This window comes from Mytilus galloprovincialis, chromosome 3 (genome assembly GCF_965363235.1).
Source record: "Mytilus galloprovincialis chromosome 3, xbMytGall1.hap1.1, whole genome shotgun sequence".
NCBI classification, from domain to species: Eukaryota; Metazoa; Mollusca; class Bivalvia; order Mytilida; family Mytilidae; genus Mytilus; species Mytilus galloprovincialis.
Window position 1 is genome coordinate 70,466,939 of NC_134840.1, and position 138,404 is coordinate 70,605,342.

The 138,404-nt window shown below is 31.5% G+C and overlaps 8 protein-coding genes and 1 long non-coding RNA gene across 12 annotated transcripts; 2 read left to right on the top strand and 7 right to left on the bottom strand.

The window, feature by feature from the left end:
• Window positions 1-1,391: 1,391 nt before the first annotated feature.
• LOC143068800 (zinc finger protein-like 1 homolog) lies at window positions 1,392-10,862 on the bottom strand. The gene is made up of 6 exons (XM_076243103.1): window positions 10,657-10,862; window positions 9,514-9,634; window positions 8,780-8,973; window positions 7,974-8,205; window positions 7,057-7,171; window positions 1,392-5,092 (listed from the first exon to the last, which is right to left on the bottom strand). Exons 1-6 carry the CDS (start codon window positions 10,756-10,758, stop codon window positions 4,885-4,887), a joined length of 972 nt encoding a protein of 323 aa, XP_076099218.1. The 5' UTR covers window positions 10,759-10,862; the 3' UTR covers window positions 1,392-4,884.
• Window positions 10,863-10,953: 91 nt separating this feature from the next.
• Window positions 10,954-22,599, top strand: LOC143068799 (uncharacterized). The gene is made up of 9 exons (XM_076243102.1): window positions 10,954-10,989; window positions 16,208-16,303; window positions 16,952-17,106; window positions 17,256-17,332; window positions 18,069-18,194; window positions 18,666-18,743; window positions 19,753-19,837; window positions 20,823-20,896; window positions 21,612-22,599. The coding sequence occupies exons 2-9, from the start codon at window positions 16,225-16,227 to the stop codon at window positions 22,558-22,560; spliced, it is 1,623 nt and encodes a 540-aa protein (XP_076099217.1). The 5' UTR covers window positions 10,954-10,989; window positions 16,208-16,224; the 3' UTR covers window positions 22,561-22,599.
• Window positions 22,600-27,034: 4,435 nt separating this feature from the next.
• Window positions 27,035-29,932, bottom strand: LOC143068802 (nucleoside diphosphate kinase 6-like). Its single transcript, XM_076243105.1, has 2 exons — window positions 29,775-29,932; window positions 27,035-28,167 (listed from the first exon to the last, which is right to left on the bottom strand). Exon 2 carries the CDS (start codon window positions 28,086-28,088, stop codon window positions 27,528-27,530), a length of 561 nt encoding a protein of 186 aa, XP_076099220.1. The 5' UTR covers window positions 28,089-28,167; window positions 29,775-29,932; the 3' UTR covers window positions 27,035-27,527.
• A 10,061-nt stretch (window positions 29,933-39,993) lies between these two features.
• On the bottom strand, window positions 39,994-54,074 carry LOC143068801 (G patch domain-containing protein 11-like). Its single transcript, XM_076243104.1, has 6 exons — window positions 53,908-54,074; window positions 45,269-45,492; window positions 44,226-44,479; window positions 43,526-43,699; window positions 40,677-40,758; window positions 39,994-40,250 (listed from the first exon to the last, which is right to left on the bottom strand). Exons 1-6 carry the CDS (start codon window positions 53,967-53,969, stop codon window positions 40,192-40,194), a joined length of 855 nt encoding a protein of 284 aa, XP_076099219.1. The 5' UTR covers window positions 53,970-54,074; the 3' UTR covers window positions 39,994-40,191.
• On the bottom strand, window positions 47,961-49,955 carry LOC143068803 (uncharacterized). Its single transcript, XR_012976252.1, has 2 exons — window positions 49,791-49,955; window positions 47,961-48,436 (listed from the first exon to the last, which is right to left on the bottom strand). It is a non-coding gene; the product is annotated as an uncharacterized LOC143068803 (long non-coding RNA).
• A 9,777-nt stretch (window positions 54,075-63,851) lies between the features above and the next one.
• Window positions 63,852-79,472, bottom strand: LOC143068805 (molybdenum cofactor biosynthesis protein 1-like). 2 transcript variants are annotated; one of them, XM_076243108.1, is made up of 10 exons: window positions 79,215-79,472; window positions 78,431-78,539; window positions 76,801-76,968; window positions 75,816-76,048; window positions 75,079-75,150; window positions 74,361-74,513; window positions 73,083-73,193; window positions 72,359-72,479; window positions 71,863-71,910; window positions 63,852-69,166 (listed from the first exon to the last, which is right to left on the bottom strand). In XM_076243108.1, exons 1-10 carry the CDS (start codon window positions 79,380-79,382, stop codon window positions 68,376-68,378), a joined length of 1,974 nt encoding a protein of 657 aa, XP_076099223.1. In that variant the 5' UTR covers window positions 79,383-79,472; the 3' UTR covers window positions 63,852-68,375. The 2 variants fall into 2 exon arrangements, with proteins under 2 accessions (XP_076099223.1, XP_076099225.1); XM_076243110.1 differs by having other exon boundaries at window positions 69,027-69,166; window positions 71,849-71,910; window positions 79,215-79,466.
• Window positions 79,473-81,415: 1,943 nt separating this feature from the next.
• LOC143068806 (protein lin-52 homolog) lies at window positions 81,416-95,573 on the bottom strand. The gene is made up of 6 exons (XM_076243111.1): window positions 95,513-95,573; window positions 91,133-91,204; window positions 90,432-90,466; window positions 88,624-88,696; window positions 87,771-87,854; window positions 81,416-81,564 (listed from the first exon to the last, which is right to left on the bottom strand). The coding sequence occupies exons 1-6, from the start codon at window positions 95,547-95,549 to the stop codon at window positions 81,506-81,508; spliced, it is 360 nt and encodes a 119-aa protein (XP_076099226.1). The 5' UTR covers window positions 95,550-95,573; the 3' UTR covers window positions 81,416-81,505.
• A 3,459-nt stretch (window positions 95,574-99,032) lies between these two features.
• On the bottom strand, window positions 99,033-119,825 carry LOC143068811 (putative methylmalonate-semialdehyde/malonate-semialdehyde dehydrogenase [acylating], mitochondrial). Of its 3 annotated transcripts, XM_076243116.1 has the most exons (15): window positions 119,680-119,825; window positions 117,673-117,717; window positions 116,446-116,520; window positions 115,360-115,521; window positions 113,487-113,565; window positions 111,163-111,317; window positions 109,551-109,698; window positions 106,655-106,719; window positions 106,217-106,273; window positions 105,880-105,939; window positions 104,808-104,937; window positions 103,761-103,942; window positions 101,416-101,595; window positions 100,114-100,212; window positions 99,033-99,490 (listed from the first exon to the last, which is right to left on the bottom strand). In XM_076243116.1, the coding sequence occupies exons 1-15, from the start codon at window positions 119,719-119,721 to the stop codon at window positions 99,383-99,385; spliced, it is 1,587 nt and encodes a 528-aa protein (XP_076099231.1). In that variant the 5' UTR covers window positions 119,722-119,825; the 3' UTR covers window positions 99,033-99,382. The 3 variants fall into 3 exon arrangements, with proteins under 3 accessions (XP_076099231.1, XP_076099233.1, XP_076099234.1); XM_076243118.1 differs by lacking the exons at window positions 115,360-115,521; window positions 116,446-116,520; window positions 117,673-117,717; window positions 119,680-119,825 and adding an exon at window positions 115,299-115,356; XM_076243119.1 differs by lacking the exons at window positions 115,360-115,521; window positions 116,446-116,520; window positions 117,673-117,717; window positions 119,680-119,825 and adding an exon at window positions 115,116-115,167.
• Window positions 119,826-127,875: 8,050 nt separating this feature from the next.
• LOC143068809 (uncharacterized) lies at window positions 127,876-129,603 on the top strand. Its single transcript, XM_076243114.1, has one exon. The coding sequence runs from the start codon at window positions 127,907-127,909 to the stop codon at window positions 129,599-129,601; it is 1,695 nt and encodes a 564-aa protein (XP_076099229.1). The 5' UTR covers window positions 127,876-127,906; the 3' UTR covers window positions 129,602-129,603.
• The last annotated feature ends 8,801 nt before the right edge of the window (window positions 129,604-138,404 follow it).

Below are 138,404 nucleotides of genomic sequence, written 5' to 3' on the forward strand. Positions count from 1 at the left end.
GGAAATCACGATTCAATTTTTTTTCTAGGAGTTACACCTCTTTGAACTTATTTGCTTTAAGGTACTACTTTAACAGTTTGTCATCTCAACTCCTCTGAAACCACACAACAGAATTTCATGAAACTTTGTAGATAATAAGGACATACTACGTAGATGTGCATATCACCAGGAAATTACGATTCAATTTTTTTTCTAGGAGTTATGCCCCTTTGAACTTATTTGCTTCAATGTACTTCTGCAACAGTTTGTCATCTCAACTCCTCTGAAAACACACAACAGAATTTCATGAAATTTTGTAGATAATAAGGACATACTATGTAGATGTGTATATTGACAGGAAATTATTTTTCAGTATTTTTTTATTATACAATTTTTTTTTCTTATACTTATTTAATTTCTCCAATGACAATGTGGGGACGTGGGGTATGTGAGCGTGCTCACTAAGGTTCTTTAATTTCACTGGGTCCTCAATACTTCAGGATATCCTTAATAGTTATGGAGCTCAGTATTATGTATATCTTGTCAAATAGCCTGTATGAAGCGAGGTCTAAAATTACTTTAGGACCACCAAAAAATATTTTAGGATATTCTGAAACTGAATGGCGTAGGTCCTGAAATAAGTGTGGACTGCCTTAAATATTTTAAAAAGAATATCCTGACATAAATAAGTTTGAATGGAGGATATTCTAAAAATACTGAAGGGAAAAGATTGGGGATATATTAAGCATGTGAATACTATTCTATGAAACTATCATCTTTTCATGTGAATACCAGTCATTCTATGTATTAATGTGAATAATTTAGTATTTATAGCATATCTTTAACCCTGTATAACTTGTGCACAACTTATGTAAATTTGGAGTGATTCAGAGCTTAACTTATCTAAATCAGGTCAATAATTATACTGTTTTATGTTGTTTCTTTTCCTGTAATAAATGCTGCCTCATTTATAACAAACCCCACATTTCCTTTTATTCATAAATTTCTGATGTATCCTTCCATCTCCCCTTGTCACTGGCTTAAAGCAGTCTAATTTTGGCAGTATTTATTATTTATGTTATATACTGACAATATATAATTATGTGAACTACTTACCTGATCAACAGAAATTATGTATATTTTATCTGTCTTGGATAGTAATACAGATATAATTATAAAACGGAGAAAACTAAAAATCCATGGGTTGCTTAAGCTAGCTCAATCTCATTAAAATAAATTCTCTGCATTTACCCTTCACTTTCTAAGTATTGTGTGGAATCTTCAATTTGGGACATGTAAACAACTGAACGAAAATGAGTTGCAAGTGAAGGGCAATTATGTTAATTACCGATAGATTGAAGGGAGCTTGGAATAAAGATAATTGTTCTTCAAATAATAAAAAAATAAATTAAGACATTTATAAAGATCTTTATTCATAACAATAAGCATTTAAATATTGTAAAAAAAGAAGTTCATGTAACTCAAAAAGGGCAGAAGGCATGGTGACCATAATTTTCCACCCAAATAGCAAAATAGACAAATTCTTCAATGAATCCTTTTAAAATTGTGTTAATTGTCAGTATTGATGTCACTGAAATCATGAACATTTTTAAGTGGTTATGTTTGTAGTTATGGCCATAAGGCAAAATAAAAGATCCACATTAACAAATTGTGTATAAAACATCTTTTACACCAAATACCTTTTGGAAAAAAGCAATAGCTGACATTGAAATATTATAATTTACTATGACAAGCTCTCAAAACTACTAGGCTATTATGGCAGTTGATGCAATTTTCATTTGAAGCAAGAAGTCTGAAGTCATAGAGCAAATATGTAGGGCAAAATTCATATATAGAATTACTCATATCTGACAGACTTAAAGTCTAGAGAGCATCTGAAGAAAGTTATTGCTTTTAGATATTATACTTTTTTTTATTCTTCCGAATTTAAGGGGTAATATAAGAGGCATTATCTTACTTCTCCTTTATGAGAATATGAATCATAAAATGATATTTTTGAAGGCAACTTGTTGATACATATCATGTACAGTTAGAAGATATTTTGTCAAAATAAAACTTAAACATTGCTGGAATAAGAAACATGATAAAAAGTTAGGGTATGTCTGTATACACAAAAAATTTAGAAGAATCAAAGAAAATTATTACCTTAAACACACCTTAAATAGTGTTAACTTACATGACAAATATATCTGTGAATAATTCATTAAAAAGTGCATAAAATATTTTTGTTTTTTCTTCTCCAGTTCAATACCAATCATTATTTATATGTTAATGCTTACATGTATTTTCAAGTGATAAAAAATTGTATGATACTATATAATTATGATATTTTATGATTTTGAGAAAATGTTAGCAAATGAATTGTGTCAATATCATAACAGTTTTATAAGCACTATATATACAATTTAGCTTTGGTCCCCATTGTTCCCCCATGCATAGTTTGCAACTTCTATTTTTGTATCAGTTCAAACAAATGGTGAAATATTAATGTAAGAGAATTGCATGTATTCATCCAATTATAAAATGTCAATGCATGTTGTTATAAATAAATTTAAACTCATCATAGATACCAGGATTGAAGTTTTATATTTGTGCCAGACCAGACCCACGTTCCATCTACAAAAAACTCATCAGTGAAGCTTGAATAAAAAAATGTTAAACAGACCAAATCAAGTATGAAATTGAAGACCACAATTTAGACAAAATCAAAATTTTATAGACTTGTGACTCTCACATAGAAATTTCCTCCAAAAACTAAATTTACTGTCACATTGAAATTTCCTCCAAAAACTAAATTTACTCTCGCATAGAAATTTCCTCCAAAAACTAATTTAATGTTCTGTTTGCTATGTGCAAATGAATGGAATATCTTCTATAATGATCTACAAAACAGATATTATCATGACATGCCATGCAGTTTTATAATTTTGAAAATAGCTACCACTCTACAAAAATTCATTATAAATAACTTGATTCTTTACAAAAACATTTTGTCTGACACCAATTATCAGTCGACAATGAAAGAACAAAACATACTTAACTTTTATTTCTGCAGATAATCAAATTAGAAAGGCTTGAAAAGTACAGATAACATAGATTTTAAATAAAAAATCAATCTTTTATTTGTGAACAATTATTTTAAATACCCTTAATCTTGCAATCAGATATAAAACAAAAAAAGGTGCAATGAGAAGATTATAGATAAAAAGTTATCTATCAATTTTCAATTCACAACTGATGAGTCTTTTAGTAGAACAAGCATTGATAAATATATATATATATATTGAAATGTTTTGTTTTTAATTTGTTAGACATTTACACTTTTTGCCTCATCAGAATAAAATCTTAACATCAGCTACTTAAAATTTCATTTCCACCAATTTGCCAACATAACCACTGATAACATCTTGTCTGAGCTAACTGTCGTGATAACTTGTTTTATAACTGAAAGCTTTTTGTTCATAGACATTTTAAAAGTGATAATGAAATATGATGAGGCAATGTTTTGTAAGGTATGTGACCAATATATAATAAATATTATTGATGTTACAATTAAATTTGCAATTATATATGCTTATGCATTTAAACAGTATGTGTCCTAAAAACAGACTATTTCGCCCTAAATTCACAAAACAATTTCCAAAGTTCCCAGTGAAGCATTCTGTTTAACTAAAAAGTTCACAATAAAGTTGATTTTGTTAAGATCAAAAGTTAATAGTTAAAACAGATCCTGTTAAGCTCTGAAGTTCAAGGTCATACAGATTTTTTAAGGATGGTTGCTCCTCTTGTTTCTGAAGTTTTGCCAGATTTTCAGAATCCTCTGCTTTTATCCATGTAGTGCCATTCACAAATGTTGCCCACTAACCCCTACTTTTCTTTTCATAATTTTTATTACAGATAGTTTTAAACTCCATATTTGAAAATCTTAATAAATCCTTGTTATTTTTCATTGTTTTTGAAAGAAAAAAGGTGCCAATGTTAAAAGATGAAAAATCTAGATAGAATAATTTCCCGCTAAATTTTAAATGGATAATATCTCAAAAACAAGCACACCGACCCTTAATTTTTATCTACTTTTTAAGTTCTTTAATTTATAAACTATCAATTCATGAAAGTCTTATAAAAAGCTTGTTATTTTGAAACAGAGTAGCGAACATCCTTAAGCACAAAGTTCACAGATCCATCACCTTCTGTATAGCATTACATGCATATTCTTCTTGTGGAAGCAGTAAATGGTCCACCAGCAATTTTATTTACTTTCAAAATAACAAGGAAATGAATCAGTCAGGCACATTTCTTTGACTTGCCCTATTCCTATCTCTATATACACATCATGCTTTTGATTTGAATATGAAAAAGGAAAGTCTTCTATATATCTTGAAAACTGCTGCTCAATTACATAACCTGTATTTATATTCCCAGTTTTGATTACATTTTCTGTTTGTATATCTTTATGAAAAGTACAACCTCCATCATAATCTAGTAACAAAGCGTCTTAATAAATGACCATAAATATGCACCACAATTATAACAGGTTAACATGAATAACATCCAATCAAAGGTGCTTGGTGCTAAGACCCCCTTTTTCCTGTATTTATTATTCTTCAGTAAATCTTCTTTACATTTTTACTTTACTTTTTTTAAATATGTTTTTGTACTCTTACCCATATGACATAACAATTACAGAAGTGATTGTATTTTGCTCCTCTCTTCTTAATATTCTTGTAATGCTCTGTTGGAAAGAGCAAGAACACATTAAACAGTGAAAATGATTTAAAAAAATATTTACTAAAAACAAGGTTAGACACCAAAAAAGGGAGGTCTAAGCACCAAGCATCTGTGTTCCGATACAGAAAAAAACATATAAATAATTCAAATAATATATTACTCTCCTAACACTCTGTTTTCATTTACTCTAATGTTTGGATTAGCCATCATATCTAACAAAGGGTCATCATCTGATCCCTCTCTGCCGAGTCTATGGAATATGATAATCACAGTTATAAAACCTATAAGTCCAAGTAATAAAACTAAAAAGAATTTCTTCCTCACTGCTGCTGGATCTTTTTTCTTCCCTTTAACATCCCTTGATCTGGAAGTAAACATTATATTTTTTCCTATATATAGAGCAATGATCGATTGTTTAAAGTTTATTACCCTGTTGACATAAGTAAGTTTAACATGAAACTTATTTTTAACTCAATGACAAGAATTTAAACACACCAGTTTGTGGTTCCTGAAACAGACAATTAGGAAAAGAAACCTACTATTTTTTTTTAAAGCAGTTCATGTCAAGAATGTGTCCATAGTACATGGATGCCCCATCCGAACTACCATTTTCTATGCTCAGTGGACCATGAAAACGAGGTAAAATCTCTGATTTGGCATTAAAATTAGAAAGATCATATCATAGGGAACATGTGTACTAAGTTTCAAATTGATTGGACAGACAGATGGACAAACAAACAGACAGAAAACATAATGCTCATAAACAAGAATATATTTGTCAATAGAACACCATGACCTGCTTATGTAACGGGTTATTTCTTACTCTGTGATATTTTATCCTGAGGATAATTTTTCCCGGTAATTGTTTTCCAGGCATGGTATTTCACAGGTTGATTTTTTCCAGAGGAGTGATAAACTATCTGTGTTATGCGGATAGTATGTACCGGTATATATTTGCCGTACTATATTTCACAGAACCGTGTGAAATAGAGTCCCATTAACTACTATGTAAGTTACTCACAATCAATATATACCTGACTAGAATTATAAAATGTTTCACAAAGGTAGACCAAATTTGCATAATTTATCAAAGGGAGGTAATTATGAGCAATTCATATTTTAAAGATATTAATTTAACATATTTCTGAATCTATTTTATAAAGAAATTTTTCTTTGAATCTTATTTTTTATATATTCATTTATATAAAAAGATGACTTACAACTTGATTTAATAAGACAGATAATATTTCACAGGTAAAAACTATCCAGCTGTTAAACATGCTTTTATTCCAATATATTGTTATGCTATTATTTATCTGATTTCAATATAATCAACAGCTACATCTCTGTCCCCAGACAAAACTATTTATAAAGTTTAAAATATCACCATAATCAAATTCTTCTCTTACTGTTACCAGTAGTAATGGAACTATATTTCTACCTTACTTTTAAATTTATATTTGTGCTGAGATCTGAAAACAACTCACTTTTACATGTATTACACTAACCTTATTTAATCATCATATTATTTTCACAATTACGATCTTTGAAATGACTTCTGGTATTCTTCCCTATGTTTCATGATAATTTTCTTTTTAAAAGGATGATATTGACTTGAATATTTCAGGAAATTTTTTCAAGGATAATTTGTGAAATTATTTCCCATTATAATACATTTGTTTTTTAACAATTTCGCTTTATTTCAAATACATTTGTTATTTCATAGTATTTTTAAAGGATAAGTTTTTTCTAATAACTATTTAATAAGTTAACTACCCAGATAGAATTTCACGGCAAAGGAAAAAATATCCCAGGGAAATATTTTCCTCAGGATAAAAAAACAACAACTACTGTGACATTTTTTCCTCCGGATCAAATTTCACCCGGATATAATTTTGCTTTACACTCACACTATTGCATTTCAATATTCAACTGTTTTAAAATTGTGACACAATATTGATTAAAATGTGAATGTATATTGTAATCTGTATAATTCATAATAAAATATTGTTTACATTAAAAAGACTAATTTATAGTAAAGTTGTGTATCTCTAAGTCATGTAAGTGTTCTTTTCTTATTATAGCATACTGATGATAAAAAGTCTTCAAAAAAATCATATCGCAAAATAGAATTTTATTCTTGACTTTGTACAAGTACGGTAAGATAAAAGTTACCTTGAAATAAGGTAGATTTAGAAAAAATTGACAGTTGATGTAATTTTATGTGTATCTTATAATTGGACCAATAGAAATTTCTATATTAACAAGCAGAATTTATTGAGTAATAATCATAAAGCAACTGCCCTTATTTCCACTTTTGCTACTTACTTTAGCCAATTCTTTAACCATTCCATGGCTGATCTTCTTCTGTATTTGTTATCATCATGGTCACTTGATAGATTTAAATAATCATCTTTTGTTGTGTCAAAGACTTTTCTAGGATCTGAAAAAATAAATGTCAATTAATATCATAAATTTCTCCATTTAGCCTTCCTATCTTTTCTTTTACATAAAAAACAAGAATGTGTCTTAAGTACACTGATGCCCCACTCGCACTATCATTTTCTATGTTCAGTGGACAGTGAAATTTGGGTAAAAACTCTAATTTGGCCTTAAAATTAGAAAGATCATATCATAGGGAACATGTGTACTAAGTTTCAAGTTGATTGGACTTCAACTTCATCAAAAACTACCTTGACCAAAAACTTTAACCTGAAGCGGGACGAATGAACAGACAGATGAACGGAAGAAACGAACAACGAACAGACCAGAAAACATAATGCCCCTCTACTATTGTAGGTGGGGCATAAAAATGATTTACTTTATGAATTCTTTAACAGGATCAGTCACTTATTATTGTATCACATGATGATGATGATGATGATGATCTGTTTTGTATTGTAATCTTGATTCTTCATTTTTCAAAAACACTCTTTTTTCTTTGCATTCCTCTAAAAATAATATATCTTTCTCCAGTACCAGTTTTTGTATTTTTATAAACACAGAAATGATACAAAACAACAACATACATGACATAAGCTTTATTGTTAACAATGAGTTCTGTATCAATCACTGTCCAGTATCTCCACTTGCTTTAAGATGTTTACTGCCCTTTATTTACATTCAAAAATGTAACAATAGCCATTTAAATCATCACAGAACTGTATTTTAACAGCAAAGTAGTTTTTAAGTGACATAATATAACTGAACACAAATGTATTAATTTTAAGCAGTATCATACGTACCTACAACACCATAAGCTTTATCAGAGCCTCTAACTGATGTGCCAGTATCTACACTTATAACACTATGTGTTGAATTGACTGTTGGTGCTACATGTGCACTGGGACGTGTATGATTGGGTGTTGTTTTGGGACTGGAGGATGTGGTTTGTGCATATTCTTTTCTGACTGGATTATCATGTGTGATCTTGGTCTCTTCAAACTTTGGTTGCACTGGAGCCTCTGTTTCTTCTATCTAAAATATTCAAATGGGAAAAAATGAAACAATTGTATTTTTCAGTCTTTCATTGTCTTTTTCTTTTTCTTTTTAAAGCATTTTATTGAATCCAACGACTAGGAATGACTAGTCTAAAGGAACGTGCTGAGAAATATAGCATAGACATAACCAAATTGATTGGATTTTAACATTGCTGCAAAAACAACATAACTATATAGTGCTAAGAAGCATATGAAAGAACCTGACAGTAATCTTCATTTTAGTAAAAATCGCATCCATTCATGGCAAAAGCAACTATTCTCTTTAACATCATGAGTCAGAGTATGATCCTTTTTAACTTACATGTGCTAGCCACCCATTTCATAGTTCATTTTTGGGTACTTTTACTTAAATGACATTTGCTTCTTTTTTAATTGTGTAACATCATTTTTTATTGCCTTTCTAGAACAAGAAGTTTTGTACATGTATCTGCCTTCAGGTCATTTCAATGAAGGCCTTAACCAGCCCATGATCCTTGGTGTGTGACTGTCTCAAAGGCAATTACATTATATCACTTTCTTATTTTATTCCAATAAGAATTATATATACCTACCAAAGGTAACCCCAATCCAGATCTAGCCCAATTAACTTTAGACAGGTGCTCTTTCAGCTGTTCAGCTACCGGTGACACCACATTCTGGGCAGGAAATATCCCAGCTTTACAACACGGGCAAGTGTAACCAGCTGGTGCTGTGTTGGATGGCAATTGTTGGGCATATTTGTTTAAACAATACCAGTGAAAAACATCTGCAATAATATTCATAAAAACATTTTTAAAGAATGTTTCAATGGGACACAAATGCCCATATATGAAAAGTCATTGTTCTACATACTGAGTAATTTTTCTATTATTGTAAAAAAAAAAAAGAACTAACTTGAGAACAGTGAAGGTGACAAATCCTGTTTCTCTGAGTTTTCTATTTAAAAACTTATATTAGCAGAAAAAGCTAACATATTTACTTGATACTAATCTATTCCTGTCAGAGAATATGAAACTAAGTTAATGGTGCATAATATTCAGTGGCATTTATTTAACAAATTGAAAGCTATTGGTAGTTCATTAATGAATGAGCATGTCATGCATCAAGACCCTAATTCTGAGTACTGGTAGACTAAAAGCAGTAGCAGATTACTTTACACTTATAATCATGATAAAAATGTTATGTTTGTGAAAAGTATGAAATGTTGCCTCACATATTATTCATTTCAAACATGTACCTATACCATATCAGAACTACTGAAAATTGCTGATTGAGTAAGTTTTGTCCACATACATTTTGTACATACCATAACATGTCAGTCTTACACATTCTCCACAGTTTTCATCAGACAGATTCTTATCACACAGAACACATAAAGGATTGTAGTCACTGTCTTGTAACCATTGTAAATATGACTTTATTATACACTGAAATAAACATACTTTATATATAAATTATTGTTATGACAAATGTGGTGTTGTGTCCTTGCTCATATCCATCTCCTTTTATTCACATAGAATTTAAAATCCTAGAAGGTCACTAAAAGGATTACATGTAGATATTTAAAAAAAATGAGAACAAGTAAAAGAAAAGTTTAATTTGGTATTATTTTATGAATTCATTAGCAAAATACTTAGACATAGATTTATCACAGAGAAATATAAGTTTTGAACCTTATATGTCTATACTATAGGGCATAGGCAATAAGAATATGAGAGTTCAGAAGAATAAAATCAGAATAAGTAACCATATGATAATCTAGAAACAGATACATGTAGGTAGATACAGGGGACTTCAGGCAATGGATAGAATTTGTAATCTTTGTAAAAAAGAAGTGGAAGATTAACTCTATTTACTACTGAGAGTTATCATCATTTCAAACATAGTTAAAAGTTACAAACATTTTCACAATTTATTTGGCTAATGTCCAATGTAGTCACATTTTTAGTCAAGTGAGTAATTTGATTATTATGACCAATATGACCAAAGTTTTGAGACGACAGTGAAATGGCAGAAATCTATTATCTAACACCTAGGATACAGACTCTGGGACATCAGTTGGCATATGATACACTCCCCCATCCATATAAATGGGTTTTGGAGTGTATGCTGACACACATAATTTCGTAGAAAAAAATGTTTACTGTACAGCATTAGATTGGTTTCTGTCATCGAAAGTAATGAGTCATTGATCTATCTATCAGTTAACCAACATCGTAAAACGAGGGTAAAGAGGAACTGACCCAGCACTTCCTTTCAGTTGTAATCATGACTCAGAGACATGACCGATGATGTACAATGTACATAAGATTACAAGTTATATAGACCATCACCAGCCACCAAGCATACTGTGTCACTATATTAACCAAAGTTAGAGAAAGATAACTACCTTGATAATGATATTTATTTGTTAACAGAAATACATTTTTTTTATGTTTACATTTTATACCTTTTGATGATTTGCGACTAAGCAGTTTTCACAGACATTGACTCTGTGTTCGAAACAAAACAAATTTGTCACTTTCTTCTTCGGGCATTTGCAAAGCCCCATGGCAAATACAAATCTGTTTTCTTTACTAAAAAATCAGATTATTCTTCTAACTTGTCTGAAATGTTTGCCGGAAGCTAACCGACGTGGATCTGTTCGTTTTCTCTTTTGGTTTGCCTTCGATCGTATCGCAAAAAATAGAAAGAATCGATGAATTCGGATATACAATAATATGAAAAACAATTTCGGACCACGTGTGTTTTTGTAAACAAAGTACACATGTAACAGTTGTAGGTACATGTAGATAAGCAAGATCTGTAAGATTGTTAAATCTTGTCTTATAATCTAAATGGTGCATACTAGTGTATTAGTTATCCCTAGAGTACTCATTAGTGCTAAAAGAAATAGTTACCATGCCCATCACAAATAGATATGGCACAAAATGTGCACCTGAATATCGGTACGTCTAAACACTGCTAAGGACTCCTTAGTGCACTAAGGACTATACAATGCCACTAAGGACTCCTTAGTGCACTAAGGACTATACAATGCCACTAAGGACTAGAAGGACTACTGTTATACGTGTTATTTTTACATATTATGTTAGAGATTGATATTTAATGCATAAATTTCAAATTTTATAGAAAAATAATCATAAATAAAAAAGATATTCAACATTTTCTGGACACATGCCCATTTTTCTTTGATTTACCGAAAATCAATGAACCGATTGACACGTGCCAAATAATATAACAGCTGATTAAACAATCATATTCTTTAACCTAAGTAATTAACAATTGTATCGAAAAGATTAATACTTGATTATCAAAATAAAATGTGTTGTTCTTATTTAAAATGATTAAAAGGACAAATAATTTTGCTTTTGTTTCATTTATTTCCCGACGGCAAAGTTATTTGCCATAGGTTTTATCTTTGATGTGCGCCAACTAATAAGTAAGAGTGTGGTCAGCTTGGTAAAATGTTTATGTAAGAGACATCGAAGACAAAATGAATATATATATTTATAATTTTTTTGTTTTTATTTAAATTCCGACAAAGATGCTTGTATATACAAATGGCTTCACTAAAACATGAGTAAATTCCGAAAAAAAAACTATAAAACATGATTTTTATTTTTCCACTTTCTATTACTGCTTTATATGTACGAGTACGATTGAATTGAAAAAAAATCATGTGGCGTCCTTGGGGTTTATCAAAACCATGCCATTACCCCAAAGACTTGCAAAGAAACCATGCCAGACAAAAAGACCTAGTGTTGCCCGAACACAGCCGCGATTTTGAACATTTAAATGTCTTATATTCAGTGCTATGAAATGTAATGTAAATATCTGTGTGATGGATACATCTGTTGTAGGGTTGTCACTGACTCAGACGTACTTATATATATATATATATATAAGTACGTCTGAGTCAGTGACAACCCTACAACAGATGTATCCATCGGATCGCCATCAATGATGGTGATACATGGCTGTGTACATAATGTATATACAACTCGTCTAAACATCAACCCAACAATGTTAGATCTGTAAATTTGCTTTCGCAAATTTTTGGTTCTTCCCTCGCCGGGATTCGAACCCATGCCACTGTGATATCGTGACACCAAATCGCCTGCACTGCAGCCGTCCCGCTAGACCACACGACCACCATATATATATATTCTGTCATTTATTAATATGAACATCAAATTAAAAAACCTTCATTAGATATAATATATTGTTCTGGCCAGGAGACACATTTATTATTTACAAGAAATAATTACAAAATACACTTGAGAAAAAAAAACTTCTTCATTCTGAAATAAAAACACATTAAAAGTATTTCAACAACAATTCATTTATTAGTATCCAACTTTACCAATCTTGTCCATTAAACACAACAAATAGCATGATTCCCGTGTAATCAGTTATGTAATTAGACAAGTGTCAAACGGTTCATTGATTTTCGGCACATCAAAGAAATACAGGCACGTGTCTAAATAATGTTGAATATCTTATTTATCTATGATTTATTTTCTACAAAAATTGAAATTGATGCATTAAATATCATTCTCTACCATAATATGAAAAGAAATTACATGTAACAGCACTCCATCTAGTCCTTAGTGGCATGTTATAAGTCCTTAGTTCACTAAGGACTCCTTAGCAGTGTTTAGACGCACCCCCTGAATATAGGTATCTTGTTTTGTTACCCCCATTGAAGCAATGGTTAAATTGGTTACATTGGTTACAAACATGGACGTTAAGTAAATGATATGCAATAGCGGCTTTATCTGTTGCAAACTGTACATGTATGGCTGTGCATGGGGAATCCAGTAAAAATGGTAACTAGCCTGGGAGGCCGAGTTCACTTGAAACTCTTTAATCGACTTCAGAGTGAATAGATTATCACGTGAACGCACTAGAGTTGATATTCGGAACAACTCTAAGCAACTCTAGGTTAAGGCCCTGACCAAGCATAAAAAATTAAATATTCTCATTGGTTTGACGTCATTCAAGAGTTTCTCGAGTTTAACCCTGGCTCGGTGAGGGTTGGAACCAGGGTTCGAGGGGTTAACTCGAGTGGTTCAAGTAAAATCGTTTTGTTGAAACCCGTGTATGTAAAGTTAACTCAAGAGTTTCAAGTGAACTCGGCCGGAAAGTCGGGTTACAATGGTTACATGCATGGGAAATTGGGTAACAAATTACAATGGTTACATACATCACAAAGGACTATCACTCAGACATCACATCAGCATATTGTCAAAAGGGGAGAACTATATTTTACTTTAAGTTTTAATTTAAACGGTAAAAATTTGTAACCATTGATGGACACATGCCAACCGCCAGGCTTTCTCAATACACCTTATCGCTATTTGTCAGCCATTACTGGATATCACACAGGTTCAGGTAAAATTTTGACGTCATAAAACAAAATATCTGACGCCACAATGGAAAAGTGATTGTTGTATGCGTCAAAAGTTCAAGCGGCTGGGTCAGCCAGTATTAGCGATGAGGTGTATTTCACACCTAGTATCATATTTACCTTTAGTCTTCTCCCTAATTAGAGCCAGAGGTACATACATGTATGAGGGTAGGAATGCTCGTTACTGTCAGGTGTCAAACTGTCATTTTCGGCTACCGTGAGTGTCAAATTGTTAAAAATATTCCTTACCATGATTCATCAGAGGTTTGAAATAACTATAGTTACCGTTATTTTTTTTTATAAAATGTAATGTGATTTGTCAAAATCAATTAACTTTTTTTACATTGGTTAAAATTTAAGTAGGATTTGTTAAAATAACCTACTATATTAAAATAAAGGAAACCTTTTCATTTTTATCTTTATAAATTGATACCTCAAAAAGACAATTTTTATTACATCTATGATTTTTTGGGTAAAGATTGCATGAAATGCAATCAAAACCATATTTTACTGAATTGAAAATTGATTTTTAAATCTTCCAAAGCTTATCACTACCAATATGATACACACAATATAGTGCATTGATCATAACTTTCTATACATTGTTATACTGCAATCAGCTATTTTACTAGACAGATAAAGCTATACGTATAAACATTAGCTTTATACATCAATGACCTCAACTGACCTATAAGCCCCGCCTACTTACCGGAACTACTGTATTTCAACAACAACGTCACGTCACAACCATGACAACGTGTAGTAACAATGGTCAAACTTTTATGAATTTAAACTTGTTGTGTCTTCAAATTGGTAATTTATATACCATGTTTATAAATGTTATTAATTAAGTTCATTTTCCCTTTCTAATTCCTTGAACTGTCAATGTCTTACCGCCTGGACTACGCTCATAGGGAAATACCCCAAAATGGTACCCCAAGAGAGAAATTCCAAACACTTTTTTTTTAACAATATTTGTTCCATATTTTTTTTTTATTATTTATTTTTTATCGATTTCAGTATAAAGACAATATTTGTATAGTGTTTTGAAATATGAAATTTATTTGTATTTAAAACAGGGAAAATACTCGTAAAACTTCGCATTTCCCCCATTTCTACGCCTCATACAAATAAATTTCATATTTCAAGACACTATATGTATATTGTCTAAATATATCCTATCCATGAACATTTTCCAGAAATTTATCAATGTAAGCTCAGGTATTCAAGTCACAAAAGGATGTTACATTTGTATAGAAAATTACATAATTTTTACAAGGTGCAGGAATCTAATATCTGTTCTAAAGATATAAATGATGTCATTGTAAAAGTCATCTTTTAAAATTAGAGTTATCTCCCATTGTCCAGAATTTTAGCTGAATCAACTACCAATTGTCTGCGGACGATACACTATTTAATTTTACATCCAACTGTTAAATTAACGCAATCTTTACCACTCAATTCTTTCAAGCACTTTGATTTTAAATCATCCCCAAAAAATACCCTCACCCCTAGAAAAAAAACAAGAACAAAAACAACTGCAAGCAGAAACAAAACAAAAATGGTAAATCATATACACTGTTTTGCCTACAAACACTTAGTAAATTAAATCTTGTTTTGTCCACAATTATCAATTTTCTAATCTATTTTTCACAACATGATTATTCTCTTTATTTTTTGATCCCATTTTGATAATTTCTTCATTTGATTTGTATATATCCCATTCTACTCTATGATATTGATGCTGGTCTGTTGTTAAAGTTTAAAAATATCTGGAACAAAACTTACTAAATTCCTTACATGAATAACATAGTCTCAATCACTTAGAAAAAAATTTGTACATGTTGTAACAGCAAATGAACAGGGAAAATATTACTTGCAAAACATCAGATTAACCAAGCAGGAATGCTAAAATAATTACATCTGGTGGTGAATTCACCAAGTGCTTATCTTGTATAGGTACAGAATTGACTCATTTGATGCTAGAATACTTAATTGCTGTCTCAAACTTTTCAGTAAAAAATCATCTATTGATTATGCATTACTAGAGATTATTAGAAATTCTCCAATTTTGTACATTATACATTATTACTTGCTTAAAATATGGCTTAAATGAACAGGGTAAATGCAGATTTTTTTTCCCAATCTTTGATACCTAAGCTATTCATATGAATAAGTTATCAACTCCATAACACCACAGATTAGGTTTTTTTTCGTACATGTACAAAATATTTATGTAAAATAACATTGTGAAAATAATAAAAATGCCTTAATTTATAATTATCTGTAGGTTTTCATGACAAAATAAAATAAGAAAAGAAGAACAAACAAAAATTAGTTTTTGATGCTTTCATTTGAATTTCACTTAGAAATGGTGACACATGTAAAATGGACTCAGTTGATCAATCTACCAAAAGAAATGTGATGAAATGCAAAGAAATTCTCTTTCTTTTTGAAGTAAACTATAATTTTTATCTTCTAAATATCACCACAAACATTTGACAATGAATGTTTAAAACTGTAGCAGAAATACATTTTGAATTCAATTGATCAGAATTTGAAAAAAAATCCTGTTTTTTATTTGCAGTGATACAAAGTCAGAAGATGAAGCCAGTCATGAAAAGGACAGAGTTACCTCCTCCTACTTGTTATATAAAGACATTATTGATTAAAAAAGTTGAAGGTTTGAACATTAAATGTTTAAAATTATATTTTGTCAAAATATTTCATTTAGATCACTAAGCATGCCAAGTATTTAATAATTTTCAGAATTGAACAATATATCTGTATGTGTTCATTGCAAAATTATTGTTTTGTGTTGTGTTTGTGTAATTTTTTCTGACAGTTGACAAGGCTCCAGTTTAATTTCTGTTTTAAAGACCCTTGAAGATCCTCGGGTTTTGTTTGAAAGAAAATTGAAGGCATAAATGTTTATGGCTTATGTAATAATTACCTGAAAAAGTTGAATTGTTTTCAGTTCCTTCAAAGTAAAGTATGAACAGATGATCTGTTTTAAATCAGTTTGCATGAAAGCAAATGTACTGGTACGCCATGTACATGAAATTTGCTGTCTGAAGATGTTGATTTAAAAAAAAACATATGTATTAGATTTAAATAATTATTTCATATCATAGAATGATTGATAGCTGGTTGTTTCATGTTTCTATAAATAAATTCATATTTCAATTAGAGTTTCAAATAATTTCTCATATAAATATGATTTTGATTTCTTTAAACATTCAAATATATTATATTTAAAGCAATTAGCATGATTAGAAGTACATGAAAATGTGTTTAAATGGTTTTGAATAATAATGTGTGTATTTTATAGATGGATTTTCTGCTATGAAAGAGATGTTGTCAGACAGTTTAGCTATTTTAGAGAAGCAGGACTCTCTTACAATGGAGAGTTATGTTTTGTCTAGAATGGTATATAAAATGAACAGTCAGTGGAGAAGGGAAAAATCTATGCAAGGACTGAAAAGAGTAAGATATACATAAATAAATGGCTTTTTTTTCATCTGTTATTTTGTTTAAGAATTGAATACCTCTTTTTGTAACTTTATGTTGGTCTGTCATTCAGAAAAAAAATATTTGATGTTTATGAGAATGCTTATATTTATTTTATTTTACAGATTAAGACTTGTTTGAACAGATACAAAGACTTGAAGTTATTTGAATATGTTGCAGAACTTAAAGACCATTTTGATGGGTAAGGAAATAGTAAATACAGTGAAACCTGTTTCAACCAGTGGAGAACATTTTGTAAAATTTGACAGGTGTCCTGTTCATCTAGGTAAAATTTAAAAGAATACATGTTCTCAATTTGTTCAAAGAATACTCAGCACCTTTCTTAATGTAGGACTTCAGATTAGACAGTAATCACAATAACTATAGGTTTGGTTTGTACATGTTTCAGTGAAAAAAAACCTACCCTTGTAGCTACAGTGATCCGTTCCTAAACCACTGTCCCTTGATGACATTTCAAGTTCTAAATTGAGGGTAAGATCTATTTTGTAAACAAGATCCCTGCTATTGTGTTTTAGTCATGAGAAGAGCCACTGCTGGTTTTATGTGGCAGTTTTAATATTTTGCCTCCTTTATTATTTATTGGGGATGACTTAAACTACATTTTTTAAGCATCACCTCTTGGTGGGCCCTCTACTCTGACAACTTAATTAGCATACACGGTTGCTTTGACAATTTGGAGGACCGTAAGTTAAATTTATCATATGTTAAATCAACCTTGGCACAGATCTTATCTAAATTGATAAGCTTTTTATAAACCATTTGAATTTGAAATAATACTACCAATATTTTATTTAATGTTATTGTTGTAAACAGTAACAAAAGCCTGAAGATCTTTGGTGGCTTTTGTAGAAAATCACCATGTATTAGGGTTTCTGAGAAAGGATGATCTAGTAAAAGTTTCCACTTATCTTTTTTAGGTGTGATTTGTACCTTGGAGAAGTATATCTACCAGCACAACAGATGATAGTTTATTTATTGCGACAAATGATGTGCTTGGCCAGACTGATGACACAAATGTGCAATTACTGCAAGTACACATATGTGTATCCTTTTATAATGTGTTTTATTCAGAAAAAAATGCATGTTTGAGTTGTTTACAAAGGAATTAACGGTAAGTAAAAATAAGTCATTTACAAATGAAATAATTTTTTAAATTGTTAAACAATTTTCTTAGTGGTCATTTTTATTTTAACTTATATAATAAGAATCTATGGTATTAAAGTGTGCAAAAAATTCGTGTAAATTAGAAAAAAAAACTTATCATAATGTATTGTTGTGATTGTTGAAGTTAAAAGTTTTGTCAGAGTATTAAACTGATAAACCAAAAGAAGAAAATCAGAATCTTGATACACAATCTCAAATCTCAATTTTATGCAAAACCTTAGATTTTCATGAAATTTTAATAATTAAGTGCAGTAAGCTCTAAACTTCTTGTGACCTGAAAAGTTGTCTAAATAATAGTTGCCTTTCATCATTGATTAGAAAATACTATATTTCTCCTTAATTATGACCAGATATATAAGTCAGAATATATCCATTGGAAACTTTATACCACAGAACATGGTTTTCTTGTCTATGGTCAGCAGAATATGGTAGGTTGTTACACTTATGATAAACTTTAAAGTGTAGACCGACTTCAGAAATTCTGAAAATAGTTAGAAAATGTAACTATTTAAAAGTATTGTGACGCATAAAACTCACACATTTATAGGAGTTATGGCTAGAATGAACTCTTGCTTAAATAAACAGGAGTGAAAATCAAAATGATTGAAACCACTGCACTGGTGAAAAAAATTGACAAGTTGTAGCCTTGTAGGGGGCATCTGTGGCTGAGTGGTCTAAATAAATACTACTGTAATTACTACCCAGTCAACACTGAGGTTGCGAGTTTGAATCCTGCTTGTGCAGGTGCACTGCACTACAATATTATTTGACTAGGATTGTCAGTTACCTATCGATGATGGTGGTTTTCACCAGGCACTCAGGCATTCCTCCACCATTAAAAACTGGCCACCACGAAATAGCCCAAAAGTGGCATTAAAATCACAAAAAATCATATCAAATAACAAGTTATATACCATTAATAAATTCAGTTAAAAATCAATTGAATATACTACAAAATAACACACATACATTTAATTGCAATTTTACTTATTGGTTGAAGCTTCACCGAAAATTGTCAACTACTTATTGATTAATTACAGATGAAAACAAAAAAAAATAAACTTCATTTACCGGTACAAATTTAGATTTATTCAGATTTGTTTGGGTCTTTTTTGAGGAAAAAATTACACCCCATTAAACCTTTAACTTTTAGACAGATTAATGCTATGTATCATAGATCCAAATTAAACATATTATCTTTATATACTTCATACATGACATAACACACATTTAATATACTATTGAGGTCAATAACAGTATATTGAATTTGTGTAATAAAGTATCTTTATATAATACAAGCCAAAAGTTTTGCAGTTAAGTTTAAATAAGGTTTGGCATTGTGAGGAGATCCTAATTAAAATTCTGCCTTTGTCTCAAACTGTTTTGTATTTTTATAAATGGATACTCTTTCGACTGATTTGACATTTGTATTTCTAGGGCACTGGGGAAGTCATTGGGTCTTCATTCTGCGAGATGGTATGAAGGAATTTACAAATGCTTAGATGTTTTTCCTCAAACACAGGTACATGTATATATAAATGTTGTAATTAAGCTTGTTCTTTCTTATAGTTAATAAAGGATATTTTGAGTCAAATATCTGGTCAATTTGGCCATACACCATTCAAAAGAAAGGCACTCAACTTCAGTTATCTATCTATAGGAATGCAGTATAAGTTTGTGTTTTTTAAACTGATACAGTGTACCTTACATCTTTGATTATGATGAATCTAATAGAATAGACCACTTTCGAGTTCATCCGTCACCGGCAAAAACTCGTCAATTATGCACGCCTTTATGACGTCATTTACCAGATAGAGGGGGTCGCCTGTATCCCTGCACTATTTACGTTCATCAAGCGTCTTAGTGATCGTCTTTGTGCAGGATAAACTAGAAATAATGGTTGCTCTGTAGGTACTTACTGACAATTCCCTAATGACAGCAGTGTTGATTGTCAATTTTGAGAATTCAATTTGCCGAATAATTCGTATAATATAGAATTATAGTTTTCCAACCACTCGCTCAACATTGGAAGGGAAGTGACGACGCCCCAAAACGCACAAATGACGGTGATAAAAGCGCGTATAATTGACGAGTTTTTTCCGGTGACGGATGAACTCGAAAGTGGTCTATTATCCTTTCGTAACACAAAATTTATTTATCAACCCCCACCATCAAATTTGACATTTACTATTTACTGAAGCAGAAACAGAAACACTTTAGTACAACAATTTACAATTATCAAAAGTCCTTAGTATTCCATGCAGAAATCAGATGAAAGCTCAAATTTGTTATGGTTTGTATACAGAATTGCATTGGAGTTTAGTATTTTTGTTATTTTACTTTTTATCTATCTTCTATTTCTGCTTTAATGAGAGGCAACCCATATCATACAGATTTTACCCATGCCCTATTTTTTTTACTATGTGTAATTTTCAACTCTATTTGTCAGTAGCTATGCAACTACATTTAAACTAAAATAAGAATATAATTATTCCATTCTTTTACAGGTACAAACAGGAACAGTAGATCTGCCTAGTACATTGTCTTCTTTCCTAACTATGGAAGAATTTCAAACAGATAGGTAATGTTTTGGATATAGAAAAGAAGATGTGGTATGATTGCCAATAAGACAACTCTCCACAAAAGACCAAATAAACAGAAATTTACAACTTTAAGTCACTGTACAGACTTCAACAATGAGCAACGCCCGTACCTCATAGTCAGCTATGAAAGGCTCTGAAATGACAAATGTAAAACAATTTAAATTAGAAAACTTATGGCCTCATTTATGTACAAAAAAATTATTGAAAAACAAAAATGTAACATATGGAGTTTAGTATGACGTTCATTTTCATGTCTCTTTGACATATTCCCCATTTTATTTTCAATTTTAGTTACTATATTTTTTTGTTCTAAAATTTACAAGATTTTCCATTGTTGTAAGATGGCTATAATAAAATTTTCATTTGTTTGTTAGTTTTTTGCCTTTTTTTTGTTTTGTGTCTCAACAGTAAAACTTATAGAGTTAAGTAGTTCTATAACACTGATAGTGGCATCACGTATATTTGTTTTAATTTTTCAACAAGTAACTTGGATTTAGGTTTCATTTACCGTGAATTAATTTATTTTTGTGGGTACTAATTTTTGAATCCAGATGTCCTGGAGCTTCTTTTCAATAATAACTCAATTTCTCTTTTGTCTTGCTTAATGCATGAAATATTTGCCAGTCATTTATCTTTTCATTCATACATTTGTTATATTTGTACAATATTGATACATAATCTATAATATTGTAGTCCTGAGGACAACATATCACCTAGTCCAGCGGACTTATCTATAGACCCTGATGAGGACATGGAAGCCCAACCAGAGGCCCTTTGGGAAGAAGATACAACTAGAAAAGACATCTTTGAAACCAGCAAACCTGAAATAGTTGTTAGTAATAAATTATTGGAGAGAAAAAGCAATGTGATCAATGACTTAGAACTGAGCGATAGTGAAGATCTAGGAGATGTTGTTGTCAGACAAGCACCAAAAAGTCATACTTTAAATAAAGACAGTAAAGATAATCGTACAGCGGATGATGAAAACAAGGAAGATTTAGGCCTTCTTGTATCTAGAGAAGAATTAGCATGTAACAATTGTGATAAAATAGATAAAAAGAATTTGAAGCAAGAAATTGTAAACTGTAAATCCTTCAAAAAATTGAAAGATATATTAAAACAGTTTGATGATTTGGATGAAAATGCTTCTCATTTGAAAATGTGTAAAAATAAGCTAAAAGAACTAAAGGAGGAATATTTACTTTTGAAAAGAAATGGTTTTATAGATAATCAATTTATTGAACAAGCCAAAGAGGAGTTGCTTAAGATGATAGAGTTATTTCAGGAAGATAAAATCCTGAAGGATGCACACAATGAACCATTTATTAAAGATGATAATGTTGATATTGCTGAGCAAGTCATTAAAAAATTATCAAATACTGAAACAGTGACAAAATCAGAGCACAGAGATTTTAGTATTGAAGAGATATTTAAAAAACCATACAAAAACTTATTGAAATTAGTGGAAGATCAGGGAATCGATACTTCATCAAGGAAAAGACAGACAAAAGTTAAAAAGTGTTCTGTGAATGTTAAAATCATAAAAAAACAATATATGGAAGAATCAAAGAAGAAAAAGAAAAAACAATTTATTAAGCTAGCAGAAGAAGAAGTGATTGAATTGCTAAATTCTTTCTCCTAATTATTAAAGTTATTTATATTGCATAGCTTGTTTAATTTTAAGTATTGTAAATCCAATTACTTGGTTATTGCTCATCTTTTACAATAAAAAAAGATCAGAGAAAAGATTAAAGCTTTAATTGCCCTCACCAAAGCAGAGGGTGACATTAAGTTTAACATTGTCTATCTGTACCTACATATGTCCTGAAATTGGTTTTCATTCTAAAACTAAAGTTTGCCTCAACCAAATGTTATGAAACTTATACACAAAACACACTGTGAGAGATCAAGATTAAACATGGGTGGCATTCCTTTTAAATTTCTAGAGTAATGCCCCTTTACAAATGGAATATTTGCCAAATTTTGTCATTTCGATTTTTCTTAACTTTTAAGTTTTCCTCATCGAAATGTTATATTCAATGCTTATTACCACAAAACACAGATCAGATTGTTGGTCAAATCTCTCATGTGCAACACTTAAAACTAGGCAAATATTTCAAATCATTTATTGATCCATGACTGAGGATGGAGGACCAAGTACACACAATGGAAATGAGATTTTCTAATGCTGTTATAACTACATACAAACATCATTGACCTACTAAAGTGGTTTCTCTTTAATAAATCAAAGCGCTGTAAGCGCTGAAGGCAGTTAACCAAAAACCAAGGCAACCGTAATTATGAAAACTGTGGCAATGTTGCCTCAACATTAAACATTCATATATAGTGCATTCATGTTTATCTAATGATTTATTTATTAAGGCAAATAATTTATATGTTATCAAGGTTTCAAAAGCAATGCATATATCAATGTATATTTCTATGGTGAGTCTGCAGTGGTACAAGTTCCCAATGATTGCAGTTGTTTTACTTGGTAGTTAACCTTAGTTTTATTTGACTGCAAGAAGTTCAAGTTGACTTAGTATGAACATGTAATAGTATGAATGGACTGGTTTCCTTGGAAAGAAAACTGAGTTTGTGTTCTATATTACAAAAGTTATGAGACACGAATCAGACAAATGTTCACTACAACAGGGATCAAAGGTGAGGTCTGACTGACCTGCCCATAGTAAATGTAAATGATTTGTTATTTTGTCCCATACATATGAATATATATAGTTTAGGGGTTGGGATCTCAACGGTTTTCAAGTTCTCAAACAGGTAGGGGTAGGCAGAGATTTAGGGGGCAGGGGGCCCGCCCCCCCCCCCTTTTTGGGAAAAAAATTGGTTGCTTATATAGGGAATCACTGAAGCGTGACTATAGCGGCCCCCCACTTATGAACATTTCTGGATCCGCCACTGGGGGTAGGGTGACCCTTGGGACTTCCCCTACATTTCATTTTATTTGTTTTATTGTCCCATACAGGAATATATATGGTTTAGGGGTGGGGATCTCATTGGTTTCCAAGTTCTCAAACAGGAGGGGTAGGGTGACCCCAGGGACTCCATCTATATTTCATTTAATTAGTTATATTGGCCGATACATGAATATATATTGTTTTGGTGTGGGGATCTTAACAGTTTCCAAGTTCTCAAACAGGAGGGTTGGGGTGACCACAGGGACTTCCCCTATATATTATTTGATTTGTTATATTGTCCCATACATGAGTATATATGGTTTAGGGGTAAGGATCTTGACCATTTCCAAGTTCTCAAACAGAAGGGTGAACAGTGACCTCAGGGACTCCCCCTATCTTTCATTTGAATTTTTATATTGTCCCATACATGAATATATGGTTAAAGGGTGGCGATCTCAACGGGTTTCAAATTCTCAAACAGGAGGGGGTGGGGTGACCCAAGGGACTCCCCTATATTTCATCTGATTTGTTATATTGTCCCATACATGAATATATATGGTTTAGGGGTGGGGATCTGGACCATTTTAAAATTCTAAAACAGGAAAGGTGGGGTGACCCCCAGCGACTCTTCCTATATTTCATTTGATTTTTCATATTGTCACAAACATGAATATATACGGTTAAGGGGTGTGGATCTCGACCGTTTCCAAGTTCTCAAACAGGAGGGGTGGGGTAACTCCAGGGACTCCCCCTATATTTCATTTTATTTATTATATTGTCCTATACTTGAATATATGCAGGGGCGGATTCAGGGGGGGGGGTTGCGAGCTTGCAACCCCCCCCCCCCCCCCCTTAAATTTACAAAGCATGGGTTGTTCTCAGCTAAATAAAGAATATTCCGATAATTTTACCTCAAATTTTTTTTAGCCTCGCTCTGCTCTGGGAACAGTATATCTAATATATAATATTAATATATATGTTCCTGCTCTGCTCGGCGAAAATTTAAGTTTGTGCCCCTCCTTACCTAAAATGCTGGATCTGCCCCTCATATGGTTTAGGGATGGGGAGCTCGACCGTTTCCAAGTTATCAAACAGGAAGGGGTAGAGTGGCCCAAAGAATGCCACCTATATATCATATGATTCACTTACATTTAGGTATATATAATATTGTTGTATTATTTGTGAAAATAAAGAAACTTTCAGCTACTTTAATTGACCCTTCAAAATTGAGAAAAACAAATAACCCTTCGAAATTGCAGTAATATGTTTACACTTTAAAAGCATCTCACATGCATTATCATCATTTATCACTGATAAAGAAAATTTAGACTGTGACCATGAACATTTATATTGTTAGATATACTGTTCCCAGCTGTCACGTTGTATTGGATATTTAAATTAAAATTTGTAAAAAAGTAATTTTGAGTTTCTGTATAAAATATTTTTCTGCTTTTTCTTTCTTTTACATATATCTTTTGGTTTGCAATTCTAGTGTTTATATTCATTTACCATGCATAGATTTATTTTTTCACCTGCTTTGATTTATTTTGTAAATGATCGCCAAACCCGGAATTATCCTTATCCGCTTCCGGAATCGGATCCGATATTGTAAAATTTTGTCTTCACGGTCGCCATTGTTGTGTTTACAATGTTGTTTTTGTCAATCAGATACGATTTTACTCGAATTTATACAATATTTGTCTGCGAATTTCTGTATAAAGCTAGTGGTTGAACAAAATGAACATCGCTGTCATGAATAATAATGATAAAAATAAGTTTTTAGCTCGTTTAATTGGAGACTTTGGTGACTTGCATGGAAGGTTTGCAAAGTAATTTCTTATTTTCTTTCAAGTGGAAGGTGACTACGTCGGGCGTAGCTAGAAACCAACTATCCTAGTCGAAATTCCGCTTGCAAAAGTGGAAGGTCGCGGACCTCGGACCACCGCTAATTTGCACACCTGCCTCCAATTTGAAAAGCTACGAAAATTTCTTTTTCCAATTTGAAATTGCCGCCAACATCATGAACAGTTGAACTTATTATATAATAGACTACTGACGTAATTGTACTACGTATTGATGACAAACAATATCCCTACGACTTTTGCCATTTGGGAAATCTAAACTACTTGTCTTAAGAGATTTTCGGCGATTAAATATTTCATACAATTGTTCTTTGACATCTTAGCTAAAAGCACAAGTCATAATGAATTACACAAGGATTCTTAATAAGCACTACTTCCTATGTGTAACTTCAAAACTTTTGGATAAATCGACGATCATTTAAGGTTTTTCTGGTCATATTTTTTGTAATCCAGAATAAAAAGTATTAAAGAAGTGTTCAATTAGTTATATATAACATAATAGCGAGCTAGATAATAACAATGGCAAGTATTTCAGCATTTATTGGGTAGAACACAAATCTAGGGCGCTCGCATAATGCAGCTTAACTGCATAAAAATCACAAACTTAAACCTTAAAACTAAATAAAAGCAAGTTCTAAAGTCAAAAGACCATGAATGTAGGTATGTGGTTAAAAAATATACATGAAAACTTTTGTCGTCGTAAGCTTAACATGGTGATAGTGATCCGGCGGTACAGTGTTAGGTTACTTCTTTAAAGCTTTATATTTTAGAAGGTGTAAGACCTGGATGCTTCTTTCTTTGTATACAGATGCCTTATGTAACGAAGTTTCAGTCTGTCACATGATCATTGGCTTTGACGTAATTTTCATGGTTCAGTGACCACTTGAAAAAAAGTTATTGTCATTATATACATTACAAACTCTGTGGATTTATCTATTTTACAATAGTTATCTCTAGTAAAAATTTGATACACAATCATAGTATCCTCTAATTGTTTGGTTATATTCTTCATCCAAACCTTGCATTAAATTTTATTATGTGGGCAAATTATCTCCCTTGTCACAATGTAATAGAAAGCAGTCTATTTTTATGGGCTATTATATTTTGGAACATTTGCAAAACAAAATCACACATCTATAAAGAAAATACCAAGATATTTTAGAATACAGAACCTGATGTATCATTAAATGTTGTGTTGTTTTCTTTTATTGTTTCTTTAATACATCATCTTCTGAATAGCTTACAAATGATCTCCCTTGTTAATATAGGTCAGTCCACTTTCAAACAAAAAGGAATACAAAATATATTCATGAAGATCTCAAGAAAAGACAACAAAAATGATATTATCTTTAATCAAAAACCCAATGATTTTAATAATGTACATAATCATCTCAACATTATATAAATCTTATTAAATGTTATTTGAAGACAATGAATCATGAATAATTGAAGAAGTTTGTTTCAAATGAATCTACAAAAAAAAATCTTTCAAAAGACAATTTTATTTATTCATTATCTTTAAGATGACAGATAGGTATATTTTTAAGGGGAAATATTATTGAAAAATTTAGAATATGAGTAATCTACCATATAAAACATGTTTGTTTGAAAATACTATATACATGTATATATTCCTTTTTCTATCACATTTAAAAATGTACATGTAGTTCAACTTTAAAATTGAACAAATAATATAAGCATTACATGTACAAAGCAACTTCATCAAACTGCAGTTTATTCATGAAAGAAATAGAACTAAAAAAAATATATAGAGTTATCTGTGGAAAGAAAATTGTACACATTGTTTACATTAATGTAACTTTCAATTACTATTCATGACCCAGTTTGTGTTCATTCTCAGCAATTATAACATGTATTTCTTTATCTTCACAAAATTTAACTTTTCCTTCTCTAAAATATTGTTCTTCTGTTCTATGCCATTCTTCAATGTTAAAATTAGGAAAAAAGAAATTAATTTCTCTTCTAGCACTTTCATCCGAATCTGAACCATGAGTAGCATTCCTTGTGTCTGTTGATCCAAATTTCCCTCGTACTGAATTTGGGTCTTCATGCACTGTTTTAAGGACTTTCGTTGGTCCCATCAACTTCCTCCAACATTTAATTGCATCATGTTTTGCTAAGATATGGGCACTCACATGACCACTTGAAATGAAAGTAACAAGTCTATTATGAAAAAATCTCCCTTCATGTTCCTTGTAGAATTCCTCTGCTTTTGAACGAGGAAGGTAACATGTTGTCGATTTTATAAAAAAAAATCCATCATCCCGAATCATCTGTTTAATTTGTTGAACAATATGAGGTCTAGAAACAATGTCTGGCTTGAAAATGGCTAAAGTTAACTGTAATGGTTTTAACAAACAATTAGGCATCTTGTTTTTTCTTTTTTTCTTCCCACTGTAGTTTTTTGTATTTTTCTCTCAAGTATGGATCAGGACTATTTGCAAATTTCTGAAATATAAAAAAAAAAATTATTGAAAAAAATCTAAGAGTTAAAATAAAAACATTTAATTTTCAATAAGTCGATTTTAAAATAAATACTTTTATATGCATTGTACATTTGTACATGAATGATCATGATGATAAATAAATCTACAAAAAATTACTACATAGTCTATATAAATGTATATCTTAAAATATGCAATTTATATATGTTCATATTTTGTTTTTTTTGCTCAAAAACATTTTAATTTGTCAAGAACATGAAGAATGACAATGCAATTGTTTTACAGCAAGTCAAAATTGTTTGGGGCATTGTTTCACAGGCTGATCAAGTTATCCTCAGAAAAAGAAATTGGAATCAATAATCGAACAAATATATGAATTCCTGGGAAACATTTGGTTGGTTATATAGATAATAACCGAAGCATCACTGGATATAAATAAGTCTGAATCTGCTTTTGACTCATAGAGGTCTAAATTTGTAAGTTTTATGATTTGTCTCCCTTTATCACAAGACAAAATATGACATTAATAAGTCAAATATTGTAAAGCAAGAAATAATTGTCCAGAATCAAAAAGTTGCAAATATCGACTCCAAAATTGGTTAACTTCAAGACCCATGCATATTTATAAAAAGGTCATACATCTAAATCAAATTATGACAACATTGAAAGACAATGCTTTGTCTTCTAAAGAAAAATATAAATGAGTCTAAAAAATTGGAGGTAATGTTAATTAACCTTACAATGCAACCACCTGGAACCACACTTAATGAGGTTAATCATCTGTGTTTAGTAAGGATATTCAAATAGATCATTCAATATAGGTAGCTCAAGTCCTTGTGAACTCTCAGACAGGTTTTTGCTGTTATAGGTGGTGTACTTTGTCCACCAAGTAAAATTTAAATTTTTTCATCAACATAAATAGACCTAAACAAGTCTGTCATTTTTTGATTTAGAAAAGTCTAAAATTGAAAACATATTTTTTATAATAAATACATGTTTTGACTTCTTTAAGTCCAAAACAGAAAACGACTTGTTTATGTCTGAGCTCTGATTGCTCAATAGGCAGTCAGTGGACCCCCACTTATGAAAATTTCTGGATCTGCTACTGCCATGTGTCTGACTATCAGACTGTCTGAAAATAGAACTGTTGGACTATAGTACAGTCGGATTAAAGGTATAATTACCACTTAATTAAAATACATCTTATCGCTATTTGTCTACCATTACGTGACATCAGTGATCACAAAAGTGATGTCATAATAGAAAATATCTGACGCCACAATGGAAAAGTGAGTGTTGAATGAACTCAAAAGTTCACGAGGGAAATTTTCAATTGAGCAAGGCAAAATTCCAAATGGCGATTAAGTGTATAGTACCAGATCTAAAGGTCAGTGTCAGAGGTGCGATTCGAGAATGTCTGATGCTACAAGAAAAAGCTAGTGTTGAATGACGTCAACCAATTAAGTGACACAGATTTTAAAACAGCAATAAGGTCTAGGAATTTAGCACATAACACTTTATATAATTAATTGTACATTCAATTGATTTGCAAGTGCAAATGACCTTTATCTGTTTATTTTTATTTCTGCATTGGTTCATGTAATTGAGTACCTGTTTCATATCAGAATCACTCGGAGTTATCCATTTATACAGTAAATATACACCACCAATATATGGTATTGAATAAAGCGACAACTTTATGAGCGACATGATACCATACCCTCTGCTTCAAGATTAAAATTAAAGTACCTAGTCATTTTTCCTGGACAATCTTCAAAACGTTTTAATGTGTTCTTAGATGAAGTGTTCATTTTAGACCAAACCTTTAATTCATACTTCAATACGTTAAGTTGAAGAAAAATGTTCAATCTATTTCATATTAATGTCGTTTTCAATTTTATAAGCTCACTTATATCAAAAGGAATATTTTGAAATATAAATATATCGTTATTAAATATTTTCCGTTTTGACCAACGGTGTCTTTCCGAAACAGTTCTAAAATTAGTTTCAAGCACCTAGCGTACCACGACAAAAACAACAAATTCGGTACTTATGTAACATACAATTTTACGTAAAGACTTAAGTACTCAAGGTTATCATTACAAAATGGAAGAAGAGGAAAACCAAGAAAAGCCAGTGAGACAACTACATATAAGTTTTTTTTTAGAAAGCTTTCGTGGAAGATAGAATACACCTTATCGCTAATCCCGGCTGACCCGGCCGCTTGAACTTTTGACGTCAACAACAATCACTTTTCCATTGTGGCGTCAGATATTTTGTTTTATGACGTCAAAATTTTACGGGAACCTGTGTGATATCCAGTAATGGCTGACAAATAGCGATAAGGTGTAATCCTTTTGGGGACAGAGTTTGGAAAAAAAAGAAAAGGGGCCCTACATCCCTGAATTAAGACTATTCACCAGATTTGTAATAACATTAGCAACACAACGGGTGAAACATGTGGAGCAGGATCTGCTTACCTTTCCGGAGCACCTGAGATCACCCCCAGTTTTTGGTGTGTTGCTCAGTTTTCAGTTTTCTACAATGTATGTTGTTTCTTGTGTACTATTATTTGTCTGTTTGTCTTTTTCATTTTTAGCCATGGCATTGTCATTTTATTTTTGGATTTATGAGTTTGACTGTTCCTCTGGTATCTTTCGCCCCTATTTTAAAGAAAGGCAACTCTTACTTCATCTCTCTGGCCATAACGTACGTAACTTAAATCAGTAATTAAGAAAATCACTCATTTAAGTAGGTCCCCTTAACCAAGGACGTATGTTAGTTATACGTCCTTGCCTTTACTGATTTAGGAAATTAGGATTTTATTTTTTAATGGATAATAACCAAGAAAGGAATTCCAGATGTACCAATTACGAAAAATTCCATATTATTCAGAAATTGAATAAAAAAAAATTTAAACAGAAAATAAAAGAATTTTAAGTAAAAAATGTGATTATAGAAATATATAACAGTATAAAATAAAGAAGCAGTGGTATGTTTTGCCAATGAGACAACTCCCCTCAAGAGACCAAATTGTCACAGAAATTAACAACTATAGATCACCCTACAGCCTTCAACAATGAGAGCAAAGCCCATACCGCATAGTCAGCTATAAAAGGCCCTGAAATGACAATGTAAAACAATTCAAATGAGAAAACTTACGACCTTATTTATGTACAAAAAATGTATGAAAAACAAATATGTAACACATAAACAAATGAAAACCACTGAATTACAGGCTCCTGACTTGGGACAGGCACATGCTTACAGAATGTAGAAGGGTTAAACATGTTAGAAGGATCCCAACCCTCCCCTAACCTGGGACAGTGGTACAACAGTACAACATAAGAACAAACTATAAAAATCAGTTGAAAAAGGCTGAACTCATCAAATGGACATAAATACAAGTGGATGTGGATGTCAATATAACAATGTTCAATGTTGACCAGTCATGTCATTTAAAATGGCCATCATTCAGTCTTCGAAACTAAAATTAAATAAAACTAACACTACATATATCTTACTTAGTGTAATAAACTGGTTCGGTAAATGGTAACCATGGTAACATGGTGCTATTTGATATTCTTGGATAGAACACTAGTACTGCATGCTATATACAACTAAGACTAGTCTGAATTTTGTATTTATGTTTCAGAAAAAGTTCTTCAGTCAAGAGGTATGGAAGGAACCATGTTTCAGAGATACAATGTTAGTTGGTAGTTCTAGTGGACTTATAAGTGGTCTTGCTACTTTTATATTTACAAGTAGGTGGAACTAATAGCAATAGTTTATTGTACATGTACAAAATGTAATACAAATGTAGATGTAATGTGAATACATGTATTTGTCAACAAATAAGCTATATACATGTGTCTATGAAAAAAAGTAAAAGATTTCATGCACTGATGTTTACACAGGTGATTTATATGCTAATACATTTTCATATCCATCTCCCTGTAGTCCAGTCAAACTAAGATTTAACCTCAAACTAATTGCAACAGAAAATGTTTTAGTTCTAATCTATAGCATTATGCCCTATATATGCACAGAAAAAAGTATCATAAAATCTAACTTTAGGAAAACTCAAAATCAGCATCTTTAATTTCCTATGGAAATTAATATTGGAAGGGGAGATAACTCTGCAAAAATGAGTCTTTTTTGGTCAGTTTTTGGTTGATTTTCTTGAAATTTATGTAAAGTATGATACTTTGATGGGTTTATAAGTTGGTATTTGACAAAATTATACAATCATCTGCTCATGAAATGTACAAAACCAAACTATTGTGGGTAGTTTTATTTTTTTTGTGCATTTTTCATTAAAGTAATGGCAAATTTGAAGCTTTGTGACTATTTTGAAAAAATAATGTGAAAATTTGGTATTGTTTATATATGTATATCATATTTTTTCAGCATCTTACTTGTCTAAAGAAACTTTAAACCACAAAAAGAAGAATACATGCTTAATTATTTTTATTAAATTTGAGATTCTTTACCTTGACATGTTGAAAAATCCAATAAATGGTCAACTAATGAATTACGAAATCTAGATTATAGCTTGATGAAAAGATATAACCAGATGCTCCGCAGGGCACAACTTTATACGACCGCAGAGGTTGAACCCTGAACGGTTGGGACAAGTATGGACACAACATTCAAGCTGGATTCAGCTCTAAATCTGGATTGTGATTAAATAGTTGACACAGCATAGGTTTCTGACACAGAATGAATGTGTTCTAATGAACTTAAAATATTTTTTTTGCCTTTGAGCAATTCACTATGCTGTTGAATATTAATCCTCTCAAAAAAATGTTTGAAGAAATTTTCTTTTTATTTATGAAATCTGAAATGAGAAAAATTTAACCCCCCCTCCTCCCTCCATTTTTTTTTCACATCCCCCTTTCCCTTTTTCCAAAACTGATCTCAATTCAAATTTCTAATGGAGTTTGCAACAATAACTACTCATTTAAATACATCATAAAATATTAAAATGTAAAATGAAGTGCTTGTTATCACTGAATGGTAAAGATTGTTTTAATTTATCAGTTGGTAGTAAAAGTGAATATACATTGTATATTGTATAAAACAATGATTTAAGTTGATTCAACTACTATTTTGGACAAAGAAAGATAACTCCAATAGAAAATTTCTTGCTATTGCACAATATTGTGCAATAAGATATTTCTTGCTATTGCGCAATACTGTGCAATTGAAAATATTTGCTATTGCACAATACTGTGCAATTGAAGATTTCTTGCTATTGCGCAATACTGTGCAATTGAAAATTTCTTGCTATTGCACAATACTGTGCAATTGAAGATTTCTTGATATTGCTGAATACTGTGCAATAGAAAATTTCTTGCTATTGCACGATACTTAATATAATTATTTTGGATCCTGATTGAACCAATTTGAAAACTGGGCCAATAATCAAAAATCTAAGTACATGTTTAGATTCAGCATATCAAAAAAGCCCAAGAATTCAATTTTTGTTAAAATCAAACTAAGTTTAATTTTGGACCCTTTGGACTTTAATGTAGACCAATTTGAAAACGGGACCAAAAATTAAGAATCTACATACACAGTTAGATTTGACATATCAAAGAACTCCAATTATTCAATTTTTGATGAAATCAAACAAAAAGTTTAATTTTGGACCCCGATTAAGACCAACTTGAAAACTGGGCCATTAATCAAAAATCTAAGTACATTTTCAGATTCAGCATATCAAAGAACCCCAAGGATTCAATTTTTGTTAAAATCAAACTAAGTTTAATTTTGGACCCCTTTGGACCTTAATGTAGACCAATTTGAAAACGGGACCAAAAATTAAGAATCTACATACACAGTTAGATTCGGCATATCAAAGAACCCCAATTATTCAATGTTTGATGAAATCAAACAAAGTTCAATTTTTGGACCCTTTGGGCCCTTAATTCCTAAACTGTTGGAACCAAAACTCCCAAAATCAATCCCAACCTTCCTTTTATGGTCGTAACCTTGTGTTTAAATTTCATAGATTTCTATTTACTTATACTAAAGTTATGGTGCAAAAACCAAGAATAATGCTTATTTGGGTCCCTTTTTGGCCCCTAATTCCTAAACTGTTGGGACCTCAACTCCCAAAATCAATCCCAACTTTCCTTTTGTGGCCATAAACCTTGTGTTTAAATTTCATTGATTTCTATTTACTTAAACGAAAGTTATAGTGCGAAAACCAAGAAAATGCTTATTTGGGCCCTTTTTGGCCCCTAATTCCTAAAATGTTGGGACCAAAACTCAAAAAATCAATCCCAACCTTCCTTTTGTGGTCATAAGCCTTGTGTTAAAATTTCATAGATTTCTATTTACTTTTACTAAAGTTAGAGTGCGAAAACTTAAAGTATTTGGACGACGACGACGCAGATGACGACGCCAACATGATACCAATATATGACCAAAAAATTTTCAATTTTTGCGGTCGTATAAAAACACCTTTACAGTTGTTTGTTATACTCCAAAGACCGCTAAAAAATCAAGAATCAATACATTTTGATGAATAGAAGCGGTAAAGGTATAATTTTGTATCAATTTTTATTGATATTTCTGCCTTTTTTGCAAGAGTTATCTCCCTTTTCAATGCAAATCTCCAGAGGAATTTTAGATGGTGATGTTTTTAGTCTTCCTCAAGTAAAATTTTTTCTTTTTTCTGTGTATATTTGGGGTATAATGCTAAAAAATCTTCTGTTACAATTACTTTCAGGTTAGGGTCAAATTTATGCTAGATTGACTGGAGGAAAAGAACGCTTCTGGATCATTAAAAATTTTCATCATTATTTATTTATATTATTCACATTACATATTGTATTCAATATTTGTTCTGTGTACAGGGACATTTCCCAGTTTATTATAAAAAGTTGTCATGATATTGAATTTTTAGCTGTTCTCTGACTGTCTTCTATGATAAATACAGCTTTCATCAGTGCTCTAGCAATCTATTATAGACTACATGTATCTAGGATTTAAGGGGGAAAAGAACATAGTTTTAAGATGAAAGGGAAATTAGCACAGTTTCTACTTTGAGAAGGGACATGAACTTAATCATGGATGGAGAGTTGTCTCATGATATCCGCACTCAAACCACATCTTCATCTATCTATATGATACATATACCGGTAGACAAGTGATTGAATTTATGTAATTATACTGGATTTAAAGTATTTTCCTGTTTGAAAGAGCTTTTCCCACTAGTTATAATGATTTTTTATGTGTATTATAATGTACTGTAAACTCAGAAATTAGTGCCAGGTTTTTATTAATGCAAATTTTGCAGCTTATCTGTATGAAGACTCTTCTGAAATTACTATAATAATCTTACATTTTTCTCCAGTCATAAAAAACTTACAATATAAATAAATGCACACAATAATTTCTGAACTGACAATATACATTTCTATTCATAAAAAAAAATGCATAGGGTAGGACTATAAGGGTGGAAGGGAGCTCATTCACTCTATTTTGGCTAGCTAGATACTGTTCATATTTTTTCACATCGTCATACAAAGATTTATTGTCTAAGGCATGTGCATACATTATAGATTTGGATTCAATGTGCTTCTATTTATTTATCTTCCAGGTAGTGGAAGGAAAATGTTTCATGCATCATTTCTAGGATTTTTGGTTCCATACATTGGTTATGGGTAGGTAGAATGAATTTTATTTTTAAAATAAAGCCCTACTTGAAGGTTTGAAAAATTTACTTAATTGAAACAATATGTGTTGTTTATTTGAAAAGGGATTGTAAAAAATAATTCTGTCATTATAGGACAAAATGATTTTTAATGATAATCATAAAGTATGACCATAAAAAATCAACATTTTAATTAATATTTGATGTGAAAATTATTTTCTATCACTGACAAATCTCTTTGTGTGTAAAAGTTATATTTTATATTTCAAAAGTTTTAAATTGATATATAAACCATCAACCAAATTGATCTTCTTATATATTTGAAATTGATGAAGGGATGCGGAATCATACTTTTATGGCATGTAACAGTTTTAGATTGGATATGTGTTTGTTGGATTTCCACTAGAAAATGAGGCTATTATGCTCTAAAACATTTTTCTTCGTGGCGATCAGTCCTATAATGATTGAACTGCAAGTTTGTTAATTGTTTCTTAACTTAATTTAGTTTATTATTAATGTAAAACAGATTAACACAATAAAATCTGTTATCAAAGTGAGAGGGTTAGCGCTATAAAACCAGGTTTAATCCACCATTTTCTACATTTGAAAATGCCTGTACCAAGTCAGGAATATGACAGTTCTTGTCCATTCGTTTTTGATGCGTTTTGTTATTTGAAATTGCCATGTGATTATGGACTTTCCAAATTGATTTTCCTCTAAGTTCAGTATTTTTGTGATTTTACTTTTTTTTTTTTATAATTTCTGTTATCATTGACTGGCACCTCTCTGAACATGCTGAAGTTACATTCCTAAATTATGTTTCTTTTTTTTTCAGAACTTATTGTTGGTACACCACATCAAAACAGCAGGCATATATAGACAAAATAAATGAAACAATATCAAAAATTGACAAAGATGAACCAATATAGACATACTGTGCCATTTCTATAGTTGTGTGCAACAGTTATAATGTAATATGACGGGATGTGATCCTGAAACATTACTTGCCTTGGATAAGGTTGCATTTTACAAAGTCATGTTATTTCATATGTGTTCATTGTTGACGTGCCAAACTGTTGATTTGTCAACTTTCATCCCTCAAGAACATGAATACACGTGTTACAATTTTTGAGTTGAGTTTTTTGTAGATTCATTATTGGCTAGGTAAATTTGAATCTCCAAAGTTCAGTTTATTGTAGATTTTATTCATGAAGATTAAAATGATCGATCATAATTACAATTATGCAAAGTTTTGTAAATAGCCAAGGACTGATAAACACTTTGAATATTTCTCTATTAAATCTAATCTGACAACTATGTTTTATACAGATATAAGAATATGTGGTATGAGTGCCAATGACACAACTTTCCATTTAAGTCACTATTTAAAAAAGTAATCCAGTATAGGTCAAAGTACAGTCTTCAATATGGAGCCTTTGCTCACACTGAACAGCAAGCTATGACGGGCCCCATACATTACTAGTGTAGAAACAGGAAAACCAATGGTCTAATCTATATAAAAAATGAGAAACATTAATTATGAACCACATCATCAAATGATAACGACTAAACATCAGGTTCACAACTTAGGTTAGGTGGAAACAAATGCAGCAGGTTTAAACATTTTAATAGGTACCAACCTTAACCCTTACCTGAAACAATAGTGTAACATCACAACATAAAAATCAATTGAAATGGCTTAACTCCATCAAAAGACATATTAACACAAAAAAAGTGATCATACATTGAACGAATAAATTTGATTTTTGACACAAAGTAAATAAAAAATCAATAAAACAATATTGGGAAGACAACCATGACCTTGGACAAAATGCTTTGTTGTATAAATATTAATAAAAGATTTTTAGTTTGACAGGTTTCTTACATTGAAAAATGTTTAAATTTGAGGAATATATATCATGTATATATAAACAAAAAAATACAGAGATGTGGTATGATTGCTAAGATATTTATAACCACCGAAAGCTGAAAGGACAATTTCATTACAAAGAAACTTATTTTTCTTATACCTCAAAGCTAGATTGGACTTCCTGCAGCAGATCTGTATAAATGGTACCTGTTTCGGTCTATGATTTTGGATGACGGATAACCTTTTCTAAACCCCATTGAAATAAAACAGAGGCTCATAGAAGCCTAAATGACAGATCTGGAGATCAGTATAATATGCTACTAATAATGACACCCAATCGACAGGACATGAGATTCTCTAAACCATCATCTCTTAAACCATGCAAACTATAAACTTTGAAAACATATGACTTTCTACATGTAGTTGCACAGGATAGGACATATTTGAACCAAAAGTTTAAACAGGAAGGGGACAGACTTTAAGATGGATGTAAGCACAGACCAGAAGACATTACCTTCTATTATATAAATTAAGATGTGATATTGTGAAGACAACTACCCAACAGAGTATATATATATGTCACAGTTAGGCTTTACAAATTGAGCAAAATCCATATTGTAAAGGGGGATGAACCCTTATTTAAAGTTTCAACAAGGCAAAAAAGTGCTAAATTCAATCAAAACAATAAACAAACAAAAACATGACTGACAGCAACCAACAACAACCACTCAATTTCAGATTTTTGACTTCAGACAGGCAAATATAGATCAATTTAAGAATGTAGCAGGGAGAAATGACTTGACATATCAACGATATAAGGATGAGGCTTAGAAACGGGGAATTGCCAGGCTCTGCCTAGCTTTTTCCCCATTTCGGGCCGAATCCTTATATCGTTGATATGTCAAGTCAATGCACTATTATTGTCTTTACACTGCAATCTAAAAAAACAGTTCCAATTGTTGTTTAATGTGATAGCTGTTTATTTGATTTAAATTTTGGGGAAAATCCCCCTTTTATAAGGCCTCAACATGCAGGCAAAGAAATATACAACACAATGAAATGTACATTACCTGTTGAAATCCACAATTGATGGTGAACGAATTCCGTTGAATATGGACTAAAGTATCAACAATAAGCATAAAACATAATGATTTATAGGTTGCTAACACAAAATATTAACGAGTGTAATAAGTTTTGTCCAAAAATTGTAAAAGAAACAAGTTTGAGTCGTTCCACGCATCATTGTATACATTGGAAACAAGAAAAGGTTGAAGAGGTTGTATGAATAATTAAATATAATTTCAGCAACTTCTTTTGAATATTCATGAGGAAAAGTGATATTGGGTCAGTGACTGTATATGACATAGAAATATAGTCAATGTATTTTGACTGCTCAAATAGAACATGTTTATGAGCACTCAATCAACCTGAGACAATATGTGTGACAGCACAACATGAGAACAAACAAACCTCAAGGTCCAAATACTTGGGTTTTGTTTTAACAGGTCTGCATCTGTATACCTGGAAAAATTGACATTAAACATCATGGACTCAAGAATCCTCTTCCAAAAAAATTAAAAGAAACTGGCATTCTGAGAGTATTGTGTATGAAATACGATATCCAAAAACAACTATTAAGTTAGAAACTTAAAACAATTAAACAAATTGCAGCAAAAAAAATTCCTTTACAAAGTCTAAAACATTCACAAAAATTACTTACATTTAAAATAATAAAGCATGTAAACCAAGAGTTTAAATGCCTTGCTTGCCAGCTTAGTTTGGTTGTTTGCTCAGAAATTGTAATTAAGTTTGACACCTAAATTCAATGGGTAGGTGGAGTATAACAGTCTGTTTACTATACACAAAGACACAAAGGTTTGATTGTTCCATGAATATCAAAATTGTTTCCTATATAATATCCATGTCCAATCAACCCTTTTTTTTATATATATAGTAAACAAATTGTTACTCCGCCTCTCCATTGAATTTAGTGGCCAATCTTAATTACAATGCCTGAGCAAACAACCCAAAAATGTTTGCAAGCAAGGCATTTAAACTCTAGGTTTGCATGCTTTATTTTTTAACTGTAATTGAAAACAAAATGCATAAACTTCATCTGCAACTTCTTTTGAAAGACTATATACTAAAAATTACAGAAGAAAGAATGGAACACCAAGATAAGGGGACTAACAAACAAGTAAATTTACCAACAAATAATTATACATGAATGTGTCACTTTTTAATACTACTTTTAAAGACTCTTCCTTGAAAGTGTACTGATACAGATTCAGAAGTTGTCTATTTCTAATAGCATTTATTTATAAAAGATCATTATCACAGAAGTGTCCTGTCTTTTAAAATACACATTAACTTGATTCATAATGCATTGTCTATAATATCTGACGCATCCTCAACATACTGGCCTCCAACCAAGTAGTAACTTATACACAAAGACCTTTAGATAAGTACCCAGACTTTGATATGTACTGTTACTATTCATCATGGGCATCAGCTGTGTCACCAGGGCAGTTTGTTGAAAGATCATCCTCATCTGAAACAATAATTCATGGCTGTAATACATATAAATTTGGTCCAAAACAAACATAAAAGAAATCTTGATTGCAAATAACTTAATTTAAACGCTTGGAGTGTTTTGTTTGTTTCCGTTGAATAAACGTGTATAATATTGACATATAGATTTTTTTTTGTGTTGTGTTCTAGTTGACTGACTTTTAGCACATGTAATTACAATCCCTGCAAATGAAATTTTGTACATCACCATACTTTTGTTTATCATGTATGAAGATCTTGAGCTAATAATTTGGTACTTAAGTGTTTGCATTTCACAATGGTTGACAAAATTATAAAATAAATTTTTTTTTTTAAAGTTTTATGCCTTTTTACCTATTTTTATAGTAACAAACATTACCAGAAAGATTTTTTTCTTTTCTTATTAAAGTATATAAGAAATTAATACCTTCAAATTTGGTGCCACACCATATGCAGTAGAGATGTATTGTTCTAAGGTAGGCTGTGAGTGCTTCAAGTTTCTCTTGATTCTAAAACAAACATATTTTAGTATTAAGTTTTTATATTGTTTTTTGACAATGCATGATACAAATTGAACGATGAAAATTATTACTCAATGACTCAAAGTACCAACTCCAATATTACATTTCATGATAACAAATTGGACTTTTTTGTTTTTATCATGAAAAGATACTTTGTGAGTTTCTTTGACTTGAGCAGTAGATTTTGTCTACTTTGAAATGCAAGTCACAATATAATACATAGGATAACAAAAATAACAAATTGGACTTTTTTGTTTTTATTATGAAAGGAATTTTTGTGTGTTTCTTTGACTTTAGCAGTAGCTTTTGTCTAGTCTGAAATGCATGTCAAAAAGCAGTACACAGGAATCACTTTTTGTTGTTAATTAGAATCCGAAAGTAATAGTCATAAAGCAATGACATTTAAAAAATTATTGTTCATTTTTAGCTCACCTGGCCTAAAAGGCCAAGTGAGCTTTTCTCATCACTTGGCGTCCGGCGTCGTCCGTCGTCGTCGTTAACTTTTACAAAAATCTTCTCCTCTGAAACTACTGGGCCAAATTAAACCAAACTTGGCCACAATCATCATTGGAGTATCTAGTTTAAAAAATGTGTCCGGTGACCCGGCCAACCATCCAAGATGGCCACCATGGCTAAAAATAGAACATAGGGGTAAAATGCAGTTTTTGGCTTATAACTCAAAAACCAAAGCATTTAGAGCAAATCTGACACGGGTAGAATTGTTAAACAGGTGAAGATCTATCTGCCCTGAAATTTTCAGATGAATCGGATAACCCGTTGTTGGATTGCTGCCCCTGAATTAGCAATTTTAAGGAAATTTTGCTGTTTTTGGTTATTATCTTGAATATTATTATAGATAGAGATAAACAGTAAACAGCAATAATGTTCAGCAAAGTAAGATTTACAAATAAGTCAACATGACTGAAATGGTCAGTTGACCCCTTTAGGAGTTATTGCCCTTTATAGTCAATTTTTAACCATTTTTCATAAATCTTAGTAATATTTTACAAAAATCTTCTCCTCTGAAACTACTGGGCCAAATTAATCCAAACTTGGCCACAATCATCTTTTGGGTTAGTAGTTTGAAAAATGTGTCCGGTGACCCGGCCATCCAACCAAGATGGCCGCCATGGCTAAAAATAGAACATGGGGTAAAATGCAGTCTTTGGCTTATAACTCAAAACCCAAAGCATTTAGAGCAAATCTGACATTGGTAAAATTGTTTATCAGGTCAACATTTATCTGCTCTGAAATTTTTAGATGAATCGGACAACCCGTTGTTGGGTTGCTGGCCCTGAATTAGTAATTTTAAGGAAATTTTGCTCTTTTTGGTTATTATCTTGAATATTATTATAGATAGAGATAAACTATAAACAGCAATAATGTTCACCAAAGTAAGATTTACAAATAAGTCAACATGACTGAAATGGTCAGTTGACCCCTTTAGGAGTTATTGCCCTTTATAGTCAATTTTTAACCATTTTTCGTAAATCTTAGTAATCTTTTACAAATATCTTCTCCTCTGAAACTACTTGGCCAAATTAATCCAAACTTGGCCACAATCATCTTTTGGGTTAGTAGTTTGAAAAATGTGTCCGGTGACCTGGCCATCCAACCAAGATGGCCGCCATGGCTAAAAATAGAACATGGGGTAAAATGCAGTTTTTGGCTTATAACTCAAAACCCAAAGCATTTAGAGCAAATCTGACATTGGTAAAATTGTTTATCAGGTCAACATTTATCTGCTCTGAAATTTTTAGATGAATCGGACAACCCGTTGTTGGGTTGCTGACCCTGAATTGTTAGTTTTAAGGAAATTTTGCTGTTTTTGGTCATTATGTTGAACATTATTATTGATAGAGATAAACTGTAAACAACAATAATGTTCAGCAAAGTAAGATTTACAAATAAGTCTACATGACCGAAATGGTCAATTGACCCCCTTAGGAGTTATTGTTCTTTATAGTCAATTTTTAACAATTTTCATAAATTTTTACTAACATTTTCCACTGAAACTAATGGGCCAAGTTCATTATAGATAGAGATAATTTTAAGCAGCAAGAATGTTCAGTAAAGTAAGATGTACAAACACATCACCATCACCAAAACACAATTTTGTCATGAATCCATCTGCTTCCTTTAATATTCACATAGACCAAGGTGAGCGACACAGGCTCTTTAGAGCCTCTAGTTAATTATATCCAAAATCCAAATGACATCTGTGTAAAATGAGCACTACCCCATAGCTATGCCAAAGTGAACTATTTTTTTCTCTCTACATTTATATAAAGATTTTTTATTTTCTTATTACATTATAGATATTTAAGATAATCCTTTGATGTATTGCATTCTGTTTACATTCATGTATTTCTGTTCCAGACAAAACTGGAGCCTGGAGGCAATGTCTTTGTTATTTAGTTCATGCTTGTATTTTTTTCAACACTGTGTTGACAGTCATCAGTCATGATAACACAACATAAAGCTACTGTAAATTCAGAAATTATTGCGAGATTTTTATTATTGCGAATAATGCGACAGAGTTGTAAACGCAATAATTAAAACTCACATTTTGTAATATTTTATCTGAATTAATCAGGACTTTTCTCAAAATCGTAAACATTAAAATCGTATTTAAGTTTAAAATGACAAAATCGCAATAATAAATACACGCAATAATTTCTGAATTTACAGTATACAGAGCACAGTTAGTATGAGTTGAAGTACTCTACAAGTCAAAGATTGACAATATACTGACTGTTAAAAAGTCTTCCTCTTCTTCTTCTTCCACTTCATTGTCATCATCCTCTTCTTCTTCTACTACCTCGAATGATAACCCTGTCTCTGTCCCCGTTTCTGTTTCATTTTTCTTTTTCTTTTTTGGCAACATTGATTTGGGCCAAAAGTACCATTCATCTGGAATAGTAGTACCCTAAAAACAAATGGCCAGTGATCATAGATTTATCCATCTCAATCATTTACTTAAGATTATTCTTTGACTCAAAGATCCCTCCCAATTCTTTGGAAAATAACAATCTCCTGTTTTAAGTGCTTTAATGATCAAAATTTTATAAACAAGTTCTCAATGATCTACTTTTCCTTTTGGTCAGATTACTATGGTTAAACATGTAATACGAAAAAAATATATATTTGGATTTAATATTTAAGACCTTGGTAATATATATGTCAACCCAAAAGTTATAAAATTAGGTCACCTAGGTTTTTCGATGATGGACAAATAAATGCCCATACAGTAGAGAATCTTTTAATGATTTGGTTTGTTTGAGGTGAAGTCAAATTATGCAATGCATAAACACTGGAGATCTTTCTTCTAAGTTACTAAATGAGGACAAATGTATGATAAGACTTATCATAAGAAGTGCATACATTATGTAAGCACATTTAAAAGACAGACATGATTTTAAAACCATTTTCAATTTCAATTATCATCATCTTACCATTTCTGAATCTAGATGTTCACAAACTTTCTGACTTTTTATCACATCTCTCTCTGCTTTACCATCTGTGAATTTACTACTCATTCTCTGTTGAAAATCTCTTTTCAAATTGGATTCCATTTTCTGTCTTTTGATTTGACGACTGGCTCTCATTGCAGTCCAATTCTCTTTTCGCCTTTTTCTGTCTGCTTCAGCACCTAAACCACCTCTTCCTGTTCTAAAGTTTATACCAACGGGTTCTTTTCTTCCTTCACCTGTAGATATCCAAACAAGTACACTATAAATTTTAATAAGTAATATTTTTAGACTATTAAGCTGTACACCATCATTAGATAGAACAATGTCAGTCACTACATGTATTAAAATTAAAATAACAAAGTAGACATTTAGCAATGTTCTCCCCATGACATATCAGGGAACTCTGGTTCTATAATGCTCATACTTTTAATGACTGACACTCTCTTTTAAATTTTCTTCATGATTCAAACTAGACTTCCCATGGAGTTATTGAACATTAAATGACCAAACATTGTCATTTCATCATCTTTTATTATTTAAATAATAAAATAAAGTTTTTTGTTTTAAATCCTTATAATTTCAAGCTGATAATTATTATAAAGTTGAGATGATTGTCATGATTGATGCATAATAAATCTGACCAATTGCATTGGTTCTAATAACCTATAACCATCTAATTTCCTTACTTAAATTACAGCTCTTTTTTTAACGCTAGCAAGATAAAGGTTTGGTTGACTTGCTTGCTTTGTTTGTATCAATTTTTGCTCAAGCATTGTTATTAAGATATCGATTGACATCTGAAAAACAACATAAAAAGGCGGATTTAAACCTATATATATATATATATATATATATATATATATATATATATATATATATATATATATATATAAATTTAATTGGATGTTTTCCCAATTACAATTTTACAATATATAAACAAACCAAGAAGCAAACCAAAGTCTTGCTATACATGCTATACATGCATTAGGAAATTAGCTGTAAATTAATTCTTCATTTCAGCTTACCCTGTTTACCAATTCCCATTCCAGGTTTATATCCCATCTTTGCTAGTAAAGCAAACCCTTTATTGTCACTTTTAATGGCTGCTTGTAAACCCTCTTCTCTTTTCTCATGCTCAACTACAGACTTTGGTTTCACTATATTTTTAATATTAGATTCTTTAATTTTCTTTTCTACTTTATGAATCCTTGCAGTGTTGCCTGATAAAAGACCTGGTCTTGTATCTGTACTGTGAATAGAATAAAGAAAAGATACATGTATTTACATCTGTACATGGAAAATTCCGAAATGTAATAAAACAAATGCATGCAAAGCTTAATTTGTTTTATAGAGCTCAGCATTACAGTTTTACTATTTTATACTAAAAAGGAAAACTTTATTTGAAATGTTATGATCAGATATAATATGATCAATACTACACTTATTACCTACACTTTTGTAACCTTTTGACAAAATATTTGAGCTATGCAAGATTGATTTTAATTAGATATAGAGGATTCAGTTTAGCGGCTCTGTATGAGCTTGTATGGTTGTAATTATATGCCAGTGCCAGTCAACTGGTATATCTTCTACAGTTCTATGTTATAGTGCCATAAAACATATTGTAGAACAGCAGTCGACTGACATATATTTTGGCCCAAAATTTTTATGATACAAGCCGGCCCTAATGGACAGGTTGTGGTTTAGTATATATATGCATTGGATCTATTAATTAATATTATATTATGAAGCAGAGACATATAATACAAGAGATTGGCAACTCAGCGAAATCCCGTAATATCACACGGCCACATTTAAACCTCGCGAGATCTCTTTGGGTAATAGAGTCTTTATCAAAGTATTAAAAGTACTCGAAGTAAGGGTGAATGTTTAAGCATAAATTAACTGTTTCAGTGTTAAATTTAACATAATTAATTAAATAATTTGAGTTCATGCATAAATATTTATTTCAATGTCATTTTAATTTTGATTTGTATTATATGTATTTTTGAAAAAGAGACATAATTTGATATTAATTTAAAAAAAAAAACGATATTAAATAGTTGACACTTAATTAATTGTATCAGAGTTCATTTTATTTGATAGTTTCATAATGGGTTTCTATTTAATATACACCTGTGTCGGAGACATAATTTCACAGTGTGACATGTATATTAGGCTTGAATTATTCGATGGTCGGGTAAATCACAACCTGTTTAAAAGAGTTTTAATTGACACCTGGTACACAAGAAGTTGTTACACCACAGGTGTCCACAATCTTTCCAAAAATACAAAATATAAAATTAATTAATGAGTAGAAAAAAAACTTAATTTGTTTGTTTATTTACCGTTAATCATGATCAACTTTGTCTTATATTCATAATTTTTATAGATCATTAAAAAATTATTACTTTTTGTGTTCATTATTAATTGGGCATGTATTGAGTTGGTTTTTTTTGGGGATTGTCGGTAAATTGTTTTCTAAGTGTGTTTTTCGAAATTTACATTATGAGCTTGCATTGAGTTTTTTTTTTTTTTTTTTTATGATTGTCGGTTAATTTATGGTTTCTCCTTTTCACGGATTGTGTATTTAGGACTTACATTTAATGATCATTTAATAGAAAATGGCAATATAAGTCTCACTTTTCACCTCGAATGTAAAGAGATTAAACCATAGTTTAAGTGTAAGGAACTGCTAAATATACGATAAAAACTCACAGCAGCAGGTATTGCTGCCTTTTCATGTAACAATTTTTGTAAGAATAAACATTCTACTATGCTATACTTCTGTTAACATGGCAAGTTGACTTCAAAGAATACACCAGTTTAAATGCCATATTGATATCTAAATGTTTTGAAATGTACATGTTTCCCTTCTTTTTAATATACTTTTTGACTAGTTAAAATCTCCTTTTAGTTTTGAAACAGACATGCACATGTGTAAATAGTTTAATAACTACTTGACTTGATTTGTTAGTTAATACCTTTTTCTTTTACTATATACAAACTGCACGAAAATGTGTCTACCTTTATTGTTGATCAGGCTGATTTAATTGGTGGTTGCCTAACGTCCAGTGGCAAATATTTCACATTTTTTTACATATTGATGTGCGAGTGTATGACATTTCTTTTCTGTACAGTATATGCAATATAATATTTAACTCTCCACAAGAAACCAAATTACACAGACATTAACAACTTTAGGTAACCATAAGGCTCTTAGCAATGAGAAAAATTCATACTGCACTGTCAACTATACAAGGTCTATTTATGAAAAAGGTTTAACAATTCAATCAAGAAAACTAATGGCCCGATTTATGTACAAAATAATAACAAAAAAATCCAAATATTGTATACAGCAATAAACCACAAGTGACTTACAGGCTCTTTACTTTGGAAAGGCAAAAACATAATAAAGGCATGATGCTCTTTACTTTGGAAAGCCACAAACATAATAAAGGCATGATAATAGATTTCACAAGCCGTACAGTTTTTTGTTCCTATTTGTTTTTTTTTTTGTTATGTTTTTTTCCCAATCAACCAAATAACATCTGTAAAAAAAAAACATGACATACATCCCAGTATTCTGAAATGAAAAGGACCAGTCAGACTGAGAATCAGAACATGTATTTATGTATACAATATATCTAGACTATCACTACATATGATTCCATCTTTTTTCAATAATCAAACCAAGATATAAGAAAACAAAAATCATTCCAGGTATAAATAATATTTTTATTATCAAACATTCATTTATAATGTTACTGTGAACAATATCTGAGAGTTTTATGCTCATTTCCTTGCAACTGAAATGGTACAGTTCAACTATGCAAATTTCGGTATCTGTACAGCTAAGGATATATGTATCAGTGATGCTAACTTGTAATAAATTGCATAAAGTCTGAAAGGGAGAAAGGCAAGGTTCTTCATGTTCATTGTGTGTCTCATTTACTGCAAATATCTCAATTTTTTGTGTAATCAGTTGCTCTGTGCCTCCCACTGGTGCTAGAAAACAATCAGCATGACAATCAAATTCAAGCGTACATATGATGAACCTTTTCATCTTCAGTGTGGATTGAACGGCAACATATATCTCCTCCATAATGGTACCAACAGCTGTCCATGGCCGAGGATTACTTTTCTTTTTAACTCCTTTTGTTAACTTTCTACATCTTTTCCTCTTTGGCATTCTAAATTAAAAACAAAAATAATATTTTAGAGTTGAAAAGAAATTTGAAGCCTATTATACAACATCTATTTGTCCTACTTTTAAACGTTACTTCCTACATGTATGTCACATAACATTCTGCAGGTTTTTATTATGTTAAATCTATTTTAAATTTCTTTTGTCATGTATAGACCTTTCAAGCTTGCTATTAGGTACAAATATTTGATATGTTTATCAATTGTTAAACGTCATACAGTGAACATACAATGTAAGTTGTTGACATAAACTTTATTTAGTCTCTGCTTCTATATATTTTGTAGATCTCATGACGGTATTGAAGGGGTTTACAATGAGGGTCTGGAAGCAGGGGCGGATCCACCCATTTTAAAAAGGGGGTTCCCCACTCAAGATAAAGGGGGTTCCAACCACATGTACCCATTCAAATGCATTGGTCGTCCAAGAAAAGGGGGTTCCAACCCCTGGAACACCCCCCCCTCCCTGGATCCGCCAATGGGAAGGTGTTTACAAAAGGTAAACGAACAGAAAGCCACAGGACATAGTCACAAATTTGGTAGGACAAAATGTCACAAATAATCTGTTGACAATTGTTTGTATATATAAGCATATGACAAGAGAAATATCTTTAAATATTTACTTTTTAATACATATATTCATATTAAAGTTTAAGAAATGTGTCATTATATTTGAAAAATGAAGATTTATTTAATTTTAATCATGCAAAAGAAAGATTTTTTGGCACCATGAAGCCATTTAAGTGCCAAACCAGTTTGACATTTTGTTTTTTAACAATTATTTGATCATCTTTGATATGTTTTTGATAATTTTATTTGGACTAGGTTTTTTGGTATCAATATGAAAATATTAGTCACCTTTGCTGAAATTTTTAGAAACCACTATAGGATCGATCTTTACGAAACTTGTCTTATTTTAACAAGATAACATTTGGAAGTAATATAAGATTATTAAATTGCATATTTATTCGTTAATTTCTAAGTTTTATGAAGAAAAAAAAATGGTAGTTCATAGATGGATTTGGGAATCAATGCGGAAAAAAAATCCCCTTTGATGGTATTTTATGAAAACACTATTTGACCAAACTATACGAAAATAGTCTCATTTTAACGGGATAACAATCGGGAGAAGAAAATCACCTCAAAAATGTATATACATTTTTAAATTTCTACGTTTTACGAAAAAAAAAATGGTGGACCAGACCGGTTCTACAGCAATAAAGAGGGGGAGCTGAATGGACCGACTTTAAATTAGTCTGCATTTGATTATTATCATCATTTCAGCACATTATAGTATAAACAAATTGGTAGAATTAGTAAAATGTATCTTTTGAATATACTTACATGCTTTAGCTGTGAAAACAATGGACATAAACGATAAAAAAAATCTTTAAGCGTATCGTCTCGCTTTACAACAATGGCGGAATTTGCTCATCTTCGTCCCAGGTCACATCATCATCCCAAGCACTTCCGGTGGCCAAGTGATTTCATTGGCCGTTATATAGACTCTACTAGAGTAGTCTCGATAACCCAGACGCATATTTAAATATAGCGTCTGGGGTGATTAACCGGACTGGTCAGATATTTATAGGGGGCGTAACAAATAATTAAATATAGAACATATCTATAAATAGCACTTCCGTTATCCCCATTATATTTAAACAAAAAATAACAACAGTACACAGTGTAACGTTACATTTATATGTGACTATTAAAACAGACATTCTTGTAGCTGATCCTATGTTGCCCAACTTGCAGATGGGCAATGTTAAAAAAAAAGAACGATAAAAAAACTGTAATTAGCGGCGATCTTTTTTTTCTGAATTTTGTACACATGTATAAGAAAATTAAAGACATGATTTTTTCGTGGAAAAAATTTGGTTGATTATATCATATAAGGAAACACTGTAGCATGACTGTATAGTGCCCTCCTTATAACAAGTTCTGGATCCGCCACTGGTCGTTTATAGAGGATACCACGCTCTCTGCGCGCCAAGAGAGGGATCCGTAGGTGGACCGTTGTACATAAAGCAATACAATATACCTTAATTTTCTGGTGAGTTATAATTTCTCGAACATGTATCCCCAACGGGCTATAATTTAGGACCTCATCTTTATAATTATTGTTATTTTTTTTCGTCCTGAACATACACTATTTACCACAAGACGATAACCAAGCAACCCAAAAGAAAAGTCAATCTATTTTATCACACCACGTTTAATATGCATACTATAAACTACCATTTTTCTCTATTTTCATATAGTACACCACTATATATATTCTCTATTCTTTATATTGTATCACATCGTCCTGAACATTCATGAAATATTTGCCACTTGACGTTAAGCAACCAACAGTCGGTATATTGTAGCCACGTTAGTCTGTATTCCTTATTTTTAATTTTTATCCATTTTTCTTAGTTTTGTCTCATTCTTATTTCTGTAAATTCTTGTTATAATTTATGCTTTCCTTTTTATAATAATCTTTCAGATATCTGACGCACTTACCTTACTCGAAAAGCACACATCAAGTTACGTTTATGGAAAGAAAAACAACTCATACAAATACTAAGATTACAATGTAGAAAACCCTGCTTAACAACTTATCACTGCAGATCAGTGAGATCACACAATGAGTCAACTTAATTTTTATTTACAAAATTAACTGATTCTTAAAATTGCTAACGACAGAATAGTCTGAATGTTTCACCAATAATCTATATCGCCTAATCCTTTTGGGAAGAAAACATTTTGGGACCAACCTTCACACAATACCACTTTGCCAGTCTCCGTGTCTATGAAGAAATTCAGAAGTTAACCAGTCATTCATGAAACCCAATACTCTTTGAATGCATGTTTAATCAATCCCATGGAAAAGATGAAATGGGATTTATCCCATACTGCATAGTAACTTGTACAAAAAATAACTGAAAAGTGTATTCTCCTACTACAAACTATTATAATATCCATCAAGACTTTTGTATAAAAGGGCAGCTTCACAAAAACAACAACTTCGAATTCTCCTGTACATGTGAACCTTTATATAAAATAAGGAAATTGGTACGATTGCTAATGAGGCAACAAACCAGCAGAGTTTAAATGACATGGATATTCGCAAATATAATCACTGCTCGGCCTCAAATATTAAGAAAACTCCATACCATATAGTTAACTGAGAAGGGCCAGACATGTAAATGAGATACAACGCAAACGGCAAAACTGTTAAATTGTTTATATGATTTTTAATTTGTTAATACAAATCTTAATTCTCCGACATATCTGACAACAATGTGTTTCTTGATGTTTGTTTTATTTACTTAATATATGTCTGTGTACCTTTTTTCCCTTTGTGGTTGCTATCAAAATAATGTTAACCCAACATTTTTGATACTGTGATTTATTTATAATGATTGCTGCTTCAGTAATTAAAAAAAAATCTTTGAATCTTTTTTCTTATAAAATTGAAGCTGTTTATGATACAATGAAAATTCGTATATTTATATAGATTTTTTTAATTCTTCACATTTTACACATTACATCTGTGTCCCGAAATCATCATTGGTTTGTCTACAAAATAAAGTAAATGTTAATAAAATCATATTAATTTTTGGTCACCAGCATAGCATATATGAAAAACAAAATGTTTGGAAAAAAACATCATACAGAAATACACATTTAGAAATGTCTTGCTGCAAGCTGAATCCCGCTACGGGATGCGAGATTATCTCGCTTTGGTGATGACACGACCCATTGGTGGCATTGGGTTGTTTCCTGCTCTTTTGTCGGGTTGATGTCTCTTTGACACATTCCCTGTCTGTATTCTCTATCAAAATCATGCATGCATTTTTATCATTGTTAAAGGCCATACAGTTGCCTATACTTGCTCTCATCCACCTCATTTGAACTTGGGGTGGATAGTTGTCTCATTGGTATTCATACCGCATGTTCTTATACTTGTATAATGTTGACCTTTTAGTACTTTTATTCTCAATTTTTGTTTCAGTCAACAAGATGTCCTGTTAATCATGTTGATGTCTACTTTTGGTAATGTATGTCATTGGGTTCACAGGTTGCTGCCTCATTGACACCTCCTTTCATTGATGCTGCATCTATTGTTTTACTGTCTTGTTTTGCATAAAAACAAATTTTCAGTGTATTCCTCATGCCATGGTTTTGTTTCAAGGTTTAGATAGCCAATTGGTATATATTCACTGATAACATTTGTATTCTTTTATGGACTTTTTTTAGTGTGAAAAAAATGTCTCTTAAAAGTGCAAAAAAGTATTTTTCTTTTTTAAGTTGACCAGTCCAGACTTGGTTTACTAACAGTTTATTTAAATTACTTTTCATAACAACGTGTCCCACTCCTTATATGTTTGTATAAGCTAAATGCATTTGTTTAAAAAAAATCGAGCATAAATCATTTTGACCGTTTGGTGTATGTACAAAATCAGTGGCATCTTCTAGATATACTTAGTTTGTTTTTCTTCTGCTTATGGTTTTGAATTGCGTTCCCTCCTTCAAATGTGAAGAACATTGCGCATCTCTCCTCCCCCCCTTTTTTTTACACATATCAAGATGCAAACTCCTTTATACACTACATATAAATACAACAAACTTATGATCTTGGATGAAGTTCATATTTCGGCGTCAAATCACTTTTCCATCAAGTATTTTTAAAGTTAACAACCCCAAAATGTATTTATAGCGTACACACGACTGTTCGAGTGGTCCCAGTCAATAGAAAAAATGCCATTTATTGTATAATTATTAACTTGCTTACGTAGCACGGACATGCATGAAAGAATATAACTACTTGATGTTTCAGTTTGCATTAAAATTTATGTAACAGTTTGTGTTGTTATATCATCTTACCAAGGTTTGATGTGCTGTTATTTTCCTTCGCGGTCATGGAAGCCATGCTGTCTGGTGTTTTCCACGACGTGTATGTCGTCACAAAAAAAATATAAATAGCTTTAAACAACAATCGGTACACTCGGGCTTTTCAATAGTATTATCGTAATATAATTTCTTCCGAAGTCAATAACCAACTTCTTGGTTATTCGTCTTGGACATTATCTTTAAAAACAAGCTAAAAAAGCCGATACTATTCCGAATGTCATAAATTACCATTTTTATATCACTTGTCATCCAGACGCTCTACTTTGAAAAATAAAGCGGCTGGATGATCGAGACTACTACTAGAGTTGCCAATCTCTTGTATTATATGTCTCTGTATGAAGTAAATAATTGATTAAAAACAAATAGAGCTTTTTATATGTAATTTCTTTGTTCTATTAAATATGCCCCGACATTTTCAATGATCAAAGCCTTTTTATTTGTACATCTATTGACTCAATAGAGCTTTTTTTCATTAGCTTAATGATCTTTCCAAACCTTTTATCCATCCCCCTCTTTTTCTTTTACGAACTTAGTTCGATAGTTCTAAATAATACTCAACCATTTTGTTAGGAAGGTATCAGACATATAATCATCTTCTTCGTCGTCTAAGTTGGCAGACATTTCCGTTTACATTCAATGGCATTACAGGAAAAATCACATTTATATTTATTTTTTGATTGTCAAAAAAATAAACGGATGGACTGAAGATCATGTAATATCATAAACAAAAAGAGACAACGTCGTTGCATTTCCGGAAAATATCGCAGTAAATCCGCTATTTCTAATTTTTTTTTATCTATTCGAGATGTAACAAAATGAATTTTACTTAAATGCATCTATTTTGAGATTGAAAATATTTTTAAATTATGTGATAAAGCTTATGTTGTTTTGTGTGTAACTTTATATTGAGTTGATTAATTTCGCACACACAGAAATGACATATAATATACTATGACTCTGCTGTGGTCAAATCCGACGTACTTTTGCATTAAATTATAAAAGACCACATCATAATGCATCACAATTAAGATAGGTACCAAAATCCATGACTTCATTGTAAGATATTTCTTAACCAGAACTTTAACATGATATGGAGGGGACAGATAACCGGACGAACAGACGGGCGGACGCTAAGACCATAAAACATGCCACCTTTTTCGTACACAGTGCATTAAAAACTATCAACTTTACCAAGGCTTTAAAATAATTTGGTAACATAGAACCAAGGTTAAGTCTACATGAGATATTTCATGATTAATGATTCTCTCAACGCTTAGCACGCCAAATAGGCAATTATACGAAACTGAAGTGAATTGAAAATTAATTTGTTCAATAAGCGACATGAGATGACAGAATTAAAGTACACAAGAGTGCACACACTAAAAAGTTTCGTCTTTTTTACTAATTATTGATATTGATAGTCCTAAATATAAAGCTTTATTACAACTGTCACATATACTTAACATAAACCAAGAAAACTAAATATTGACATTTGAACCATGAAAATGAGGTCAAGGTCAGATGAACCATACCAGGTAGGCATCTAATTTTAGCTAACAATTCTTCCATACAACAAGTATAGTTGACCTATTGCTTATAGTTTTAAGAAAAACAGACCAAAACACAAAAAATGAACACTGAGCAATGAACTGTGAAAATGAGGTCAAGGTCAAATAAAACCTACGCGACTGACATAAAGATCATAAAATATTTCTATACACCAAATACAGTAGACCTATTGCATACAGAATCAGAAAAAAGACCAAAATTCAAAAACTTAACGTTGACCACTGAACCATGAAAATGAGGTCAAGGTCAGATGACACCTGCCAGCTAGACATGCACCTTACAATCATTCCATACACCAAATATGGTAGACCTATTCCATATAGTATGAGAAAAACAGACCAAAACACAAAAACTTAACTATATGCACTGAACCATGAAAATGAGGTCCTGCCAGTTGGACATGTACAACTTCCAGTGCCTCCATACACCGAATATACTAGACCTATTGCTTATAGTATCTGAGATGTGGACTTGACCACCAAAACTTAACCTTGTTCACTGATCCATGAAATGAGGTCGAGGTCAAGTGAAAACTGTCTGACGGGCAGGAGGACCTTGCAAGATACACGCATACCAAATATAGTTATCTTATTACTTATAATATGGTCCGAGACCACAATTGTCGTCCCTTGATTTTCGTTGTTCACAAATATAGTCCCTAGTGTTGACAGTGGGTTACTTGCCATTAATTTTTATACCCCTTCCAAATTTATTTCTCCATGTTTAATGCCTCAAATTGCAAGTAGGGGGGTGAAATTACACTGTAAAAAAATTTGGGTCCAGAATTTTAAAGGAAAGTAGTGATTTGGTCCAGCTGAAAAAGGTTGAAAATTAGCACTTCGGAAGCTGTCAAAAGATTTCAAGACGCCCTAAACATAAAATTGTCCATATTTTGAGTTAGAGCCGATGAAGTTTTCTATAATTTTGATATAATTTGTCCCAAAAGTAGTACAACACACTGTAAAAGTTTCTTTGAGAAAGCGCAGGTGGGATTTTTTTTATTTTCATTTATGTTCTAAAAGAAATGCACTACGAAATAATTGTGTTCTCGGACCATATGAGAGAATTTAACCGTTTACAAAAAGTTTTTAACTTTTTTTTCAAGTAGTGACTGAACCATGAAAATGAGGTCAAGGACATTGGACATGTGATTGACAGAAACTTCGTAACATGAGGCATCCATATACAAAGTATGAAGCATCCAGGTCTTCCACCTGGTAAACATATGGCTTTTAAGCGGTTAGCTAACGACGCCGCCGGAACACTATTCCTATGTCGAGCTTTCTGCGACAAAAGTCGCAGGCTCGACAATAAAACCAGAAACATATATATTATTAAAGACATACTGTTCCCATGTAAAACTAAACAAAAACATCACGAAATTTCGCGCACATTATCAGTGATCCATTCAAATGTCTTATGAGCTGAGACTACTATATATGTTATAGATAATAGTAGTCTCCGATATAATGTACCCCTCTCAGACGGATAGTGTACGCATTGCAATCATTACACACACTTATTATAGTAGAGTATGGTCGACCTATTGCTTATAGTATTTGAGACATAGATCGAACAAAGAGAATGTAGTAAATCATTGTATGGGTCAAGGATATGTTACACTGACAGGCACACACGACTGAAGTACACCTTTCAACAAATTTCAGGGGCGTAGCTACCCGGAGGCACGACAGCACGTGCATCCACGTCGTTTTCACAAAAAAAAAAAAAAAAAAAAAAAAAGCAGAAGAGAGTCAATCGGAATCGGAGACTGTTGGTGTCTTTCCCGTCTATCCCGGATATTAGTTTGACAACCTAGTTACAAGTGTTGATGAAGCTGTTCATTCAGAAAAAGATCGTAGCTCCGAAGTTGCGTTCACATTGATTCGGCATTCAAAAAAAGAAATGGCAAAATAAAAATTTATAAATTGAATGTTAAAGGAAACACCTATGTTGTCACTTTTTTTAATTGATGAAATATCATTAAATAACGACATTTGGTTTCAAATTAATTTTTTTTTTGTAGATTATGACAAAATCGGAAGGTTACTTGTATCTTTTACAAGATTTTTACTTTTGAATTTGTAATACTCAGTCTAAGAATAAAGATATGTAGTTTTGGAGCACATTTTACATTGTACAGTTCATCAGTTTGGAATGAGATGTACCAATCGGCATTAATTATCAGATCCCTTCGATATCGTTGAAAATATGCCGAGGCGATGTGGTTGACAGACTACCGGAGACAATCACCCTGCAACCACGCCAAAACAGTATTAGAAAGTCTCATTATTTTTTGCGTTCATATACCATTTGATAAGGCAACTGGACAGTGGAGTCGCGTCAAGTTATCAGAAAATCGCTTCTTTGTGCTGTATCTGCTTCATCGTGTTGTAGGAAATATCACAAACGAACAAATCTCAATATTGTCTGAAACATACGAAACTGACCTAGCATGTAATTTTGACGAATTCAATTGGGAGGTCGCTCGATATGCCGAACACGTACGCTGGTTTATAACATCTCGCGAGTGCTACCATGCCATTATGGCCCTGAGATCTATCAGTCACGGTACTACGTATGTAATTGAATACAAATGTACGATCAACAATGAACAACGAAAGTTACATAGCATTACTGCATATTCATCGGGATTTGAGTGTGAATGTTGACAAAGTAATAGAGAAGTTTGTTTCTGCCCAGACCCGAAGAGCAGATTTTGGACAATTTTGAGTAAATTCTGTATCACAACTATGTGTTGTTTATGTATTACTATATTCAGAAGATTTTTTAATAGTTTTACATTCATAAATGTTTATCTACATATATCTCCTCTTTTAACCGTCCTATGACCGAAAACAAAACAAAAAAATCTGCATAATAGGGTCCCAAAAATTTTTCGCCTTGCTCCGCTCGGCGGTAGTTGCTTCCACATCGTTTCTTTCTAGCTACGCCCCTGAGAATTTCATACACAAACAGAGTTGACCAACGGCATACATTATCTAAAAATAAAGATGCAGTGCTGCAGTGTTTTGTAATAACTTGAAGATAAAGATACTTACCAGTAACTTTATTAATATAATTGGAACTGTCTTTTACAGACAGTTTAGATTGCAAAGGATCGTAATTGTAACTTAGACCACTTGGCATGTTAGTTGAATGATTAAAAACGCTTTTGTCAGGTCAGCAGTATTTTTGTGCCTGTGTCTCTGGTTTACTGTTGTTGGTGCGCTGCCTAGTTTCACTTTTCGTCTAACACTGTTCCAGGAGCGCATGATATGCCCTTCACCCTTTTAGTTCGTCTTCTTTTGTAAATAAATTTATTTGACCAACAAGAAATAATGTGAGCACTGCTCAGATAGACCAACAACAAAAAAGTCATGCATTCACACAAAACGACGATTTTCAAAGAATAAAATGCCACACAATTAAACTCCACAAATTGTATGTCATATACGGAATTTATTAAATAAAAAAAGACACCAAAAAAATTTTAAGTAACAACTTTCAATAGATATAAACAAGTCGCAAGTTTCATGAAAACTACTTAAAGCGGTTTTTGAGTTCGTCCAAAAAACTGGAAAATCCCACATAAAAATTACTCAAGATGCAAATATAGTTGACTAATAGCTTATACATGTAGTATTTTAAAACAGTATCAAACATGACATTGATCAATGAACCAGGAAATGAGGTCAAGGTCAGATGAAACCTGCCAGCCATAAACTTTAAACCTTTACGTTTTACTATCATTCCAGGCATACATAGCTGAACTTTTGCAAACAATATATGAAATATAGACTTGATCTACAAACTTTAACCATTGATCATCGAGCCATGAAATAATCAAGGTCATGTGGACCCTATAACAAGCAGCTCTTACAAGGATCCCATATATCAAATATAATTGTACTTGTAACAAATGAAAATTAATGCAAAAATATAGATTTTTTACACACTCCCTTGAACATAAAAATGAGGTCAAGTAGATTGCCTTTTGTAATCTTTCATTCCAACTTCCTCTGATAAAGTTTGCCTAAAACATACCTGCCAACTTTTCAAAATGCCCATGGGGGTTTTGCGTGCAAGATGGCTCTCATAGTCCTACAAAACCTTTAAGGGGGCCTTCAAATATATTTTGATGTTGTTTTTTGGCTTCTTCATACTTTTACAAGTCTATAGCCATTGTAAAATTAATTGTTTTGTTTAAATTGTGGACACAATTGCTCTTTTAAAATTTCCAATTGGGAGCCTCCATGGGGGAAATCCCCCACAAAAAGTGACAGTTTTTCAATACCCTTTTTTTTCTTCAATATTTTCTCTTGCATAAGCAACACAAGGGACTGGAGGTGACAAAAGCAACATGCATAGAAAGAACTTCACCCTAACTAAGAGTTCACCCTAGTTCGTGCTGCAAAATCTTGAGCTTTTATGTAGCGTTTTTGTGGACTTTTTGTCATCTTTTTTGGTATGTTTTTAGCCAAGGCATTGTTAGTTTATTGTGTCCCCTTCGTATCTTCCACCTTTATACCAAATAAAGTTATCAGGAAACTATTTTTCTGTGTGTCTGATATCACTTTGTTCATGGTAGAGTAGTTAAACCCTAGGTAAACATTTCAGTGTCCATAATGGCTATACAGTATTGTATAAGGCTGTAAAACACAAATAATGAACACAGCAAAGATTCAATACTCTTCTCGAGAACAAAACCCAATCTGAATAGCACCATATACAGTATCATTAACTTTTCATAAGTATTTCCCTTTAAACTGACAAAAAAAAACCCTTGAACATATAAACTATGGAAAAGTGTCAGTGTAAATAAAGCATGGAGGGACAGGGTCATGTAATATACATAGAAGTGAGACATGCAAATTCTCATACAACTGTACACTAAATATTTCTGACTTACCAGTGGTTCAACAAAAACTGACATACTGGTTATCATGGATATCAAACTTGAAAATTATGCACAAGTTTCAAAGTCAGGCTGAGGCAGTGGGGCCAATTAATCTCTATGAAAAAGATATCATATGTGCAAATGCTTATACAACTATATACCAAATATGATTTACTTTTTGAAGAATATTTGAGTCACATTTAAACTGGTTTGTCCCTGATTATCCCAAAAGAATGGCAGTTATATAAATTGCAAAAGGCCATTATATATAGTAATAGATTTATTTTCATTTTACAAAAATATTTTTTATATTATTCATAGAATACATAAAGCATACCTTTAACCTATAAAAATAACATTATTATATATAACAGACTAGTTAATAAATGTTAAAAAGTCGTCAGTGTCAACTTCCCTGTTATTGGTGGGAACCTCCAATAAATAATTAAAAAGAAACTTGGAAATTTTCCTTTTCATGATGTGTAGTATTAGTGGTACATGTATGTCAACACAAAATATAGAATGTCAAAGATACCTCGCATGTTTATTTAATTGATTCATTATTAATTGAATTAATCTGAACATGGAAAGCAAAAATACTTTGAAGCGCAATAGTTAAACTGCAGAAAGTAAGTAAAATATTACTAACAAGAATGTGTCCCCAGTACACAGATGCCCCATCCACACTATCATTTTCTATGTTCAGTGGACCATGAAAATGAGGTAAAAACTCAATTTGGCATTAAAATTAGATAGATCATATCATAGGGAACATGTGTACTAAGTTTCAAGTTGATTTGACTTCAACTTCATCAAAACTACCTCAAACAAAAACTTTAACCTGAAGTGGGGCGGACGAACAAACAGACGAAGGCATGAACAGACACACAGACCAGAGAACATAATGCCCATAATTGGGCATAATAAATGGGGCATAAAAACATTGTGAAACAATTCTCATGCAAATCTCCTTAAAAATATCCTCAAAGGTATATCTCCATGTTCAAAATTTGAAAAGTTGACACCTAAGAAATGCTTAGAAAAAAATGTATATAAATCAGATTCTGTCAAGCCTTTATGTTTTGTTTTACATGATTACCAAAGAATTCATTTATTTTCATGAATATCAATTTCACTGATTGAAAAAAACTTCATTTACATAGCTATTGATTTCCTGGTTTTGCTTAAGTCTTCAATACTCTTCATACAAACCTATAGAAAATTTGTTATTAGAACATTTAAATTTGTGGTTCCCTTGTAACAACAAATTACATAAAACTTGGTATCCCTTGAATAATAACAATCCAAAGTATATGCAAAACTGTTAAATAACTCTTAAAAATAATTCTGACTACTTTTTTTTTTTTTAATTGATAAAGGGTTATACAGACTAAATTAAACATGGGTACTCCCCTCTAACTTGGATACTGTATGAGCAAACTCAAATCTGGTTAATAATCAAATTTATACGAAAAGTCATAATCTTTCAAACAAAATCTATAAAAAACCAACGTGGGGTTTTATGCCCTTTCAGCATGTTTTATAATAGAAACAGTACGAGAAATTTCAAATCAGGTGAGGTTTTACAATACATGAAACTTGATATTACCTGAAAATACAAGCAAAAGGTAAAACATTACATAGAGGTACAGAGATACATTTCGTATCTAAATATTAAGTTAGTTGATTAACTTTATCAAAATTTATTGAATAGAAACTATAGTGTCTACAGACGGACATAAGCTATAAGCACCATATCATACAAAAATATCATCAAAATTCTTGTTGTTTTTTTTAAAACATAACACTCAAGATATACTGAATAAATGTGGTTAAAAAAACAAAAACTTTGAGCTTGCAACATCATGAATATTGCATTCGATAATGACCGCAAACTTACAACAAACAAATCTATTACAGTGACTTGACTGTAAGTGTTGCTATCCACCAATTGCAATTCATTCAAAATTTTGACCAAATTGCAATTTGTTTTATTAAACCAAATTGTACAACTGGTCAGAAATTTGAACCAACTGCTGTAGAAAACCACAGTCAAGACTGAAAGTGCAAGGTGATAAAATAAAACATACTTACAATCCTATAAGACTTTAACTCCACTTTATTGATGGTATTTTTAAATCAGTCTATCAATCTGTATAGTTATATTATAGCCATTACCATACTAAAGGTGAACTGTTTTATTTTTAATTGCTATAAAAATGTCCAAACTAAGCTTTTATATAGTTTTTCTTTCGAAAAGTATTCTATATTCATAAGAATCACACATTATGTGAATAAAAACATTTCATATTCAGTAAAATATTTGTGAAATTGCAATGTGTTTGTAGGAAGGGGAGATAATCTTTTTTGGTTTCAAAAAATCTTTATTCAAAAGAATAGTATTTTAGGTTATCTCCACAAGGAAACTTATCAATAGCATATTGTTATTTCACACATATTTTACTGAATATATGATGTATTATTTTAAATGATATATGATTCTTATAAATATAAAATCCTTTTCAAAAGAAAAACTATATAAAAGCTTAGTTTGGACATTTTTATAGCAATTAAAAATAAAAAGGATTTTATATTTATAAGAATCATATATCATTTAAAATAATACATCATATATTCAGTAAAATATGTGTGAAATAACAATATGCTATTGATAAGTTTCCTTGTGGAGATAACCTAAAATACTATTCTTTTAAATAAAGATTTTTTGAAACCAAAAAAGATTATCTCCCCTTCCTACAAACATATTGCAATTTCACAAATATTTTACTGAATATGAAATGTTTTTATTCACATAATGTGTGATTCTTATGAATATAGAATACTTTTCGAAAGAAAAACTATATAAAAGCTTAGTTTGGACATTTTTATAGCAATTAAAAATAAAACAGTTCACCTTTAGTATGGTAATGGCTATAATATAACTATACAGATTGATAGACTGATTTAGTAATACCATCAATAAAGTGGAGTTAAAGTCTTCTGGGATTGTAAGTATATTTTATTTTATCACCTTGCACTTTCACATTTTGACTGAACAATTTGTTCAATATTCTGACCAGTTGAACAATTTGATTTTATAAAACAAATTGCAATTTGGTCAAAATTTTGAATGAGTTGCAATTGGTGGATAGCAACACTAACAGTCAAGTCACTGTAATAAAGACATAAAAGATGTGCAGTTGTAATGTATATAAATGCTGAAAATCTTTCTAACAGATTAAAAAAACAGAACACCAAAACAATAATTGTGAAGATACAAAACAACTATATATAGCTATTATACATAAAATTATTAACATCTGATTCCAATCTTTAAACAAAATTAAAAGTAGCAAGGTTAACTGTGCTATTCATCGTATTCAAAGATTAGCAGTAAATTATAAAGAAGTCAAGCAATAAACATAATGATATAAATATACTTTTATCCAGCAACATTTTCATATAGACTTTCAAAGCAATGAAATACATGTACAACAAACACAACTTCACAAAGTTAGATATCTTTGGAAATGTCATAAAAAAACTTAAAACTTAAGTACTTTGTTACAAAAGTATTCCATCCCCACACATCTTAGAATTCAATATTGGGTCTACATACTGAGAATTTAAAATTTGATTTTTTAAAATATCAGAAAAATCCCCCCCCCAAAAAAAAGTTTTTAATTTAAAACATTCTTTAGTTTGTAAAATTCCAATTATGTAACATATAAATATTAACTTTTCTAAATAACACAGAATGGGATAAACAATTTTAACAACTTTCTCCTAAAAATAACTATATTTTTGTTCTGCAATTTTTTATTGTAAGCTTATGACAATCTCGAGAAATGAAATTGTCTAATTTTGGTCAGCATTGTGACATCTCAAATGTCAGCAGTCACTGCCCTCCTTTTTTTCTGCACCAATGCCCTGAACCATCTGTTTTTTTCACAGACAGACTCTGACATGAAATATTATTACAATTAATTCCATTTAATGAAAATGGATTTCAAAAATAAATTTAAATATCATGATTGTCAAATTCATTATATTTTTATTGAATGAAATGATACCATGTAGAAAATGATTGATAAACAATATAAAAAGAAAAATCCTGAAAATGGAAGAGAGGTACTTACTACATTTGATTGCTATAATGAGGTGGATTCCTCCCCCACCCCCACAAAAAAACTAGAGGCTCTAAAGAGCCTGTGTCGCTCACCTTGGTCTATGTGCATATTGAACAAAGGACACAGATGGATTCATGACAAAATTGTTTTTTGGTGATGCTGATGTGTTTGTAGATCTAACTTTACTGAACATTCTTGCTACTTACAATTTACTCTATCTGTAATGAACTTGGCCCTTTAGTTACAGAGGAAAATATTTTGTAAAAACTTACCAAAATTTACCAAATTAATGAAAATTGTTAAAAATTGACTATAAAGGGCAATAACCTCTTAAGGGGTCCATTGACTTATTTGTAGATCTTACTTTGCTGAACACTATTGCTGATTACCGTCTATCTCTATCTGTAATAGTGTTCAAGATAATAACCAAAAACGGCAAAATTTCCTTAAAAATTACCAATTGGGGGGCACCAACCCAACAACCAGTTGTTAAATTCATCTGAAAATTTCAGGGCAGATAGATATTGACTTGATAAACAATTTAATCCCTCAAAAGGTTTGCTCTAAATGCTTTGGTTTCAGAGTTACAAGCCAAAATCTGCATTTTACCTCTATGTTCTATTTTTAGCCATGGTGGCCATCTTGGTTGGTTGGCTGAGTCACCGCACACATTTTTTAAACTAGATACCCTAATGATGATTGTGGCTAAGTTTGGTTAATTTAGCACGGTAGTTTCAGAGGAGAAGATTTTTGTAAAAGAATACAAAAATTTACTAAAAATTGGTAAAAAAAATGACTATAAAGGGCAATAACTCCTTAAGGGGTCAACTGACCATTTTGGTCATGATTACTTATTTGTAGATTTTACTTAGCTGAACATTATTGCTGTTTACAGGTTATCTCTATCTATAATAATATTCAAGATAATAACCAACCAGGTACTCCGCAGGGCGCAGCTTTATACGACCGCAGAGGTCGAACCCTGAACAGTTGGGGCAAGTATGGACAAAACATTCAAGCGTGATACAGCTCTGAATTTGGATTGTGATCAAATTTTTGACATTACATGGGTTTTTTTTACACAAAACAAATGTCAAGATTTTACAAATCAATTAAAGATTTCTTCTTCAAACTTTTTAAATCTAAAATTAAATAGTTGACACAGCATAGGTTTTTGACACAGAATGAATGTGGTCTAATGAACTTAAAAGTTTTTTTTTGCCTTTGAGCAATTCACTATGCTGATGAATATTAATCCTCTCAAAAAATGTTTGAAGAAATTTTCTTTTTATTTATGAAATCTGAAATGAGAAAAATTTAAACCCCCCCCTTTTTTTTCACATCCCTGTTTCCCTTTTTCCAAAACTGATATCAATTCAAATTTCTAATGGAGTTTGCAACAATAACTACTCTTTTAAATACATGATAAATATTAAAATGTAAAATAAAGTGCTTGTTATCACTGAATGGTAAAGATTGGTTGGTAGTAAAAGTGAATATACATTGTTTATTGTATAAAACAATAAAAAAAACTTCATCAGCAACATTTTATATTGGCAAATTTCCAATGAAGTTATTTACATAAAGTTATTGGCAAATAAAAATAGAAAATGACATCATAGTCATGTCTGGCAAATGTCCAACATACATTATCTAAAAACATTTTAGATAAGATAAGGAAAAAAAGCTTCATCAGCAACATTTTATATTGGCAAATTTCCAATGAAGTTATTTACATAAAGTTATTGGCAAATAAAAATAGAAAATGACATCATAGTCATGTCTGGCAAATTTCCAACATATATTATCAACTACTATTCTATACAAAGAAAGATAACTCCAATTGAAAATTAATTGCTATTGCACAATACTGTGCAATTAGATATTTCTTGCTATTGTGCAATACTGTGCAATTGAAAATTTCTTGCTATTGCACAATACTTGATATGGAATCCTGATTTGGACCAACTTGAAAACTGGGCCCATAATCAAAAATCAAAGTACATATTTAGATAAAGCATATCAAATAAGCCCAAGAATTTAATTTTTGTTAAAATCAAACTTAGTTTAATTTTGGACCCTTTGGACCTTAATGTAGACCAATTTGAAAACTGGACCAAAAATTAAGAATCTACATACACAGTTAGATTTGGAATATCAAAGAACCCATTTATTCAATTTTTGATGAAATCAAACAAAGTTTAATTTTGGACCCCCATTTGGACCAACTTGAAAACTAGGCCAATAATTAAAAATCTAAGTACATTTTTAAATTCAGCATATCAAAGAACCCCAAGGATTCAATTTTTGTTAAAATCAAACTAAGTTTAATTTTGGACCCTTTGGACCTTAATGTAGACCAATTTGAAAACGGGACCAAAAATTAAGAATCTACATACATAGTTAGATTCGGCATATCAAAGAACCCCAATTATTCAATTTTTGATGAAATCAAACAAAGTTCAATTTTGGACCCTTTATTCCTAAACTGTTAGGACCAAAACTCCCAAAATCAAACCCAACCTTCCTTTTATGGTCATAAACCTTGTGTTTAAATTTCATAGATTTCTATTTACTTATACCAAAGTTATGGTGCAAAAACCAAAAATAATGCTTATTTGGGCCCCTTTTTGGCCCCTAATTCATAAACTGTTGTGACCTCAACTCCAAAAATCAATCCCAACCTTCCTTTTGTGGTCATAAACCTTGTGTTAAAATTTCATTGATTTCTATTTACTTATACTAAAGTTATTGTGCGAAAACCAAGAATAATGCTTATTTGGGCCCTTTTTTGGCCCTTAATTCCTAAACTGTTGGAACCAAAACTCCCAAAATCAATCCCAACCTTCCTTTTGTGGTCATAAACCTTGTGTCAAAATTTCATAGATTTCTATTCACTTAAACTAAAGTTATAGTGCGAAAACCAAGAAAATGCTTATTTGGGCCCTTTTTGGCCCCTAATTCCTAAAATGTTGGGACCAAAACTCCCAAAATCAATCCCAACCTTCCTTTTGTGGTCATAAACCTTGTGTTAAAATTTCATTGATTTCTATTCACTTTTACTAAAGTTAGAGTGCGAAAACTAAAAGTATTCGGACGACGACGACGACGACGACGCCAACGTGATAGCAATATACGACCAAAAAATTAAAATTTTTGCGGTCGTATAAAAATGGCAAAATTTCCTTAAAATTACAAATTCAGGGGCAGCAACCCAACAACTGGTTGTCTAATTCATCTGAAAATTACAGGGCAGATAGATCTTGACTTGATTATTTATGTTACCCCACATCAGATTGCTCTAAATGCTTTGGTTTCAGAGTTATAAGCCAAAATCTACATTTAACCCCTATGTTCTATTTTTAGCCATGGTGGCCATCTTGGTTGGTTTGGGGGGTCACCGAACACATTTTTTAAACTAGATACCCCAATGATGATTTTGGCAAAGTATGGTTAAATTTGGACCAGTAGTTTCAGAGGAGAAGATATTTGAAAAAAGTTAATGACGACAGAAGACAGATGCCAAGTGATGAGAAAAGCTCACTTGGCACTTTGGGCCAGGTGAGCTAAAAATCAGTTAGAGTTTGAAACATCATGCACTTGTCACATCAAAATATCAAAATAGCAGTTTTGACCTATTACATATGATAAGGGTAACTTATGACTATAAAAGCTTTCATCAAACAGTCTCAAATTAGAAGCATTCAAAAGAGGTCTTTGTGCTTAAAATGCTATAAATAGTCAAAGTCTCAAAACTCAAACAAAGAATATTAAACCAAATAGTGCGTGTGAAGTGGTAGATCTGTTTTTAACTACTAACACTGAATATACTGTAAAATCAGAAATTATTGCAAAGTTTTGATTATTGCAAAAAATGCGACAGGGTTATTATCGCACAAATTTTAACTCGCATTTTGATATTTTTTACATGAATTCAACAGGATTTTTCTCATTATCGCAAAAATTAAAATCTCATTTAAGTCTAAAATTACAAAGTCGCAATAATAAATTCACGGAATAATTTCTGAATTTACAGTATGCAAATTGTTTAAAGTAACAAGAAAAATAAACTAAAGACAAATCTGATAAAAATTACGACTGTTTGATTTCAGAAAGATGAAAAGATGGTTATAGATAACACTAAATGCTGTAATCACTTACTGAGGGCATAAAAATGGGCAAAATTTAAACAATATTTAAACTTTAAATAACAATCAAACTTCAACCATAATTCAATATACACAACCAAGTTAAACTGTATTTCAAACCAATGCCCCTACATCATGTACATAGAATAAAATAATTCATTCAACATCATAATATCAATACATATTTCAATTTTCAAATAGAAAGAACTTCAAAAATTCAACTTATGATGAAGTTGGACACTAATTAATGAGGCTAATCAAAATTCATGTCTTTGATTGGTCATTTGTTTTCAATATTATAGTGCCCACTAGCACCTCCAGATTTATGTAAAAGTTTAATATCATTTATGACCATTGACTTTGTTACAGCCTTACACATATCATATATGGTAACTGCAGCAATACTGACAGCTGTTATGGCTTCAATTTCTACACCTGTTTTGCCATAAGTTTTAACTTCAGAGGTGATTATCACACTGTGGGTTGTCTCTTCTAACATGAAGTCGACACTAACCTTAGACAACGGAATGTTATGGCAAAGTGGTATAAGATCATGGGTCCTTTTAGCTCCCATAATTCCTGCAATATTGGCCACTGAGAGAACATCCCCTTTCTTTATCTTATTGTCTCTCAGTAGGTCAAATGCTTCTTTCCCTAAAATAATAGTTCCGGTTGCCATAGCAACTCTATATGTTTCATTTTTCCCACCAACATCCACCATTTTAGCTTTACCAGAAGAATCAACATGGGTTAATTGTTTATCACAGTTCTGCTTATTAGAATAATTGTCATTTGAATTAAAAACATGATCACTTATGAAGGTGGTGGAATTTTTATCTCCCTTTACTACCGAAGAATCTTCTGATAATTTTATTTCCCAATAATTTTCTGTCACATTGTCTTTATCAGCTTGTTCTTTTTCCCAATATTTGAAGGCACTGTTTTCATCGATATGTAAATTTCTAACAGCCATCATGGCACAATTCGGTTTAATTGTCTGATTAAAATGATTCACAATGTTGAAGATTCTTGACTTGGCAGAAAGAAGACTGTAAAATTTCTGTTGATTTCCTGAAATTAAAGACAGTTTAAAGTTAGTTATAATTAATAATGTTAGAAAACAAAAGAGGCGGATTCAGGAGCTAGGGTATTTGGCACATTTTCAGCTTTTTCAATTATTTTTTTTTTTTTAGTCTAAGTTTTCCAAGTGGGGTGGGGAGGGGGGCAATTTTGCCTTTCTTTAAAGATGAGTTGAGCCTTACATAAGAGAGGAGTAAAGAATTGATGAGTAAAGCCTTCCAAAAATGGTGAGTAACAGTAAAAACTTAACTAAGTAACTAACTTATTGCTCCTGTTTATCTACATAATATGCACCCACACTTATGTACCTTGACAGTTTTAAGAGACTAAGAGAATAAAAGAACTATCAGAATCACTGTCAAAATCAATAATTTCATTATTTTCAAACATGCAAAATTGAATTTCAACAACTTGATATATAATTATTGAAGATGCACACCACTTAAAATAAAATAAATTGTATTGAATGCAACTAGTAAATAGCATAAGAACCTACTTTCAATTATGAAACTGATTTTTATTAAAAATCAGAAAGAAAACCAACAAGAATGGTGATTTGTGTACATAGTTGATTGCGGCAAGTGATCGTGTGTTCAAATCAAACTGCCAGGTCAATGGAGTATACAATTTTTCTTAAATTTCTGGTCTAGCTTAGCAAACTGAATGTTAAGTTTACAAACAATAATATTAATGAATAGATAGCAAGACTTTTATTGACATAAAACCCAAGATAGGTAATATCATGGTTTTGATATGTAAATTCCAAAATTTGGAGGGCAATGCTGCATATAACCCTTTCATTATTCAAACTGACTTTTTTGTCATTCCTTAGGTGTCCCAATTTTCATAACAATAATAATAAAAAAAAAAAAAAAAACATTTGGAAACTTAAAAGTATTCTGAATCACATTTTATATTTTCATGAGAGATAAAAGTGATATTTCAACAATTCAGTTCAATTTGAATCTGGAACTTTAAGGACAATGACAACATCATGAGTTAGTTGATGGAATATCTGTTTCACAGCTGAAAACAGATATGTTCCAATTGGTGTAGCCATAATACTGTCCTCTTTTCTTGATTAAAATTTTATTTTCCCATACCAAAAATGATTGAACTTGTTTTAAAATCTTATATTTTATCTAACAAGAATGTGTCCATAGTACACGGATGCCCCACTCGCACTATCATTTTCTATGTTCAGTGGACCGTGAAATTGGGTAAAAACTTTAATTTGGAATAAAAATTAGAAATATCATATCATATGGAACATGTGTACTAAGTTTCAAGTTGATGTAACTTTCACTTCATCAAAAACTACCTTGACCAAAAACTTTAACCTGAATTTTCACTATCATTTTCTATGTTCAGTGGACCATGAAATTGGGGTCAAAACTATAATTTGGAATTAAAATTAGAAAGATCATATCATGGGGAACATGTGTACTAAGTTTGAAGTTGATTGGACTTCAACTTCATCAAAAACTACCTTGACCAAAAAAATTAACCTGAAGCGAACGGACGCACAGACGGACGAACGAACGGACGCACAGACCAGAAAACATAATGCCCCTCTACTATTGTAGGTGGGACATAAAAACTAGATGTGTCAAAGCGATACGAATGGCCCCGTCCCAAAAAGTTGAAAAATCTGCAATTTCAATATAAACACATGTGGACACAAACATGAAGGTAGTCTCACATATCAAACATCAGCTCAAAATCTGGAGGCGTATAGAAAAAAAAAACTGTATAACTGTGATTTTCAATAAATTATCAAAGTCCAAAGCCCGTTATTTCAGCAAAAATTAGCGGAGCAGAACTAAACTTTAACTTGACTTGTAACTCATCATGGTTAACTCACATACCAAAAATCAGCCCAATATCTGAAGGCGTTTAGAAAAAAAAGACCGTATAACTGTGATTTTCAACAAATTCTCAAAGTCCAAAGCCCGTTATTTCGGCATAAATTAGTGGAGCGGAACAAAACTTAAACTTGATCTGTAACTCATCATGGTTAACTCACATGCCAAAAATCAGCCCAATATCTGAAGGCGTTTAGAAAAAACTCTGTATAATGGTTTGTTGCGGAATGACGGAATTATGGAATGACGGACGAGGGTAAAACTATATGGCACTGACAACTTCGTTGCGGGGCCATAAAAAGAAGTGATTTACTATATAAATAAGGAGATGTGGTATGATTGTAGGCACATATCCACAAGATTCCATATTAAGTGAATGCAAGCAACTATAGGTCAATGGACAATAATCACCAATGAGCAAAATACATACCAAATACCAAAAGTCAGTCATTTTAAAATGGCCCAAACATGAAAAATTGTGAAACAATTCAAATTAGAAAACAAGCTTCCTGATTTACCATAGCTAAAATCATGTGTACACTAATGGTTCCAGTTGTAAAACTACATGGAAATAATTGCCAGCCTGCTTCCAAGAAACTTATGTAATTTTTTTTAGCATGTTCTTAACTTATGTATATTATTGTTTTATGTACTACAAATCTTTGTTTTACTTTTGTTTACAAGCAATCTTGGTGAAAATTAAACATGCTATTTATGAATGTAGCAATATTAAGTGTTTCTTAACTTTTTTTGATTAGTTGTAGAATAGTAAAGATCTTATTCTACTTTGAGATCTCCCTTTACTTACTAATCTTCACCCACCAATTAATATCATAGGTCTGTTCTTCATTTTGGCAAGATCAAACATTCCTACAAAATCAAATAAAAGTCAAATTATTTTACTTCAAAAAGTAATGTTTGAGAAAATCTACATATAAAACATTATAATGTGAAAAAAAAAGTTTTTGAACAAGAAGATAGGGTTTTCTTGAAGGAATATTTAGTACTAAGTAGTTTTCCTTTAAAAATATAAAAAAAAAAAAATTCATCCCTATAATGCACAATCTTCGATGACAACTACAAAATGAAATTCTTGATTGAGTGATTAGATTTAAAACAAAACTATAAATTATATATTTTAAAAATGTATCACCAAGTCCTGACCAATTACAAATAGTACAGTATGGGAATTTTTCTTTATTCACAATTAGATGAAACATAAGATACTTCTTAAAAAATATAAAAAAATCTTTCAAAACTATTATTTTAACTATATCAATTCAGGCCACTATTTTGTCGATTACTTGACAGTACTCACCTGCATGTTGTTTTTTCTTCCTTTGGACAGCTGCTCCAATCACATCCAGTATCTCTGTATCATTATCAGTACTTCTCATCATATCTCGTAAAGAAACCTCAGAATTTCCAAACAAACATACCTGTCATAAAAAAACTTTTTTTAAATATCTTCATAGCAAAAATCCCTTTAACTTTAAAATTTTGTTCAGTGTTGTTATAATTTTATTGTTTTTTTTTTCATTTACTCAATTAACATAGAAATGTGTGATAAAAAATGTTCATGTGCAGTAGGTATAATTCAAATTCAAGTTATCGTCAAACATGTAGTGACTACTGAGTAGGTATGAAAGTTGCTAATCATAATAAATTCAGACCGATTCCCTGTTTCAGAATCTAATGCATTCTGGGTAATATTTCAAAAAACATACACCAAAACGTTGTGATTGGTTCAAAATGGGTTTAACAATAGAAATTCAACCAATGACGTAACGTTATTTTCATTTTGGTGTATGAACAATGAGATTACCCATAGTCCTTTAGACTCTGAAAAGGCCAATTATCAATTCGATCCTCAAAACTATCTAGGTAAGTAATCTCTTACAAGAGTGACATTTATGTCAGCTTATTAAATTTATAAAATAATGAAGGTAGTTGAAAAAATCCAGATATGATTTTTTTAGTATCTAAGTATTGTGAGTTAAGGAAGATGCATATTTGTAAGGACTATTGTTAAAATGAAATACCTTCAAGTTACCATCAGCAGTCATTCTAAGTCTATTACAGGATCCACAAAAATGTTCACTCATTGATGTAATGAAACCAACCTGTCCTTCAAATCCTGGCACTTTGTAAGCCTATGAAAATAATTCTGCATGTATTAATACACTACCAAATTCATGCAAACAGAACATAAAGTCTAAGTAAAGGATCCTATTTCCCACTTTTGTTTCCACAGAAGTGTTTTTAGACTGTTGTTTTCTGGTCGTTATTTTTTTTACATGCCATTGTCAGTTTCTCTTTTACCTTTTGAGTTATCTGTCACAACCTTTGCTATCTTCCGTTTCTTTTTTAATACAACAATTCTCATTGCAATAAAGTTGCAAAATGTTTTTTTATGCCCCATTTATGGGCATTATGTTTTCTGGTCTGTGCGTTTGTTCCTTTGTCCCTTCGTTTGTCAGTTTGCGCCTGTTTGTCCGTCAGTTTGGCCGTCCGTTCATCCGTCTGTCCTGCTTCAGGTTAAAGTTTTTGGTCGAGGTATTGTTGATGAAGTTGAAGTCTAATCATCTTGAGCTTTAGTACACATGTTCCCTATGATATGATCTTCTAATTTTAATGCCAAATTAGAGATTTTCCCCCATTTTCACGGGCCACTGAACACAGAAAATGATAGTGTGGATGGGGCATCTGTGTACTGGGGACACATTCTTGTTAAGATTAAATATAAAGATCTTATTTCCACTTCCTGAACATCTAGATAAATATTTAATAATTTATTTTTTCAATTACATTTCAACATTTTGTACTGGCCCAAGCAGCAAGTTACTGTTAGTTTAAAACTACACTAGTCCTGTACATACTTTACTAACCATAGAGCAGTGGAATAGTGCTGAATTTTAATTCTTTATCTATATTCATGTAGTTCCTAAATCAGTAGCACTATAACAAAACCTATTTTATAAAACATTTTGTAAACAAATAAATCTTTTAGTATTGCCTATGGTTATCCTTATGCCATTATTCTTCCTCTTTTGGATGGGGGATTGGATTGGTTTGCACTTTTTATTTTACCTCTACATGCATACAAGATAAAAATTATAGTTTTCTACATATTTCTATATTTGTTTTTGCCATCTTTAAATTTTTCAAAAACAATCACCACCAATCAAATTTTTGAAGTGCATTTTGACAACCCAATACATTCAATTCATCAAGAAGGGATCTTCCTGAAAACATTCTTGAAATTCAAAATGATTTAAAAAGACCTTTATCAAATTAAATTAGGCATTATGTTTACATACTTTTGAAGTGTCATTTGGTCTATCCTGTATTCTCTGAATATCTGGCCATCTTGTTTTAATAATATCCAACATATCGTTGTATGACACCATCTTCTTAAAATTCCATTTATTGCCATCAAATGGCATATACTCAATAAATCTAATGTCAACATTCTAAAATCATAAATATTAATCATCATATTAATACATAAAGTGTTTTCTAAAGTTTCAATGTTTCATAGTAGTTTCTCTTAGTTCAAATTTTTATATTATTACAATTTGCGTTTTGATTTGGTTTCAACCCACAATTAATATCAATTGTATCGCACTCCTGTCAATCAGCTAAACCTATAATAAAAATGCCTCACTTTTTTGTCTGTACAAAAAAAATTCAGTGTATAGCAACTTGAATTCATTTAAAAGTTTGTCAGTTTGGCAAAATGTTGTCCTAGTTTAATACAGCTTTCAATTATCATCATCTATAATATGAAGCATCCCATATAAATCATGACAGAGACCTAGGGTACATAAATGACAGATTTATTTTTCTAGTTTGAATTGTTTTACATTTGTCATTTCAAGGCCTTTTATAGCTGACTACACTGTATGGGTTTAACTCATTGTTGAATGCCATACAGTGACCTATACTTGTTAATTTATGTGTCATTTGGTCTCTTGTAGAGAGTTGTCCATCGGCAATCATACCAAATCTTCTTATTTTCATTTTAAAGTTCCATACCTTTTTTTCTGTCAATGCAACAAAATCACAGATTTCCTCTTCATTGACACCTCTCATTACCACACAATTCACCTGTAAGAAAGTACACATGTGTTCTAATGTTTCAAGTTATAATACACAACTTACATCTATACATTCCATTTCACATTAAATATTCAGTTTTTTGTTTAAGAAAAGACAGAAATAAACCATTCACCCTAGAAGTTCTTAGATATAAGTGGAGCATTGGTTCACATCAAATAGCAAGATATGACTTATCCACTTTGATGTAGAAAACAGCATTTGAGTGATTTCAGTTATTGTCTGCTAACTCAAAAGTGTCTGTGAAAGCAAAAGGAAGGAGGGAAGAAATGATGCATGGATAAGAATCTATAGTTGACATGGTTAATAGATAAGGAAAATTATATCAAAACTGTTATTAGACATTAAACCTAACAACATTAAAAACATCTAGAGGTCAACCAATGAATTTAATGTTACTGCAGATTCATTTATTTTCATGGATACCAATTTTTTATTACGGAAAACTTACATTTTCATGCATATTTAATAACATGGTGTTGCCAAAGTCTGCATACAAGCCTATGGGTTTGTCATTCATTGAATATTTAATTTCGTGGTACATGTATACCTATACCAACTAAATCCATGAAAATTGGTATTCAACGAATAATAATGAATCCACAGTATATAATATGATGGTCTTTCGATATCCTTAATTAAACTTTTATGTCTACCTTTACTGGACCATATCCCAGCTCTACTGCAGTATCTATCCCTTTCATTACTCGATCCCAACCTTTTCTTCTGGTTATAAACTCAAACTTGGCAGGAATTAATGTATCTAAACTAATATTGAGACTATCAAGCCCATTGGCTTTCAGTTGAGGTAATTTTCTTGCTAATGTAATGCCATTTGTTGTCATTGCAATGTTTTCTAACCCATGTGGACGCAGGTCATTTAAAGCACCTGCAATTATGATAGAAACATCTCATATATTATCTTTCTATATACATGTACTACTAACACCATATTTTGAAATATAAAAAAATATATATTTGAGGTTCTTTACTCTTTTATTTCCCAAAACAGATGCCATCAGCATAATTATAATATTAGATGACATTTGTCAAAATAAGATATTCAGATTTCCTTTTTTCTTTGTCATTTCCTTTATTTCATTTCACATTTTTAATTTTCTTGTCTTATTTCGAATTCCATGATATATCCTTTTGATCTGATGTAGTATAGACCTAATGCTTGCCAATCAATCTAATTTCAATTGTTTGCTTTATTGTTGTTTGACAATGTCCAGTTGCACCCTAGTTAAGCCATGTCAGCTATGTAAATTGGTTAATAAGTCACAAATAATTTACATATTAGTATATAATATCCCAATCCAAAAAAAAATCTATCTAAAAAATGACAATTCTGGTTATTTCTTTAAAAAACATTTATTCAATTCTCAATGTTTTTCTAATCATTTGACATTTGAAATAATTTAAAACAAATTCATTGGCTAATCAATATTCATAAATTCAAAAATTAAAAATTTTCACACTTCACCCCCACACTAAATCTTGTCCAGAAGTGTGAAAGTTGAACTTTGAATCAACTTTAACAATTTTCATGGAACTATTCTGTCCTAAACCTCAAGCGCTATTGCTAACTTCAATCTTAACTTAGCATTACATTCTATCCACAACTAATTAATAACCTACCAATGATTTCAATAAGATCAGATCTGACTAAAGGTTCTCCTCCAGTTAATCGTATTTTCTGTATTCCCTCTTTGACAAAGAGTTCTGATAACTTGATTATCTCCCCTGTGGACAATAACTTTTGTTTTGGTGTCAATTCTACTCCATCTGAAGGCATGCAGTACTGACCTACAGTATAAAATATGATCATTAACTGTTATAAATATTTACTTCATTTTAATGACTCACAAACTATTTATTCTGAGAACCTTTGTAAATACAGTGATATAATCAGACACATTATTCTGACTCTGAGCCAACTTGTCTTTGCTTTTACTCCTTAGCCATGTGCTAAACAGAAAAGCAGCAAAAACTAATTTGAAATTCTTTGGTTTGACCTGGGTGACATTAGAACCCATAACCTCCCATACTTGAGGCAAAAGGTCATTTCTGGAATCATGTCTTTCACCGGAAAAGATCGTCAATTTCGCACGCCTTTATGACTTCATTTACCAGATAGAAGGCGTGCCTGTATCCCTGCAGTGTTAAAAGTTTCCAGCACTTTCATAATCGTGATTCTGTAGTGAAGTAAGAAATAATTTATGTTCTGTAAGTACATAATTGTGATTGCCTTATGGCTCAAGATGAGGGAGGGTGACCATCCTTTTAGATTTTAATTTCCCAAATATTTTGTGCAGTATAAAATAAATCTTTTTCACCCGTTTGCTCAACATGTGTTGGAAATTTCTATGCATAAATTTTTGTCACATGCATGGTGATGGAAGTCACACGACAGATTTGTCTGAAAACCGTATCCCAGAACTGGCCTATCATTCAACATTTCCTAATATTTATATACATTATATATTAGTTACAACAAATTGAATTTATATGCAGATAAATGAATAAAACTACCACTCTTTACTACCTTCTTAAAGGGGCACTAGCTGTCAAATTCATGGTCACTGATCTGACTCAAATTCTCATATTTGATTTATAACAATGTAAAACATTTATCCAAACTATCGAAAGTCTAAAATAAACAGTTTACAGAGCATGGGGTAGATAATATATAGGTTCGTTTCGTGTGTATTTTAGTCCAGACGCCATCTAATTAACTATCGATTTGACCTCAGATGACCATATAAGCTATGTAAACATAAATAAAGATATGAATAGATTAAACCAACACGTGCAATTGGATTTTTATAGGTCTGTTTGATTTTATTTTATAGATTAAAAATAGATGTTTCTCATTGCTTTTAACCGTATAAGAATGATTTTATGTGCATCGAATTAGTAATCAAATGATTTACCGTAGTTTCACTTTCATTGTTGACATTCTTTTTCTTTAAATAACCAGTACACGTACAATGCATGTGTTGTCAATCTCTAGCTAGGGGTTAAATTAGAGTTCACATGAATACGGATTTAAAGAGGTCGTCTCATTCACTTGCAAGTGAATTAACTAATTATCAATATTTCTTAGCGTAATTTGACAAAATTGAACCTTTTTGGCTGCAAAAAGCGAATTGTTATTTCACTATTTCACTTTCATTATTGATTGAACAAAACTTTTGATTTTTTATATATCTCGTAGCTAGTGCCCCTTTAAGTTTCCAATATAAAATATGTGTAAAAAATATCTTACATCTTAAATTGCACCTTTCTGTTAGAGAAATTCTAAGATATGTATGATGTCTTCCAAATTTATCTGTTAGATTAGGAGATATCTCAGTTGCCTTTTGCTTTGACTTCACCTAAAAGAATAATAAAACATCATCATGAACACAATCATATCCATATACACATGATACACATCCTATATTACACTCTTGATTAATTAAAGGTTTTGTTCATATGTTGTTAAGACTGAGACTGATTTTTTAAGGATGATATATATAATTGCACAATACTGAAATAACAGGTTCCTCCAGAAAACAATGTCAACCTTAATTTGTTTTGGTGTCACTGCTGAAGGTAATGCTTGTAAACCTGTAAATCAAAGAACTTTTATAAATATATGACTTCACTTCACAGCTTGCACATCAAACATATTCTTCATCAACAGTTTTTACCTAAGGTTAGATGTACTTGCAACATTAGCTAGTTAAAAAGTGTAAATCATGCGAATTTCAGATTTGCCGCAAGGGTAGTTATCATCAATGTACACCCAACCTTCACGCTACAGGCACTTGTTTCTGTCAATAAGGGGATTACTACCCACACTCATGTGATTTTTCGTACGAGTGTGGATAGTAAAGCCCTTATTGAGTGCAAAAGAAGCTTCACGCCCCCTTTTATAAAGCTATTTTTTAAGCATTATATCAGTATCAAACAGAATTAGGTTGATGATTGCAGAGAAATTGTTGTTGTTCAAATATTTAACAACGCTCTTAATGAATGCAAAATTAATGACATAACTGTTCAAATACCTCAATTTCATCATCACTGTCCTGAATATGACTTCTTTCTGCAACGCGAACTGCTGGAGCTATTGATGCACAAGATCTCCTCCATTGTGCTGTGACAACCTTTCCACTGGACTGAAATGGTTGGATTCTTGACCAATAGGAAACAAAAATCTTTGAAAGTCTAGTCATTTGTATTATTTTTCTTAAAAATTCACTGATCACAAGTTCGTTTCATTACAAAACTGGTCTCTTGTACACTGTAGGTGATATAAAGCGATATCGACTAACAGGGAACTAGTCATATATTAACGGTAAAGTGTAGATTCCGATATCAGGCGGGTAACCTTGTTAAATGCACTTGGGATCACATATAATTTTGAATATTGCTAATGATGAAAAATTTTGTCTTACATTATTTTAGTTGTATTCTCTGTCCTGCCTTTTTATCTTACTTATCGGTCCTGCCTTTATTTTATTAGTTTATCCTGACTTTTTTTTAACATTAATTGTCATCTGGCCTGACTTTTTTTACTCAAAACTCCTGTCCTGCCTTGCATGAGGGGGGTTTCGAATTAACAACCTCAGTTTTGACTGGCTAGTGATTAAAGTAGTATTAACTACTCTGACAACACAGCTTCCAAGGCCCCTATTTGTTTACAGTGGTTGACCTAATTTCAAACCTCCAGCAAACAATATACTGTATTTGAAAAAAAAATAACATTATTAATTGGTACAAATAGGTAACAAATTCATTTCTTGGTATGCTTTTTCTAAATTTCTCCACAAAAATGAAGAATTTTGCAATTGAGATGTATGAAAAAGTTACACAGATTATAAAAATATCAATGTCTAAATTACTTATTCTGAAATAAGAGTCACATTGTAAGAGGTTGAGAATGCCAAGGGGAGAATTATCATCTGCAATGGTTTGTTTTTATTATGCTCTTCCTCATTTATTTCAGGAAAGTCAAGCCAAGAAATCATCTCAAAGGTTTATTAACACAACTAGAGATTATTAGTCTCAATATTAATACATCAAATCATACTTTATATTTTCAGCAAATACATTATTCAGTAATTAAGGACTAAACTTCAAGTCGATCTAGCATAAATTTGACCCTAACCTTGAAGTAATTGCAACAGAAGATTTTTAAGTTTTAATCTTTAGCATTATACCCCAAATATACACAGAAAAAAGTCCAACAAAAACTAACTTGAGTAAAACTAAAAAAAAACGATTTTAAAATTCCTATGGAGATTTGCATTGAAATGGCAGATAACTCTGCATAGAAAGCAGAAATATCAATAAAAATTGATACAAAATTATAACTTTACCACTTCTGTTCAACAGAATGTATTGATTCTTGATATTTTAGCCGTCTTTAGAGTATAACAAACAACTCTTATCGTTTTTAAAGTTACAACCTAGATTTCATAATTCATTAGTTGACCATTTATTAGATTTTCAGCATGTCAAGGTAAAGAATCTCAAATCTAATAAAACTAATAAGTATATATTCTTCTTTTTGTTTCTTTAAGCAAAGCAGATGCTGAACAAATATAAGTTACAGATTTAAACAATACCATATATTCACATTATTTTTTCAAAATGGTTCAAAGCCATAAATTTGCAATTTCTTTAATGAAAAATGTGCAAAAAAAAATACACTTCCGTTTTGTACACTTCATGAGCAGAAGATTAAAGAATAGTCAAATATGAACTGATAACCCCATCAAAGTATCATACTTTACATGAATTTTAAGAAAATAAACCAAAACTGACTAAAAAAAAAAAGACTCATTTTTGCAGAGTTACCTCCCTTCACAATGTAAATATCCGTAAGAAATCAAAAATGCTGATTTTTTGTTTTCTTCAAGTAAGTTTGGTTGGTTTACTTAAATTTTTATGTGTTTTCACTCTCATTAGTTGTTTTACTTAGATTTTAGGTGTTTGTTGTTTACTCCTTGTGGTTGCAACTTGGTTGTTTATCATGTTTTGAATTTATTAGCTTCTTCTGTGGATTGTGTTTTTCTATATTTACGAGTTACTGATGGTTAGTTGTGAACATTTCTCTGTCTGTATTTCTCATTTGTCATGGAGGCTTTCTCTGTATATGAAATCAAAATTCATTGTGACCACAAACCAGCCAGTCTTTGATTTTACTCCTAAATGATGCATGCTTATAATGGATGCAACAAATACAAAATAACAGGTTTAGCCATTTTAAAAGTCATCTATGTTTTATTGCAAAATAAATGGTTACAATGATCAGTAGAAATTTTAGTCAATACACATAAAGTCAATAATTTAATCAGGATTTTTTATTCTTCTGTAATATATTCAGGAACTTCCCCCTTGTCATTTCTCTGGCTGAAAGTATAAAATTAAATAGTAACAATATTATGAAATTATTTGAACACAATATAAGTTTAAAGAAAAGAAAAGACTAGCAGTATAACACCTGCAAAATAATGCACCTGGACCAAAACTCAAAATTGATCCATAGCTTCTTATGGTTGGACACTACACATCTTTACCCTATACCTTTTTAAAAATAATTTTGTATTAAGATTCATAACTTTTAAAAGCAAAAATCTCTCGACCAGAACAAAGTATGAAGTTGTTAACTTCTAAAATTAACATGAATACATACCAAATATATTATCAATAGCTTGAGCATTACAGAAAAATGTGTAAATCTTACAGGTCAAAATAGTCAACTTTTATAGCTGACTATGCAGTATGGGCTTTGCTCATTGTTGAAGGCCGCATTATGACCTATAGTTGTTAATTTCTGTGTCATTTGGTTTCTTGTGGAGAGTTGTCTCATTGGCAATCATACCACATCTTCATATATACAAACTTATGGACAGATAGTCAGAGTGCAAACCTTTTATCTCCTAGACTTTGCCAGTAGGGGACAAAAAAAGAAAAGCTCAGTAAAGTTAAGAACAATGCAGAATGTGACAATTATTATTTATGATTAGAGATTTAATTCTAGAAGTTGGTTTTCAGATTGGTCATTTATTTGATGTTTGTCTATGATAAAATGTGCAAAATATGCCTAATTCAGGGGGAGATAATTAAACTGTAAATCAGTACAGATAAACCAATATTTTCACTTTTGATGAAACCTAAGAAAACAAAAACAAGAACACCATTTTTCTTTGTCTCTCATGAAAATATTTAACATTTACAAACTAGACAAAAACTATTGGGAAAACTTGCTTAAAATATGCCTAATTCAGGGGGAGATAATTTAAAAATTGTAAATCACCACATTTAAACGAATATTTTCATTTTTTGTGACAAAAACAAGAACACCATTTTTCTTTGTATCTTTACACAGGTCAGGAACACTACCTTATATGGATATGCATGAATTAGCATATTTATGTCCTCGCACATGTAATTGCACCGTTGGGTATAAACCTATTACTGGTACTAGTATATTTCATTTATTTATTGGATAATTTTTCTTCTACTTTTGTAAATTAATAAGGCCGTTGGGTTTTTTTTTAAATTCTTTTACACTAGTAATTTTTGGTCCGTTTATAGGTTACTTTTAAAGGGAAACTTCGCAAAAAAATCAAAAATTGATATTATGTCCATTCTGTATAAAAACTCTCAAATTTATAGATATTAAAGTTTTATTCCGCTAGATAAGAGATCACCATCGATTTTAAATTTTGAGTATCAATTCTCTGCGTTCCGCCATTTTGTCATCTTCTACGATCAAAAATCACGATATGTCTATAAACCACAAAGGAACAAAACTACAGTAACCGATGTAGTCGTAATTGCGTGTCGATATCTTGTCAATCGTACGGTTGTTTTATCTGACTAACTAACTTGATACGGAAAATGTTCTTATTTTTTTTTTAAATAACCATAGTCTGTTATTTTTAAACTGTTAATATTGGAATTAATTAAAAAGTCAAAGTTCAAATCATAAATAAGTGTTCCGTGAAAATTGTTTTCGAAAATGTAATTCTTTCATAATTCTTTAAAGTAATAAACTTTATTCAAATAAATTTGGATCTTCCCTCATCTGATCACCAGCATGGCTTAAGGTATTACTCCCAAAGGTATTGTGAGGGGTGTGAGGTGACACGTCCAGGTATTCAAGCGATTTCCTGTCGGGCTTGCAAGTTCATGCATCGTTTCACTTCTGTAGGTATTGATCGGTGTACACGGCCGATAACGTATAACTTTCCATTTTGAACTATCAGGTTTATAATATACATCTCTGTCTTGCGTGTCCGAAATAGATATAATATACTAGTCATTACTTAACTCATACGCTTGTTTATAAATAACATTTCTGGTGTAAAGAATATTATTTATAAAAATATAAATAATACATAAAAAAAAGATTTGAAGAAATAAAAATCTATTTACATTTTTTTTTCCAAGGGTTAATTTAGGAAAATGTAATATAAACTCGTTGTCAATAGTAAAGGACAGATTGGAACATACCAGAAATATTGATTTTAAAAAATGTACGCATTTGACGACGATTCGTTTATACGCCTGGATAGAAAGTTACGGAACTATAGCGTATTTTAAATTATATACATGTATACATTGAACATAAGAAAAAAACATACATTTTGTGTAAATTGGGGTAAAAGTTTTGTAAATAGACTAGTCCACGTATGCCAACAGTATGTAATCAATGAATTCGATAGACTATTGTAAACCAAAAGAAGAAGAAGAAGAACGAACTATACAAATCAGTTGAAAAAGGCTTTAGTTAACTCATCAGATGGATAAAAATACAAATACTATAAATACAATTGGAAGTTTTTGTTTTTGCAATTTGAGAGTAAATGATGTATCAAACGTTCAAGAATACGCATGTAATATGTGTCACTGGATAAAAAAAAATCATCCTCAACACCTACTTCCGTATGGGACTTCCCCTTTCAGTGACCTGCAAATTTAACCGATGATACACTTTCTAAGATTTATATGTCCAACAACGACCCACTGCTCTACATGTGTTACTAACAGCCTAAGATAGCAATTCTTTTGTTAGGTCAATTCTCTTTCGTACAATACCAGAAAACATGGAAAATAAGTTCTTTAAATTTTGACTCTGGAATTAATACCATTTTTTCGTGCGACAAACTTTATTTCTGGCGATGAGCAGACATGGGCGGAAAACAATAAAAAGATAGGTTTAATATTTGTTCATTCATTTAACATGTATAATATGAATATCATTTAGTACACTTCGGTCTATACAAATGCAGAATATACCATGATGGTTTGATTTCGTCAAAAGATATAAGAGATCTGACAAATAGATTATCACTTCGATATTGCAAGACACCCATTTATAACTTTGCACTTTTGCATACCAAACTTTCGCAAAAAGATAAGTCATTTGATTAAATAAGAAGTTGTGGTTTGTTTACTTGGGAGACACTTACCCAAATGAAGTGGACTTAAGCAGCTATATAAGTCACGGTATGGCCTTCAACAGTGAACAAAATTAAAAGTATATTGTATAATTCAACTAAATGTGAACATGGCTGTGAGTTAGTACGTCTGGAGCTCTCCCTCTCTATGGCGCTTGTACCTCGGAAAACTTATACAGCTTGTTTCAAGAACAACCGGGTTCAGACAAACTGTTCTGAAATCGATATTGTCACTAACTGCATTCACCCAATTCAATATTACCATCAAAGAGAGTAAATTCGGGGCAACAAAGACATTCCGTCAATAACGGCATAACTATGCATTTAGTACACGAACACCAATCCGGCTGTGTTAAACTGGCGAGGGTTGCTAAGGATATCTTGATTTCGGGAACTTTCTGCAGCTTCCATTTTATGGAGCTCTTCTTCGGTATACTCTGGCTCTAGTGCGTACCCAAATTGACCATACTCGTCAAAATCTGCCTCTCTTGACCGGACTGGAACCACTGTTAGTACTATCAACCTCTTTACTATCAACCTCCGAACAAGACATTTTTAGTTACGATTTTATGATTAATTTTGGAACAATATATACACTGTCCTATAGAAACAAGCACGCACAAATCATGAGAGAAATATATGTGAGTAAAAGTTAATTGAATTAGCAAAGTTAATATCCTTTGGTCTCGAATGTATGTTAACTAATTAATGTGTTTTTATAGGCTAGCTCAAATCCTCATCCAAATAATATAATCTATATGTAATAATCCCTTCCTACCACACCAAGATTTAATGCCGAGCGGTAGACATATTTAAGGTACTAATTAAGTATAATTAAATGAACAAAAGATAACAATAATTAATCATAAATGTGCAAAGATTTAAAAACATTTTTTTTTCTTTATTCTTACAATTATATTCCGCTTAGGTAGAGTTATCTTCAGATAGTTTCAGATATTAATTAATACATGGGTTTCAAAAGTCTAAATGTAAGTGTTCTCGTACATTTTTTTGCCTAATAAAGACAATCAAAATGATTTGGTAAAGCTATTTCTAATTTCTATGTTCAAGAGGTGTATATCATTTTATTCTGACACATGAATTAAGTTTCCCGTCTTTAACCGAAAACTGTTTATTTCTTAGTAAATTAATTTATTTGAATTCAAATAAATAATAGCACCAAATATAATTAAATAATTCCACGGCGATCTATTTTTATTTGTCACCTGTATTTTTAATGTGTGTATTAAATGCTCCCTTGTTTTATAATCCACTGATCCGAATAGACAGTCACACCTGGCAAGGTGTGCCCTAGAGGCGTGGTTAAATACCGAAGTGCAAATAACAATTTACCTTTAAACAAGCCATCTACGAGTATTGCCACAGAACCGTGAATACACACATCGTATAAACCTAGTCATAGCAGAGATAGTGAAAGGTCAATAGGAGTACACCAACATATTGTCTTTACAGATTATTGTACTTTAATTTGTTCACCTTATCAGTCCGAAAATGCATTAATTAAAAATAATTTTTAACTTTTTGTGTTGTCTAAAAAAATAATTCGAATATATACGTTTAACATAGAAAATTTATCTCATGAATGTGTACAATTGCACATCTGTGCGTTTTATCTTCTTATTATCGGCTGGTTATTAGATAAAGCATAAGTCATCGGCGCGCTTACGATTACGTTAAAATATGATTAAAAACCAAGACTTTTAATGATTGTATTTTAAATCCCGGCATGCAAAAACCAGGAGAAAACGTCACGACCTACAGGAAGTAGTTAATATTTTTTCATTAATTATTGAATTTCTCCTTTATTACTGCACATTTAGCGATAAAACTTTGTGAATATATATATTATGTCATTATGAACATATTTAAACCATAAGAAAAAAATCGCGAATTTTCCCTTTAAGGATTGAACCTATGATTGTTTACTTTACTATATTGTGTCTTGGATGGAAAGATGTCTCATTAGTCACTCATACCTCAACTTCTTATTTCTATATATACAAAGCACATTTTAGAAAACCTTTATAGATAATATGACATCTACTATAATTCAGAGGATTTAAAAGATTGGAGATATTGCACATACGTCAATAGGACAGCAGCCCAACGATAAAAATACCTCTGAGGTTTATTTTGGGATAAAATTAGCAATGATCAATGAAGTCCGTCTGTTGCCGACCGATGGATGAAACTATACAAAATATGATAAGTTATTTACCGTCCCTGCTTTTATAACACTTATTTTTAACATACTAAATATTATGATATTCTTTCTTTTAGTTCTGGTCCTGATAAAAAAAAATCACAACAAATATAGATGGAAGTGTTTCAGTGCCAGTTCTTCATGTTTTTCGAGGCAGAAATGTTTTAAAATGACGGTATACAAGTTTTAAAGAGCTCAACAAATGTTAATACTGGACAGTGGTCACTTCATCTGGAAGTTCCCTGTTTCACGCCCTAAAATTATTGCTCAGGTAGAATGCATAACAATGGAAAAAACCTGTTCAACTACTTTTACAAGGCGAAAAAAAAGAAAGTCGAATCGTGAAGCCAGTAAACAATACTTTTTTTTATCTGAGCATGCAAATTGAGGATTATGTTATATATTTTACAATAAAAATATTCGCAGAGCAAAAAGATTTATTATGAGAGTCCTAGACACTATATTAGTTGAGTTTTCCAACTAATTCCACGTGTATTCAAGTGATAGTAAACTCGTTGTAGCCCACAATGCATTGTAGTTCATTGAATCGATTGGTCATTTTTTCAAGGCCATATTGGCCTTGTGTTTTGGAAATTACTATGCAAATATATTCTGACGTCAGGAAATCTTGAGTTCTTGACCTGTTACATACTATACAAAAATTAATGGGACAACTGTTGGATTTCATCAGGACAGATTCGGTAATACTATATGGGTTTGTGAAGTATAAAATTCACTAAACATGATAAAGTGCACATCTATTTATACAATTATTAAATCTATAATAGATTTAATAATTGTATAAATAGATGTGCACTTTGATAGGCAAATATCATCACCATAAAACATGTTTGATAAGTTCAGTAGACTGTCTTCTACATAATGAAGGTACAATAAAATTATTACAAAAATCCTATACTAAATACCTTCATCTAGTCCAAGTTGATATGCCAAGTTTTGTAAACCTCGAATTTTCTCCATCAACTGAGAGGTAGTTAAGCTTCCAAATTCTACAATGAAAAACTAAGAAGGATCAGCTGAGAAATAGTTTTTAATAACTTGCTATATTTATATATTTTTAAGTATTTACATGAAAAATTCCATGGAAACAGACAGAACAAACACTATACCATCTTTATTCAATAGACTATTTTCATATTACAGACTTTTCACTACGGATAATATCATTTTTTGACAGGTAACCTACTCTGCGGTAGGACATCCTGATACTAGGTCAGGTTAGAGCAACCAAAAAAAGTAAAATCAAACATATAAATAGTTCAAATTTGGGGGAAAGTTGACTGTTTTCCAATTATTTTGTCATGTAAAATAAACAGAAAACAGAAAACTTTTCCAAAAGATCATACAGATTTTAAGCTTGATATTTTTTTTTAAGATGCTCATAGTTGACTAAATACCCAGATGTCCAACAACAGAGTAGCTAATCTGCAGAAAAATTATAAACTCTGGAGTAAAAAGATGGTCATATGAAAATGGTTTATTAAACAATACATGTCTGCTGAGTTCTTAAGATTAACATTTTCATTTATATGGAATGTTTGTTTCTAACATATAATTGTTGTTTCAATCTTCCATAGGTAGCTATATAGCAGCTATAAAAATAGTTATGCATCAAAGCCATACATCCTCAGACAATGAAAAAAGTAATATAATGTACAATTATATGAAAGACATTTCTTCAGTTTAAAAATGAATCTATATCATAGTGTCAGATTGGTATGTCTACTAGAGCTATATTCATATGATGGATAAACCAACCTTGTAAAAGACCAATATCTTCATTCTCTAACTCTGTCATCCATTTAGATGGAGTGCTTGTTCCTGATAAAGGCTACAATATATTCAATATAACTTTATACAACTGTTTAGACTGACTTAATGTTTATCTTCTGCAACTTGTAGTCCTGTGAAAGCATTTGTTTCATGTTCAAAGGTCACCTTCAATGACTTTTAAATCAAGAAGGTTAAAAAGCTCTTAGTACCAGCTATGTATTGGTGGTTGGTTTAAATGACACTTTTTATGATGCTGCCCTAAGCACATTATAGTATTCAGGAGTACAGTAAAAGCAAAGACTGGTTGGCTCTGTATCAGAATAATGTGTCTATGAGGACATGTCTTCATGCTGACTGTAACATTGTGAAATACATGTAGCACATTTAAAAAAATCCAGCTAAGCACTTCAGTCTAGTACAAAGAATGGTTCATATTCATCACATTAACATATATCAAATATGCATTTAATTTGACACTGGGTGTAAATATCAATCCATTTCAACCCCTTCATCAAAAGCATCACTTTCATACTGTTGACATTAATGTTACCATACAGGTTTCATACATAATGTTAAAAAAATATTTGAAAATAAAGAGAAGGATAATTGTTGAAGCAAATTTGACTGGACATTTGGTTTCTTCCCACTGACATTTTGGTATGGGTAAATCAGCTATAAACAGCACAGTCCATTTCAAAAAAGGTAAATTTTTCTGTCAGAGAGTGGTTTATTCCAAATTTCATGTTAGTTCAGTCCAATATTTTTAACAGGTAAACAAATCCCCTTTGTACTTATCACCCAATGAGTGGTGATAGATAATCAGTTAAAATTTAGTGTACAAGATTATTAAATCACTTTAATGAGTTTAATCATAAGCGATTTTATTCCAGTAATGGTAATACAGGTTAATTTTAAATTCAGAAAAGTGTTCAAATGTGAATACTGTGTGCGATCAACTAATATACTGACTTCTTTTCAAATAAAAGTTAAGAACATGTTCACTATGTTTACACATTTGAACTTAAATCATCTCAATTATTAATAGCCAAATGTTTGTTCAGAACTCATCATCAGTGCAATTCAGGATTTCCTTTTAAGTCATTTCAGTTGGGTTAGTCTAAGTATAAGTAAATAAAGCTCAAATTTTGGTTTATTCCATTAGCAGTAGAGTCTATTATAGAGCAGGTAAATCTGGTTAGGAAAAGTGCATGTACCATTTGACTAACCCAGTCTTAAAGGGTTCATCCCAATAATAGTCTAGTCCAAGATATCTAATTAAATTATATTGGAGTGATAATATTTTTGTCCCATGAACATCATCGACATGTATTAGTCTTTTACTGATAAATTTTCCATTATTTCTTGAAAAAATTATTATGATAATTAAAAATCAGACATGACTACATGTATGAATTATTTCTTAATCAGACATGTATATATTATATTTTTTTTTATATAACTGACTGTTTTTGATCTTTTGTTAGGTTGTTGTCTCTTTGACACATTCCCCATTTCCATCCTGCATTCTGGTGGAGAGTTTTCTCATTGCAATTATACCACATTTTCTTTTCTTTTTTTTTTTTTTTATTTAAATAAAATGATTAATAGTTTCAATAGCTTTAACATTGAAAAATAGAAATGAAGAACCCAGTCCCCTACAGTACTATCATAGATGGGATTATAACACTGAACAATCAAATTAATCCGGCCTCTTTTACATTTTGTATATAATTCACTCATATACATGTACACATATACAGTGAAAATGTTTTACCAACACTATAATTACTTACACTTTTAGCAGCTGCAAATTCTGATACACCAGGAACTGAAAGAATAAAAATCAAGCATTTCATATTTCCATAAATATAAGATGTTGTATGAATGCCATTAGACAACTCTCTAGGCAAGTCACAATTTGTATACTTTTTTTATACAATTATAGGTGAAATAAAACGAAAACAAAGACAACAACACCCATCATTGGTGAAAGCACGACCTTCAACACAGAGTCTTGGCTCTCACCAAACAGCAAGCTGTAAAAGATCCCCAAAATGACTAGTGTAGAACCATTCAAACAGGAAAACCCAGTGGCGGATCCAGAAATTTTTATAAGTGGGGGCCCACTGACTGACCCAAGAGGGGGCCCGGCCCGCTCCAGTGATTCCCTATATAAGCAACCAAATTTTTTCCCAAAAAGGGGGGGCCCGGGACCCCTGGGCCCCCCCTAAATCCGCCTCTGAAACCAATGGCCTAATCAATATAAAAAAGGAGAAAAGAGAAACAATTCTACTTTTTTTTTAAAATCTATTAATATTCTATATCTTTAATAATATAAAATTGTCATTCTTCTAAAAACTTGTTCAAGATATACCATGTTGCTGCTAAAAAAAATCAACATCTGTTGCACAATTGCAGTTGTAGAATACTTTCTGATGAATATCAATGCAACAAGTTTTTCCAGTTGGCTATTTTTATAGTGCTAAAATCTTACTTTGTTCTGGCCAAAGATCGGGTGATGCTCTGTCCAACTTCTCAAAGCTCATAAGATCTGGCTCCTCTGTTTCTAAAAATAGAATGAAATGCTTTGCTTTGAGTAAGAATTTAAGAAAATATTCAACTGTTCCTCTGAGTCTTTAACATGATTAAGGTGGTACCCAACACTTGAACTGAAATTAATTTGGCTCTTTTAATTTTCTTATAATTTTGACAAAGTATTTACTTTGACCCTTTGACAAAAATATAAAAATTTCAAAAAATTTGTACCAACCGTTTTATCAGAAAATTTACACTGGTTACATAGCAGTTTGACAACCACTTATTTTTATCATTGAGAAGCTTAATATTCCCTTAACAACACAACGTAATCAAAACGTTAAGCTGATTTTACAGAGTTATCTCCCTGTAGTGTTAGGTACCACCTTAAGTGGTTAATTTCTTCAGAGATGTTGATTCATACTGGTAAAAATTGATAACAAAAAATGAAATGAAAGTTATTAACATATTGTATCTGACCTATTTCTATAATATGATATTTTATTTTTGTATGTATTTGTTACTAAACTTACCAACTTTTGGAAGGAAGCTACATTGAATTTATTTCTTCAAAAAAAAAATAAGTGTAGAAAAAATTATGTAAAAGGGATGCTAAACAAATGCAGCTGTGTTTCTAAGAAAAACTAGAGGCTCTCAAGAGCCTGTGTCGCTCGCCTGTGTCCTTCACCTGTTACTGTATTTACTGATGTCGGCCATCTTGGTTGGCAGGTAAGGTCATTAGACACTTTTTTAAAATAGATACCCTAGTAATGATTGTGGCTAAGTTTGGTTAAATTTGGCCCGTAGTTTTAGAAAAGAAGATTTTTGTACAAGTTACAAAAATGATGAAAAGTTGTTCAATATTGACTATAAAGGACAATAACTTCTTTATAAGGAGTTCTCTGACAATTTTGGTCATGTTGACTTATTTGTAGATCTTACTTTGCTGAACATTATTGCTGTTTACAGTTTATCTCTATCTATAATAGTATTCAAGATAAGAACCAAAAACTGCAAAATTTCCTTAAAATTACCAATTCAGGGGCAGCAACCCAACAACCAGTTGTCCGATCCATCTGAAGGGCAGATAGATCTTGACCTGATAAACAATTAAATCCCGTCAGATTTGCTCTAAATGCTTTGGTTTTTGAGTTATAAGCCAAAAACTGCATTTTACCCCTATGTTCTATTTATAGTCGTGGTGGCCATCTTGGTTGGATGGCCGGGTCACATTTTTTTAACTAAATACCCAAAAGATGATTTTGCCAAGTTTGGATAAATTTGGCCCAGTAGTTTCAGAGGAGAAGATTTTTGTAAAAGATTACTTAGATTTACGAAAAATGGTTAAAAATTGACTATAAAGGGCAATAACTCCTAAAGGGGTCAACTGACCATTTCAGTCATGTTGACTTATTTGTAAATCTTACTTTGCTAAACATTATTGCTGTTTACAGTTTATCTCTATCTATAATAATATTCAAGATAATAACCAAAAACAGCAAAATTTCCTTAAAATTACTAATTCAGGGGCAGCAACCCAACAGGTTGTCTGATTCATCTGAAAATTTCAGGGCAAATAGATGTTGACCTGATAATCAAATTTACTCCATGTCAGATTTGCTCTAAATGCTTTGGTTTTTGAGTTATAAGCCAAAAACTGCATTTTACCCATGTGTTCTATTTTTAGCCATGGCGGCCATCTTGGTTTGATGGCCAGGTCATCGGACACATTTTTTAAACTAAATACCCCAAGGATGATTGTGGCCAAGTTTGGTTAAATTTGGCCCAGTAGTTTCAGAGGAGAAGATTTTTGTAAAAGTTTACGGACGACGGACGCCAAGTGATGAGAAAAGCTCACTTAACCTTTCAGGTCAGGTGAGCTAAAAAAAAGAATAATTGAATCTGGTGAAAAGAAACCATGATGAACCTGAACTGGAAAACAATATCAAGTTAGAGTAAGTTTTCCAATTCCACTTACATCAACTTTTAGGGTATTGTTATACAAGTGATTGATTTAGTGCATTTAAGATGACACACAATTGCAAACTAACTTCTACTTTTTGAAACAAAGTCTTTTTATCAAATTATCCTGAACTAAATAATATTGTTATGTAATTTATTAATAACTATAAAAGAAGTCTCCTAAATTTCTTCATATTTATTTATAATGAATTACTAATATCTCATTTAAAATATTTTAGTGATCTGTATTACACGGTTACTGTGTGTACATAGGTCATAGTTAAAATAGTGTTTAGTTTTGACAGATGAGAAAAAGCCTTACTGAATTTATTATTTAACTAAACATGCTAAAGGTACATGTATGATTATAACATAAAATAAACCACATATATTCAATGTTTTCTCTAGCTTTAAACTTTTCAAAATACAATCTACAGCACAATTATATCTTTATTGATTCGAAAATTCTTTTCATTTTTATTTTTTTCCTTCCCTGTGAATACCACTGTCACTCTAATATAATTATAATCAATTTAACTATTGTCAGTCTATTGTTTTGATTTTGTATGCCATAACCATTTAATGGAAATGCGTTTCTGCTAATAAAATATTGTCTATATTGTACAATGTTTACTGTATTGTATGCTCTTTTACAAACTTAAACATATTGAATAAATCTAATATGGTTTTATTTTTGGTCAGACGTGTGTGTCACAAAAATAATCATATTAAAAGATTACATCAGTTATTCAACTTATTGTCATTGTACTTAAAGACATTACAAACATGGTAGCTGTTTCACTTCTGGTCAGACCATATGATACATTACATGTTTATGAATTCGTACTACAAATGCTTTTTCAATGGACATTGTGACGTCACTTATGTCACAATTGGTTCTTAATAGCACATAATACGAGGATATATGAGAGTAAAACTGCAAAGGTTTTCAAAACTTTTGGATATCTATAAAATCTTAAAGAGTATTGCCATATATACCATATAGAAATTTACAGCCAGTAAAATCAACATGGCAAGGACATAAATAAAGAGTCCTTATCCCTTTTGCCAGAACTCAATGCAAGTATAATATCAATACTATTTTTCCCAGACACCATCAGAATCTGGAATGGACTGCCACAACAACTAGAAGCTGCACAGCCCTTTAATCTTTTAAAAGGGGTTTGCAAGTGGTTCAGCTTGGATAGATGTTCAACCTTGTTTAAACATTGTTTTAAGTTGTCCGAGATTACTCTGTTGGACCCCAGCTTGTCTGGTCAGTGTAATATCAGACTATATTTTAAAAAGCACCTTTTCACTTAGTCTGAGATTACTCTGACGTCCAATGTGAACGGCCCCAGCTTGTCGGACAAAACAGTCGTTGGACGTCAGATTAATCTCGGACTACTATTCACTTTAGATAATTCGCACTTCCCCGCATATTTGTTGTTCCCACATGAACTGTTCTATAAAGGAAAAAGAAGAAGAAGTTTGGACTGAACTGCAAAAACTGATTGGGAACAGCTGAAGACAAGCTCTAAGTCTAACAGGTCAGGAATAACCACCAATTGGTGGATTATACCTCAATTGACGTATAATCCACCAATTGAGGTATATTGGTATAGACCAATTGACGTATAATGCAATTTTTTTGTAATAAAATGCTAGTGTGCGATAGGAGCATGATTTTGCAACTTGCAACCTATTTTATAACCCTTATTGAGTCCTCTGAAAGTGTCAGTTTTGTCAAAGCCTGCTGCATCTCTTGAGAATGCATGTGTACAGCAATTCTTTTGTTGAAACATTTGTACTATTGACCATGATTGACTTTTAATAATGAAAGTCAAGTATTAACAAAGAGCTCCATTCACCTGTGGAGTTGTACTCATGATCGCATGACTGCAAACAGTAATGATGTCCATTGACAGATGATTACAGGTTACAATTTGCCAATCAAGAATTGACAAGATAACAATAGAAGAAACTGCAAACACAATTATTGATTAAATGCAATATGTTATGTCACTATACTAAACTAGGAATGTTTGACAAGTTTTCATACCATAATATGGTTTTAAGAAAACAATGCTCCATTTTGATAGAATAATGTCTTTTGAAAAACAAAGAATTATACACCAATTGGTCTATACCATTATACGTCAATTGGTGGATTATACGTCAATTGAGGTATAATCCACCAATTGGTGGTTATTCCTGACCTGTCTAAGACTTATGTTTATGGGCGCTGTGAGAGTTTTGGGTAGAACAGATAGAAAGATTCATAATGAAGTAATGATTCATATAATATTTTCCTTAAATGGATAATGTTAACATGTATTCATTATGACAAATGTATTGTTTTTGACTTTCAATTTACCCGCATTTGTTGTCATTTTGGCAAAAAATAGTAACATTAGAGTCAAAATCGGTGACGGATTTGTAAACTAACCTAGACTAAAACCAATAAAATAAAGTAACTGACAACGGTCGATAAATCACATACAATCCTATCTAAAATAAAATCTATAAAATCCCTTATTATTAAATGAAATTTGTCATTACACCTTACACACAGGATTAAAAAACAGCCATGTAATCTATCTTACAAGAAATTCTTTAAAGCCATGGCGTTGTCAGTTTGTTTTAGATTTATGAGTTTGACTGTCCCTTTGGTATCTTTCGTCCCTCTTTTATTGGATAATGATAAAATCTGCAAATGTTGAGACAGTTCAATTGAATAAAGATAAATAAGTGATTTGTTGTATTAATAAGTCAGTTTTTACAAATACTGAAAATTTGTTTTTTGTTAGATTCTACTTTTCAACTTTGTCATATAAGTGGAGATCACTCTTATAGTAAAATTGTGATATACAATGTAGGAATGAAAATATTTGTTTTCTTTATTTTAGCACTAAAAACACAAGTTTTGTGACACCATTTATTCTTTTTATTTTCTCAAACCATTTTAAAAAGCATATCTTCTCATATTTCATTTCTTCCTTCTTGTAGTTTCAAAAATAGCATAGTGACTCAAATTTTATTATATTTTGTAAAATCTTGATAAATTCAAGGTTTGGCAAAGTATGAGAAAATTCTATCGTGTGAAATCTTTAATAATGATACAACTTTAAAAATATTATGTGTGAACTACCAATGTACTGGTATATATGTCTCTGTATATATTGTTTATTTAATTTTTGTATTTGTATTTATATTTGTATTTGTATTTGAAATGTCAGCTGGTATCATTTCTTTATTAGAATTCACATCACACAAGAGTAATGGTAATTTAAAATTATATCTAGCAACGTAAGTAACTTAGACACATTACTTGATTCAGGGTAGATATTGGTTCAAATTGGCCCAGTTGTTCAAAAAGAGGAGATATTTGAACAATTTATCATAATTTAGGTCTTTTGTGAAAACTTCATATTTGCAGCAATACTTGAGTGTTAATTTTTCAGAGATGCTGGGTGGCATCAATGGATGCAAATTTGAAAGCCAAACATTTGTTATGAAATTGGCAATGTTCTTGCCCAAATCTTATTTCATTTCACCAATAATCACAAAAGGATCATTATTTACTAGGCACTCCAGCTCCATCCACCAATAAAAGTGGCCACCACAAAATGTAGTGCAAAATATTTTAAGGGTATTATGTTCCTTTAAAGCTAAAATCTGGTGACTGGTATATCTTTGGTATTCTGTAAAACTTATAATGGTCATTTAAATTATCTGATCAACATCCATCCATGTATATCTAAATTGCTGTTCAATATTCTTGTTCATGTGATTGCAATCAGAGGTATAAAAAACTTTGTTGTTTTTAGGTATCCTCTTAAAGATTTGATTCCTTTTACATCCAAATGAGCTAGTCAGTAAGTTATCTCCTTTCCATAAAAATGTTGTCTTACTATTAGACTCCTGTTAACCCATCATTTAAAACAAAGTACAGTTTAATTAAACTAACTCTCAATGAAACAAGAATGTGTCCAAAGTACATGGATGCCACATCCACACTCATTTCTCATGGACCGTGAAAATGAGGTAAAAACTCTAATTTGGCATTAAAATTAGAAAGATCATATCATATGGAACCTGGGTACCAAGTTTCAAGTTGATTGGACTTCATCTTCATCAAAAACTACCTCGACCAAAAACTATAATTTGAAGGGGGACAGACGAAGGAACGAATAGACGAACAAACGAACAGATGCACAGACCAGAAAACATAATGCCAATAAATGGGGCATAAAAATGGGCTGTATTTCAGACATGATCTGAACTACATGACTTAATATACATGTATAACTAAAATAAGACTGAAATTTCAGTTTGTTTGATAGAAATTTAAGACAAGTGGAAATACCCTGGACCACTACTGCTGAAATCAAGTCATTTGGCAGGCATGAGCATCCTCTCTATAATCCCATATGGTGCAATAATAAAATTACATGTATGCTTCATTATCAAGTAGCACTTACAACAATTTAAGAATTAAACACAGATTTACAGTTTGTATTTCTTTTTAAATATGCACCCATGCCAAGAACCTACATTTGTATGTGCCTGTCCCAAGTCAGGAACCTTGTCAGTAGAAGTATATCATATACTAATACTTTTTTTCTATTTGGAGAATTGGGTATTGATGTCAGATCTTAGAGTGTTAGTCATATTTATTCACATGTTGGATGGTTTATGGCTTGAAGTATTGTAGACACCTTTTAATGTTGAAGACAATTTGTTACTCTCTAAATGTCTTTTTTTTAATTGGATTGTTGTCTGATATATACATTTTGTACTTGAACATCTCCCTTTATTCATATCTGCAGATGTATAAGTGAGTCACACATAATGACACATTACAGCCTACTAATATGAAGCTTGGTGAACAAATTGTCAAGAAGCACTGGTTTGTAGTTGTTTGAAATTATGTGATGAAAACTTCTTATACATGTATCAACCATTGTCAATGGAAAAACATACATGTGTAGGCCAAACAGGAAGTAAAAAGTGAGACATCTGTAAATGTGTCACACAGTAAAATTCTCCAATATGATTTTTTTTTTGCATTTTTGCTTTCGTTCAAAGTCAGGAGCCTTAGTCTTGTCTGGTTTGTTTTTTAAGTTGATTTATACATTTCAGAGTTTAATGTGACATCCATTTCACTAGTACTAGTACATATTGTTGTTTAAAGGGCCAGCTGAAGCCAGCCTCTGGGTGCAGGATTTTCTTGCTGTATTGTAGATCCAATGGTGGCCTTTGGCTGTTTCTGCTCTTTGGTAGGGTTGTTGTCTCTTTGACACATTCCTTATTTCCATTCTCAATTGTAAGCTATATACCCCCTTTCCAGTATACTAAGAAGCAATTTAATTTCACATAAAAAAAAATCAGAGTTTGACATATTCATGATGTTTTTTTTTGCATTTTTGCTTTCGTTCAAAGTCAGGAGCCTTAGTCTTGTCTGGTTTGTTTTTTTAGTTGATTTATACGTTTCAGAGTTTAATGTGACATCCATTTCACTAGTACTAGTACATATTGTTGTTGAAAGGGCCAGCTAAAGCCAGCCTCTGGGTGCAGGATTTTCTTGCTGTATTGTAGATCCAATGGTGGCCTTTGGCTGTTTCTGCTCTTTGGTAGGGTTGTTGTCTCTTTGACACATTCCTTATTTCCATTCTCAATTGAAGGCTATATATCCCCTTTAAAGTATACTGAGAAGCAATTTAATTTCACAGTTTTCCTTATTTCGCATCAGAAAAGATCAGAGTTTGACATATTCATGACATTTTATATTTATGATAAAATTTGGTTCACCATAGTGTATGAATTTTTGAGTAATAAAACTATATAATTAATCAGTACGCCAGCATCTTAGAAAATGAAAAAGAGACATGATATCATTCTTTATAAGTGGTTTATTTACAAATGTGAATGTGTATAAATATTTCGTTCATCATTTAATAAAATAAATGATATAAAAGTATCATATAAATTCCATAACAATTCTGTATAATCTAATTAATATACAAAATGCAAATGCTTATCACTTGTATAAATCTCAATAAAATACATATAAAAATGTATATATTAATAGCACTTCAAAAACAAGAAATTTTGTTCAAGTGAGCAAGTCTGAAAATACTACCATCAACTTAAATTTTCTAATTCAGCAATGCCACATCTATGTATATCTGATTATAACAGTTTACCGAATTCCCAAATTAAATATTATGCAATGTTAGTTTGTTTATTTCATGATTGGCATGGCATATGGACTAGCTTTAGACGATAAATCTGCATCATCTGATCTCCACATCTGTGTGACTGTTTTTAACTGTGTGTAAAAGTTTACTCCCTGTAAAAGATATGGTATATGTTTTACCATAAATTTATTATACAAACAAAAGACATTGTAAGTGAACATGCTATAAGCAGTAACATGAAAATTATTTGGATAAAAATTAGCCAGTTTTTTTTTTTCAATATAAAAATTTTGTTCTGATTATTTACATTTCAATTATATGCATACAACATTTTCCTATTTTATGATTTTCTGCATTTCAAAGTATTCTTGTTCTAAGAAGAAATTTGTAAACTCTTTTGTTCTGTTTGATCTGATTAAGAAAAAAATATTTAAATTTCTGTTCTGTTCACTCATCGTCGAAATATACACATGCAGGGACACAACATTCTAGATTTGGGCAAAATAGCTTTTTTCAGAGAAAGGAAATAACTATTGAAGCTTGCTAAAGATTTTTTTTTTTCAAATTCAAAAACAAGTGTAAATTTCAAATTTTAAAACATTTTGTGGTTTGATTCAAAAGTGTAGGTAAATGGTCCTCCTACCCATAAATATTATGCAAAGATCATCACACAATACTGTATTTGTTACTATCAATATTCATGATGGTAACTGATTCTAAACCAGTAAGAGTCATTAATAGTTATTGCTATAAATGAGATATGTATACTACTTACAGCTTTTCCATAGAAGTTCTGGTCACCCTTAAATGATCCTCTAGAACCAGTGAAGGAGAACATAGGTAAAGGCACTGGGATAGGTACATTCACTCCAACCTAATTATAAAAAGATATTAAAATAAATGCAAGGACAGAGCATAAAATTACCAAGTTGAATTATTTATAGGAAACCTTATGTCTTTCTTAGTCTTCTTAACTGTTGAGAAATATATTAGGGCTATTCCAGAAAAAAATGTATGGGGGTTGGAAGGCACATTATATTAATAATACATGGGTGATGGGTATCAGAGCAACTTTTCACACTATAATGCACTATAATTCTCAATTACAATTGTCTGGGTGGCAGGTGCTGACAAAAACTGCCCTCCAACCCCCATACATTTTTTTCTGGAATAGCCCTTATCAATTTTGGACAGCATACCAGTTTATTGTAATATGCTAGATAATTAGTATTGTTACAGTAAAATATACACAACATATATAACAAAGCAAATAGTTATGAATCATTTATGATAAATGATCTTAATTGCAAATATTTGTTTCTAAGTTCTTCAATATCTTCACTAAATAGAGCATCACAGCAGAGGTGTTCATTTTTTGTTTATTTGTATTCCTGAAACAAATGATATAGGTTTTCAATGGCTTGAGCACACAATCTTCAATCTAAATCACATAAACTTTTTGAAATTATTTAAATTATTCAACACAGGAACATATTACATCTCTCAGTGTACTGAAAATAAAACAAAACAAGTGTTAATATTTCTCTTCTTGAAACAACCCAAGAATGTTTTAATAGCAATGAAAAATACAAAACTTCTTCACTCTGAATGATGTTAAAAGGTCATCAATTGACCAAAAAAATGTTATATAATATACTTAGTCTTTCTTTCACATATTTGATCAAGAATGTACTCGACAATATAGAATATTTATGCTTTAACTGTTCTTTTTTACTTTACCTCACTGCTTTAACCATAGTTTGATCAAAATGATATTGAAACAAGAATGTATCCATAATAAACAGATGCCCCACTCACACTATCATTTTCAATGTTGAATGGACCTTGAAATCGAGGTCAAAACTCTAATTAGGCATTAAAATCAGAAAGATCATACCATTGGGAACATGAGTACAAAGTTTCTTCAAGTTGACTTCAACTTTATCAAAAACTACCTTGACCAAAAACTTTAACCTGAAGTGGGACAGAAAACGAACGGATGCACTGACCTAAAACCATAATGCCCCTCTACTATTGTAGGTTGGGCATAAAAAATATCATCCAATCAAATACATACCTGTCCAACATCAGTATCCATTGTAAACTTTCTGGCTGTGGCGCCATTGTTAGTAAAGATTGCTGTTCCATTTCCATAGGGATTAGCATTAATCATATTAATGGCATCATCTAAAGTTTCAACCTCCATACTGACCAACACGGGACCAAATATTTCCTCTGTGTAACATTTCATTTCAGGCTGTGAAAATTCAATCATTACACATTTTTTAAAGAATTCGAATATCGATAATTTTGTGCTAATTATAACAATAGTGTTTATATTTGTTATTTTTTTTATCATTAGGCCTAAAAAAAAAAGATATGTGTTTCTGGTAACATCATTTTGAAAAATAGGGTCGGTAGGTCGGAATTCTTTTTTTTTTTTTTTTTTTTTTTTTTTGACATCGTAAATGAAATCCGGAAAATTATCATGTTTTTTCCAAGTCCGGATCCGTAATTAGTTTCAAAAACCGGAAGTGTGCCATTTGCAATGTTTTTGAAGCACCTGCTGTGCAAATTTCTTGGATTTTAACCTATTTGGAATACCTTTTGACATTAATAAAATGTTTTACTGGCTTTCTATGCAAGAGGAAGCAAGAGAGAAAAAATATTATGTCATCTATCAGAAGCCTGTGTCAAAAACAGGGTCGGTTGATAAATTTTTTTTTTTTTTTTTTGGAAGATCCAATAAAAAAGTGTTAGGGTCGGGGCTAAAAAAACAGGGTCGGTCGGGTTACTGGAAACACGGATCTTTTTTTTCTCGGCCCTAAGAGAACTTTTGTTTCATTTTGCAAAGAATGAGCAAAGTTGACAAATTGAAAAGTCACAAGTTAGTGTCGGAATTCCAATGGGAACAAACTGTGCCCCTCTACTTGCCGACTTGTTTCTTTATTATTATGAGGCTGACTTCATGCAGGAACTTCTTAGGAAGAAAGATAAGAAGTTAGCAATTTCCTTTAACTATACTTTCCGCTATATAGATGATGTTCTTTCACTAAATAATTCAAAATTTGGTGACTATGTGGAACGCATCTATCCCATCGAGCTAGAGATAAAGGATACCACAGATACAGTTAAGTCGCCTCATATCTTGACTTACATCTAGAAATTGACAATGAGGGTCGGTTGAAAACAAAACTTTACGACAAAAGAGATGATTTCAGCTTTCAAATTGTGAACTTTCCATTTCTAAGTAGCAACATTCCAGCAGCACCTGCGTACGGGGAATATATCTCCCAATTGATACGATATTCCTGTGCTTGCATTTCCTATCATGATTTTCTTGATAGAGGGTTGCTGCTCACAAGGAAGCTATTAAACCAAGAGTTCCAAATTGTGAAGTTGAAATCATCCCTTCGTAAATTTTACGGATGCCATCACAAGTTGGTTGACCGTTATTGAATAACCGTTCCACAAATGATATCAGATATGTTCCTTATGTCATAACTACAATCCCCTTCCCTTTCACGAATGTGACCTACGGAATTAGACTATTTACCGGATTTGTTATCACATAAGCAACACGACGGGTGCCACATGTGGAGCAGTATCTGCTTACCCTTCCGGAGCACCTGAGATCACCCCTAGTTTTTTGGGGGGTTCGTGTTGTTTATTCTTTAGTTTTCTATGTTGTGTCATGTGTGCTGTTTTTTTGTTTGTCTTTTTCATTTTTAGCCATGGTGTTGTCAGTTTGTTTTAGATTTATGAGTTTGACTGTCCCTTTGGTACCTTTCGTCCCTCTTTTAGTCATAATTTCAGAAATACAGAACACAGAAATGGTTTTCAACTTGTATTCCTTTGAGAAGCTAATAATTGAAAGATCTTCTAGTAAAAAGGATGCAATGCATTCTAAATATATTACAAAATCTGATAGATTTATCCATGAAAAAGAATATTTGAACATATATTTCGTGCAAGTGCTCAACAACATTGAAACCACCACCTTCCCCAAATATGGATTTATTACAAATTATCAATACGACTTCAACTTAGCATGGAAAAGAATCTTGAATGTTAAGCAATTATCACTTAAGAAGTTAAAAGAATAGAGAGCCTTCAAATTCTAAACGATTTATATTTTCGATGAAAAATGTACTGTATATAATTTATTATCATATTTTATTGGTCAGTACATGTATCTATGTTATGCACATTGTTAACCAACTTATTATTGCAGATTCATTTTTACATTTTTAACCTTTGTCTGGCAATTGCAAATCAATATTTTCTTATTTTCTGTGTATTCATTATACAGTAAAGACAATCCAAGTTTAATTTTGACTATTTTCATTCACATCTTCCCTACTTGCTAATATGGAAAATTGAGTTAGTCTACAGAGTACCATTGTCTAGATGGTGTTTTACCTTGACATAGTGCAAAACGGTAGGTCCAACAAAGTTTCCTTGTTCATAACCTTTGACTGTAATATCTCTACCATCTAACAACAGTTGTGCTCCTTCATCAACACCACTCTGGACCAATTCACAAACTCTATTCTTAGATTCAGGTGAAATGAGTGGTCCTATATCAGCATCTGGTTCATTTCCTATATTTAGAAGAAAAAAAATTGAATGCTATATAAATTTATAAAATCATAATGCAAATCTTTCTATATTGATGGGGCCTTGGTGGTCGAGTGGTCTAAGTAGTTACCACTGTAATCACTAGCCAGTCAACACTGAAGTTGTGAGTTCGAATCCTACTCGTGTGGGTGCACTCGACTCCAATCTTAATTGACTAGGATTGTCAGTTTTCCTATCAAAGGTCGGTGGTTTTCTCCAGGCACTCTGACTTCCTCCACCAATAAAAATTGGCCGTCACAAAATAGCCCAAATGCAGTGCTTAAAAGTGGTGTTAAAACACCAAAAATCTAATCAAAATCAAAATTGATGGACCATGTAAGATAAGAAGCTACATAAACTAGTCAAACTAAGAAAATAAAACCAAGGAGTTACCGAATAAAATCTTAAATTTTTCAATGGATGATTGCTCTGTCATTATCATAGCTTAACCTACAACTTGTTAAAGTTATCGGTCAAGGCATGTTAAACACGCCTACTTTTTGAGGAAAGTCTTACAAATCAATTACAGTCAAATTACATGAGATTTATTCTTCATGGAACCTAAAATTACACTTATTTCTAAACAATTGTCAAAAGTAAGTAGTAGTTATCACCAGACATGAGAAAAATGGTAATACAAACATGAGAAAAATGGTAATACAAACGTGAGAAAAATGGTAATACAAACATGAGAAAAATGGTAATACAAGCATGAGAAAAATGGTAATACAAACATGAGAAAAATGGTAATACAAACATAAGAAAAATGGTAATACAAGCATGAGAAAAATGGTAATACAAGCATGAGAAAAATGGTAATACAAGCATGAGAAAAATGGTAATACAAACCTGCATTAACTTTGAGTTTTTTGGCCTTCTCTATAAGTTCTGGTATCCATTCCTTTGCCTCTCCAACAAAGATTGCTGTAGACAAAGCCATACATCTTTGTCCTGCTGCTCCAAAGGCTGCACCTATCAACTAAAAACCAATATGTTAAAAGTTAAAAGTTACAGTGCATATATGTTGAAGGTTGAAAAATGTTTTCCTGTGCTATAGATGCAGTGGCCGATCCAGAAATTTTATAAGAGGGGCCCACTAACTGCCTCAGAGAAGGCCAGCTCTTATAAAATTTATGGATCCGCCACTGCATCTATAGCACAGGAAAACATTTTTAAACCTTCCACATGTATACACTGTTATTGTCAAGCTTCAGTGATTCCCTATAATTAACCTTTTTTTTTTCCTCGAAAGGGAGGCCCCACCTAAATCAGTTTCTGAGATGTATGCTCTTATATTTTTATTATAATGGTGTATTCATTTTAAAAATAATTTTTGTTATTTGTGTGCTTCTTTTTTTCTTTCTTTTTGGCCAGTTTTCATACTGAAACTTATATTCAGTTCACTTAATTTGTTTACCACATTTATATGTACTTACCTGCCAAGGTATCTAACATATATTATGACAAGCCTCATGTTAATCTAGTTTATATTGAATCTGTATAATTTTAAGATTCAATTTTTCTTGTTTTTTTTGTCAGTATTAGTTCAATATCTTTGTATATTTTGTTCGCAATTTGTTGAAATTTCTCTGCAACTGTGTCCTTTAATGTACATCTAGAATGAAATTCTGCTCAAACTGTTGCTAGGAGCCATCTTAAACTTGCAGGGAGGAGAGTTGTTGCCCTATTTTGAAGGCCTCAGTGACTTTTGGAACATGAACAGGAATAAAATCTTTCTTTATTTTAATGTGCACATATTGATTTTGTGTCAAGAATTCATTCACTATATATATATATAAATCCTATGTATTTGTTGATCCTCACAACATATTTAGAAATTCTTTCACTTTTGAAAGAAAGATTGGAATAAATCTTAATTGCAAATTCAACACATCTTATATTTGACACAATAAAAACTAACCTGATTTAGTGTGTTTTCTTTGTTTGCATCTGGCATAATAACTCCATGATTTTTGGCTCCCTGTAATAAAAAAAAACAATCTTTTAAAGTTTCATTTAAATTGTTTAGGCAGTAGCTATATAAAACATTTAAATGACATCAGTCCATTCAAGTTTACATATTTGAATAGCTATCTGTCAAGTAGAGTGAAAGAAAGCTAGTAAAATGTAATGGAGATTGATTTAGATCAGATACATAATGTTATTTTAAGTTGAAAAATTTCAATGCATTCAGCCACATCTCTAAAGACAAAATGTATCAAATATTTTTACAACTTATCATGCTAATGTTAACCTACCATATTTGACTGGACTCTCTTTCCATTCTTTGATCCTCTCTCATATATGTAACTTCCCTAAAATGAAAACGATTCTCTATTACTTTGTCATTTTCAGTTTAGAACTCACTAAAATTGATATGTATTGTGAATAATCAATAAAGTCTCTGATTTTACTTGACAAAGGTAAGATTGCCTTTTAAAGGTCTTGTTCTATAATACAATTTAAACTGTGAAAATGTTGGATTATTGAAATAATTTAAAAGCCATTGACAATATGTTAGATCTAAGTTGAACATTGACCAAATTTTTTTTTTTTTTTTTTTTTTTTTTTTCTCTCTCAGAAAACTATCAAGTTTAATTTTCGATTATATAAATAGCATCCATCTAAGATGTTCAATTCAATAAGTAATTTCTCAGTTTCGTAAAAATAGTAGAATTTACATGCAGATAACTTACAGCTTGGTCAGATCCAACAAATGAAATAGCTTTTATTGCTGGATGATCACAGATGAAATTCACAGCTGTAAAATACAGAAAAAAATATTTGTTAAAAGTGACGTTCTTACCATTGTATAACATGGAAGGAACTTAAAAAAATATATCATAACCTAGAAAGAAACAGATAAAGCTTGGTGAAGTATATAAAAACATACCTGCCAACTTTCACGATTTAGGCGTATACTACACGATTTTGACCCTTTGTCACGATTGCACCGTCGTGAAAAAACCTCTAAAACACAATTTTGTGAAAATCTACACGAAAAATTTCATTGTTCTCGATTTTGAACTGTGTCCAAGGGATGAAAATCATGTTCAGCCAATCAAATTCAGTGTTTCTCTTGATCAATTTAATGAGCCAATCAAAAATGTTTTCTCTCAAGATTATTCTAACATGCTAGATTTTGAACCTGTGTTGTATTCATCTGTGTGTTAGTCAGAATTGTAAAATCGTGAACATGGCACACTTAATGAGGTTCTTACACAGATTAAGAATAAAAAAATGGCTGATTGACAAAATTGAATGATGCAGTACTACCATAAAGATAATAAATAGTAGTTTATTCACTAATTTATTGAAATTACACTTGCTGTAACATATGTTATTTATGTATTCAATTACATTACCAAATGATTTAAAGAACAATGTACTATTCTTTATTTTTCACAAGGACCCACCAAACAGGTTTAGAACAACCCCCCACATGAGGGGTACCCCTTAAATGAGGGACTGTCCCTAAGACCAGGGGTAATTTTACTATTGTAAAAAATAAATTAGAAAAATTTAGATTTTTGAACTTAAAAATGGGAAAATTCATTTTATTTGGAAAAACTTTTCTAAATGAGGGGTCCAATTATTTTGAAAAATAAAGAAGATTTAAGTCTAAGAGCATTTCAAAACTACAGTCGAAACTCGTTGTGTCGAACTCGGTTGTGTCGAAAACTCTGATGAGTCGAAGTAATTTCTTGGTCCCGGTAAAATTCCAGTTTGAACAATGCATAATTACCTCTGATGAGTCGAACTCGGTTGATTCGAATACTTGGTTAAGTCAAGTAAATTTTATAGTCCCGTCGAAGTAAAATTAATGGAAATTGACCCTGATGTCTCGAACTTCGAAAGTAAGAATTTTCGAAAGATGCAGACCTAATGATAAAATTTAAAATGGATGTATTTCTTATGTCAACTAATCATTTTCAAAATAGATTAAAGCTGAGTAAACAAACTTGTTTGTATAACAGTTAAAATGACATGTTTATGGTGACCGCTAATTAACACCTTAGATGATCGTTCAAGGGGAATGTTAGTGTGTTGAACATTTTTCACCCGAGATAAAAACGAAACGAATTTAAATGGCCCAACCCGAGATTAAATGAATTGTTAGATTTAAAACTCATTAATTACAATAGATAAAAGGATTAGGACAATTATAATAAATTCATGATAATTTAATGTAAAGCAGACGACCTCTTCAGAGACTGTTCAGAACTTATTTCGTGCTGCGAGTGATTTCATAATTTATAGTGACTGACCTTTGTAAATACATTTTTGTATTTGTGTAGACTATTGATTTTATTTGTGCATGATTTGTATCTGTACTTGTGTTTTTAATTATTATGAAGGACCAAAAGTGGAGATTGAATACACAATTATAAAGTCTCAAATCGAAAAAAAAGGCACACTGTTCATTGTATTTAGTTTACACACATCTCATACCCTATTTCATGCATTCATTGATGTACAGTAGTTGTCGTTTGTTTATGTAATATATACGTGTTTCTCGTTTCTCGTTTTGTTTATATAGATTAGACCGTTGGTGTTCCCGTTTGAATGGTTTTACACTAGTAATTTTGGGGCCCTTTATAGCTTGTTGTTCGGTGTGAGCCAAGGCTCCGTGTTGAAGGCCGTACTTTAACCTATAATGGTTTACTTTTTAAATTGTTATTTGTATGGAGAGTTGTCTCATTGGCACTCACACCACATCTTCCTATATCTATTCAAAATTTATGACGACACACTCGACCTCGGATGAGTCGAATACTTTGGTCCGTTCCCTTCGACTTCGACACAACGAGGTTGGACTGTATTGTACATGTGTTGACCATATATACCAGATAGATGATAAGATGTATACGTAACATTTGTGGTTCTTTTGGAAAATTTCTTCAGATAGTATGAATATGTGCTCATTTGTTAAAAAGTGGGTTTTAATGGTCTTACATTTAGGGGTTACCCCTAGGTGTTGTTCCCAACTTGATAAAGGTCCTTCTTTAAGCATAATTTTAAATTGGAAAAGCCAACAATCATTTAATATAAATAAATCCTGGTCTTATAGCTACATGCTCATCTTTTCTACTGATATAATAACTAGAATCATGCAAATAAACTTAAGAAAAAGGCTTGTAAGCTCATCATACAAATATGACACTTTTTCTACACCACAAAACTGCACACGCAAAATACATCGCAAAGAATTTAACCTTTGAAATTGTTGTCGCGCACTAAAACCCCCATGGGCACTTTCAAAAGTTGGTAGGTATGTAAAAAGCATTTACTTTAAGTTGTTTAAAAGAATGTGACAGAAATGTTCCTGGAACCAACTAATGCATAGACAGACTAACAAATATATGTAAACCAAACTTTCCCTTCCTTTGGGACAGGAGAATAATAATGGGCTATGTCTTGTTCCACATGATACAACAGCATCAAGTTTGCAAGAATTTTTTTTTTTTTAACAACTCCTTGGACTTGAGTATTTTTGTTATTTTACTTTTTTTCTACAACAAATATCAGTCATTGCCAACCATAGCCTTATCACATGTATCTTTACATTAACACAATGAGTTCTGTTCTTACAATCGTGTCTTCCATGAATGACATTGAGGGTTCCATCAGGAAGACCAGCCTCCTTTGCCATTTCCACTAACATCATACAGGCTCCAGGATCTCTCTCTGATGGTTTCATTATCATGGTGTTACCACAAACAAGTGCCGTAGGAAACATCTGAAAAAAATATTTAAAAAATGAAGTTATGTTATGTTATTTCTCATCCTCTTCTAACTGTTAAAAAACAATGCTGTTACATGAGTTTGGAGTCAACATAAAATACTTTGGCTTTATGTTATTCCCTACTATTTAATAAACAAAATCAAAATGTTTATCATTTTGTAAAATACAATATTACCCGGTATACAATTAAGATTATTATACCTTACATATATTTTAAACAATTCTATCGGGTAAAAGGTTATCACGTGACATGGAATAATTTAGTTGTTTTTCATTCAATTGCAAGGAAGGACGAATAACCCTAAAAATTTCCACCAGCGGTGAATAACCCTATTCTTCACTGGCGAATAACCTTTCAAGATTGTTGATTTGTACTTGAGTTATCTCCCATGAAAATGACTTCACAGACCTAAATAAACAGTGTTCATGTTACACTGGAAGACAACTGAGAGTCGAGGAAATAAGGCATTGGACATGAATAGAGTGCCAGCAGCTGATGATAGCTCTTATAGAGTAACGGTCCTTTTCAGGGCCATCAATATTTTACAAAAAGATTCTACCTTTGTTGTTGTACATTTTAGAAATTATAGAACACAAATGTATTTTTAAACGTCAGCTTATTTTTGACTTTGTTATGTAAAGTTTAAAAAATATAGAAAGTGCTCGAAAGGCCTTTCCACTGTTAGTTTGGTATAATTAAACAATTATGGCCCCTTAGAATCGATGAATATCCAAAATAGTCGACCCTTAAAAGTTATTTCACTTCGGGCTTCCCCCTCATTGAAATAACCTTCTCATGTTGAAAATTTTGGATATTCACCTTTTCAACGGGCCATAATTGTATAATAAGAACAAAGTGAAATTGTTATCATCAAAACCCATAAAACAAGAATGTGTCCCAAGTACACAGATGCCCCATCCGCACTATAATTTTCTATGTTCAGTGGACTGTTAAATTGGTTAAAATCTCTAATTTGGCATTACAATTAGAAAGATCATTTTATAGGGAACATGTGTACTAAGTTTCAAGTTGATCGGACGGATGCACAGACCAGAAAACATAATGCCCAAAAATTAGGGTAAAAAAGAGACACCGGCTTTGACTGTTAAAAAAGAATATGTCTGTTCATTGCTTTACTTCGTAGCAACTTCAGATCTCTTTTTGGTAAATTTTAATGGAAGACTCCTACAGTAGTATAAAATAAACTTAGTTTCCCCAATAACTTGCAAGAATGAGCCCTGAATTTTTGATTGTGACAGTATTTAGATATCAGCTTTTTAAAATCTGACCAGATATCCATCCCTATAAATCTAATTTTATTAATCTAAAAACTCTTTTTTTTAATTTTGTGACTCGCACTATTTAAAATTGAATAGCAGCTCACATCAAATGCTCAAAGGTATACAAATCATGATGAATGATATTGCAAATCAAATTTGCAGTGATAAATATCTTACCCATAAAGGAATCATAGCAGGAAAGTTGAATGGAGTAATGCCAGCAGTGACACCTAGTGGTACTCTAAAACTCATTGTATCCATGTCTTTTGCAATACCAGGCATTGTTTCTCCCAGCTGTAATGAGGTAATACTGCAGCAATGTTCAACAACCTCTGAAATTACATAAATTTCAAGTGTAATTTTAAACAATTTAAACATTTGCCTGTTATTGTTTATAATTAGTAGAAATAAAACTGCAGTAACAAGTGAAACTGTGATCTACTGCTCACTAATGATACCAGTGCTCTAGCTAGAATTCAAAAGGGGCAGGGTGCCAGTGAAGGGCAGGGCACTTTTTTATGATAGGAGAAGGCACTGCTCATTTCTTTTGTCTACGTCCCTGCGTGTATCACGAGTTCACATATTTTTTTACTGTATATATTGTCAATAAAGATGCATAAGTTGTTGTTATGATTATTTATTCTATAAAATTTGCATAAGAAAAGTCATTCATACTACATGTTCATATAACATGGCAATACACATTCATACTATTAACCAAAAGAGGCAAAATAAACTTACTATTCTCCCCCACCCCATCTCCTTCCAAAAAAATGAACATAAACTAAACATCTCATAGTTTACCATACATGTACATGACTGACAGAGTAGTTGTATTTCAAAATTTTCATCTAGAGCTTGGCCCTCAAAACTTTTTTTATTGTTTGTGTTTAGGAATATATTATTTAGTGTAGCTTCATCATGTTGATTTGTGATGAGAGTTTAACTACACACTTTCATTTTTGTAAGTTGATAGCTTGACACCATTCAAACAATTTATTTATACATATTTCTTACTTGAGAATGTATAAAACATGGATTGCCAAAAGTATGATTATCAAAAATAAATTGCAATATATTTTTTTTGTAGGTTCAAAGACAGTTAGTATCCTTAAGGAAACGTTCTTATATAATTTTGTATTCAATTGGTTATTTTTTCCTATTTTTAGTGCTAGATAATATTTTAGGAGCACAATTTTGTAATAAGCTTTTTCAGGGGAAGTAACTCCAAAATTAATTTCCAACAGGTTTACGTCTGCTTGTCGCTCACAAGTTGAGATGGACAATGTTTCTGTGAAGGCAAAGTTGATTACTTCAATTCAATTCTAAATTCATGAAAGTCTTCATTCATACACTCTTCCATTGTGACTATATTTATGACAAAAAGGTACATTGTCTTAATTAAATTACCTAGTAATTAACACCTTTGAAGTCTTATCCACAATAATTGATTGTAATGACATGATTAACCTTGTTACCTGGGGGCAATCACCAGGTGTCATATATGTAATTTAACTTCTGATAAGAAATCGATGAAACAAAAGGCAATTTTACCAAAACTGCACAAGGGTTTTTCAGAAAACGGTGTTAGGGCAGAAGGGCGTGGCGCCCTTCTATTTTGGGCTAACGAGACCACTGGATACATACCTTGCCCACTAAAAGTATAAGGTAAACAGGAAGTTGTTGAGTGATGAATCTGAAAACTCATCATACAGTATATTTGACTTATATAAACTCTGAAACCAAACTTTTAGAAATCCATGTTTTGTAGTTCCTCAGAAAAATGTGGCAAAAATTTTAAACTTGGCTATGATGTGGAAAATGATACAAGTGTTCGGTAAACAGGAAGTTGTTGAGTGATGAATCAACTCATCACACAGTTTAGCTGACTTTTATAATCGCTGAAACCAAATTTCAGAAATTCTTGTTAAAAAAATTGTCCAATGTCTAAATGGGGCGATCTTTTTATAAATGTCGGGGCATTCAACAAACAACCATTGCCTAAAGTATAGGTAAAGTGCAGTGAAAGTCAAGATATTTAATTATGGTAAGCTCCTAAGTCCTTACTAAGGTTTTTAAGATAGAATTTTGGCTAGTTACTTGATATATATAAAAGGAGATGCCAAAACAAAACTAGAAAAGTTTCGGTAATCTTTCTTAACACTGTTGATTTGATTTGAATTTTGTGTTTTTAACACCTCTTTTAATCATTACTTCTTGGGCTATTTCGTAGCGGTCAGTTTTTATTGATGGAAGAAGTTTGAGTGCCAGGAGAAAACCACGACTGATAGGAAAACTGACAATCCTAGTCAATTAAGATTGGGGTCGAGTGCACCTGCACGAGCAGGGTTTGAACTCACAACCCTCACAACCTCAGTGTTGAATGGCTAGTGATTACAGTAGTAACTACTTAGACCACTCGGTCACCTAGGTTCTCATAAAACTGTTGATACTTTAAAAGAGATAGATAGTGCTTTAAAGTATGCCCATGTTTTACTTACGTAAACCTCTGGTAACATCACCTTCAGCATCAACAATTGTCTTTCCTTGTTCTAGTGTTATATTCTTGGCAATATCTTTCTGAAAATACACAAATGTAGAATTTCAAATTAAAAATTCTTTTCTTTGAACAATAAGTGACATTAATCAATCACTCACTCAATTATATCCTCCAGTTTTTTTTCTCATTTAAAAAAAACCATGAATAGATTATAAAATCTTCCTAATAACAAATTGATATCTCAACCAGATTGAAATAAATAACAGCTCTGTTATATCATTTTAATCATTGGGTTCTTATTTTCATTGATCAGGTTGTTATAGTGGAACCAAGATGTCAGTCAAATACAATTTCCTATAGCCTTTTAGGCCACGATTTTTTAATTTGTTGGTTTACAGATCCGCCGACCCGATTTTACCGATTTCCAGAATAAAAATAAAATCACTTTTTCATGCTTTTTTATTTCCGCCGACCCTAACAAGTGCATTATCCCTGAAAAATAATTAAAATATTCTGTTTTTTATGAAATGAAATGCATTTATCACTAACAAAATTGATAACACTTTATGTAGGGAAAAAATAAAACTTCCAGTTTACGTTTCTAAAAATAATCAATTATAACTGACCTTGAAATGTCGTTTGCGCAAATAATTTTGCGAAACGAAACCTGTGTTTAAAACCAATTACACAATAAGTTCGTTTCCCGTATTTGTCATCAGTCCGTAAGATGCATCATCTGATAGAAATAGTGGACAGGTGGAAGACGTCAAGTTAAAGTACTGAATATTAAATAATCATTTGGAATTTTCTTGTTTCATAGATAATAAAAAAATATCGTCCATTTGGATAAAAAATGGGAATGCATGACAACAGATTAACCGGATATTCTCGTTTTTCCAGTTGACGAGTCTATTGCGTTTTTTGACACGTGTGTTGAAACTTATTTTCGTACGATGTTTTTACATTTTTTTTCTTTATCAGTTTTCGTGCTTCACCAAGTTTTCTGGAATTGATTAAGAGCTACGCGAATCTATTTTTAATGTTTGTGAAATGACGATTTAATTTTGTCTTTGTCCGTCCGTCATCGAACATATTTTTCTGTCTTGAAAAATATTTTTTTTCTTTTTTTTTCCCGACCGACCGACCCGACTTTTTCATGGCTAAAATCCGTAAACCAACAAATTAAAAAACCCTGGCCTTATGCAGATTTATTCAAAACCATGAAATCAAATATACACAAAAATACTATCTTTCTCCATTTAAGAAAATTGGTCCCCACAAAAATAAATGAATCCACAGTATATGGTCTGTGAAGAGTGTGATTAACCTGTTGAACAGGCCAATATTTGTTCTTGATAATTTTACATATTATTTATTCTCTACTTTGCATCAAAATTAATTTCTATTTCAACATTTAATGTAGTTTCAAACGATTATAAAAACAATCAAATCAGTAATGTAAGTATGATTTCTATTTTCTGCTGCTTAATAAAAATTTACTTACCAGATTTGCTATGATAATATTCTGTATTAAATTAAACATAAAGTTGTTGCCAGATGATCACTTACCAGATTTGTTTTGATAATATTCTATAAGTTAAACATGACTTGTTGCAGGGTGAGCACTTACCAGATTTGTTTTGATAAGATTCTGTAAGTTAAACATAACTTGTTGCCGGGTGAGCACTTACCAGATTTGTTTTGATAAGATTCTGTAAGTTAAACATAACTTGTTGCAGGGTGAGCACTTACCAGATTTGTTTTGATAAGATTCTGTAAATTAAACATAACTTGTTGCCGGGTGATCACTTACTAGATTTGTTTTAATAAGATTCTGTAAATTAAACATAACTTGTTACCGGGTGAGCACTTACCAGATTTGTTTTAATAAGATTCTGTAAGTTAAACATAACTTGCTGCCGGGTGAGCACTGTGGTTTTTGACCATGTTTCATAGGCTTTCTTGCATGATTCTGCAGCTGTTTCCATTTCATCTCTCGTAGCTTCTGGTACCCTTGTCACAACTTCATTGGTGGCCTATAAGAAAATATTGGCAGTTAACACACATGTAAAAGACCAATTAAAAGTAAATAAGAATTATTTCACAAAAATTTGGCCGGGATAATGGAACTTTTATGGAGAAATTTGAATACTTTATATAATTATTCTATGATTAAACTTCAAAATTTTCTATACATTTATCAAATATTGACAATTTCCATCCAAAGGACCTCTTCAGTAGCAGATTTATACCATCCAGAATTGAAACCCATCGATACTGTATTAGAATTTGGAATTACAATGTACAAAATATTATCTTATTTCTGATTCACAAAATACAGGATTATGCAAACTTGGATAGTTTTTTAACAACACATTTTGCAATTACGTATATATACCTATACATGTATTTCAGAGTTCAAAATGATAGTAACACAGAGAGTTAAAAAAATTATATATTTGTATGTGTATCAGCATTATTTTCTAAAGGAATTACACCACTAATCAATAGCCCCCTTGCTTTCTATGTTAGATTCTGCAACTTCAAGCATTCATAGCTATTTGGTATTAAGTTTAGATAAAGTGAAAGTCATTTTCATGTCAAAACTATACCTTATCCTGACTTGTGCTGAAAATATTCAACATACCTTTTATTGCATATTTGAGTGCACTGTTGAGCAGAAGATGGGTTGTACAAAAAAACAGGTACTTCTGGTTTGAGAAACAGGGAAAATATGCACTCTTTATCTTAATTATTTTTTTATTTATTATTATTCACAAAAAACTTTTAACAAGAGTTCTACAGTGATTACAAGTCCTTAAGGCTTCATTTGATACCAAAATTACCCAAATATTTTATTTATTGAAAAAGTTAAATGGAAAATGGCTGACACTTATTGTGAACCTTTTATCATGTTTACCCTCCATCAATTTACACATGTAACAATATGTAATACTTACAGGATTATGTACATCAATCCATTTATCTGTCTTAGATTCAACAAATTTTCCATCAATAAACAGCTTTGTTGTCGCCTGTAGTAAAATAAACTTTCATTAGTGTAATTCATTCCGGCAAAATAAAAACAATTGATTATAAATCATCAGAAATAATGCTGAAATGTCACATGGTGTATAATCTTAGATTTTTGTATTCGTCTTTTCAATGCTATGAAAGAGGGGCAGAGTATCAATAAAAACTCCCACCATTTTGGCTATTAGTTTCTTGATTATGACAGTTAGTATAGTGGTTTTTGTATGATTTGTAGCAGAAGTCTGAACTCTTTATAAATCTGAGGAGCCTGTAATTTAGTAGTTGTCGTTTGTTCATGTGTTACATATTTGTTTTTTTTTGTACATAAATTAGGCTGTTAGTTTACTTGTTTGACTTGTTTTACATTTGTCATTTCTGGGCCTTTTATAGCTGACTATGCAGTATAGGCTTTGCTCATTGTTGAAGGCCATATGGTGACCTATAGTTGTTAATTTTGTCATTTGGTCTCTTGTGGAGAGATGTCTCATTGGCAATCATAACAAATCTTCTTTTTTAATTTTATAGTCAACTTATTGACATTTCTACTTGAATAAAATTGAGAATGGAAATGGGGAATGTGTCAAAGAGACAACAACCCGCCCAAATAAAAAACAACAGCAGAGGGTAACCAACAGGTCTTCAATGTAGCGAGAAATTCCCGCACCCGGAGGCGTCCTTCAGCTGGCCCCTAAACAAATATATACTAGTCCAGTGATAATGAACGCCATACTAATTTCCAAATTGTACACAAGAAACTAAAATTAAAATAATACAAGACTAACAAAGGCCAGAGGCTCCTGACTTGGGACAGGCGCAAAAATGCGGCGGGGTTAAACATGTTTGTGAGATCTCAACCCTCCCCCTATACCTCTAACCAATGTAGTAAAGTAAACACATAACAATACTGAATAAACTGCTCTAAATATACAACCCAATTTTTTTTCAGTTCATTGTGCATATTAACACAAAGATGAGAAAATTTTGTGACTATTCTGTATATTTCAGATGTATAGATTTAGTTGCAACCCTGTCTCCACTCTGGTAGATGAGGCTGATGCCTTAGGAAAGAATTGTAACAATAGTAAGTTCAATCTTTCCAACAAATATAAGTTCAAACATGATCAGTTCTTGTGCAATATATAATTCATACTTACAGGGGATACAGAACCATACAACCGAGAAGGACTGCTCAATCCAACCTGTGGATAAAACATCATAGTTACTTTATACATTTATATATCTACCAAAACAAACTGATATACATTTTGTACATTGTACCTTTTGCAGCATGGCAGACAGAATTTGTGCACTTTGTCCTCCAACATGCTGACAATCAGAAATAATTCCTACTCAAACTATGTCAATGAAATACTATCAATCAGTAATTTAGTTTTTTTATTACATAAAATTGTGCAATAAGAAACATAGAATTGTATTATCTTAAGAATAGTACATGTATGATTGAATACATCCAGCTTTTAAGAATGGCTGTGTTATCAAAAGATCATGAATGTCATATATAGTATGAAACCATTCCATATTTGAAACTACAGCTACATATTGTATATTAGCCTCTTCAAACCAACACAATATTATTGTAAAAAGCAATGAAAACATATATTACAAAATGTCTTCCCATGCAAATGTACATTTACATGTATATTTGTGTTTTCAAAATTACAACTTCCAAAAGACAGCTGCAGAACTAGTCCGAGATTACTCTGGTGTCCAAAGTCTGTTTTTCCAGACAAGCTGGGGCCGTGGGACGTCAGAGCTCGTCCCATATCAAAAAGTGGATATTTGCCCGTCCAAAATAGATGCGCTGCTTCGTTGCTTCTGGTGCCAATGGACAGCCTTGGAATTATATAAATCGGGTATCAATTTGTTCATTTTTATATCTCTTCATTAATGTAAGTTTCACCTACCTGCCACCCTTTATTTTCTCATATTTAGACAGTTTTCACAGTGACCCATCGATTCAGACATTTTTACTTTTATTTTCAAATGGACGTCAAGTTACAAGACCTTGAGACTAAAATATGCAAATATCTATACTTTTTTCACCTCCTTATAGGAGATCAATAACTAACATTTAAAAGCCTCCTTATATTAACAGGAGATCGGTATTAAGCATTTAGTGCCAACCATGATAACATTCGGAAGCTCTCAGATATTTACATTGCTTAAATGTAAATGAGCGAGGTGTTAGATTATATATTCATAATGACCTAGGGTCATATGCATACATCATTTCCCATAGTCCATTGTGCCTTACTTTTTTCTAGTGATCACAAGACAATCTTTCAAAATGAAAGTCAAAATGCCAGAATCGGTGGGCCACTGTGAAAACTGTCTAAATATGAGACAATAAAGTGTGGCAGGTAGGTGAAACTTACATAAATGAAGAGATAAATGAAAAATTAACAAATTAATACCCAATTTATATAATTCCAAGGCCGTCCGTTGGCACCAGAAGCGACGAAGTAGCGCATCTATTTTGGACAGGCATATATATTAACTTTTTGATATGGGACGAGCTCTGAACTCCCATGGCCCCAGCTTGTCTGGCAAAACCGTCGTTTGACGTCAGAGTAATCTCAGACTACTGCAGAACCAACAAAGTGTTAATTATTAAGAGTTGGATTACTTTATTAAAGGTTTAAACTCTGTTGGACTATGCATGGTGACATTACAAATCTAGTCCCCTATAAAGGCTATATACAGTATTTCCAATAAAATCAGATTGAAATGGTTAAAATTAAGTACAATCATTGAGTCTGCTATTGATGTGTTGTCTGTAGCCCTGAGCGAAATCTTCATCTGATCCCCTTCAGCAACCCTGGCAGGTACATTTTGTACAGTGTTCCATTTCTATTATATAATATAATCAACAAAAAATATCTCAAGGACAAGGGTATATTTTGTTTCCAGAGTTTATCTAGGATTTATTTTCTTCAGTAGACATTTTTAGTACAAAATGTTGAACAGAATTTTCTTACTTTTATCATTATGTCATGCCAAATTAATGGGACCACATAGGTCAAAAGGATACTAAATAAAGCTTTTTACATAAGAACAACACTGTTTTAACAATTGTGTGTTGTTGCAACTAATTTCTTTGTGAAGTACATTGTACGAGCATAACAGGTTTATTTTCTTACTTGCTTGCCAAGTCGTATCGCACGTAAAACTGACGATGACATCCTTCTACTACGTAGATCAGCTGCAGGAAAATAAGTAAGTCAGCTCAGCTGCACTGGTAAAAATAAATCAATTTGATTGGCTGTCAAGGACACTGCCTCTAAATCCGAACTCGGAACAGCAATGAAAATTTCCGTAAATGTAACAGGTGCTCGCTCCGGTTTGATGGATATCGTTCAACATTAACATATATTTAAAAAAATTCACCATTTCCCTGCAATATTGTATATTTTTATTAAATGATGACAGTGCCTATTTGGATTTATTTACAGTTTTGCTATTTTGCTGGTCTTAATCAAGATAAATTAAGATTAAAACAGAAGTATGGAAATTAAGAATAGAAATACACATGACACAGAGACATAAACTTCAATAAGAAATCCGTCTATACAAATATGTGATTGTCTTCTTGTAACATTTATACAAAACGTGCACATTAAAATTGATATTCTTTGCTTTAATAAGAAGTCTCTAAAAACATGATCAAACATGTCTGTAAAAAATTAAAAAATAAATATTAAAATTGGTATTAGTACTTTTTTCTTTAATCATTTAATAGGAAGTCAGCTAAAAAAGCATAAATATTAGAATTGACACTAGTACTTTTTTCTTTAATAGGAGTCTAAAAAAAACATAAATATTAAAATTGAGACTTGTACTTTTTTCTTTAATAGGACTCTAAAAAAAGTATAAATATTAAAATCGATACTAGTACTTTTTTTCTTGAAGAGGAATTCTAAAAAAATATTTAAAAAAAAAAATTATATAGTACACATAAACAAAACATACGAATCCATATAAAAAATCGACATTCGGATTTAAACTTTAAAAAAAAAATATCCTATAGGTTTTGAAACCAAAAGTAACACAAAAAAACCTCAAACTGCTTTACAAGCGTTACAAAACCTGAGTGTCTTGCTCTTTGGCGAATTTCTTTAAGTCTGGAACTAGAAAGGTGCTAGCTGCCACTGCAGACATGAACTGAACATAACACTTGTTTCTTTTGCGTCTGCATCACTTTTGAAACATTAAACTATAAAGGGTCCCGAAAAATACTAGAGTAAAACAATTCAAAATGGAAAATCAACGGTCTAATTTATATAAAAAACCACGAAACGAGAAAAACTTATGAAAAACATCAACAAACGACAAATATTGAACATCAGGTTCCTGACTTAGGACAGGTCACGACAAACAAATGCGGCGAGTTAAAACGGTTAATTAGGTACCAACCATCATCTTTACCCGAAACAATAGTGTAACATTACAACATAGAAATACACACTATAAAATATCAATTGAAATGGTGAACTCAATCAAAAGACATATTAACACAAGTGAACATACACTGAACGAATAAATTTGATCTATGACACAATGTAAATACAAAATCAATAAAATAAGGGTTGAATAAATAAAGGCAACAGTAGTATACAGCTGTGAAATGTTAATTAATTACAGAAGGTAAACCATAAACTTTAAGCCAAATAGAAAATTGTGCACAGGTAAAAGAAAATAGTTTTGTTGTAAGTTGAAGAACAGAAAACATTTTTTGGAGAAGACGTTACTAAGTTGTAAAACTTGTGTCTGATCCTTTTGTCATTTTGAACAATAAAATATGTTTAAACTAAACTAGAAATATTTTCACAAAATAAATAAGTTTGTTGTTCATAGTACGAGAAACAGAAGTGAAAAAAACCTTATCAAAGCTGGTATATATTAAAAATAGAGAAACACAAGATAACAAACACATTACAATTGTATCAACATGTCAAATGAATATAAAAGTACGAATTGAGTGTACTAACAGTTACTAAAAGCTACTTACAAAAATCAATTAATACTAGAAACAAAATCATGCACCATAGACTAAAATCAACTAAAACACATCCCAGGTATTTAGTATGTTAATCTCATGGACAGTCAAAAAAGACATGACTTGTGCAATATAAAAAATAAAAGTATCGACAGGTTTTTGATAGTTAGGAGTAAACCTCTATATAGAAAAATTAGGGAAGGAAACTTTGTCTCTTTTTTCGTAAATTTTAGTATGAGTACAACTAGTCTACTGCTGTTTATGTTAGAATTAGTTAAAGTAAGTTCATTGGGTTAATTTTGGTAGTAAATTTAGAGAACTCTGGATTATTTAACGAAAAAAATATCATCAAGATAACGGTTGGTATTGTTGAATGTATCATCCAAATGTAACAATGACGGGTCTTTACTGAGTTTGGTCATACACTGAGATTCATAGCAATACAGGAATAAATCTGCTATTAAAGGGGTGCAGTTGTTGCCTATAAAAATACTCCTACCTGTCGATACACTTTATCACAGAAACGTACATATACGTTGTCCAGTAGAAAATTTATAGCTTCAATCATATCTTCACAGTTCCAGGAAGTGTATATCATACTTTTCTCTTCCGTTACAGAAAAAGCTTTAAATGAGTTAAAGCAAATAAATTTGCAATGAGACTTTTCAAGATACCATTTATATTTTCTTGATAAGTTTGTGTGGAAGTGTAGTGAAGAGAGTAGAAAAATCATAAATGTCAACAGAATTAAAAGCACCACCAAAACCATGTGTTTTATCTAAAACTGCAAAAGAATTTTTAACACTCCACAAATAATCAATACTATTATGATAAGCTTTATTACAAAATTAAATAACAAGTTCTTTAAGGAATGTGGTTAGCAGTGGTATATTAGTAGTAGAACACTTACTAGATGCAGAGATGAAACATAATTTAAATAGTACTTTGTGCAGTTTATCATTATGTTACCAGTACATAGTAGGGACTTTCAAATGTTTGGAATGGGCTTTAAGCTGGGTAGTGTCAGTGATATGCTTGTTTCTCTCTGTGGACCATACGGATCTGAATGTAGAGAATTGATCATTTTGTTTTGGAGAACTTCCGTGTAGTATATGGCGTTACACAACCACTACATTATTGGCTGCTTTGTTTGCCGGTACAAACACAAACCGCTTTGCGAGTACTTGGAGTTTATTTTTTATTCTAGAAATGGATAGATAATGGACCCTTTTATTAATTTTAGAATTGTTTTCAAAATGAGATAAACGAATATAAACAGTATTCATTATATTATTCAAATAACTGTCTCTAAACACTGCAAACAAAATCTTTAAAGCAAAGCTTTACAACATTAATCCCACGAATTTAACATTATAACGATCCATGCAAATAAGGTAAACGTAATAGGATATAAATAATTAAGACTAGAACACACCCGTGCATGATCGCGGGTCCGTGACTGAATTATGCGCAAGCCTTATTTTAGTATTAGTATTGTCATCTGATAAAGTCATGCCGAATATAAGATACACGTACAGTTTTCTCTGCTTTCAAATCTTTCTGTTTGAACCCTTCGAACTGGAACTTATCAATTATTGATAATATTAATTATTTGGAAAACAAAAGGTCCTGGAATGGAATATTTTTTAATCAACAGCATTGTCCTATATTAGTTATAAATAAAGTTGAATTCTTTGATTCGCTGTTTTACGTCATGCCCGCTAACAAATTGAAAACTGTACCTATACGCCTTATTTTAGTCCAGATTTTTAGTATTCGTATTGTTATCTTAGAAAGTCTAACTGATTAAAATACTACAATAGGTAACAATTTGACAATTAAGTAGTGTCAACCCTGTGATTATGACCCGTGAAAATACTATTGGTATCGGTATCGGACTCGACCCGGAACTTCTTAATTATTGGCAATATTAATTACGTGGAAAACAAAAGGGCCTGGAGTGGTGTAATTTTTAATCTACACCTTTGTACTATATTAGTTATATATAAAGTTGAATTCTTTGATTCGTCGTTTTTACGTGATGACGACTGACAAATTGGACCCCGTAATTTTAGTATTATAGATTCGTATTGTTATCTTAGAAAGTTTAACTGATTACAATACTACAATAGGTAACAATTTGACAATTAAGTAGTGTCAACCCTGTGATTATGACCCGTGTGATACTATATAGCATATTAATCCTGAATACACCGTTTGGTGGTGCGCCTGTCAGATGCGGAACGTACAGATAAGGTAATCGGTAAGAGGTGAATATACTATTGGTATCGGTATCGGACTCGACCTGGAACTTCTTAATTATTGGCAATATGAATTACGTGGAAAACAAAAGGGCCTGGAGTGGTGTAATTTTTAATCTACACCTTTGTACTATATTAGTTATATATAAAGTTGAATTCTTCGATTCGTCGTTTTTACGTGATGACGGCTGACAAATTGGACCTCGTAATTTTAGTATTATAGATTCGTATTGTTATCTTAGAAAGTTTAACTGATTAAAATACTACAATAGGTAACAATTTGACAATTAAGTAGTGTCAACCCTGTGATTATGACCCGTGTAATACTATATAGCATATTAATCCTGAATACACCGTTTGGTGGTGCGCCTGTCAGATGCGGAACGTACAGATAAGGTAATCGGTAACAGGTGAATATACTATTGGTATCGGTATCGGACTCGACCCGGAACTTCTTAATTATTGGCAATATTAATTACGTGGAAAACAAAAGGGCCTGGAGTGGTGTAATTTTCAATCTACACCTTTGTACTATATTAGTTATATATAAAGTTGAATTCTTTGATTCGTCGTTTTTACGTGATGACGGCTGACAAATTGGACCTCGTAATTTTAGTATTATAGATGTGGTATAAGTGTCATGTGACACATGTCAATGTCAGTGCTAACCGGCCAGAAAGACATGTTCACCTTGCAATAATTCAATCCATCAAATAGTCTTGACTGTCTACTGATAATTAATGTAATAACAAAGAGTTTTTTTCATAAACGTTTGTCAAAACTGTACAAATTTTGAATACAATTGAAGAACTTATTATAGCACTGATATTACACCCCTTTTTCGATACCAACATACTGTAAATTAATCAAAGACCATTCTGTAGATGATCACTAAACATTATTTAGTCAGATTGCCATACTATAATGTAATGATATATTGAGCTAAGTCTTTAACCATACTATATTTGCTTGAGTTTTGTCTTTCACTGTAATATGTTTTCTTGAATTCGGTCTTTAAAAATAAATACTTAGTATATTTGCTGTATGCCTTCTAATTGTTGCATTAGACAAGAGGCCGTGCATAGCCTGTGTCACGCTCCTTGATCTATTTGCACTATGATCTTCAACAATAGCCACTCTCAATCTTAATAGACAAGCATATAGTTTATGACCTTTACAGATTCAATCAATCTACTATACCCCCCCCCCCCCCCAAAAAAAACAACACAAAAACAAAAACAACAAAAAAAAAAAACACAGAATCACAAGTGTACACACACTGTAATGTCTCAAGATACTGAAGCCTGCTTTACTGATCTTGATTTATGGTTTATGGAGTACTAGTATTTTAAAGTAAACGCTAAACACAAGTATAATTTATAGTTAAGATTTTCAATAATTCATATGAATAAGACCAAGCTCAGGTGAGCCCTGTAACATGCATTGCAATTATTCCATAAACCAAATATAGTTGATCTTTTGATTATACAATGTAATATATATTTGACAGTTCCTTTTACATGTAATAAGTGATACTAGATGGAAACTAAATAACATAAGCCATTTGTGTACAAATTATGAAGTATCAACGTCTTCTACCTTCTTAATTATAAAGCTTTAATTAAAAAAAATCACTGTGGAATTTGCATCAAGATTAGCATTCCTGGGAATCCCTTTTGATTTTAATCACAGGTATTGCAAAAATCATCATTTGGTCGTAGATAGAACAGCCTTGGTGGCTACCTTAGTTGGCGGGCCATTTCGTCGGACACATTTTTTTCAACTAGATACTCCAATGATGATTATGGCCAGATTGGTTAACTTTGGCCCAGTAGTTTCAGAGAGTTTTGGTCAAAGTTAAGTGATGAGAAAAGCTCACTTGGACCTGTGGGCTAGGACTGCGGTGAGCTAAATAAAACACTATTTTTTGCTCTTTAATTTTTGTTTGTGTTGATATCTAAAATAAATGAAGGCTTCAGAGCAAATGCAATCATTATTTCTGTTATAATTATTTTTCCAAGCCGCATAACTCGATACAAATATTTGATCAGCACTTATTTTTTAAAGTGTCAATGACATAATTTGCTGATATAGACCTATGATAAAAGTTTCATCGAATTCGGGCAAAAACTGTTCAAATGATAGCACTAACAATTCAATTTCAAATGCAATCAATATTTCTAAGGGGCATACCTCTTATAAAATGATTGGTCGACACTGATTTTAGCACTCTTCAAAACATTGCTGATAGTATATACTCTTCCGAAGTGTATATCACTCTTAAACAGAGTTTAATTTATAGTCTAATTAATGATCAATTTCCTGTAACGGCTTTATTCTGGTTATTAACTAAAAAATTTACAATAACTATTCGTTATATAAAACAACCATCAACTTTAATGGTCATTAAAGATAAATGAAATTAAATGATTAGATAAATCCTCATTATACAACTGTAAATTCTAAATAACAGTTATATGGGTCATTTTTTTAAAATGTCGAATTTTCAGTACACCCATGCTAATTTTTTTTTATTTCTAATGGAGATTTCAGTTGTAATGGTTTAAATGAAAGCTTGTCGAATTTGTGATTCTGAACATTAATAATAACCACACCTTACATCTATTTTGATAAGATTAAACTGCATTTAAGTCCGATTTTGGGGGTATTTGTGTGCGTACAGTGTCAGAAAAACACATTTCAAATGATTTTTTTCTGATTTTCTGATCGCCTTGATATCTGCAAAAGGGACTTTTTAAGAACGTTAATTATTACTCTAGCTTCTTTATCATTGTATGTAACATATTATCTACAAACCAAATTCAATCAGCGTACGGGAGGTTCATGTCCTACTTAAATCAGCCGTTAAATTATTCTCCCTATGAATATTGAATCAGTCAGTGTTGATTTCAAAAGTGCAAGGTAATCTTTACATTTAAAACTCCTTGAATGACAATGTAGAGAAAAGAAATTTCAAGACATTTAGTGAAAAAATAGAGTGTACTTTTTTCATGTCTATGCTGTTACCAACAATTTTGATTAATTACACCAACAGTATGCTTGTAAAAAGTGCATTAAAGTGTTGGAAACCAAATTCACAACAGAAAACCATAATCACTTCACCAAAGGGAATAGTTATAGCACAACAAATCAAAAACGAAGAAATTTGGCTATCCTGTTATGTCTATCCTGTTACTATGGTTGCTATGGTTACAGTAACAGGATAGACAATTGTAGACAAAATCGTCGTTTTTATCTTAACATATAGGTGCAAAACGAATGAAATATTTCGTTGTGTGAACTCATCTTAAGGTTATAACGTCTTATTAATCTTCCCAATTTAGCATTTGCAGTTGCAATACTTATATCGGTAACATGATAGACAAAAAGGTAACATGATAGACTTTTATATAGTGATATATCAGAAACGTACGTTCCTGTTACCAATGAAATAAAGAGAAAAGTAAACTAGCTTGTGAGGGATTTACTTGATGTTGGGTTTATTTGAAAGGGTGAAAAAAATGCCGAACAATATAAATTGCTATCTTAGACTCGCCTTACTGGTGGTAATTTTTACAACCTCTGAAAACCATTTTTTAGAGGCTTTTTTCAGTACAATCTGGAAAAGTGGCAAATAATCTATTATTTTACAGAATGAATATATATAAAAGTTTATTCGCTTGAAAACCATCTAATTGGCTACGTAAAACAAGCTTAACATTTTATCTAAATTTCTAAATAACCCAAAATTTCTTTGGAAAATGGTAACAGGATAGACAAAATATTGTACCCCCGATCAAAAAACTTTCAAGATATTCTTGTATGACATAATTAAGATTGCATCTTTTAATATCTTGTTCTTACAGTTCTGTTTGTTTTGATTTGCTTATGTAGAGGGTTGTTTGAATAAGTAACTTTTAATAAATTTTTCAATTTCAAAATTCGACATTTTTTGAAAATGACCCATATACGATTGATATCAGATTATTTGTATTTGAATGTTTACACTTCATGCAAGTTCCTGATTACAACAATTTATCTATCCACTTACCTTAAACCTTGTCACCTACACACAAGGAAAAAGAACATTTGTAAAATAATCTGGTAATAATGGCGTTCTCACAATCCATCAGTAAAGGACAAGTACCTGTTAATTGTAACTTATGTGAAACAGATAGACCTATTAAGTGGAAATGCAGAGACTGCAATATTAGCATGTGTAATCATTGTAGAGACCAAGTACATTCTAAATTCAAAAATGCACTGGAGCATAAAACAGTAGACATCAATGATATAGGAGTGCACAGAGAAGAAATTGATTTCACCAACATTAAGTGTATACAACATTCATCACAATCGTGCTGCCTTTTTTGCAAGAAATGTGACTGTCTTGTGTGTCCGACCTGTTTTGCCAAAGATCATAAGAAACACGACCTAACTGAGATTAGTGAAGGGTACAATATGAAAATACAGAGGCTAAAAGAAGGACAAGGTAAAATTCAAAGCAGTAATGCCAAAACAGATATCCAAATAGACCAGCTTCAGAATCTTGTAAATGAGGAAAATCTTAAGCATTCAAAAGTCAGAACAGATATAACTGATCATGAAAAAGTTGTTAAAGAACAAGTAGAAAACTATTTCAAAGAACTCATTAACAAACTGGATCAGAGTCATGAAAATGCTCTTTCGTCACTTATGTCTGATTTAAATGCTGTCTCTTTATTTAATACACAGACAAAAGATAAAACCACTGAAGTTCAGCACTTTATTCAAATGACTGATGCTCCCAAATTCTTCAGAGAGGTCAAGAAGATGGAACAATCCTTTGACATACCTATACAACAAATTCAATCAAGTTACATTTCATCACCAAAATTTGTTCCAGGGAACATCACCCAATATAATATTGGATCGTTAGAAGAAGATGAAAATTTGTCCATTGAACCAAGTATAACACTGGTTATCAATAAAGAATACCAGACGGAACTCCCCACCATTGGCCATATTAGACCATGCAATGATAATTCATACTGGATATGTTCTACTAAGGGAGGTAAATTACAAGCTGTAAAACCGGATGGGGTCAAACTTATTAAAATATCACAATATGACAAAAAGGTCTATGATATAGCAGTACTTTCATCGAATGAAGTCCTCTTAGTGATAGGTGGACCAACACCACAACAACTCAATGTTACCACTGGTAAACTTACTGACTCTGTATATAATGTTGACCCTTTCATTTCTACTGCCATCCACATTTCCAATGGTAATAAAGTAGTTTTAGGAGGTTTTAGTGCTAAACAAGACAGAAGAGCTGTGTTTGTAATGAATGAGCAGGGAAAGCATGAGACTGTGTATGAATATAATCAACATATTCAACCTATCTTTATCAATTACCCAGGCAATATAACCAGTACAAGAAATGGGAATATATTTGTGGGAGATTATTATCCAGGTAGTAGTGGCAGTGGAAAAGTAGTTGTCTTAAAACAAGGAGGTGATATGATAAATGAATATACCGGCCATTCAGATATCAATAAGGATCATCCATTCCAACCGAATGACATAGTGGCAACCCCTAAAGATAATGTGGTTGTAACAACACAAACAGATTCATTTTTATACATTCTAAACAACCAAGGTTACCCAGTGACATACTTCAACACTAAAAACATAGGAATATTCTATTCATACTCTCTTGCCTTCAATACATCAGGACAACTCTGCATAGGATGTACTAGGGCTAAAGGAAGTACTACCAAGGAAGCCAAGTTGTATGAAGTAAACATTTCTGGATTTTGATATTTATTTTTCAAATGAAATTTTCATAGGACCTGTTAACATTCAGTACTAGAAAATGTCAAAAGAAGTTGACCTGTTATTAACAATATTAACAAAGACAATTTTAAAAGGACAAATAAGATGTTTATTTTAATTTTGAACTACAAACAGTCAAGTATTAAGTTGTCATTTTGTTTTGTCTTAACTGCTTTTGTTTTTGAGATATATGTGACGTAGTAAATATTCGTTCAAAATAGAATAGAAGAATATTTAATAAATGAAAGTATATTCAGTAAATAAAGCAAAGATTTGTTAAATTTATAAATAAATAAAAGGTTCATATTTTAAGAGAAACTGTATAAAATTGATTTAAAAAGTTTTAAACAAAGTTACAACGTAATATTATGTAACAGGAAATTATAGAAAACATTATCAATTCAATTCAATTCTTTATTTACACTCAGACACAAAATATGTGTTACATGAGGACAAATTACAACTCAAATACAGTAAATGACAGAATAGACAGGTAACTATTAACAAATAGATTGTGACATGTTAATCCCCCTGAAATAAATTAAGTTTTAATAATTATGAAAAGGGGACATTTTAGACAATAAATCATTATCAACAGGGATAGCGTCCCGCCGAAGGCAAAGCGATTATTTTATAAAAAAATAATCGTCTATTGTATAATAGTTTTAGGGAGGAGTAACTCAAATTAATCAGTGGCGGATCCAGAACTTTTCCTAAGGGGGGCCGCTCCAGTCATGCTTCAATGATTCCCTATATAATCAACCAAATTTTTCCCACGAAAGGGGGGGGGGGCCGGGCCCCCAGGCCTCCCCTGGATCCGCCTATGTTAATTGTAAATTGAGGAATAAATTATCTTTTGATTGGACAAACAAATTTATGTTGATCTTGGGGTGACCACGTGAAGAAAAGGTTTTAAGGGATAAATTTTGATAATAAAACTTCACTTGGTCACTTGATAGCAAGAATAAAGATATAGCCTGAATTTGTGTCCATTATATTTAAGGTATTTAAAGTAACATAATTTGATATTGTTTAGAACGATGCTCGTTGGAAGAAAACAATTTTAGAAATAAAAAGAACCAAAGGAATATTTAAAATGATATTTATAGATAAGTTTAACTCTAAGATATTCAGGAAACTGAACAATAAACCGTAAGCCTTGGGAAGGCGAAAATAAATAGGTTTGATCAACAAGAGAAAATGTCTATGTCAACGGGATACTAGGACTATTAAAATAATGTTTATCACTTAAGAATGCTAAGATAATGTATTCACAGTATTGATCTCCGCTGTTTATCATTTGTCATGTTGTAAATATGTTTTTCGTTGCTATAGCATATATATGCTTTTTGCAATAAAGTATTCATTCATTCATTCATTCAAGATATAAGTAAATATGTATTGCTCGAAAGTCCTTAATTAATCATATCTTTCAATTCTGATCATGTATTTTACAATACAAATCATTATTTTTTATGAGTAATAAAATATACTGCCAGTTCAATTTGAGCTTGAAATGTTAAGATTATATATGAGAATGAGGTATACAATTTTACAATGTTCATTGTTAAAGGTTTAGAATAAAATATCTAGTATGACAAATAGTCAGGAACAATCCAAATTGAGTGTTGAATCTGATTTTATATAATAGTTAAGGAGTGTAAAAATGAGAGTTAGTTCCCTTGTTAAAAGATGATTTTGGAATATACAGAAATTATATTTAAGGTTCTTTATACGAATGTATGTTTCTTTTATTTGATATCGTTAATTCAAAATATATGTACAATTGTAATTAAATGTTCATGATGTCGACTTGGTCACTTGATAGCAAGAATAAAGATATAGCCTGAATTTGTGTCCATTATATTTAAGGTCCAGCAGCAAAAAGCATAAAGCATAGTACGATACAAAACACCCCCAAGTATCGACACAACATATAAGCCAGTATAACATCTGTAGGTTTACCCATATTTTTTTTTTTATTTCACCTGTGGTGGCAAGATGATAAAAACATGATTAAGTGGCGTGTAAAAGACATGTAAAACATCATTACTGTCAATTTATAAATCAATCGGCTTTCTGGATTAAGGTTAATATTTTTTAACAAATTGATGATAATTTTCACTTTTTATACGACCGCAAAAATTGAAAAAAATTTGGTCGTATACTGGTATGACGTTAGCGTCGTCGTCGTCCGAAGACATTTGGTTTTCACACTATAACTTTAGTATAAGTAAATAGAAATCTATGAAATTTGAACACAAGGTTTATGACCATAAAAGGAAAGGTTGGGATTGATTTTGGGAGTTTTGGTTCAAACAGTTTAGGAATTAGGTGCCAAAAAGAGCCCAAATAGGCATTTTTCTTGGTTTTCGCACAATAACTTTAGTAAAAGTAAACATAAATCTATGAAATTTTAACACAAGGTTTATGACCACAAAAGCAAGGTTTGTCAGAAACCTATTTTGTGTCAACTATTTAATCACAATCCAAATTCAGAGCTGTATCAAGCTTAAATGTTGTGTCCATACTAGCCCCAACTGTTCAGGGTTCGACCTCTGCGTTCGTATAAATCTGCGCCCTGCGGAGCATCTGGTTATAAATGGATAGCTGTTTTTGATGTCTAGTGGCAATATTTAAAGCATATTCTGATGAGAACATAATTATCTGATATGAATATTATGAGATCACCCTAGTTTTTGGTGGGGTTCGTGTTGTTTATTCTTTAGTTTTCTATGTTGTGTCATTTGTACTATTGTTTGTCTGTTTGTCTTTTTCATTTTTAGCCATGGCTTTGTCAGTTTATTTTCGATTTATGAGTTTGACTGTCCCTTTGGTATCTTTCGTCCCTCTTTTTTAACAATGCTGTTGGTTCTAGACCAAATCACTAAGCTGGAATTTTAAGTGAGAGTTTTAGCTAGCTATTAAACCAAGTTCAATCCAACATTTTCTACGTAAGAAAATGCCTACACCATTCGTTTGATGTGTTTGAGCTTTTGATTTTGCCATTTGATAACGGTCTTTCCGTTTTGAATTTTCTTCGGAGTTCAGTTGTTTTGTAATTTTACTTTTTTTCAATCATTGTTAACACCAAATATAATAACTGCTTATAATATCTGAGAAATGAGCTTTATCAGATAACATTGATCACTGATTAGTGAAAGAAGTCGATGTCAGGTGAACCCTGGCATACAGACACATAGACATTGCAAAGAACCCATATACCAAATATAGATATCCGATTGCTCATAATATCGTGAAGTGAGGAATTCATATAACAAAAACCGGAACCTTTTTTTCAAGCAGCCACAAAACCATAAAAATGAGGTCAAGGACAACAGACTGAGACATATGGTGGATGTGAACTTTGTAACATAAGGTTTACAGGGTATTAAACTTCCAGGTCTTCTCTCTTCTAAAACATAAAGATTGATACTCAAGTTAACACTGCTGAACTGTAATTCAATTTTTTTTTGCATTCAGTGACAGGCGAGACAGTAACTAAATTATAACTGAAATATGTTATAAAGCTTAAGAAAACATAAGTGATTAAAAATGGTGAATGAAAATACAGAGAGAACTGAACTATGTACATATGAATATTGTTGTCCGGTTTTACCTCCCAGATAGCTGCAAATATTTCAACAGTCAACCCTTTACACCATTTAGAAACCAATAACTGTGCTTATCCTTAATGATATTCACTATCACAATTCAAATTGCTTACATAGTTTACCAAAAAGTAAAATAACAAAAATACTGAACTCCGAGGAAAATTCAAAACGGAAAATCCTTAATCAAATGGCAAAATCAAAAGCTCATATAAACATCAAACGAATTGATAACTTCTGTCATATTCCTGACTTGGTACAGGGATTTTCTTATGTAGAAAATTTTGGATTGAACCTGGTTTTATAGCTAGCTAACATTACAGTTTAAATTTATCTCCATTAACTGATCAACTGGTACTGTTTGTGGAGATGAATGAATGAATGAATGAATGAATGAATGAATGAATGAATGAATGAATGAATGAATGAATGAATGAATGAATGAATGAATGAATGAATGAACGAACGAATAAATGAATTCAAACTGCATTCTGGTAAACTAATTAAGCAATTGTATTGTGATAGGGCAAAACCTTCAGGATAAGCACAGTTATAAATATCAAAATCATTATTATCCACTTTTTGAATGTATGTTGATAACAATCCATTAGATTAATTAAGTTTCTAATGTAATAAGTAAAATAAATGAAATAGCCTCGTATTTTAACATTTGGACTCTATAATAATCTTTTTTTTCAAATGAAACAAAATGTCTGAAATTTATACCTTGTATTCTATTTTTTATGAATTGAAAGTGATAACCACAATGAACTTCATTAACAGGTATTTATGTTAAAGTTCACATTCCACAGCATTTGTGACTTGATAAAATAATAAAAAGAAAACTGCAAAAGTTGTAATATCAGATGCAGCAGAAATTCTAGTATGTTAAACAAATCTTGTGAAAGACCTTCAAACAAAGACTGAAAACATGCATCTGACATGAGACAATATCTGAAAAAGTCTAATTTCCATGTTCCATCTTTCACCAGCAAGAACATTTTAAGTTTCAGTATTAACTAGACTATATAATGCACCAACTGCACCCAATTAAACATTCTTTTTAATAGTTCCTGTAATAAAATATTATAATTTAAATGGTCAACCCCCAAAAAAATCCTGTTGTCCCCTGTTATTTTCTGAAAATTAAAAAATTCAAAGAATATATAAATTAAGTAAACAGCCTTCCGATTTTCAAAAATCTGATAGATTATATAAAAAAAAACTTCTCCATTACTGGTATGATTTTGTTATAACTAAAGCATGTAAGAAAATTTTGCATTTTTAAGGGTCTTTTAAATGTTGTTCCAATTTATTTCTTGTAACGCAATGTGAAGAGCATCATTTCCTGAATGTATGACTCCATATGTTTAGGTGAATAGCAACCAGTTTGAAAAATCTGATCTTCCCAAAGATCAGAATTTGGAGAAAAATAATTTTGTTGTTCTCTCCTGTTACAGCCTTTTTGTACCTTCTGAGAATATTTCATTGTCAGCACTATAACAGTACATGTGTTTTTATAGTATCTTATCAAATTTATATATGATGGAAGTAAACTTCTACACAATTCGAGTAAATGAACAAAAAGTACTAAGTAACCCCTTTCTGTTACGTTCTGTCATGTTACCTGATAAAAAGTAACAGCATAACCATAATCAGTAACAGGAAGGATGTTCAAGACGATTTCACTGATGAATCAAGAAGTTAATCTACTATATGCCAACCATTTCATTTAATATAAGTTATCATCACCATATTAAATAAATTAAAAAAAAAATAAACAGTATATTGAATGAAAAAATAGGTTTTTTTTTCTTTTGATAATAGTAGAGAACATTGAGCAATTGTAGTATAGTAGATAGTAACAGAGAGGACTTTATTTTAGAATTTTTCATTACCTAGGCAGATTTTTCATCTTGCAAAAACAGTTTCAAAGGATAAATGACATTGTTTGCTGTTATCTTCCAATTGTGACCCCTCTGAAATGATGTATCTTTCTTAAACTATAAAATAAAGCATTTTTTTTAGAGAAAAAATCCTTTCTGTTACCAACTCTGTCCTGTTACCGTTGTCCTGTTACTCAAGATTCTTTCATGTTACCGACATATCTGACTATATTTTAGTATATTTCTAAACCTTTTGTATTGCAAATGCTAAAATCAATAATTGGCATTTGATAAACTATTGCAGGATATACTAGTAAACCACAAATAGTGTCTTAAACTTATTCCTTATTCCCATTAGAAACTTTTTAAAATGGATTTACTTTGGATTTTTTTTGGTACCATTTTTAAAATTGCCATTGTAACCACATTTAACAATTGTTTGAATTACAGACAACAGTTCCTAGATCCTCAATGTGTGATTTTCGATTTGTGCTATTAAAATACCGGGTCTAAAGACATTTTTTGGTGTTTTTTTTTATTGCCAACAATTATACTTTTCAGATATTGTCTCACATATATTAAATTACTGGTCCTCTCAAGAGTTTAATGTTTAATATCAGTAGTTTACAAATGTATCAAATCAAATGTAAGATAAATGATCAAACAGATTTTTAATACTTTTACCTAAAAAATATGTGAGAAGGCAGGGTGTGCATTATAAACATGTCTTTTAGTACACTTAGCCCTTAACAAATATACAACAGAAAATAAAAGGTAATAAGCTAAGTTGACTGTCCCTTTGGTATCTTTCGTCCCTCTTTTTTTCAGCACATCTAGCATAGCCCATACAGCAGATAGCACCAAATCGAGTCTTCGTTCTTTTGATTTTCATGGAACCAAAAATATGTGCAAGCAAGCAAATACTTGATTCTACAAGCAACATTTGAATGAATTGCAAATGACAAAAAAGAATATTTGTTTAACTTATAGTATCAAAATCCGTTTTTCAGAATTATACTCAATTTTTTTTTATCAATATGTTTTCTTCCTTAAAGGGGCACTAGCTGTCAAATTCATTGTAACCGATTTGACTCAAATTCTCATATTTGGTTTATAACAATGTAAAACATTTATCCAAACTATCAAAAGTCTAAAATAAACAGTTTACAGAGCATGGGGTAGATAATATAAAGGTTCGTTTCGTGTGTATTTTAGTCCAGACGCCATCTAATTAACTATCGATTTGACCTCAGATGACCATATAAGCGATGTAAACAAAAATAAAGATACGAATAGATTAAACCAACACGTGCAATTGCATTTCTATAGGTCTGTTTGATTTTATTTTAAAGATTAAAAATAGATGTTTCTCATTTTTTAAACCATATAAGAATGATTTTATGTGCATCGAATTAGTAATCAAATGATTTACCGTAGTTTCACTTTCATTGTTGACATTCTTTTTCTTTAGATAACCAGTACACGTACAATGCATGCGTTGTCAATCTCTAGCTAGGGGTTAACTTGAAGTTCACATGAATATCGGTTAGAACATGTAGAATGATGATGACGTTTTCACTTGCAAGTGAATCAGTCAAAAATTATGTTTAATCGCTTATTTCAACAAAATTAAAGGAAATTGATTGCTAAAAGCAAATTATTATTTCATTATTCCAATTTGATTAATGATTGATCTAAAAAAAAATCATACTTTATTTTTTTATATATATCGTAGCTAGTGCCCCTTTAAATAAAAAAAAAAAGTGTGGCACAGGATAAAAAAATGTATGTCATTAAAAGCAGGATAGTTTTTTGAACCATTACAGCGCGTCAGGCGTGAATACAAAATTTAATATTGGCATCTATGATGAGTTTATTTGCTGATGGCCATACTAAAAAAATGTTATTAAAACAGTATTTATTGTGTTATGATAAAATTTCTGTGACTACATCTACACAATGGTATAAACAATGTCAAGACTTACACACACACTTATATAGAGAACATAATGCTAAACACTGTTTTGTGACTTGAGTACAAATACTAATCTGTTTTAAAAAACACATAAAAAGCAATTAACAGTGTATGCAGTTCTTTTAAAACAGTAACATTGAAACAATTACATAATTGGCAAAACTGAAAAAATCTGTCCTTCCTGAATAAAAATTGAAGAACATATAATAGAACTGATATTACACCCCTTTTTCGATCCCAGCTTACTGTAAATTTTTCAAAGGCCATTCCACAGATGATCAATAAACATTAGTCTATCAAATTGAAATAATATACTGTAATGATATATTGAATGCTTGAGTTTGGTCCTTAACAGCAATATTTTTGCTTTATGACTTCCAAAACTCTTGCAATTAGACTAGAGACCCTACAGAGCCTGTGTCAATCATCTGCATCTATGTACATCTTCAAAAATTGCAACTCTCCATCAATTGCATCATTATCAGGATTATCGACCATAATATAGTTCTTGGCCACCTTTTTTTTTTTAGGTAATTTAGTATTGGAGATCATTTTTGTTGTTTACTGGTTTTTTTTTTAATTTACTATAGTCATGCCCAAAGAATACTCACAGAGACATGTATCATGACTCTCTAGCCTGCTTTACTGATCACGAAGAAAGTATATAATATTTAAAATACTGACTCCAAGGAAAATTCAAAACGGAAAGTCCTTTATCAAATGACAAATAATTCAAATGCTCAAACAAATCAAACCAATAGTAATCAACTGTCATATTGTTTTTATATGGACAATTTTTTTTTTAAATGAAAATGCTAACTCGAGTATCGTAAACAGTTAACATTGTCATTTTGGCGTTTTGTCATTCTTGTAGATCATTTATGCATGAATAATTTTGTATGTTTACAGTTTTATTTTTCATGATAATTAGCACTGAGAAAAGTGTAAAGACAAGCTTTGAATTCATTCAACATACTAGTAAGAATGACTCATTAATCTCATCATTACTAAGTTGCTGATCAAACATGAAGCCTGTCTGTTCAATAGTCCTTGAGAAAAGTTGCAATCAGGAAGATGGTGTCTAATCAATTCTACAAAATGCTCTCTCATTAAATCGTCACTGCTCACCAATTATGATGTTGTGAAGTACTATTGAAAAGTGTGTGGAAAATATTTTTAGGAAGAACAGACAGCCAGACAAAATGAATACAATATATTCCTACTTTTAGAGTGGGAATATAAATTAGGACTAGGGGAGCTAACTTAAATTATTATCAAGTATATTAAATATCAGTCAAGCGATCAGATATAAATTG

What these genes read in the sequence shown, in the direction of transcription:
- LOC143068800 (XM_076243103.1), bottom strand. Translation starts at nt 10,758, where the DNA reads ATGGGGCTTTGCAAATGCCCGAAGAAGAAAGTGACAAATTTGTTTTGT. An exon ending in TAGTCGCAAATCATCAAAAG is followed by an intron (nt 9,635 to 10,656) that starts GTATAAAATGTA and finishes TGTTTATTTCAG; the next exon opens with TGTATAATAAAGTCATATTT. An exon ending in TGTAAGACTGACATGTTATG is followed by an intron (nt 8,974 to 9,513) that starts GTATGTACAAAA and finishes ATATTATTGCAG; the next exon opens with ATGTTTTTCACTGGTATTGT.
- LOC143068799 (XM_076243102.1), top strand. Translation starts at nt 16,225, where the DNA reads ATGAAGCCAGTCATGAAAAGGACAGAGTTACCTCCTCCTACTTGTTAT. An exon ending in CTATGCAAGGACTGAAAAGA is followed by an intron (nt 17,107 to 17,255) that starts GTAAGATATACA and finishes TTTATTTTACAG; the next exon opens with ATTAAGACTTGTTTGAACAG. An exon ending in TCTATGGTCAGCAGAATATG is followed by an intron (nt 18,744 to 19,752) that starts GTAGGTTGTTAC and finishes TTGTATTTCTAG; the next exon opens with GGCACTGGGGAAGTCATTGG.
- LOC143068802 (XM_076243105.1), bottom strand. Translation starts at nt 28,088, where the DNA reads ATGCCTAATTGTTTGTTAAAACCATTACAGTTAACTTTAGCCATTTTC.
- LOC143068801 (XM_076243104.1), bottom strand. Translation starts at nt 53,969, where the DNA reads ATGTCTGCCAACTTAGACGACGAAGAAGATGATTATATGTCTGATACC. An exon ending in AATGGGAATTGGTAAACAGG is followed by an intron (nt 44,480 to 45,268) that starts GTAAGCTGAAAT and finishes GGATATCTACAG; the next exon opens with GTGAAGGAAGAAAAGAACCC. An exon ending in AACATCTAGATTCAGAAATG is followed by an intron (nt 43,700 to 44,225) that starts GTAAGATGATGA and finishes ATTTGTTTTTAG; the next exon opens with GGTACTACTATTCCAGATGA.
- LOC143068805 (XM_076243108.1), bottom strand. Translation starts at nt 79,382, where the DNA reads ATGACTAGACTTTCAAAGATTTTTGTTTCCTATTGGTCAAGAATCCAA. An exon ending in GACCAAATGACACTTCAAAA is followed by an intron (nt 73,194 to 74,360) that starts GTATGTAAACAT and finishes TTATTTTCATAG; the next exon opens with GCTTACAAAGTGCCAGGATT. An exon ending in CAGACCTATGATATTAATTG is followed by an intron (nt 69,167 to 71,862) that starts GTGGGTGAAGAT and finishes CTTTAATTTCAG; the next exon opens with GAAATCAACAGAAATTTTAC.
- LOC143068806 (XM_076243111.1), bottom strand. Translation starts at nt 95,549, where the DNA reads ATGTTACTATTTTTTGCCAAAATGACAACAAATGCGG. An exon ending in AGATATTGGTCTTTTACAAG is followed by an intron (nt 87,855 to 88,623) that starts GTTGGTTTATCC and finishes TTTTCATTGTAG; the next exon opens with AATTTGGAAGCTTAACTACC. An exon ending in TCAACTTGGACTAGATGAAG is followed by an intron (nt 81,565 to 87,770) that starts GTATTTAGTATA and finishes TTATACTTTCAG; the next exon opens with CCAGAGAAATGACAAGGGGG.
- LOC143068811 (XM_076243116.1), bottom strand. Translation starts at nt 119,721, where the DNA reads ATGTCATCGTCAGTTTTACGTGCGATACGACTTGGCAAGCAA. An exon ending in TGTATGGTTCTGTATCCCCT is followed by an intron (nt 116,521 to 117,672) that starts GTAAGTATGAAT and finishes ATTTTACTACAG; the next exon opens with GCGACAACAAAGCTGTTTAT. An exon ending in CTGCTATGATTCCTTTATGG is followed by an intron (nt 109,699 to 111,162) that starts GTAAGATATTTA and finishes TATTTTTTTCAG; the next exon opens with ATGTTTCCTACGGCACTTGT.
- LOC143068809 (XM_076243114.1), top strand. Translation starts at nt 127,907, where the DNA reads ATGGCGTTCTCACAATCCATCAGTAAAGGACAAGTACCTGTTAATTGT.